Genomic DNA, 131468 nt, shown 5'->3' with positions numbered 1-131468 from the left:
CAGCAAGAGAGCAAAGCCAAGGCAAATGAGACTGAATCAGCACTGGATGCAGAATGCTTCACTCAGGTCTGCTCAGGTCTCTCTACCCAATGCAGTTCAGCATCAGGTGCCCACAATAAGCAACGGGGGAAAAGTGTCACTGTCACAGTTTTGGCATCAAAATAAATGCCCCAAGGGCAGCTCAACTACGCAGTTATGTTATCCCTGACAAATATGCATTGTGGCTATTCTTAATCTCCATGGAAATAAAAAAAATTAACATTTTGATAACCTAACCAGAGGGTCTAACACTTTTCTTCTCTGCCAACGTTTTATGTTTCTTTCAGTGTCTTCAGTCAAAGACTGAAGTTTTTAAGACCATGACTCCTCAGTTGACCTCCTCTTTCTATAACCACTTTTCATCTTTTTCAAAAATCATCATATCTCTGCAGTTCTCTGTTTTACACTGATCCAGCTTGATCCTTCTATTTGTTTTTTAAGCTCTCCATTCTCTGCAGTCTTGACATTATCCAGCTGAGATTAGCCCTGGGCTAGCATAATGCTTCAGCTGAACAACATTAACAACAGAAAAGAGCATATTTAAAATGTCAATGCTCCAAGGCAGCTTTTAATGGCACTTCAGCCACTATGCCCTTCCAGTTTGATGGTGATCCATTGAAGCAATGCAGCATTTGTTTTTTTAACAACAAGTTGTGCAGTTAACTAATAGAAATCTTGTGTAATCAGTGTTTCCAAAGTGTACTTATGAAAATACCCTGTGGGATCTTGTTGCAAATCCAAGTCAGCATGTGGTGATAGATGACACTTCTTTCTTCTCCTCTGATGGGCTCAGCTGGCTTCTTGGCATGTCTTAGCTGGCTGTTATTCATCTAGATGCTAAGAAGTTCATCTCTTTCAATGTTTTCCAGGAATTTGAATCAAACTAGTTGATGTCAACTGTAATTTCGCAGCTCCTTTTCATGCCTCTTGCCCCATTTTATACATAAATACTGTGCTTGCCCCTTTTTGATCTTATGAAATTTCCACCTTTCAAGTTCTTCAAGGTAAGCACTAACATTCCTGAGATTGCTTCAGTCTCTTCTCATCATTGTAGATAAGCCAGATGAAGTAATAATGAAGAGACAAAATACTTTGTTCAAGTCTGTGTAAGTGTAAGGAAACAGAAGTTCCCGTATGTAGAGGGCAGAAGAGAGAAAGAGACATCTGTGATCAATTTGCTGGCACTGATATGGAAGATAAGGGATGAGCCTGAAACAAAAAGAAATATTACGAGGCCATTCGGACAAATTCATTTTCTTTGTACCTGTAGAATTTCCTGTATGTACCAATGAAGATATTTTAACATTTATTGTTCTCTCTCTAGAGTCAGAAACTAGATGAGTAACCACCATTGAAACAAAATTTGAAGTCATAATTTATACTTGCTCCAAAATGAGTCTTTTATTTGATGGTGATGAAGTTTCTCTCCATGTAGGGAGAGTTACTGCTTGAGATCCTCTCATCAAAGCTATTCAATGCTCAGTGGTTTGTCAGGTTACTACTAGCTTACACTACATGTACAGCATTCATGCCATTAGTGTAATTCACAGAGACTCTAAGGAGGGGCTGACACAAAAGCATTACTGTGGTGATCCCCAAAAAAGGACCAATGAGGCAAATGAAAAGTTCTGGGGTTTTCTTCAGGACTCATGAGTACACTCATAGGGAGGGGACCATATGAATTTGATTATGAATGTATACTTTTATTGCATGAATACTCAACTTTGGATCATACTGGGAAGAGATATTAATTTATACTGACTCAAAAAACATCCCTTGCCGAGTGATGCATCATTGCATGTGAAATTCTGGATTCCAGGTATGCAATTAAATGCTCTGCTTTTCTAAGCATCTCATCAACCTTCTGGATAAATGACCTGAATTGCACAAGTCCAGTGTCTTAAAACCCATGAGCTAATATAGGGTTACTAGGAAGTTTACATGACCACTGGTATGACTTACCTGCCTCACTCACCTAATGTGAATTATAATTGGTTTGAACATAAGGAGAGGCCTAAAGTTTTCCCTATAAATGCTGCAGCACAGCCAGAGCTTGAAGTCTTATCATATAGGTCTACTGTTGCTCACAGCAATACAAAGTCCAAGGCACAGAGGAGCAAAGGAGCATGGCTGGTAAGTTAAAAAGAAAAAAGAAAAAAGTCTCTTTGTTCATATGGAATGGGAAAGTGAATAATGTACCATGTGTTAGCTTTCTCTGTGGGGTTGTTTTGTAAAGGGCTCTGAACTGTTGAAGTACAAAACATTTTGAGAATTATGCATATGTTGTTTCAGTGTTTTTCTTTCCTGATTTTTACAAAAGATACGAACAAGCAAAAGAAGATAATCCATCCATTGCTATACTGAAATCAACTATTAAATATATTATAAAATTTCAAATATAGCAGAAGAAGTTATGGCAAACTGCAGACTTTATTTTAGCATGAAATTTAATGAATCAAGGAGTAGGACATGTATGAATGGATCTTTTGTCAATGGAAATACTTATGCAAAGGATACACTACGGACTAAATTTCCTCCTGCAGATCCAGAGCCAGTAATGCCATTTTAACTACTTTTTTAAATTAGTGTGAAAGGCAAAGGCACTTTAAAATGCAAAATAAAGCAAGCAGAAGTCCAGCAGTGAAGCCTTAGGAGGAAGGAAATTAAATCAATACCTTTTAGTAAGATTTGCCTTGTACTCGCTTGGGCCTGACTTGCTGGCACCTGTATAAAAATGTATGGAATCACAGAATAGTGTGAGCTGGAAGAGGTATTTAAAGGCCATCTGCTCCAGCTCACCGGCCATGAGCAGCAATATCTGCAGCTAGATCAGGTTGCCCATCCACCCTGATCTTGCATTTTTCCAGGAATGGGGTATCTACCACCCCCCTGGGCAACCTGTGCCAGTGCCTCGCCACCCTCTGTGTTAAAAACTTCTTTCTTGTATCTAAGCTAAATTGAGTCCTTCAGTTTAAAACCATTACCCCATGTCCTATTGCAACAGGACCTGCTAAGATTTTGTTCCAAACTTTCTTCTAGGTCCCCTTCATAAATACATAAAAGGAGTCCTGAGTTTACCAATTCTAGGCAGAGCACATGCTGTGCTGGCTTTATGTGACTTAGGCTTGAAAAGCTCAGGAAATTAATAAAAAACAAGCATGCACAGATCAGGGGGCTCAAGTGCAGAAATTACATGTTTTCCCCTCATGCAGTTTAAGAGAGGCACAGTTACCCCATTCTCATAGTTCTAGAAGTGATTGCACAAACTCTTAGAACACAAATGTTTGTCCTTATATCTATTGTTTGAAATGATTCCTGTTATTGTTTTGACCTTTTACCAGCATCTCTCACAGCATCTGCAGTTTGTCTGGCCAGCTGATGGTTAGTTAATGACTATCTCAGTGCAGCTGCTGTGATATCATCTATATGTTTATTTGTTTATGAGCAGAACTGAGGCAAGGAGGGAACTGGGTCCATGCAAACAGCACAGGGCAGTAGATTCCTTCATAAATCTCCTCTGAGCAGAGCTTAAATAAATGGCAAAACACAATTTAACAGGTGAAGCTGAACTATTGGGTTGAGTAGAAAAATCTTTCTTTTCAACAAAAGAACTGTACAGTAAGGTGGACAGTTAAAACCTTCAGGTGCAGCAATGGGGGAAAAAAACCCCACAAACCAATTGTTTCTGCACTGTAACACTTCCTTTTAAGCAATGATTTGCCAATAACTTAGAACATTTTAGCAGGGCTCTCTCTCAAAACTTCCTCTTGAAATTTCACACAGCAGTCTATCCTTCTCAACGGCAATTTTCTTATTGCATGAAACTCAAGAAGCATTTAATGCAGTGTTCAACAAACAAACAGGTATTTGCTGATCATGATCAGCACTCGCTTGTGAAATACCCAAGGTCCAAGAAATACCCAAGCCCAGGCTCAGCTGGAGATGTCAGAACTGCATGAAGATGCCCTTCATGGTACCAAGCACAATTTTTTGTGTAAAAAACCTGTGAGGGTTTGTGTGCAGGTGTGTGTATGTGCACTGAGCTTTTTCACTCCTTCTCTTCCTCTCTCCCCACTCCTTCCATCCCCTGACACACATCCTGCAGACAGACACACCTTTTTTCCCAGAAAATCTTTATGCATTTGTGGGCCAGTCTCTACTGGACCTGCTTTAACAGAATCCAGAGGGTGTTGCATAAAGTAAAGGGAAAAACACTGAAAATGTTCCTGTAAGTTTGCCTGGTTTTTAAAGGGTTTTGATAGTCTGCAGCACCACTATTGCTACTAAGGATTTGACAACTTGTTTCATAGTCTCACATTGAAAATAATTATCTCAGCTTCTTCCTGTCACTTTTAAGCTTCAGTGTCATTACAATTAAGGTGTGAGTTACACCAGCAAGCATCTTGTTTGTACATTAGCATTGGGAGCGCCTGCCCGCAGAATGGGACAACACGCTGGATTCTCAAAGAAAGGAGCAGAGCAGGGAGTAATGGGAGCCTGCACAGGGGTATTCCTGGATGATGAGTGTGCAGCAGCAGCTGGAAGTTAAAACTTCCACATAATGTCTTTATTCCATTCCAATGGAAGAGATAGGTGCATGAGTGGCAGAGGTAGGGAAATACATTTAAATATCATAGGCTGTACATAATAGATGCTGTGTGACTACGTGGGAGCTGTCAGGAGAGTCCAGCAGAGGTTCACCCCAGTCTGTGCACTGCCAGTTTGTGTGTGCTGGTCTTGTGGGAGCTTTTGAAGGTCACACAACAGTGCATGTCACTGTTATGTCACTGTCAGCCTCCCTTCTGAACAAGCTGTCACATCTGGAATGAGCTGAGATTTCAAGAGGAATCTGAGCCCAGCTAGCAGGGTACCCTTCTTACACAGACTTTGGAAGGTGACTGTCCCAGGTTCTGCTGTCTTCAAAGGAAGGCTGTTGGCAAACTTCAGGAACAGCCAGGAACTTCAGAAAGGCTTCAGGCTGCAGCAGGCTGCAAGCTTCCATTCCAAATGCCCCTGCTATTAAAGCATGTGAGTAGATGAGGGAGACAGAAAATGAGAACCATGTCTTGGACAATATGTAAGGCTTGGAAGAGATCTTGGCCAAACAGTTTTCCATATGGACCTGACCATTGTCTGTCAGGTGTTTCTAGTCCTGAAAAGGCTAACTGATGTGAGTCAGTCCACAGCAGTGTCCCAGGGACCCAGGTGTCTCCCTAGTGTGGGTCACAAATAAAGCATAGCTGCAGAAAACCACTAGAATTCCTGAATCTAGGATAGCAGGAGTGGGGTTGCTGATGGAACTTCTTGCTTAATTATCCAAAAACGGGATGTGATAAAAGATAGACTAGCCCAGACTCCTCAGGATACTGAATCACAGAATCAGAATCATTTAGGTTGAGAAAGACCTGTAAGATCATCAGGTCCACTGAGGCAGTCCCAGTGAGTCATGGCCGTGTGGTTGCAGCACGATGCTTTAGGGATATGTTAAAGAAGAGCTGAGCTCAGACAGAATATAGGAGCAGATAGATTTTCATAGGTACTACTTTCCCATCCTGAACAAAAGCACAATTAATAATAGGCGACATTTCATAAAATTTAAATATCACTGAGGATTCATATAGAGTTGGTGTGAAAGAAAACATTGGAAAGAAGGAGAGAAAGTAGTTTACTGAGGGGAATTTGTCAACATATGTCCTTCATTGTTCAGTGCTGAAACTCTAAGTCTTATATATTCTTTTTTTAACAGTTACTGGGGTGAGAGAAAAAATCTGGGTATTATTGGGAAAGGATGTTATGAATTATATGACAGGACCAGCCTGCAAAAGATGATTCTGATATACCTTCTGGGTACATGAAACGATATACTAAGGTGGTTCATAGCTTCAATTTTCTGAGGTCCAAAAGAGTCTTCTCTTGCTGTCCACAGAGTTTCAAGCACCTGCCTGTGCAGTCCCTACATTTACAGCCATTCAAGCTCTGCAAGCATTGCTTGCTGAGGAAGCTGCCTGGGTCAGACTGTGCTTGACTGACTGCATGTTCTGACAAGTGTTAATATTTCTCATTAATTTAACCTTCATTCTCAACCTTTGCCCATAATCTTTAATCCAAAGGTCCAGTATGTATCATTTGTCTGTTTTACAAACAAAGCACACCAGAGGCCCGCAAGGCAACTTAGGCAGAGCTGGGAATAAACACCAGAAGCTGACACAACAGCCACAACTTGTTCTTCCTGACATACTGTCTGCCAGCATAAATGGACTGTTCTTCTTTTTCTTTCAACATTAACTAATCTTCCTATCAAAGAAAAACAGTTTGCTGTGCATCTAAGGATAGGCTGAAGTCTTAAATTTATTCTGAAAATCGGTTTTGTGCCATTTAAAAGTATGGATAGGAGAGTATGTCTTAACATCAAAAAACTAGAATCCAATTCTAAGACATTTTAAATTTAAGAATTAGTCTTATCATTTTAAAATGACAGTTGGGCTTCTATGGTCCCTGTTAAGATTAATGTAATTAATGAACAGAAAGTCAAAGTAGCAGTCTGAATTATAACCAGGTAAAAACTGTTTCTTCTAACAGCATCATTTATAAGAAACATGAATAAAACATGTCTGTATATGAAATGGGTTGAGCAAGTTGCAATTCTAGATTTTCCAAACATGATCCAAACCAGAAAAATAGAACAATTTGGCTGCTGAATACTGAGCCCAGACAACTAAAACAATGAATCTGGGAATGTGTACAGCTGTGCCCAGTCCAGCATGATGGGTGTCACTGAGAGGCATCTGTAGATGTCCATTGAGTTCATCAAATTTGACAGGCTGTTTGATAAAAGTATCAGAATTAGTCTTATCTCTTTCTTAACACAAAGTGGAGCCATCTGCAAAGCGTAAGCAAAATTCGGTCTCCTTGAACTTAAGTGGAAGTTTCTGGGCATAAATTTGCTTTGCCAGTAGCACAGTCAGAGATGTCTTAAGAAAAAATAGTAGAGCATCAGCTGAAAGCAGCAATAGATATTCTATCAAAAGTCATAAATATACTTACCTGTTGTCACTGTAGTGTGTAATGCAAATATGACATGGAATGCTTGTCTATTGAACAGGGTTAGACAGCAACTACGTGATAAATGAAAAATTGGATCTTTAAATTTGGCCCTGATTGGACCTGGGGCAGAGACAATAACTTGGTCATTGTTTTTCAATTACTACAATGCAGGGAGAGGAAAAAAAACAGCTCCAAAACAACAGATTTAGGGAATCAATTTGAAGAAAACATCTCCTTAAATATGAAGTATTAAAAATAATGTTTTGCAAGGAGGAGTTATTCCTAGAATTTTAGCACTACAACAGAAAGAAAAGAAACTAAATGCTGAAGTTCTTATAACTTTTAAATACATTAAGAAACTCTTAACAAGCGGCCAGACTGTTAGGAATAAATATTGTCCAAGCTTCAGATGTTAAGTTGCAAGGAAAGAAGATGAGGACATGAGGACTGAGAGAGGAAACAAAATGGATGAAAGTGAATCCTCAAGGCCCACTGGTCAGATCAAGGCTGGGGGCAAAGACAGCTCCTCAAGCTCCACCCCCAGAGGAAATATCTTGCAAACAGACTTTAAAGAAGTGAAGGGCACCAGTCATTCCTTGAGCCAGCAGAAGTACAGGAGGCCATTCACAGGGAGCTTCAGAAGCTGCATACAGAGGACACATTGATCAGATATGGGCCAAGGTGAGAAAGGGGAAAGCCCACCCTGTGATGCTCTTTGTTGCTTTCTTGCATCCATACTTCAAGTTCAGCGCTGTAATGGACACTGAGAGGTCACTACTTCTCTAAGGAGTTTTGACCCAAGAAAAAAAAGTAAGAGAAAACTCTTCCGTTGAAAGTCGGGAGAAGGATTTTCATAGGAACTGCATTTTTTCACTTGTGTGCACTGGAAAAGCAAGCTTATCAGAATGAGATTTGGCAGTACAGGCATATTAACTGCTATAAAAATGTATTTTGCAAGTAGGAAGCAAAAGTCTGCAGCAATTTGGAGTTGTCAGAAAAGCGCAAATGACAGACTGGCAGATATGACATAAGAGAAAGAAACAAAGCAGAACTCTGGGATTGTATCACTGCAAAGGCTGAGGAAGACTACAATGAGCAGAGAAGGCTGAAGCTGAAGTTAAGGCAGAGAGGATACAAAAATTGGGGGGCTGGGGAGTTTTTGATGGTTTCTTTGTTGCTGTGGTGTGGTGGGTTTTTTGCTCACATGCTAATATTTATAGATATGCAATCAGACCAGTTTAATAATGATTATAAAGGGTCTTAGGTTGCTTTTCCAACTCCTACTGTTCTAAAGGCAAACCTCCCCGAGCCCTCAGCTTGTTCTACAATAGATAGGCTTCACTGCTAAGTTTTTGAAGATTATTATTTAATAGTAGGTAATGTTCCTGAAAAAATGGTTCGTACTTCTCACCTCAATACTGTAAAAAAAACCACATTCCTCTGGAATTTGTTAGACTGTGACTGCATAGCTTAAACTACCAACATAGTTATTTCAAGGCTTGTCTGAACTTGATAAATTTAAGATCATGCTGAAAAAATCGTTACATTAAGAAATCTGGTTGAACATAAGATGATGGTATTTTTACTCAATAATGGCACAGGGTAACAATTTTCCACTCCTAAGCACCACACTCTTACTCTTTCCTATTCTCCCTCTTCGCAGGGGAAGGAAGAAATCTTTTTCCTCTGTTATTCTGCACTTCATTTAAACCATCAAACCATCTCCTACTAGAAATCCTTCCATAGGCTCCAGTGATGTCAGATCCAAGCCAATCTTGGATGTTTATTCTCTGGCCACTTACTGAAGCCCTAGTTCTCATGCAAGAGCATTCTACAGCATATTTTAGGAGTGTTTTCTCTCCAATTCTCCCATCTCTCCCACTGCCAAATGACAGTCCAGTGTCCATCAACATGTTCCTGTTAGATGCTTCCAACAGTGGCAGCTGTGTGACACATCATGGGGCTAGAGACCACATCGTGCCTAAAAATACACAAGTGTTTCTCAGCTCAGTCAGGTTTCTTTATTTCTCATTCAGAGGCAGCAAGGCTGTCCCTCTGTTAGGCTGACACCATCTCAGAATGGTACAATTAATCGAGTTCAGCCAGATTTTTATCCAAGTAACTCACAAATATTCAATTCTCTCAGGATTCTCTCTTCTTAGATGCCTTTCTGATTTTAATTTAGTACAGGATATACTACTGCTTCTATATTTAATTATGCAGATAACCTCTAACAGCCTGTGCAAGATGGAGTCTCTTGAAGAAAAAAATGTTCACACATAAATTATTTCTAATTTTCATGGAAGCCTCACGTGGGTACCAGTTACCTGTAGAAAGGAATAAGCAATTCTTCAGAGTGTGTTTGTGCTCCTTCCTCTTTGGATGCACCCTCAAGCATTTTTGCTCTTCTCATTTTTTCTAGCTGCAACGCAGCCAAGTACCAACTGGCATCTGAAAGAAAATGCAAGAGAACACCACACAAGTAAATTCTCTAGTGAAGAACTGATTGTGAGGAGAGGACAGGCCTTCACTATCACCTTCAATGGAACAGAACGGCCTGAGCAAAACTTAATATTCATTGCAGAAACAGGTATGGCCCCCAGCTTCTTTCACAGAGAATAATTCTGCCTCAGGACATTCTTCTGGCCTGAGATGCACTACAGAGCAGCAAGAGAACACCTCAGAGCCAACATGCTCATTCACATAGCAATGAAGCTGTGTGAGGTGTTTGTGGTATTACTCCCACCTCAGCCAGCAGCCACAGCTTCCCTCAGTTGCCAATACATGGCACAAATTCGCCTGAGGGGAGGGTTGGGAGGGTTACATCCCTGCTGAGTTTGTTGATGTTTCAGCTGTTCCAGCATCTCTGAATCTCTGTTTCAGCAAGCCTGGGAAAAAAAATGTTATTTGTTTTTCTTGAAAGGTCCAAAACCCTCAAAAGCAACCAAGACCCTGGCCACGTTTGATATCTCCAGCACAGTGAGCAAGGAGGGCTGGAGTGCAGTTCTACAGTCCAGCAGCTCCAACTCTGTGAGCATCTCCATTTCCAGCCCACCTAATGCTGTCATTGGACGCTACAGGCTGGGTGTTCAAAGTGGCAGCTCCTCTCCAGCAAGTCTTGGCACTTTTGTTTTGCTTTTTAACCCTTGGTCTTCAGGTATGAATATGTCAGATTTCCTCTAAAGACTTAAGTTGCTTTTAGCTTCATTAGTATTTGCATTCTCCATTTGAACTATACTTTAATATAGCAGCTGAAAATTGACAACATAATGTATCAGTGACCAGAAAAAGGTGTCTAACAGTTTCTTAGGATCTTCTGGTGCATAAAATCAGCTCTGTAGCATGCACATGCTGGAGAGCTCATTGCTCTAAAAGATAAGCTTCTGCTTTTGACAGAGCTTCCCTACTTCTGCACAAGTTTAGAAGTGTGTGTCTGGTCTCTGTAGAACCAAGAAAAGAGTCATATTTACCATTTTCTCACAGATTTGGCAGTGTCATACCTCCATCTTCATTCAGACACCTCCCACCTCTTTCTCTAATTGTAGAAGATCCTGAGTTTCACGATCTGTTTATAGCAGCAAGAACAGCTAAGGGTGGATATCTGCAAGCACCCTTATAGATGGAGAGCAAGGTTTTGTTTTATTTTGCCTGATGTATTTGTACATCTCTCTGTTTTGGTTTTTCAGGTGATGATGTGTTCATGCCTAACAAGGCTGAGTGTGAGGAATATGTGCTAGAAGAATTTGGCATCATTTTTGCAGGCAACAAAAATCATATCAGCAGCTTTGGATGGAACTTCGGCCAGGTAAATGTAGCACTGAAACACCAGACATTGCTTCTGCATGAACTGGGTCATTTGTTTTTTCCAGTTCATTGCATACATCTCTGAAGAGCAGAGCCCTGGTGTTGCAATCAGCACTTGGCCAAGCCCTGTTTCACTGATCAATACGAGGATTTATAATTTGCTAGTCCCTGTTCTGCCTTGGAAAGCAGCCAGCAGAAACATTAATATCTTTACTAAGACTATGTAGCCTTAACTTAGTAAAGTACTGTAGCAATGCTGAGAGGCCTCAAGTCCACAGATTCCAAGTTTTGAAAAGCTCTGTGAGTTCTCATTTTCAGAGTTTGTTGTGGCCGCATTTTTATATGGTTGATGCCTGGCTGAGCTCCGCAGCTCTTCAAACAGTGATTTAAAAACCTCATCCAATACTAATACGGCTCTCTGCATCCTGATTTTTAGTAATCTGTGTTTTCAAAACACTGATTTATTTCTGTACCACAGTTTCAAGGAGATATCCTCAATATTTGCCTGTCCATAATGGATCGAAGCTTATACTACCGTCAGGATCCTGTCACGGATGTGTCTCACAGACACGACCCCAGGTACCTGGGCCGTGTTCTCAGTGCAATGGTAAGCAGCATGTTCATAAAGTATCCTTTAAAAGTAGTCAGTGAAAGTAAATATGAAGACATTTCATAGAGAATTTTAGGCCTCTGTCTGTATGCACCAGACAATATGGGTGGTGAAGGATGGGCCTATATGGTCATCTGATCTGGGCCTGCCAGATTTATCTCCTCTGGGATAGTTCTGACACTTATCACTTTGATATCCAGTACTCAAACTAAAAATATAAGACAGGGGTGATTGAGGGACCAGTTCCTTGGAGGTGTTTAGTCCAGTCCCCCATTTGAAGTGGAATTACTGGGTACTAGATCAGCTCAGCCGTGGATTTGCCAGGCTGCTTTGAAACTCTCTGAGGAAGGAGGTTTTGTGGTCTCTGTGAGTGACCAGTCCAGAGCCGCCCTACCCTCCTAATGAGGAATTTGTGTCTTATGTCAAATACGATTTTCCCAAGCTACAGCTTTCTGCTGTTGCCTCTTGGTATATAAAAGAGAAAGGTTAGTTAGAACACACATTCAGATGGATGTGAACTGGTTTTACATTCCCCCCACCCCCCTTAGACAGACAGAACTAGGCCAGAACTAGGGCTCTCAGCTTCTCCCTGTAGATTGTGTGTGTAGGACCCCTGAGCATCTTGCAGCCGTCCCTGCTGGGTCCTCTTCATTGTCTCAACATCCCCTTGAGCTGAGAGACCCAAAACTAGAGACAGGACTCCTGGCACAGCCTTGCTAGGCATAATGAAAGGGGGTTAACAAGCTCTCTCAACCTCCTGGTCACACTTCCCCCAGTACTACTGTGTACTACACAGCCTACTGTGAACTTTCCTTTTTTGATGAGAGAGGACTGTTGGCATAAACAAACAAACAAACAAACATTAAATATATTATATGTGTAAAGATATATAAAAGTAAATATAAAGATATATAATTAATTAAATCAATAAATATGTATATGTATGTGTATATATGTATATATGTGTGTATATATATATATATATATATGTACATATATATATATATATAAATACAGCATTTGCTATTACTCCCAGGGCCCTTTCAGACAGGTTGTAAACTCTTAATTTGCCTCATCATAAATTTAGTGAATATCTTCTCAGGTCAACGCCAATGATGACCAAGGGGTGGTGCTAGGAAACTGGAGTGGAAAGTATGAGGGTGGTAAAAATCCCAGCAGCTGGACAGGAAGTGGTGAAATCCTGCAAAGCTGGAAGAAATCAGGATTCAAACCTGTTAAATATGGACAATGTTGGGTTTTTGCAGCAGTATTGACTACAGGTATGTTTTATGTCATGCACATGACTGACATTGCACAGATTCTGTTAAAAGAAGCACTAAGAATATTTCCTATATGGAAGCCTTTGAAGACATTACTATGCTATATGAAACCTGAATGTGAATATGAAATACTGCTTTCTGACTGTGGTTTTCTCTTCACCCTTTAGTGCTGAGATGTCTGGGGATTCCCACTCGTACAATTACAAACTTCAGTTCTGCCCATGATGCAGATGGAAATCTGCGTGTGGACGAGTTTTATGATGCAGACGGAAATCATTTGGAGAGGGGAGCTGACAGCGTGTGGTGAGGCTCAATATTTAGTACTAGAGCTTATCAATGCCTATAGTTTCTCCAAGTGCAGAGCATAGATTCTAATGATAAATGCTTTATCTTCTTAAAAATTGCTTTATAAACTACTACACACACAGAAAGCATCAATAAAAAATGCTACAAAATAATACTACAAGACTTGGTGTTTTCACTCTCAGTTAAACAAAGAACTGTGACACTAATTGCAACAGCTAATTGAAACCAGGGCAGGCAAAATTACAGTTATGATGCCACAGATGACTGAAAATTTGCAATACTGCACTGGATGTATCAAACAGTGGGGACTTCCCTAGTTTGAAACCATTCTTCAAAACCCGTTCATGTCATACTGTAATATTTCAACAGAACCAGCTTTCTTGCAGTGGCATCAGTTGCAGTTGCTGCCTCTATTAAGCATCACATGCAGTTCAAACGAGCTTGCATTCAGCAAAGAGCAGAAGCAGTCCCTCAGTTTTGGTCTTGTTTGCTCCCCTTCTTGTTCTGGACCCATTCTATCTACACATGACATGTATAACTGAAGGAAGCCTAAAGCTAAAACTAAGGATGAGCTCAAAGCTTTTGGAGAAGAATAGGCTCAAGGCATCTTGTATAACTTCACAAATTTGATTTCTGCCTTTGAACATTTGTATTTATTCCACAATGGAATTTTCAGCACCTTTCTAGTTAATGCAGTGAGGGTCAGGGTGGAAGTGGTGAGTCTCTGATAAGAACTGTGCGAATAAAGGCATTTAATCCATGTAACTATGATTGCTGATTAAAGGAGATGGACAGGAATCCACAAATACATACCAGTAGCTTACCTTGTTCTTTCTTGCACACAGGAATTTCCATGTCTGGAATGAAAGCTGGTTTACACGCAATGACTTGGGCCCCTCATACAGTGGATGGCAAATTCTGGATGCAACTCCCCAAGAAGAAAGTGGAGGTACACAAATTTTATTTCAGGAATAATGTTGGAAATTTATAAAGTCAGTTAGTTTTAGAGAGAATGAAAAAAGTAAAATCATTGTTAAAGCAATTTGTTAACCTGCTCAGAAAGAGTTGCAGAAGAAAGCATTTATTGGTTGCATTAGAAAAGTTTCAGATGATCTGTGGATGCTAAGAAAAAAAAAGGAATTCCAGGAACAGTTTTTACAGCAATGCCTATATTTCCAATGTAGGTATCAAATGCTATTGAAACTTAAGGGATAATATAAAATAAATCAAGTGTACTTTCAGAATAAACAAAAGATATATGGATGACAGGCCGTGTATGAGAGTTTATGTGGATGAAAGGGCTTGAATGGGGCAGCAGCACTGGGCAATTCAGGAGTCAGTGATAAACACCTGTCTAATAATCTGATTATTGACAAAGATTATGCCTAAATTCCTTTTCCTTGATGCCGTAGGAATTTATCAGTGTGGTCCTGCCTCACGGCATGCCATCAAAGAAGGAGAAGTAGAACTGGACTACGACGGCCCATTTGTGTTTGCAGAAGTGAATGCAGACTGCATGTACTGGAATTATGACTCTGCAACTGGAAAGAAAAATTTGATTTTCTCCAAGTCCACAGAAATTGGTGCCTCCATCAGTACAAAGGCAGTTGGTAGAGATGATCGTGTAGATGTCACCAGTGATTATAAATATGAGGAAGGTAAAACCATTGGTTCTTCTGATCCCATAGCTGCTTCATTCCTAAAAATATATAAATTTTCAGTTAGGAATCTCTTAGTGCATTTATAAAGTAGTAGCAGAATTTCTACTTCATTTATTCAATTCCTACAGAAAAGGGGAGAAAAGGTACTGAGGAAAAAAAAAAAACCTGCCTTGCCCTTTCTGATATGGAATTGCTTCGTGGGACCTAAATAAGTCCAAGTATCTCCAAATAAAGTGGTCACTGTTCCATCTGCATGCACTGTCTGCCTCTGCTTAGTGAGAATTAGGCTACAGCCCAGTTATTTGTCTGCAGGACAAAAAGCCTGTTGCACAAACCTGAGCTAAATCAGCACTTAAGCCCAGGAAAAGCAACTCCTTCAAAGGGTGCAAGAGCACAGCACCTCCTCAGTCCTTCGGGTCTGATTGTCCCCATGTTACGTTTGTCTTTTTCCTTTGCTCATGAGCAGCCTCTGCTTTTCCTGTTAAGCTGTCATTACCTCAATCCATTACCTCAATCCACGAGCTCTCTCCCCTCCTTTGGAAAAGGGCAGTGAGGTGGATGGCTGGCTCCCTGCCAGACTCAACCCACCACACAGTGCCATCAGCCTTGCCCAACATCTGGGGCTTTCTCTGTGCTAGCAAATAAGAATTCATCTTTCATAATGTTATAGACATAAAAAGGGATAGAAATGGAAAAGAGAAACTTTAAACTTAAGATTTTATGTCAGAAAAAAATGTTATTAGAAGGACAGTGATGTTACTGACTGCAGATGCAAAAAATGAGGTATGGCTGTGGAAAACAGAGGTCCTGTTTATCTCTAAGCACAGACACTGCATCCTGGCTAGCTTGTCTCTAGCAGCCATGAAAAATAAGAGATGCGTGTAAACTGATGAGGATAATTTTCATGGTTCTCCCTGACAGGCTCTGCAAAAGAAAGAGAAATTTTTAAAAAAGCCCGTAAGAAGCTAGGACTTGGGGATAAATTCGATCCTACAGCACTAGAACAAGAGCAAATTGAACAGAAGCCTGACATCTCAGGAAAATTCAAGGTGACTGGCTCTTTAGAAGTTGGCAAAGATCTCAACCTACTTCTGGTTCTTGAAAATTTACGATCTGATGCTAAGGCTGTAAATGTAAATATGACTGCATGGAGTACTCTGTATACCAGAAGACCAGTTAATGAGATCTGGAAGGACTCCATATCTGTTACTCTGGCCCCGAAGGAAGGTAATTTTTCAAATTCCTTTTAATCATAATGGTTTTATCAGTAAATGGGCATTGGAGGCTGGTCAGCTTGGGGAAAAAAGCTCTAACAAACTGCAATCCTAAATCCCTACATAGAAAAGGCTGAGAAAATGGCATGTTTCACACTGTCTTGTCCCCAAGTGCTTTTCACATTTTGGAAAACATTACTATTAGGAGCCTGAGATAAGAGATATGTCAGCATCTCCAATGTGAGGTGAAAGATCATTGAATCATAACTGATACTGTCCTGCATGAATCTTGGGCTTCAAGTAATTAGCAAAAAGTATAAATAAGAATTCATTTCTTAATATGTAATTTAACTTCAGGAGAGGCACCAGTAAACTCCTTAAGCTCCAGCTGCTGCATTTTTCAGAGCAATAGGGAGGAAAACAAGCCAGGCAATACAGTGGCAGTGAATGGAGGAGGGATAACATTGAAGAAATCACTATCTATCTAAAGCAAACTGATAGATTTGCCTGAATTAATTTTGGCCATGATGGCTGAAGGCCCTCCTAGTCCTAATCACAGCATAAAAAGAAAATACTAATGTTAGATATGAATCTCTGTGGGCTTATAAAAGTGTGTACCAAGTTCTTTTTTTTTTTTACCTTCCAGAAAAACAATTTCCCATTAAGATAAAGTATCCTGAATACCAGCAGCAGTTAACTACAGACAAAACAATCCAGGTCACAGCTTTATGTCATGTAAAAGATGGGATGCAAGTGCTTGTGAAAAGAAACATCACCCTGGACAATCCTGCCATCGACATACAGGTGAATTCCCTTTGCTGTAACTAACTGCAGTGGCAGAGAAAAGGGAAAGTGAGTTCTTTGTGAGCACTTTTTCTTCCCTGAAAAAATGTCCTGCTCACATTCTGCCATGGTTCATCACAGCCTCTCATAATATCTCCTCTTCTGATGCCTGAAGAGGCTCAGAGAGAAAAGAACACTGAGGACCTGCCCTCACAAGCATTTTCTTTGCACAGGTACTTGGTGAAGCAAAAGTGAATAAAGAGGTGGTTGTGGAAGTGGCATTTACCAACCCCATTGATTCGGAGGTGAAGGACTGCGTGCTGCAGGTGGAGGGCAGTGACCTGCTCCAAGGAATCCTGGAGTTACGGTGAGTGCAAGAGACGTCTCCCTTCTGCTGTCAAAGACACATGAGCAAGAATGTGGGCATGGATGAGTTGGAACTGAACTGTTTCAGGGATGACACATCATTGTCTTCTTGTTGTAACCTGGGAGGCCACTCAGTGTGACACCTCAGAACAAAGCACAAAGTGATGAACCAGCTCTTCATCTAGGCTGGGCTTTGGCTCCATGGTTTGGGAGGTCAAATAATTGCTGCCATAATTGGACAGAACTTGTTTTCCTGCCTATCTAGCAGGACCACACTCTTTCAGAAAAAAAATTCATGCTTACCCAAGCTGTAATTGTTGCTGAGGCTGTCTATCCTGCTATAGGCCAGATGGGCTGCACCTTCTTGTTCTGATCAAAGGCCAACAATAGGATACACAACTATTTCTGTCCAGTCCTACCCAAATTACAACATATATCAACCAGGATAATTTTTTCCCTTAATTAAATGGACTGCAGGGCCCAATCTGGGTGCACAGCATTGTAAATAAATTGTATTTATATGCAACAGGTAGAAATACATGTAAAAAGCAAATACAGCAGTGTCTCAGCTTTAGGAACAAAAATTAATACTGCTGAGACACAGGCTGTGATCTCTGAAAGGCACAAACCCAGGTCTGCTCCATGCTCAGCTTTTCCAGACACAGCAGATCACAGTTTGAGAAGGATAGGTTTTACAGAACAGCTACCATGACAAACAGCTTTTTCCAAAATGAGAGCTACAGGCACACAAATTTTCAAGCTCTGCTTTCAGAACTCTACAAAATAATTATCATAGGAGATTAATAAAGAGAGTCAAGAAACCATTTGAGAGAGTGATTGAGAAGACTGGAATAAAATACGTTTTTTTTTTTACTATAGATCCCAGTTTCCTGTTATCTGCTTTGGTGATTTTACATCTTTTTCTGCCCTTTTTCCTTCAGTATTTCATAATTGAAATAGAAAGATTAAATTTCCAGACTGTCCCTCATTTTGTACAAACAAGAAATTACACTAAAATTTCAATATATCCTCAGAAATACAATTATTTCTGGAAAATACCAGGGATATAGGAACATGCTCTTTAGCTGAACACACAAACACAAACAAACACAGCAATTTAACATTGCTATTTGCACTTGAGCAATTAGGAATGGTTCATCCCATCATTTATAATTTCTCCTGAGGGGATTTACCAATCTCGTGTTGTCTATCCTACACAATTTTATCCTCAGGCAAGACAAGACAATATGTCAGGATAAGGGAAAAACATTAACAACTTTCCAAGAGTCAGAAAACACACTGGTGTAAGGCATTTTAACTTCCATTCAGAATTTCCTGCTCTGTAAACACTGAGGTTTTCTTGGTGCTATAATCCATTCTATTTCAAGAGTTGGTATTAACATCCTCCATGGTCTCAGATTATTCTTTGGTAATGATTCAGTGATGTGTTTTACACCCTCTGTTCTGCATGAAATCTTATCTCACATATTATTATGTCCCTCTTTGTGGGCTTATCTGGGTTACTGCATAATGAATTTGTGAGAACCCTTAATGAATAGATTTGAGTCTTTAAATACTTATCAGATAACCATGTTTGGTGTTTTCATGTCCATCTTACTTGGAAGTGATAAGAGTTCTTATTCCAAGTGGAAGATGATTAGTGAAGAAACTGAAACATGATGCATAAGCCTGTTTTCAACTTATATTTTCCCTCTGTTTCTTTTTATTTTAGCATACCACCACTGAAAGCCAGTGAGAAATCCAGTACCAAGTTTAAACTTATCCCTTCTGAGGCGGGTCCCAAACATCTACTTGTTAATTTCTCCTGTGATAAATTTGTAGATATCAAGACCTTTAAGATGGTAAATGTGATTAACTAATATGAAGATATACAAGAAGTGGTCTGTGTGTGTATAAACTGAAAAAAATACGATAAGAGATCTTATATAGAAAACAATGAGATAATCAGCAAAACAAATCTTCACTTCCTCTGATAAAGGGTCACCAACATCATATCATTGCAATTTTACATTGTAATTTTTAATAAACTGAGGAATGGTTGATTGTTCATTTACTGTTGTGGGCATCCATGTTATTAAAAAGAACATTTTACCTTCTACTTAGAGACTCTGACCTACATCTGTTTTTCTTTGGAATTAATTCCTCCTGGCTCCAGATGCCATTAACTCATTTTTACATATTGAAAGCCTTATCCAGTGGACTCCCAAGGCAGTGTTTCTCCCTGCTGGAGCTGTGATACTACAACGTAGTGAGGATGACTCGCAGAATTTATATCACTTAGTTTTATCTTCTGTCGTGACATTTTCCTTTTATTTTTCTTTTCTTTCTTTTTGGTAAATCACAGTGACCAAATGAGGGATAAGAAATGTTCAGAAGGAATTTGGGTCATGTCCAATTTGAGAGCCATTCAACAAACACACTGGGGTAATTGCCCAGCTCAGTGTACATATTTTAGCTTGCTGATATTTTGCATTTGCTGAAAGTCTTCTTTGGAAATAAAAGGCAGGGTAATCTTAAGTCTGAGGGTATTTTGACTTGAGAAGAGCTAGGAATTCCTCACTATAGATGATGTGTCAGGAAGTTATCTCTTAGATTCGAGTTTAGTAAAGCAAACTTCAAGCCTTTATGGGAGGCCAGGTGCAGAGTAAATGATGGGTTCCAGTGAGGTGGGTGTAGCCCAGTGAGTGACTTGGTTTATGGGCAGTAAGTGTGTAACAGTAAGTCAAGCTCTGACTGAAAATGACTCTGTGTGTAGGTAAAGTGGATGGAAAGCCAAGCTGCTGCTCTGGCACTGTTGGGCTAAAAATAAATAATAAATAATAAAATCTTAACTCAGTGCCCCAGCTTCCACCACACTAAACAGGGTTCTGTGACTTGTCATGGGGACTTCTCACTGTTGAGGAGCCCAAGCTCAGATAGGTTATAAAGTTCTTTGTCCTTGTAGCCAGAAAAATTGCTTTAGAAGGGCACCTGCAGCCCCCCTGGTTTCCTGCTGCCACTCACAGGATGTCAGTACAAGACCACACTGGATATAAAATGGGATGAGTGGCAGAAAGGATGTGCAAGGAGCCCACAGTAGCACCTTCCCTTTTTTCCTGGTGCTCCTCAAGGCTTGCCAGAGCCAAGAGCTCTGATTGTGTAAATCACAGATCCATAGAATGGCTTGGGTTTGAAGGGACCTCAAAGAAAATCCGGTTCCAATCCCCCTATTGTGGGCAGGGACCCTTTTCACTACACCAGGTGGCTCAGAGCCATTCAAGCTGGCCTTGAGCATTTGCAGGGATGGGGCAGCCACAGCTTCTCTGGGCAGCCTGTGCCAGGACCTCAGCACCCTCACAGGGAAGAACTTTGCCCTAATATCCAATCTAAACCTACTCTGTGTCAGTCTGAAGCCATTCCCTCTTGTCCTGTCACTCCACACCCTTGTAACTAGTCTCTCCAAATTTCTGGTAAGCTCCCTCCAGGTACTGCCACAATTAGATCACCCAAAAGATTCTCTTTTCCAGGCTGAAGAAATCCAGTTCTCTTGGGTTTCCTCACAGGAGAGGAGCTCCATCCCTCTGATCACCTTGGTGGCCTCCTCTGGGTCACAGTAAACCACAGCAGAAGTTTGAGCCCAAGCACAGCCTCAAGTTTAGAATATAGATCTACATTTAATGAAAGAGATGTTCTTTCTACATCCCCTGTGTGTGTGAAACACCCAGACTGTGCTAAAGTCAAGTAAATTGCATGAGCAGAAATGAGAGAACCTTTAAATCAGACCTTTTACAGTAACATTCCCTGCACATGAAGTTAATGGGTCTAAGTAAAAACCAACTCCAATACAGGCTTACAGAAGAGATTCTGCAATGGGTTTTGGGTTTTTGGGGTTTTTTTTGTGGCATTTATACTGCTTTCCTTTTTCTAGTAAAAAGTAGTAACAGGACAATTGTAAGGTGGATTTGGTTACTCTGGGGATATGAACAGTAGATACAATTATTAAGAAGACAAATCAAATCTAAAAGTTTTTCTCTGAAAGTCAGCAAATTGAACTGCAATTCCAAGACTCTGATACAAGGGAAAAAGAGGAACAAAGTATTTTCAACCATTTTGGATGATGGGTGGGTGGAACTGAGCTAGGAAAAACACCTGGGACAACGTTTAGTCATTAGTCACTTAGGAACCATGACTGCAGCATTCCAAAGGGATTGCAACAGCAGCTGCTGGTGCTTTGCTGTGGTGAAGGTGAGACTGGCAGGTGCCAGTTTGGGATGTAGGCCAGGCTGAGAGAGGCTCTGGTGGCTCGGTGAGCACCACTGTGGGCGTGCCTTGCACAGGTAAAGGAGGTGGTTGCAGCCAAGACAGAAAAAGTGTTCCGAGAATTAATTACGTGTGTGAGCAGCAAGGAAGAAGAAAGGAAATAGTCAAATGCCAGTGGGAGCAATGTGTAACATCTGAGGCAATCACTGTAAGTACTGAGCGCCTGAACTTAAGAACTGGTCGATGCGGTTTGTCACTAGGGCTGTGTGTGAAGACCGGGAAACATCAGAGGCTTGTGGCTCTTATGGTTTCCAAGGAATATGAATTAAGGAAAAGAGAAAAAGACCAACTGAAGTAGCTCTGGACAGCAATCAAACCCATTTGAGGTGATTCCCGGAACAAGCCTTGACAGCCTGAACATCCTGGAAACTTCCAAGGGAAGGAAGAACCACTGAATTATAATGTAAGTGGAGATGTACTGTGCCAGATGTACTGCTGCCTAGTGGGAAAAGCTTTGTGTTTTTCTTTGGGATGGGGCTGGCATGACTCTCATATTAGGAAGTACACTTAGCCTTTGTAATAGGAAACCAAAGTTTCTCAAAAAGGTACAAAATCAACCTTAGAAACAGCTGCTGGAGCTTAACTTTTGCTATTTCAGTTGGTTTTTCTTTAACTTAAAATTCAGACTAATTTATTTTTAAGTCTATTGAGTGCTGAAACCTGACCAGTGGGGCTGCAGAATCTTAAGCAGATAATCCTCTTCAAAACTACATAATTTTATTACTTGTACTCTTTTACAAAGTGATGGTACAAAACCAAAAATAAATATATTTATAAACCCAAAAACAAATAAAGTCATGGTTGTTAAAATGGACAGGCTTAAGGTTTGTGCTGACAAAAAGTAATCAAGGTTATTAGTTTGTGAGTTCTTTTTGGAATAAAACTTTTAGAGAAATATTAATATATGGAGCTAACTTAACAGGTAAACAGATACTTGTTTCTAGTTGGAGCTTATAATTTTATTTGTCAGTGGGTATTGGAGATAATATTAGACCAAAAAAACCCTTCTGATAGCAACCCACAGCTGTTGGACAAACCCAGAAGTGATCTTAACCAACATGGAAGTTAAGTCATCAGGAAATGCTCCTTTTTCCCTTCAGACAGCTTTTACGTCCCACCACACTCCCCATTTCCTCATCCTTAAAGATAACTTATTCATGGCACACCTATTATCTTTGTAGGAAGTTCTTCTTGTCTTGGGATTCAAGAGCATGCATTTCCTCTGAGTAAATAATTTTGGTATCTCCTCCCATAATTACACCCACGTTGAGTAGGAACACTGGCATTAGACAGATACATATTATAGGAACCAGTTAATTCGTTTAACAACTTTACAGGTATTAATAACAACTGCTAAGTACCTCTCCCTTCTCTCAAATTTCAGCTGACAGCACGAAAAGATTGCTGGGTTTTTTTCTTTTTATGATTGATGTGACTTGGACATCCTTGAAGAACAAAGTAGAAGTTGTATGCGATTCTCATAAGCTGAGGGAATGGCAGGTGAGTTCTGCAAGTCATTTGCTTCCCTTCAGCAGGTATTTACTCAGGGCTGTTTCCTCAGGATTCATGCCCTGTAGGTATCTGCTCAGATTTCTTATCTGAAGGTAATTTTATATTGCAATTTGTTCTTGCATTTCATTTTCAAATTTTTGTTGTTATTATTATTAAGGATTGTTTGAGAATAATTTTTGAGCTAAACAGAGGATATTGGGACAGGGAGGATAAAGCAAATTTTCATTACTTCAACAGGCACCATTTTTTAAATGCTTTGTCAGAGATGTGTTCTGCTTGGTATTAACAAAATTTGTGTAATCCATTCTAATGGAGCTCTAAGCGTGGAACCTATAGATGGAAATTCAAAGATACATTAAAACCCTACCAAAGGAAAACAGTAATGAGAATTTATCTGCTTTTTCAAGTTTAAAATGAAGATGATTATTGAGACAGGCAATTGCAAAGAAGGGTTCTCTCTCATTTAATGCTGGAAAAAACATTTACGAATCTCCTTTGCAGGGAGAGCAGCAGCTAACTGCAGATTGCTGTTGCCCATATATTCATGCTAGAAATTCTCCTTTTCCTCCCATCAATACTTTCTCACATTACCTCTTTCTGATCTTAAACTACCAGAAAAAGAAATTCTTCCTTTAATTTAATTATATAAAAATTAATTCTACTTTTACCTCTTCTTCAAGGATTAGATGTAAATTGTGGTTTAATATGTTTCAGATCTGACTTAGTATTTTACTGATAATCTATATGGTATAGACCTAGAAGCTTGTTTGAAGATCACTTAAATAATATTATATAGGCATTAATCGATCTTTTCCATCCTATTCTTTTTGTTGTTATTATTGTTGTCTTTTGATTTCCCTTTAAAATGGTGGTGGTCATGTGCCCCCGTCCTGTCCCCACTCCCCCCACTCTCAACCTCATTGCATTTATGACACTGACCTTAATAAAAATAACTTAGAAGAGCCTTCACCAAGGTACTTGCCCTGAGCATTTGTCAAAACTTGAAACACAATGTTCCAGGTGTATTTTGGGGAGTCTCCCAAGGCAGATATAAACACAGAAGGTGCTTCTCAGCATTCCCAAAGGCAGCATAACTGCTCAAGTTTGAGCACTGCAACAAAACACGAAGGGAAAGCAATCTTGCAGGGAATACCATATACATATTTGCTTGCCAAAAAGGCAATTTTGCATTCGAGGTGTCAGGAACCACTTTATGGGGTTTAAGCCACAGAACATAATAACAGCATATGTGCAGGAAGACACAATATCAGAGAACTCCAAGCACACTGCAAGAACTCTTCCATGACCTGAAGTTACTGCCTACTAGAACAGGAACTCCAGTGGTCCAGTTGTCAGTTTGAATAGAGTTAGATTCAGACAGATGGATTGATTTGTCAAAAGCTTCAGCATGTCCTCAAATACCTCTTGTTCATTCCTATAAGACAGATGATCTCTCTATGCATTTTTCCTTGCATCTAGGCCAAATGGCATCAGGATCTAAGCAGGAAAAGCAAGATGTCCAAACTGCTGTTCTTGTGATCCTAAAAATATGTATGTTGAAAATGTAGAGGAGCTACAGGCCACTTTCTTTGGTGCTGATTATGAAATGACACCAATTTGCCCCTGTAAATTTATTTTTAAGTCCAGTGGTAAAAGAGCATCCAACCCTGTGTAAGAAGTACATAAGTACTCTGTATGAGGGCTCTTTAACAAAACCAAAGACTTCCATTATTGACCAATAGACTTAATTTAGTGGGTCATCTGCCTTTTAGTTGTACTTCCTCCCACAAAAGGTAATTGCTCTTAGTAACCTCCTCATGCCACTAAAAACAGCAAATGACCTCATGCCAGTTGCTTCTCCATGACCTTTCTTGTGTTTTACAGATCTGACCCCGACACACATCAGCTGGCAGCCGTCAGTGAACGCAGCCAACCACCACACTGACAGATATGCCAACACCGAGCTGACTGTCAGGAGAGGACAAGCCTTCATTATCACCCTGTACTTCAACAGACCGAGGCAGAATGGGGAGAGCCTAGGATTTGTCACTGAAATAGGTAACATTCCCATAGCTTAATCCATCTTCTCAGAGAACTGTAATCTTTACTCCTTGTAGTTCTCTCCTTATTCTACTTAGAGACACGATTTTTCTGCCTGTATCTTTAGTGCTTCCCACACCCCAAAATGCTCAATTTCAAGTGTGAGGTCAATGTTGAAACCACACCCTGGGACGGAAACCAGTGACTCCTTCTTTCTGGCAGGACCATCCCCCTCGGAATCCCATCGCACAAGGGCAGTATTTAACCTCTCTGAGGCGGGGGGCAGTGGCTGGAGTGCTGCCCAAGGAGCCAGCGACTCTGCAGCCATGAACTTCACAATAACCAGCCCAGCCAACGCCGTCATCGGGCGATACAACCTCACCCTCCGTGTCACCACGGGGAACAAGATCTTCTCCAGATACCTGGGCCAGTTTGTGTTACTCTTCAACCCTTGGTGCCCAGGTAGGTGCCAATGCCTTTCCTCTTGAGCACAGCTGAGCTTGTTGTTTTCCTACCTGCACACAGCTGCTCCCTCAAGCTGTCTCCCTTTGGGTTGCCAGAGGCTGCAATCTCAGCTCTGTGCTCACAGATCTGGTTTCACTACATTAAAAAGCTGCTGCCACCACCCCACCCCCTTTGTACCCTAACAAAATGTGCTATATGGGGTTATACCACAGACTCTTCAGAACCAAGCAGGTCACTGTTTCTGTAGACAAGGGCTTCTCTGGGCAAAACCTTCCAGTGCATCACTGCCCTCTGATAAAGAATTTCCTAACAGTTAATCTGAATCTGTCCCTTTTTAGGCTACAACAGCTCCCCCTTGCCCAGTCACTCTCAGCTCCTGTAAAGCATTGCTCTCCCTCCTTTTCATGAGCCTCTTTATGCACTGGAAGGCCACAATGAGATCTCCCTGGAGCCTTCCCTTCCCCAGGCTGAGCATCCCCACCTCTCCCAGACTGGCTCCAGAGCAGAGGGCTCCAGACCTCGGAGCAGCTCTGTGGTCTCCTCTGGAGGCTCCAACAGGTCCCTATCTTGTGCTGAGAAGTCCAGAAGTGGGTGCAGTGCTCCAGGTGGTGCCTCACAAAGGCAGAGTCAAGGGGGAGAATCCCCTCCCTCAACCTGCTGCCCACCCCTCTGTTGGTGCAGCCCAGGATGTGGCTACAAGCACACACTGCTGGCTCCTGCCCAGTTCCCATGTTCTTCATTTTGGGTTGAAAATGAGCAACTCTTGTTGCTCCAACTTTTAATTTCTGCATTTCTTCTGCTACATGCTGAGGCTGCAAATTTCTAACCTCATATTTTCCAACTATGCAATAGTCAAGAAACCTAGATTAGCTTGAAAACATGACACTCTAGTGTTAAGAGAACTCTTAGCCATCCCAGAGAGTAAACAGCTTATAAAAGAAAAGTAGCCACAATCATCCACTATTTTTTTCCGTGACCATATGTTAGTCAAGACCCACTAAGAAATGCGTCAATAACCAAGATGAAAAAAGCTGCTAATTAGCTCAGCAAGTCCTGGAAGACAGAAATAATTATACAAATATGTTCAGGAAACTCAGACCATCTCTATACAGTCCTGAGGGAAAAAACCTCCCCAGAAACCCCTGAAAAATAATTTGTGTGTAACTTGTAATTGATGGAAACCACACTGCAGGGACAGCAGTATTTGACAGCTCCTGAACTGGAACGCCAGCGTGGCAATGCTACTCAAGAGACCAAACTCTTCTCAGATGACAGCAGAAAAATTAAGTTGTGCCCATTACAATTTTAAACTAATGATTTTGCAGAAGAGTCCTCCAGATTTACCAGATGATGCAATGGCTACTGACAGATAAAAGGGAGTATCCTTAATCCTGAATGAAGGATGCTGCTGAAAAGGTTCTGCAGAGTGCAGTAGCTCCCTGATCCTGACAAACAGGAGCAGATTCGGTTTGAGGGTATGTTATCGCTATTGTAACTGTCATAGCAGAAGGGAAATGGGAAATTAATTTTCTTGCTAAAGAATAATGGAAAATCTGGTCTGTAGATGTGGTTCCAGGTGGGAGATTAGTCCTTAAAATGAGGAATACAGAAATTAATTTATGAACTGTTAGTATCAATAAAGAACTGCTTGTAAGAAAACAGTCAGGACTAGAGATGAAAGAAAAAATACTGGATTGGAGAAAAGCTACTGGAGAGTAGATCCTTAAATGTCATCTGAAAAAACACTCAGATCACTGACTTTGGGATGCTGACGTTAAACAGCATTGTCCGTGCCCAAATGGGCTGGGACAACACACAGAAATAGGTTGGCTGACCTTAGAGAGTGGAGAAGGTGAGAAGAAATAAGGTATAACAATAGGAAATAAAAGACCACACCTCTAGGGAGAAATAACAATGATTTCAGTGACAGACTTATCACCTGGAAATCATGAAGAATGTGAAAGCCCTTGTTAATCAAAGAACAAGAACTGAAGTGAAATGGCCCTGAAAAAGGAAAATGCAATCTTAAGCTGTATAAGAAAAAACAGTTAGTCAGATTTGAATGTTAATGCCATTGGATGAGATGATGAGAATTAAACCATGTTCTGTGAAGGGTTACTAGGATAAATGTAGATGTGAAAAGTCTTCTGGACAAAAAAAAAATAAATCTAGTTTAGAAAACTATGAACGTTTATTGAGACCACATAAACCCTACGGGAAAAAAAAAAAAAAAAGATGTTCTTCAAGTGATTGTACAAGGACATTTAGATTGCTCAGAATAATAAACTCACAGGGCTAGAAGGATCTTAGAAAGTCATCTACACCACACCAGGGCTCTAAGGCAGGTTCAGTACAGCACTTAGGTCATTCCTGAGAGGTCTTGAATTCCTTCTTAATGACCAGCCATTAGGGAAGCTCCAGAGCCTCCCCTGGAGATTCCTTCCAATAAAACACAAGCCTTTTTATAAGATCTTTATCCTATTAACTAACCAAATGTTTCTTGCTTTGACTTCAGTATATAATTTCTCATCCTACGTATGATAGACACCAAGAATAGATTTTATTTCCCTCCAGCCCCATCCTCTTCACAAGAATTTCTGGAATTGATTACAATGCTTGCCCCATTCCTTGCCCCCATTTTCTTCCTACCTTAAATAATTCTGAGTTAATTCATACTTCAGATTTTCAGGAATGCTGAGCATTCTTAGTGCTCCTCCCCCTTTTTCCAACTGTTTCACATCCTGAAGTGCAGCACCTGAAGCTGCACGCAGGTCTCCATGTCCATGAGACCCCAAAACCTCAGGAATCAACAGTGATGATATTATTTTTAAAAAGTGTGGACAACAACCACAAAAATAGATTTATATCACATGATACAATTTTTAAAATAAACTGCAATCTTTTCATTTGCAGGAAGGGAAGGATGGGAAGTTCCTATAGGAAGGTAAAGAAGTTGAATCAATAAAATAGAAAAGCTGATCTTTTTGTATGTATTTCCTGAAATCCTGAACCTTTCAGAAAATATCTTTAAACATTACGGAATTAAAAGCAGAGCTAAGCAGATATTGCTACCTAAAGAGTGACCAAAACAACCTAAACCTCTGTGGGAATCAATGCTTTCATAGCAGCTAAATATTGTGCCATAAACTTGGAAAAACAATGAGGAACAATGAACTCCAAGTCAATGGCTGAGCAGGTTATCCTAATAACATTCCTGATAGGACTTTGGATCAGGCAAGCAAAGGTCTCCATTTAGGAAACTTAAAACAAGACAAACACATCTGGAGAGAAAAATGTCATCTGTGTGGTTCTTTTCAAATATCTGTTCTGCTTCTAACTACTCTGAGAAGACAGAAAAATGTGGTGAGTTATCCTGGACTTTTGTTTGTCTTCCTCACAAAAACACCATGTGCAGACAGGGGACATTTACATAATACACAAGGCTACCCTAAAAATAGAGGAAAAAAATTAAGTAATATTATATGGATTGTCCTTTCACCCTCCCCCACTTTCCCTGGCCATGTATAAAAACAGACATTATCACTGAACTGCACCAGTTCATGGAGCTGAAACAAATCTATTTTGCAAATAGAAGTTTTCTGCTTGCTAAATCAGGACAAAAATGTTTCTGAAATGTTGCTGGTATTCTCAGCTTTAAGCCTGTCCAACTTGGTTTTCAGGTGATGATGTCTACATGTCCAATGAAAATGAGAGACAAGAATATGTTCTAAATGAAAATGGAATAATCTTTGTGGGCAATGCAAGGTACATTGAAGCAAGAGGGTGGTATTATGGACAGGTAAGTCACAAGGACTTTGTTTGGACTCTCATTCCGTCTCCAACAGCATTTATTTTATCATTATTTGCTGTTTCTATAATACCTGCACAGACCTGGGGAGCCTCACTTGTGGTTTGCTCACATGTGCCCCACTGTCCCTATCACCTTTGGGCTGGGATACCTCAGAAAGGAGGAACTGCAGTAAAATCTCCTTTAATTCTGTTTGTGAAACCATCCATTTTCTTAAAAATGTATCTTACCTGATCACAGTTTCAAGACCTTCTAAACATCTGTCTCACCATGCTTGATCTGAGCCTGTACTACCGTCAGGACCCAGCCATGGATGTGTCACGGAGGGGAGATCCTAAATATGTGGGCCGAGTAATCAGTTCTATGGTAAGAAATGGACACCCTGACCCCAATCCCACGTGAGTAAGCAGCAAATCCCACTGAGACTCAGCTTCCTGCACCCTAAGCAACAGCATGAGCTGCATACAGTGCATTACAGACAATTAATGACGTGCATTCTGTCCACTGGCCTCTTCTCAGATCAATGGAAATGATAATGACAACGGAGTTCTCCTGGGGAAGTGGCAGGGGAGTTTCCACTCGCACGAGAACCCATCCCGCTGGGATGGCAGCGTGGTGATCCTCAAGAAGTGGCGTCAGGACAACTACAGGCCTGTTCAGTATGGCCAGTGCTGGGTGTTTGCAGGTGTGATGTGCACAGGTAAGCTGTCAGGAGAGAGGACTGGGGTGAAATAGAAACCGATAGAACCTCTGGTTTTATCAAAACTACAAAGCGATAATTTCTATTGAAGCAACAGTGCTGTGATGACTGCTAATGCTGAAGAATCACAAAATATTTAGATGCTTTGTTTCTCAGATATTTGTAATCATTGTAAAGCTGTGTGGTCTGTTGCATTTCTTCAAAATGCTATTTTTTTATATTATTTTTTGTAAAATATATTTCAGTTTTGAGGTGCTTGGGGATTCCAACTCGTTTGGTTTCAAATTTTAACTCTGCCCATGACGTGGATAGAAACCTGAGTATCGATAAGTACTATGACAGCTCTGGGAGGAGTCTTAATATCAGCAAGGATTCCACATGGTAAATATAATTTCTTCCATCTCACCCACAACAACAGAGAGAATCTAGGAGACTTAAAAACATGAGCACTAGTAGTACAAAAGCAACTGAGTGGGCAAAATGTGATACAACCACCTAAATTAATACTGCAGGCATCTATTTGGAAAACAAACAAACAACATAGTTCATTATTTTCTCCCTCCCTGCCCTGAGGTCCATACCTCAAAAGCAGGCAGTAAATGTGTCCTTTGAAAGAGGTGCCGTAACTTGACAGTTTGCGTCTCAGTTTAGAATTTAGGAATTTTTGTTTTAAAATTCACTACTTCTCTCCAGCTGGAAGTTTGCTTAACTCTACCTTATCGTGCTCTTTAGACACTGTTCTTTGTCTCCAGGGATTATCATGTCTGGAATGAAAGCTGGTTCATTCGCCCAGACCTGGGAAGATCATACAATGGGTGGCAGGTTTTAGATGCAACTCCACAAGAGCAAAGCAGAGGTAAGAGCCTAAGTTCTCAGCCTGACTTAAGAGTCCTTCTCCAAACTGAGCACAGCTATAAAGTTTAACCATTTTGTTTGTTTTTCCACATATTAGGAATTTTTCAGTGTGGCCCTGCATCTGTCTTAGCCATCAAAGAAGGTGAAGTAGACCTGGATTACGACACCTTGTTTGTGTACTCAGAGGTGAACGCCGACTGCAACAGATGGATTGTATACAATGATGGAACTAAGAAAAGGATTTATTGTGACACTGAAATCATTGGCAGGTCCATCAGCACCAAAGCTGTGGGCAGCAATGGGCGTGTGGATGTCACTGCTAACTACAAATATCCAGAAGGTAGAGGATTTAGCCCGAGTGATCTCCTGTTATTGCCTGCTGAATCCTTGGTGCTGGGAAGCTACAATGGGGAACCTGCTTAGTCTAAACATCTCTACCCTGCCTTCAGAAAATATTTCTCCAGTGTGCTCAGATTACTTTCTTAATACAATTAAGAAGGTGTTATATTTCTGGGTTTGTGCATTCAGTAGCTTCCTTATTAAGGGACAATACAAAATATATTTTAGTCCCTTCTACAGAAGTGTAAAATTTAATGCATACACAAAACAGGGCTGTAAGACACATTTTGCTACCCAAGGCAGACAAACCCTCAGGGTTTCACTCCTCAGTGCTTTAGTGTCATTGTATTTAATACAGAGGCTGGCTGTCATCAGACCAACAGAGTATCACTTAGCACACTACTGCATGCTCTGACCAGAGAAAAACAAATCTCATTTCTAAACAAATACAAATGCATCATATTTCATTTTAGTGATTTATTCACCTTGTAACAGTATATCCCCTGTGAAAAACCTGAATGGAGGCTTAATGAAGATACAGGGAGCTTTTAGGTATGGCATATTTCTGAGTGATGCTGATACCCTGTATTGGTCTGAAAACCTGTATACAGAGGAAGGGCATTTGCAACAAAAGTAGAATTTTACTTGGTTCTCTGCTTCCACCAGGCTCTTCTGAGGAAAGACGAGTCTATAGAAAGGCCTTGGCCAAGATATTGGGAACGAGCGTCACAGAAGGACGCACAGACTCTGCTGGGGGAAGATCTTCAGAGACAATGAGGAACCCTGGGATCGCTGGGAAATTCAAGCTGGCTGAACCTCCAGTTTTTGGCAAAGACATTAACCTAATCCTGGTCCTCAGCAACCTCTCCTCTGACCGCAAGAGCGTGAGGGTGGACATGAGTGCCTCCACCATCCTGTACACAAGGAGAACAGTGGCAGAGATCCTGAAGGCAGCCACTTCTGTGGAGCTTGGTCCTAAACAAGGTAACTTTTAATGTCCCTAAGGAGCCAATATAGCTCTGTTCCTAGCCACAGGAAGGCAACTGCAAGGAGGAAGCATCAGTTCTATACCATGCCTATACCAGCTTTGTGGTGCATCTACTCATCCCACCTCTTCTCAGCATTGTTTATGAGTACATTTTACATTTTTTTTCCCTTTGAAAACTTTCAGTTGTTCAAGTACTAAATGCATGTCTCATGAAATGTTACATAGAGGTTATACACTTAGGTCATAGCTCCAGAGCAGCAGTATGTGTGTGTTTCATGGTTTCTATATGTATATATATATGTGCATGTGTGTGCGTGTGGTGATTATTACATAGGAACACACCTTACCCTTAACAAGAAATAAAAGTCTGATGTGTGCCTTCTGCCACTCAACGGGCAACACATGAGAAGAAATCAACTAGGAAAAAGTTTAAATGTTACAGTGAAATTCTGTCTCTCTTTTGAAGAGTCAAGACCATTGAAATTATTATAGAGATCTTTTTCATCCCCAGGGGCTACAAAGATAAACATTTTTCCCATACACAGCAGAAAAGTTGTAGGACTACAATGAGCAGCTGACCAGGTCACTTGAAAAGGATCTCTGTGAAACTTGACCCAAACTTTCTTCTCGACTGAGGTAAAATAAAGAGGATATAAGGAGGGAATAGATTAAAATGGTTGTATCTCTAATCATAAGAAATACAAAGGGTCAGGAATCCAGTGAAATGTAGATGAGCAGACTCACTCATTTTCAGGCCAAAATCCCCTATTCAAAACTGTAAGGGTCAAATGAGTTAAAGTAGGCAGGGGAAATACACAGTCAGTCTCACAAGAAGGAAATATAAACAAACTTCACTGCCATCTTTATTCTCTTCAGTAATTAATAAAACCCCTCACTATAACTCTTTTTTCTTTAGCTTGCTTTGAAAATGTAATGGTTCCTAAATATTTGTCTGAATTCTAGGGAAGCATATCCGGGTAAAGATCCCTTATACTCATTATGGAAAATATCTGACTACTGACAAAAGGATCCAAGTTACTGCTTTGTGTGAAGTCATGCGCACACACGGGCTGAAGCTGCTGGTGGAGAAGACAATCATTTTAGAGGACACAAACATCATCATTAAGGTGAACAATTTTCTCCCTGATGTTCTGAACAGATGCTAAAAGGTCTTTCTGGAGCTCAGATCTTAAGATAAGAACCTGGGGATAAATGTATTGCTTTTAGGCTGCCATTCCAGATGTTGTTCCATAATTCTGCCTGCTTGAATTGAGAATGCAAGGATGTGAGAGGCTGTGTCTGAACCTTGGCCTGAATCTGGCCTGGTTTTCAGAACAGCTCTGTTACCTTCTTTTTTTCCCAGTCACAAGCCACTGCCTTATGTTCCACAGGATTTGTTTTCATTCCATGTATTGGCAAGTGCTTGTGTTGTCCTTAAAGAACTTTGCCAAAATACAGATTTAAACCCCTAATTCTAACCAGTGCTAGAGCCGGTTCATATTGTTTTGCACATTAATCCTAATCAGTGATGTGCCAAAAAAGGAGAAAAAGCCACTCAGCAACCAAAATATCAGACAGATTTCATGGGATGTGTGTGTGTGTAGCCAGGGCTCTATTTCACTGAAATGATGCACAAAATACAGCAGACAGCTGGACAGCCCTATTGTGCCATGCCAGCTTCAAACATCAGGAGTGCTAATGCTTGCCAGCTAAATGCCACTTGCAGCTCCACTGAATTCTGACTCCAGAGAGTGATCAGAACGTGTTTTGTCCTGCAGCTGCCCCGGAGGGTCGTGGTGAACAGAGCTGTGTCTCTGGAGATCTCCTATGCCAATCCTCTCCCGGAGCCCGTGAGCCGCTGCGTGCTGCTGGTGACCCTGATGAACCAACAGGTCAAGATAAAGTAAGTGCAAGCTGCAGCCATCACTCACTGCTTCCTGTGACCAACAGCATGTCTAATTCCTCAAATAGAAAGAAGGAAAAAAAAAAAAACAAACCACACTTGACCTGGATTTTTTATGTTTTCTATTTCTGAAAACAAAAACGCCACCAAATGTGATTGGGAGAATACAGATATATAGAATATAGATATATGAGAACAGAGATGTGATTCCTTAAGCATGTGGTGCTTTTTCCACATAGAACTTCTTTAACAACTCAAACCTGATAACATTCTTCTTTCCTGGGAAAGCAAATGTTCATGTCAAATTCTTTTGTCTCTCTGCAGCTTATTCTATGGTTTGGCTTTCTGTTTTTATTTTCATATACAATACACTGATACTACAAAAATAATTAGGCTAAAGCAAATAAGTCAGACACTCCCCTTGGTTCAGCCCAAACAAAAAGTTTCTCTGTTCTCCTTTAAAGCAGGAAAAAACTTGCCTTTTCAAAACATAAAAGCAAATTGTTCTTTTTATTTTTTTCCTTTTCTTCTGGGCTCTGCTGCTTTATGGATCAGCTCAGTGCTGAGTAATAGCTTGTATTTCCTAAAGCTTCTTCTACTGTAAAATAGCCTGACTTGCTTTGGCTGTGGAACTGTTTGGACTTAATAACCCATAAAAAAAACCCCAACATTATTCCAGTTAAAGACTAAGCCAATTTAGGCCAAAAGGAGATACAAACCAAAGCAAAATGGCCATTAGAAAAGTTATTATTGTCAAAATGGATATGAACCAAGCAGGCATTGGAGAGAGTACTGACCTTTGCCATCAGAGTTTTTCTGTTCTGAGTTTGTGTTGACTATCCAAATTTGCAGCCAGCCCTAAGATGGAGCTGTGACATTGCACCTCTCTTTTCCATAATTCCATTTGAGAGTAAAGGAAGATGGTGCTGTCCTTTCTCATCTTAGTCTACACAAAGCCTCAAAACTCGAGGCTGGGTCTTAAGTAACTACAGTTCTGTTTCTTGGGAATCTCATAAAAGACAATGCAAGCCTGAACTAAATTCTTTTTTTTCTTTTCCTATTTTTTTTTTTTTTTTCCAGTTTGGCACCACTGGCACCGAGGGAGAGATCAAGAATTTATTTTGAGTTCACACCTCGGAGGGCTGGGCCCTTACAGCTGCAAGTAGACTTCTCTTGTGACAAATTTTCACACGTTAAGGGATTTGTAACAATTGCAGTAGCACCTGCATAATGTGATGGAATCAACCTTCCATTTCAGCATAAACACAGCACTACACTCTCCTCTGTATAGGGACAGTGATGACAGAAAAGAACTTTGCACAAAAATTGGTGACCTCTTACATTGAAATAGAATCAAGTCTGCTTCATGGTGCTTAATTATTCAGTGTCTAATTGTACTTCTCTTCCCTCCCACCCCCCAACAAAACAAAAAATGGAGTTCCTTCTTCGTAGAAATAGTTTCAGGATTTTCAAATCCCATTCTGTTAAGATCCCAGTTTTGACTTTTCCCTCAGATAATTAATACAATCTCCTTTTGACCACATTCTAATTGTCAGCAATAAATAAAAATCATCCTCAACTGTATTGTTTTAAAATGATTTATACATTCCATGGGGGTGTTACAAGAAATCACAAGACTGAGGAAAAGGTTATTTTTTTTCATTTCACAAGCCACTAACCTAGAAGAGCAGAACATTTCCTTCACTGTTCACCTAATTTCTGTATTTGTGACGCCTGTAGTTCCACAAATGGAGAGGGAAAAAGCCTGGGAAGGCTGGGAAAAGTGATGCTTGGGGTCCATGGCAGTATTGGTGTAGCCTGTGGGCACAGGCCTGTCACAGGGTGGAGAACACATACACATATTCAAAACATTAACTTAATTCTTATGCAGCCTGACAGAATAAATAAAGCACAGAGAGGGTTTTGCAATAACGTGGCAGCTCAGCAATACACAGCAAATAACTCTTCTTGCCCACCAGTGTAAGGTCACTGAGGATAAGGAACACGTTTATTTTTTGAAGGTCCTCAAACCTTCCCCATGTGGCTCACTCTGAGGCAGCCCCACACCTGTCAGTGTCTGCAGACACAAACCTCTTTTGTGGGTTCCCAATCCCAGCATTTCCAGGTACCAGGTCCCCCCTGAAACCCATCTTTGAGTGGCTGTGAGGATTCCCTGTCCCTGCAGCCTCTCCAGGGCTCACCAGGCACAGGAGCTGCCAGCTCACCCTCAGAGCAGGATGTGGGGCAATCATGGTGTGCAAACAACTCTGCTGAGCCTCAAGAGTTCTGTTTGCTGTATGACTTACAAAAAAGTTTAAAGCAGAATTAATAAGCTGAAAGAGACCTGTCAGGAGTTATGGACCTGGGCATTTTTGTCTGACAGTTGATCAGAGTCTGAGGGATCCAGATATAATCACAGATTTTTACAGAAAAAAAAACCAGAACAACAACACACAAGAAACCATAAAAAACTGCTTTAGATTCCCTTTTTAAAATATGTATTTAAACTGCAGGCAATTAATTCACCTTTTTGGTTCCCAGAAATCTTGATATGGAAGTGTAAACAAAACAGGAAACGGAACTGAAAAAAAAAGGACACAAGGCAGAATGTAGAGGTGAGGAAAATAAGAGATCATCCCTTCTCCTGACACCCCTTACTCCTCATTCCAGTCCACTGGAAGTCCAGAGCAGCCTGAAGCCTACTCTTGGGACAAATTGTCAGGACATGTTTTTAGATAAGCTGCTACACAGGATGAGGGAGGAGAGGGCAGGAGGGAGCTGCAGGAGCAGAGAGTGCCTGTAATTACCATGGGCAGGGCTCACACCAGAAGAGCAGCTCTGCAGCTTCCTCCAGGGCCCAACCAACCTTGCCGTGCCAAACTGCTACAGAGAAACTATGTGCATGTATGATGAGCACCAAACTACAAAGAAAAATTATTAGAAGCAGAGGCAGCCATTAAACACTTCTCTTTACTTAACACAGGTCCCCGATCACAGTTGTGCTGACTGCACAATGCCCCCTCCCTGGCTCCTTACAGAAAAAAATGCATATTATAGGCAATCATGTCAGAAAGAGGTAGGGATGAGAAGGAAGCATTATTACAGTAATGTTGTGGCAAAGACAGAACAAATTATATGAAGTTATGAGGAAGATCTTCAGACAGATGTCTTTAAAAAAAGAAGAAAAAGTGGGGAGAAAAGCTACTGGCAGTAACATTAATTATTATAAATCTACTTAGATCACTCCATGTCCCACATAGATGTGCTGTACCATAGGTATATTAGTCTACACTTGCCCTCTGGACATACAGCCCCAAAAATCTAAATTGGCACAAACCAAACCATCTAAAATTAAGTTGCTCCTGTCTACTTAAGATAGTATTTCCTTCTATTTCCTCCTATTAGACCCAATTTTGGACATTTGAAAAGGCTTTCCTCTCTAAAACCCCAGAATACTGATTATCATCTTTCCTCAGTCATTCACCAGTTTTACATAAGGATAATTGGATTGAATATTGTGCAATTAAAGCAGTCATCAGTGGATGCTCACGTAGGATATCACTACAAAAACAGTGGCTACCAACCACAAGTCACACCCAGCTTGTATAAACTCCAGCCTATGTAGCCAAGTCCAGTCCTGAGCCTTTCATTACTGGTGCTGGTGGAAGAGGATTTAGAATGTTCTTGCACACTTTTGTGACTGTAACCTGAGCTACGCACAAGTGTGGAAAAGAAGAAAGAATCCTAATGGCAGGTAAGTTCATCCAGCCTGATGGCTCCAGACATCGCTCTTCCCATCCAGATGAGCAATATTTGCTGAGGAAACAAGATAAATTACATCTAGCTGCATTTCAGGAACTTTGCTTTTTTAGATTAAGTGTATTTATTGTTTTTTCTACTAGAACTGATTTTCTTTTTTCTTTTAATATCAGGCGTCTTGAACTTTTTTATTTTTCCCGTAACACAGAAAAGTAGAGTAAGAAAATATTTTTCTGTCGTATCAATTAACTGCTCTATTCAGTGCTTTGGCAGCCATCTAACTAACTATTGGCTAGTGTTTGGGGCATCAAACTGCTACACACAAACCCCAGGCTCCGAGATCCCAGCCTGGCCTCAGCCAGGTCTCTGATGGCCTCTGGACTCCCAAGAGGGGCTCTGCCAGCCGAGTGCTGCTTTTCTGTCTGGGGTTGCACTTGCTGTGCTCACTCTCATGCTGACTGTAAAGATCTTGAGTTAGACACGTGTACCATGGAATACTCACACACAGACTCTACAGTTTAGCCTAAACTGGTTTTCCTGTTAGAGCTTCAGCTTCCAGTCAAAGGCAAAGAGAACCCTGTGAGCACCATGGTCAACATCTTCACCAGGCTTTTCCTTCTGAGCATGCTCCATTACAGAAGGGACACCCAAACAAATTTTTTGGCCAACTGTACATTGACAGAATTATAGAAAATAAGTTTTCCTCACAGGCACTGAAAGAAGAAAAAGAAATTATAAGATTGAAATTGAAACTTTGAAGATCAAAACAAGGATAAATTTGAGATTCACGTGGACAGAAGACTGGCATCAAGCTTTACTGTGCTCTTGCCCCATATACAGAACTTTTCTTTCTGATCTCCTACACATATTGTCTAGAAATGCATGTGCAGCCATGAACTTTGCAAGGCAAATCAAACTATTGATGCAGTAAATTGTTAGAGCAAACCAAAGCTAGCCACTGCCTTCTTTTTCCTTCCTACTTCTGCTCACTTCCCCTCTTCTTCTTGGATATCTTGTCTTTGCCTGTGACATTTCACTCTGACAGTCTTCAGCAGCACTATTTAGGTCCCTTAACATCAGAGCCTCACTAATATCAAGGCCATGGCTCAGCTGCCATGAAATCCTCTATGCATGACATTTTTATTTACAAATGTGCAAAATGCTCTCAGTTTCCTGCATCCCTGCACAACACGTGGTGCTCCCTGCCCCGCAGAGCCTGGGCATTCAGGATACACATGGATAAACTGCAGCAAGGCAAACTGACTCCTTCTCAAACCCTGACTCCAAGTGCCCTTCAGAAACACCTCCTAAGTCACTCTTAAATTAGAGGACTTGATATTAGGAATGATGTTTTCCATAGGTCCCTTTCAATTAAACATGTTTGAGGCAGGAAAATGAAGTGATGATGCAAGCAAAACGCTTTCCAGGCATTTCACATCATGTGACTCAAACATCAAACTCCTGCCAATGGAATTTTGGTCTCCAGGTGACACATCTGAAGCAAGACCCTTAACTAAAAGCACTCACACATGCTTATGCACACAGACTACAGGAAAGTCACTTGCTCCAGGCCTTTACTGCCTGGAGTATGCCTCAGAAATGCACATTTCTTCCAAAAAGCTGAAAAATGGGTACAATTACACCTTTATCAAGCCTTCATAGAATATAACTCCATGCTGCAAATGCAGCAGAAAACTGAAATCTCACCCTCTCTATTATTATAGTAGAACCTTATCAATTGTCTCAGACATCTTGGTTCAGTGAAATGATGGAAATGTTGCTTACAGCACCATTATTCTGCACAGGCTTAACAAGCTCTAGTCAGAGCAGGAGGTTTTCTTCACCTGAAACTCCTCTGGAATATCATACCAGGAAAGGGCACTTCCCAAACACCTGTTTTCATAGGGGAATCTGCATTTTTTTGCTTTGTTTTTGGGTTTTTTTTGTCATTGTGGGGATTTTTTGATCTATCAAGGAAAGAGAAAGCTTGAAGCTTTTGTAATCTGAGCTTCAGTGCCCCATTTTCAACATTGGGCAACATATCATGATATAATAGAGCAATCTATAGCACTGCCTCGAGATATGCCACTCCTCTGCTTGTAATCTTTTTCCAGCAGAGTGTGAAATAACACCCAGCTTCAAGCTACAAGCCTGTAAATTAATTTAGATACAAGATACGTGAGAAGATAACAAGCAAGTTCCACACTGAAGATACCAACCTTCTAAGCATCATCTGTCAGGCAGTGTTTCCAGAATCAGCCTTGCATTTCCTGATAAGAGTTTTAATATTTCTTTCTGTAAATCTGTAAAGCATTATGGAAACTAGATATCACCACAGAAAAAGAGCAGGAACACAAGGAATACAACAGTCTCTTCAGACTTTAACAAAATCTTACCTAAACACAAATATTTTGATTTTTTTTTTGTTTAAATCAAAGATGAATCTCTGAATTTTGAATTTTTGAATGGTTTTTTTTCTCTTTCTGAAAGAACCCTACAGAAAAGGGTTCATCTTTCAGCTGTTTTTCTAACTCCCTGGCCTTTTTTTAATTTTTAATAATAATGGATTTTTTCTTTTTTCCTATAGCACATAATACCAGCTATATATAAATATAATAAAATTAGTACATTAGACAAAATGAAAAGGTGTGCAAGTCTGAAGGAAAATATTTTTAATTAACATGTCTTGTGTCTTTCTAGCCCTAAAAATAGGAAAAGTCAACTGGCAACCCAAACTAAATAAAGCTGCACACCACACCTCTGATTACAGCAGCACAGAAGTAATCTTGAGGAGAGGGCAGCCCTTCAACATCTCTCTGAACCTCAAAACAACAGCACAATCTTGGGACAACTTCACCTTTATTGCAAGCACAGGTAATCTCCCCATGGCAGCAATCTCATATCCAGGTTAATTCAGCTCCAAAATACTTGTGCCTTACAGGTCTACGTGGCCCATGAAACGTTAAACTTTGTCCTGTTTCACTCAGGATTCCTCGTCATTTTAGTCTTAGGAGTTCCCATTTTGAAGTTTGATCTATACCTTAAGACAAGAGACAGTTAAGGTAATAATTAAAAGAAAGGCAGGAGCCATCCTCATTCCAAAACCAAGGCTGGATCTCTGCTCTAAGGACATCCCTGTAACACTGCACATTATCTTCATTCTGGCCCCCAAATGTAATTCACCTCTACCTCTCACAAACCACCATCCAATCCCTCCGGCAGGACCATCTCCAGCAGAATCCCAGCAGACCAAGGCCACATTTTCCCTTTCTGAGGAGGGTTCCAGTGGCTGGAGTGCAACCCAAGAGCCCAGTGAGCCTCGCTGCCTGAACTTCACCATCCTCAGCCCAGCCGATGCTGTCATCGGACGATACAAACTCCAGCTCCAGGTCCTTGCTGGGAACAAGGTCTCTTCCAAAGTCCTGGGCCAGTTTGTGCTGCTCTTCAACCCCTGGTGTCCAGGTATGCTCAGATGTATCACATCCTTCAAATAACTCCTTGTTTCAGCCTGGAAATCTGGGTGTCACAGTAAAGTCTGACAGTCACAGCTACAGAAAGATGTTTTTTGCTCAGCATCAAGGATCAAGTTTTTGTCCCTTCTTCAGTGTTGCAAGGCATCAAAGACCCAGACTCCTGCTTGTAGGATAAGAAATCAAAGGCAGTAAATATTCCAAATATCCATTCTATATTTTTTTTCCTCTGCTTTTTCCTCTGATTCTTGCATTCAGTTGTAAAACAAGTAACATGTGCCAGTGAGACAAATTCTGCAAAGGGACAGGAACACAGCTCCTCATTTCATTCTTATTTTACTCATTCTCTAAATGGTTACAGAGGTGTAGCAGGGAGTCCTAAGCCTGAATGCATGGGAAGTCTCACCTGATCCCTCAACTGCCCTCTATTTGAGATTTTCAGTTACAGCAAAACAATTTCCCTCCAGCCATCACGTCTCATTCTGCTTGTAGATGATGATGTCTACATGGCTGATGAAAAGGAGCGGCAGGAGTATGTTCTGAATGACAGTGGAATCATATTTCAGGGAGTGGAGAAAGATATTCAAGAAGAAGCTTGGAACTATGGACAGGTAAACAGCACCACCTCTTCCAGAACTTTCAGAATAAGAATAATGGATAAATAGGCTCTTGAAGAGAAAAAAAAATCATTCTCTCCTAGTATAATAGTTCAATATTCCTCACTCACTTCAGATTTTCTTGCAGATACATATCTGATTTATCATTACATTATAGACAGCATCATCAGGCTCATTTCCCCCATGTGGCATGTGATCATACAGAAATAAAAGAAACAAAGCCTATTTTTAGTTTTCTTTTGCCTGTTACACAAACTGGTAAAACTGGACTTGTTTTCTTGGCCCTTGCAGAGAGCAAAGAAAGCCACTGGGTATTGCAAAGCCAGTGCATGTAAATATTTATGCAATCTGTTCAGTAATGGGGCAGAAGACACAAAAAGGATACCCCAAATGTACTCAACTGAAACAACTCGTGTTGGAATTTTTGAAAGTCAGCCTGGCCCTCCAAGTGAGAACTCCAGCCCATCTCCAGTCATGCAGCCATCCTGCAACTGCCCAGGCCAGCCAGAACCATTCCTGGCCACTTCAGGCCCTCCAACTGCACCAGCATTTGCAGACAGCATTTCTATTGATCCTCCTGAATCCATGGCTGCTTTTACACTGAAAAATGAAACCAGGCCAGAGTTCCTTTCCATCTCAGAGGTCAAGGGCCATCCCTGCCTGGCCACATCCATCCAGCCAAGCACTGGGGCATTCTCTGGGCCAAAGCAGTGTCTTGGTGACCCTAATCCACAATAATTGTTTTTGTGGGCTTCTTTCAGTTCAGCTCACCTGATATGAGCTGGAGGCAGCCCATGAGAGTAAAGCTTTTGTGATAGACAGGTGCCTGAAGGGGCACAGCAGGATGTGGGAGGGTGTGACCCTGCTGAGCCCAACCACAGTGGTCTTATCTGTGCCACCAGGCCACGCAATGTCCTCGTGAATGCCAGTGGCCACAGCCCCACACTGTGCTCACAGACATCTTTAAAATACTATGAGAGTTGGCAGCTTAATGGTTATGTTTTCTTCTTGGCTCAATTCTCTTTAACAGTACAGAAAACACCTGTATTCCCAACATCTTCCTCCCATGCTAGGAGAAGGAAACTAGGTGGGGAGTCTATCTTTGCCTTTTTTTTATGAAATTAACCTTTAACACATCGCTTGTTTTGATTCCAGTTTGAAGAGGACATCCTTGATATCTCCCTGGCTATTCTGGATCGGAGCCTGAACCACCGCGAGGAGCCGGCTGTGGATGTCTCCAAGAGGAGCAGCCCTGTCTATGTGAGCAGGGTTATCAGTGCCATGGTAAAGTGATCCAGCACCTCCCAGCAACACCACAACCCACACTCACACTTGAGCATGAATTCCTCAATGTTTTATAGGTGTAGCCAAGCAAAAAATAGCTACAAAATAGGTAAAATGGAGATTCAGTCTTCTTCCCAAAGGTTTGCTCATGACTGAGGGAACGTTTCCGAGTGCTTTTGAGAAACATCAAAACTCAGATGTATTTTCCAAACAGATTTTCAGTCCACTAGATATTTTCACTAATTTGGTATATTTTGAAATCACCTGCTAGGTTTTTCAAACACCAAGAGAAGCACAATAATATTTTGGAAAACCAGTGCTGGTTCAGCTGCATTTAATGTCTGAACTGAGCATTTTTTACTTAAGGGATATTTGTTCAGTGAGGTTTTTATTATTTCCTGCAACAAATAGTTACAATTTCTCTGCACACACTCATCTTCACAAACACATAGATGCACAACTTAGGCAGCTGAAAAGTTTCCCATTTTATAAATAATGCATGCCTTATCACATTCCTTAGCTGATATTCCTCCTTAATAGCTGTGGTCTTTTTCAGCCTTTTGGACAGCACTCACTTGAGGCATTCTCAACAGAAAGTAAATAACTCTAATCAGATGTACAAAATTACTATAACTACAAATAATTAAGAAAAAAAATCTTAATAACTTACTGCATCCTGTACCACCACACTTGATACTTAAACAGGGCTCTACAATGGATGAGCACAAATATATGCAACCACACCTAACAAGTTTGGGCAAGCTGTAAGTACTTTGCAACAAATGCACATTCAGAGAAAAGATGGATTTCCCAAGGCTTCCATAAATCACCTGAGAATGTGAAGCAGCATGGATGCACAGTCTAGCAGAGTAATGACATGCAAGGAGGTGAGATCAATAGAGATGAAACAGAGAAAATGTAAACAGGTGTCAGCCAGTACATTTGGGGCCATGAGAACACATTTGGGTACTGAAAACAAGGCAGTTTAGAATCACCAGATTTGCAGTCTGGTCTGGGTTTGATCTTGGGTTTGGTCTTTGAGCAGACAAAATTCTAAGATTCAAATATTCTGTCCCACCACCCAATCAATGAGAACAGTGCTACCCACACAGGATCACTTCTAACTATTTCCCTCTCTCTTTTCCTGTGAATGCTTTAATTCTCTCATGAGAAGGACTCTTTCAGGTTAACAGCAACGATGAGAAAGGAGTAGTGGAAGGGAAGTGGAGTGGGAAGTTCCGCTCGGGAACAAACCCCCTGCGCTGGAGCGGGAGCGTGACCATCCTTCGGAAGTGGTACCGGGCCAGGTACCGACCCGTGCGCTACGGCCAGTGCTGGGTCTTTGCAGGAGTCACCTGCACAGGTACACAGGGAGAGATGGAAATGACACCACAGGGGCAGCTCACTACCAGTTCTGCAGCCTGACTTTGTCACAATACCACTGAAGGTGTTTCAGCTTTGACAGGGAGAGTGAAGAACCTCTTCTCTCCATGTATGAAGGGTTAATCCTTCAGTTTACAGATTGTAATAACTCATGACAGCTTTGTGAGCAATCAAACAAAAACCAGAGGGGTTTTCCAGGCTGGGCTGGTGAGAAGAGCAAGGTTTCCTGTTTCAAATCTAGGATTCAAAGAAAAGCAGTACCCTTTTAAGCCCATCTCCTCACAGTGCCAGTTTTCTACTGCTGTATCTTACCTGCTGGTGACACAAGAACAAGTTACAATCGTGAGGACCTGTAAAGGGAGCTGCAAGTCAAGAAAATCATTGCATCCTAGCAGTGTCCAGTAAGAGCTGCTCTGAGACACAAGAACCCCTTTGGGGAAAATACAAAGGAAAATTGAGAGGTGTATCTCCATAAGTGGAAAAAAACCCAAGCAAAAAACAGAGGAAAATAGGGTGAAGAATCAAAGATTAAAATGGGTGAACCAAACTCTTATTAAAAAGGACATGACAGCTAAGAATGTCATGTCAATGGAAGTGTCTTTTAAGCAATTTTGCACAATGACTGTGACCTTTATCATAGCTGGAGGGACATTTCTGAAGGTCTGTTTCACCACTGTAAACATACACTAAACTGTTTGACCAAAAAAACCACTTTTTAAATGTCTGCAAAATCGGTTTACAGGGCTTTTATGGTATTCTGTATTGCAGTACTGAGATGCTTGGGAATACCTACTCGTGTTATTACAAACTTCAATTCTGCCCATGACAAGAACCTAAATCTGAGCATTGATAAGTACATTGACGTGTCTGGAAACAACTTGCACTTGAGTGAAGACAGTGTGTGGTAAATATACATATTTCTTTAATATTTCTTCCATTATATTTCCCACTAATTGAAATATCTAGAGTCATGCTCCTGAAAAACCACCCTGACCTCATGCTCTCAGTGATATAAAACTCCACACCAGACCTTTGGCTTTTTGTTCAGGAATGTCCAATATTGAATTATTGACTCTGAAATGAAGTATATTCCTTTTAACATTTATTTTTCATAACATCCCAACATTTCTCAGCAGTATAACACAAAAAGCTGGCAAAAAAGGGGAAGGAGGTACTCATGCAGGAGTACAGCAGCTGCTCTCTCTACAGAGGAGTTTTCATTCACTCAGTTAGGATTATTTCTTGCACTGTATGAATCAGATATTCTGCATTCTACCTCCCTTCCAGGAATTTCCATGTCTGGAATGAAAGCTGGTTCATTAGAAGAGACCTCGGCTCTTTTTATGATGGATGGCAAGTTCTGGATGCAACGCCCCAGGAAAAAAGCAAAGGTAGCACATGCAAATATAAAAAACCTGTAGATAGTGTTACTCCTAAAGATTGCCAGGGAAATTTCAGGACAATTCTCTTCTATATATTCCTTGTAGATGTAGCTTAATTTGGGCTTAATTTGTAGATTAATTTGGGTGCACAAGAAGAGCAATACCCACATCAATCTCCAGCAGGAAGCTTTTCTGTCAGCCTCTGGATTGCTGACCAATATAACAATTCTTCCTTTTCTAATTTCAGTTCTCTCCCTCCACAAAAACCAGCACATCTTAAGTTCATTTATCTTACCCTTGTTTATCTTAGCTCCTCACATCACACAGTCCCATTCCTCACTACCAGGTTTAACAAATTCAGTTTCCTGGTTCTTCTCAATGCACACCCAGCACTGTTGATTCCCATCTCTTCAGTCTGGCTGTACTCCTGACTGGGCTCCCATCCCTCACATCCTCTCTTCTCCTTTCAGCTGACAGCTTTGCCTTGCAGCCTTTGGTGGGTGAGAGCATTTCTCATGGCACACATCATCAGGAGCTTTAGCTCTCCCTACCAGCCTCCTCTGCAGCCCCACCTTTTGACAGAAAGTACATGTGGAACCTCTGGACATGCTGTTACCACCTTACACAGACATGAAAACAGAGTACTTGACCCAAATGTGTCTTTGTAGAGAGTGAGCCTCTCCCTCTTGCTGTCAGCATGAGGATTTATGTTGTTCAACTTCTCCCTCTGTAATACAGGCATCTATCAGTGTGGTCCTGCCTCCACCAGAGCCATCAAAGAAGGGGATGTGAACCTGGATTACGACAGCCCATTTGTGTTTGCAGCAGTGAATGCTGACTGCGTTACTTGGATTCGCTATAGCAAGAAAAGAAAAGAGAGAATTTATTCTGATACCAGGAAGATTGGAAAATTTATCAGCACCAAAGCAGTGGGCACCAACTCCCGTGTGGATGTCACTGCCAATTACAAATATCCAGAAGGTAAATTCTTTATTATAATAGTTTTGCCACTGATGATCAGATGTGAAAAGAATTTAGGCCTTTGTTGGACTGAGCACTGACTTAATTTCTTTACTTCTAGAGCCAAGTAATCATGAATTTTCAAAGTCTTAGGGCTCCTTATCTGCTGATACTGATTCAATTGAAACAACAGCCATTCTGGAGTGCTGTTTGGGGAGATTTTCTGCAAAAGGGTTTTCTTACCCTTCTCAGTTTCAGAGGAGATGGTAACTGCCCTACCTTATGCAGAATTACCTTTTTATTACCCACAGCTTCCCAGAGGAGGCCATGAACAGCCACCTGGAGCTGATGGGCAGGTTTTACTGTCCAGCCTTCGTGGCCATGTACATTCATTTGTTTTTGTGACAAAATTCATGTTAAGGTTAGACCTCATTTTCTCCTCTGAGTATCTTTGCCCTTCTCAGCTTCCCTAAATTTCTGAGATCAGCCATGGCTCCACTGCACTATACCCAGTACATGCACAAGATCTCTGATCATGTATCTTTCAATGCAGGATCCTCAAAAGAAAGGCAGGTGTACAAGAAGGCACTGAAGCTGCTTGGTGTGAGAAGACCTGGAAAAAGAACCAAAATTCCAAGACCCAGAAGACGATTTTCAAGGGCACAGCCTGCAGAAAACCCCGGCATCTCAGGGAAGCTGCTCCTTGATGCATCTCCTGTGATTGGCCAGGACATCCTCCTTACCTTGACACTCAGAAACTCGACCTCAGATTTTAAGACCATAAAGGTTAAACTGAAGGCTTCAGCCATTCTCTACACCAGAAAACCCAAGGCAGAGATTTTGCAGTTGCATAGGTCTGTTAAACTTGGATCTGAGGAAGGTAATTTTAATTTTATTACAGCTTTTATTACTGGACAAGACAGTTGTGGGTTGTGGTCAGATCTCATGAAAATAAAGAATGGCTCAAGAAATGTATGACCTGCAAACAGTTGGAGGTCAAAGCTATTCAGGGGAAAAGAAAGACATATATTTCCCCTATCTTAAGCATTTGCTTTCAGGCACTGACAAAAAGGAGACTGATCAGGGTGACTTTTTGTCTGACCCAGCACAGCCACTGTTGGTGCTACCTTGTGACCTTTTTTGCTAAGAGAGAACAACTAAGAGACACACACTGGAGATTAGTGAGCTGCTAGCTCACTACCAAAGCATAAAGACAGACTAAAGGGGGAAAGCCAAGCCTAAGACTGACAACAGCAACTGCAGGAAGGGCTGTGCCACCTGCAGAGAGTGGTCTCTGCCCTGCTTTTATAGGGACAGTGCTGAAAAATGAGAGGTAGCACAGATGAGCAGAACTACCATCTCAAGCTAAAACATAACACATCAGAACTCTTCCCACAGTTCCAGCAGTGGAACTCTTTTTTCTCAGTACACTGAGTTCCACTGCCTTCCTCACTGGCACAGAGACTCTGATTGTGCAAGGCAGAGGCTGGACAGCTGCATTTACACCAACCCACCTTCTGACCTCTGCCCTCTTTGCAAGGAGGGAGAAATAAATTCCAGCTTCAGACAAATGAAAAATCACCAGCAGGTGTTGCCACATCCATCCATCCTTGGATCTGTCCAGATACCAATCTGTACCTGACCATTTAGTGGTTTATGTAAATGTAAGTCACCCATGAGCATCATTCCAGTCTGTTGGTGTCAACACCCACAAATGTGCAGCCCCAGGGTGATAAGAGTATTGCTCCTTAAAACACAGGTATCTTACAGGTATTCAAGTACAGGTATCTTATCTGGTACTCAGAAAAAGGAAGAGATGGAAATTTTGTTTCTGTTTCCATTCCAGTGAAAGAGATTTCTTTCAAGATCTCCTATTCCCAGTACAAAAACTCTCTGATGGATGACAGGAAGATCCTAGTGACTGCTGTGTGTCAACTCAAACAGGGAGCCTCGCTTCTAGTTGAGAAGGATATTGTACTCCAGGATCCTTTTCTCACCATCAAGGTAAAAGCTAGTACCTTCTGTGACCCTTGAGAGATGTGCTGAGAAGCAGAAAGTAGAATTCCCACTCCATCTATTCCTCATGGGAAGGAGTATGGGAAGTGAAATCATGTCTGAGGGTGACTGGATCTTGTTGCTGTGGTCATACGATACAAATGAAATTTGTAATATGAAATACACTAAAAAGAGGAAAATCTTTCCATGGCACAGCTGTGCTGGGATATTTTTGCCAGTGCTTATTAACGTGGCACTGATTAAGTTCTCAGTGTTACAACAGTTACAAGGTAAGTGTACCTTAGGAGGGACAGGCAGAATACAGATAGACAAATCTCATCCATATTTAGACCACTCCTTTTGTTAGAAAAGTCTGATCAATATCTTCCAGTTTATTTAGGAAGATTGATGTTTATCAAAGACTCCTCCACTGACCAGCTGATTATGCCTGTGAGGGCTGTGAGTCTATTACCAATATTGGAAGAGAGGTCTTTAACTGTATCAAATGAGTGTCACTTTTCACCTTCTGCAACACTGCCCAAGTGATTAATTAGGACCGGAGGCTTTCTCTTTTTGCACTTTTAACTGACTTTTGACAAATATCATACAATGAATAAAAAGAAGTTCTTAGTCCACAGGAAAGATCCTGCACTGTGTTTGCCCAGGGACAGTCCTGGCTTTGCATGGCCCATCACATCCACATAAAGGAGCTGAACTGGTTTTGGACACCAGATTTAAATACTGTATAACACTTGGGATCAAATGCTATCTGCTCATCTTACTGTAAATAACACAGAGGGAATATGGTAATGTGGGAATGTGCAGAGTCCTTCAGGGCCTCCAGACTAGATTAGCTGTCCCAAACCACTCTGCCAGTGGCATACAAGAAAAGCAAGGGCACACACAGGAGTAAAAAAAGTGTGTTTTTTTGCAGGTCTGGCAATTTCTGAATACCAAGTTCTAGTGAGACTTCATAAAAAGTCTTTGTGCTGTGCCATGCAAATAACAGAGTCAGTTTATGTAGAGAAGGCACCTGGATTAAATAACTTTAGTGATTAAGTTTTAAGAAACATTTATGTTTCTGTTGGTTGAAACTTCCCTATAAACACAGAGACAGTAACAGAGAAATGCAATTGGGCTGATGGACTTCTCGATTGTGTTAACTAATATTACATTATTTACAAAGATATACCACATGTACCAATTCCACATTATCTCAGCCAAAATAAGGTAATGAATATGTTTATTTGCTAATTTACATTCTTTTCTCTGAGACACCACAATTCACCTCTGTCTCACACCTCCCATGTCCTCCAGCTCCAAACCTTTCATTTAGCCTAGTTAAAGGTAATTTAAGGTACCTCCAGTAGTTAACCATATATGCCAATACTTGCATTCTCATTCTGTTCTCACTCTGATGAGTATCGTACCCTGTGTTATACATGAAACCATGCACTGACCTAGTTAAAAAGGAGATTAAATGGTAGATTCTCCAGCAGTTTGCTGACTCTTAGCCACACTGGATGGCTCACTCAAGGCTGAACTCTCTTGCCCAGAACTATGTACGTGAACTAATTCCTGGCTCCTCCCTACCCAGGTGATCCAAAGAGGGTAAGTGGTTTGCAGTGGGAATGGAAGGAGAAAAGCTTTAGGAAGACATGAGAATGATGCTGTGGCTGAGCAGAATGTTTTCTGTCTGTAGGTCCTGGGTGCAGCTGTGGTGCACAAGCCTGTCAACGTGGAGGTGACATTTACCAACCCTCTGTCTGAGGAGGTGACAGACTGTGTCCTGAGAGCTGAAGGCAGTGGCCTGCTCAAAGAGCAGCTCCGAATCCAGTATGTAAATGCTTCTGGCTGGTAACTCGTTCACTTTGGTGGGAAATCTGGAGTACCAGTGGGTTTTTAAAAAGATTCTGTCAACCTCATGACTTTCATTTGCATCAGCCTCGGACAAAATGCCACCATGTCCCAACTCTCCATACAGCAGATGGAGTTTCTGCACCTCTTTTACCAAGGTTTGAATTACAGAATGCTCAGGGAGTGGAGAGATGGCATACAGTCTTAAATGTGGGTACTCAGAAGAATACATAGCAAGAATCTTTCAGCTGCTTTAACTCACAAATGCATTCTCTCTTTTAGTGTGGAAAGAATGGCCCCCATGGAGACTTCAACAGTGGAATTTGAAATCATTCCCTACAGGAGTGGCACCAGGCAGCTTCAGGTGGACTTGGTTTGCACCCACTTTTCAGACATTAAGGGATTTGTGATGCTCCACGTGGCTCCTGCTCAGTGATATAACCTGTACAACAGTTCAGTTTTGCCTGGTTATGAGGTGGTGCAGTGCTCATGCGTTCTCATGACTGGAAGCACAGAAATGCAGATTACTCAGCCAAAATAAAGTGATGCAATATGAACGGGAACTAATAAAAAGGTACCACAGACTATACTGTAAAGACAGTGTCACCTTTCTCATTCTCCAGCCTGTTTTATGGGCCTTCACACATACAATTACTAGTGGGAATCATTATATAATTTAACTTGAAGGACAGGATCAAGTGGTTTTCAGCATTAGAACCTGTAGCAATAGTAGCAGCTGGATTTCCAAGGAACATAATTTAAAATCACTGGTTTTATAAGCTTCATGGAATGCAATTTAATTATCACAGAATGATAAAATGGTTTGAGTTGGAAGGAGTTTTAGAGCTCATCTTGTTTCAGCAGCCTGCCATGGGCAGGGACACCTTCCACTACCCCAGGCTGCTCAGAGCCCTGTCCAACCTGGCCTTGAACACTTCCAGGGTTGGGGCAGCCACAGCTGCTCTGGGCACCCTGTGCCAAGGCCTCAGCACCCTCACAGGAAAGAATTTCTTCCTCTTACCCAATCTAAACCCATCCTCCTCCATCTTAAGGCCAGTCCCTCATGCCCAATCTCCCTTGTGAAAAGTCCCTCTCCATCCTCCTTGTAAGCCCCTTTTAGGCACTGGAAGGGGCTCTAAAGTGTCCCTGAAACCTTCTCTTCTCCAGGCTTATATCCACTAAATATGTTTTATTCTGTAGGAGCCAAAATACTATCCAAGTAGCGGACATAATTAAATACTAGAATTAAATTTATCATTTCATCTTATTGCCAGAGAGAAAATACACCAATAAGATATGGCAGTGTTACAACAGAACTCTCTTCTTATGACTGGAAAAATGAGAAGCTACAAAAATGTAGAAAAGCAGAAAAGTAAGGGCATCAGAAAGACATATGAAAATTCACAATTAACAGTCACTCAGCCCACAAAGCTGCTTAAAGCAGATCCTCATTCATGAGGGAGGCATTGTGCCACCCATATCTAAATCCCTAATGTGCCCATTCACTCCTTGCAGAGTTAACAAGCCAATATAACAAAGCTCTGAATGCTTCTAAGAGACAATTTGACTTTTTCCTCCTGTCAGTCAGTAATGTCCAGCAAAGCAGGACCAGCTTCCCCAGAAAGAATGTCCCATGCACACAAAGTGAGCCTGTGACACAGATTAAACTTAAGACTCATTTAAATATTTCTTTGATTTACAGCCAACAAAAATCTTCAAAACATGTGAAGTCCCATTTTATTACATCAATTACAATATTTTGCCACCCACACATATACTTACAGTGGATATGGAAGCTTGGTAAAACTAGTCAGCCCGGAGAGACTGGAATGAAGGTTGAAAAGGACACACACACACAGGAATTCAGATTTCTCCAGGCAAAGGAGAGGGGAATAGGTAGCTTTGCACCTATCAATTAAGTCTTGCAGGATCTTGGAGAGTCAGGGTATACAATCCTCCACTAGCCTCAGAAAAGGCCTTGAGGTAGTGATGGTATTTCAGAAAATCTTATTAAATCTTGCAAGAATGAAGACTGACATTACATTTAACACACAGTACAGCCAAAACATTCAAATTCCTTCAGTATTCCCTCTTAAATAAAATCCAGGCAATTATTTCAAACAGTGTTTGTCACACGAGCTTGGAATGACCTCATCCTAATTAACAACCTGTAAAGGAAGGCTGCAGTTCAAAGGGAAAGCAGCACTGCAGAGCCTGGGACAGGCTCCCATTTTTGCAACACTCGCTGGCTTTTCACAGTGTCAGCATTTTCATCTGCCCTCAGCAACCACACCCAGCTCAATCCGAGTGTGAAAATGCAGATCTGGCCAGTGCCATGCAGGAGAAACATTCTTCCTGCATGAGAAGTGAGACAACTGTTCAATTACGCTAATGTTTATTACAGAGAAAAACATGTAAGTGCCCGAGGAAGGATTTAAATCGCTTTTGTCAAACCTACAATCTTTACACAGCCCTTGGTCAAAAGTCAGTGGGAGTCGGTGGAGTAAAATATGTCTAATTGTCAGTATTTCTCTTTATAAATATGCAGCTTAAATAGGAGCATGCCCAAGAGGCTGACCCAGCCAGCCCCCATTCCAGTCTGACCACTCCAAAAAAATCCAATGGGCACTCGCTGATATGACACATTCACACCATAAATTGTCTTGAAACACACTGAAATCAGCCTCCAGGGTGGTCAGTGTTTCTCCCCATCGTTCTGTTCTTCTAAGCTCCTCGATTCAGATTTTTAAAAAATCAAAATCAACCAGAAATAGCCAAAGTTGCTGGTTTCAAATCACACTGTTCTGCCACCAAAGCCTCACTGCTTTACTTGGTCTGTCCCTCTCCTGTACTGAATGTGGAGGGCACTGCTCACTGTAAAGGACAAACCCAAAGGCACAGTGTAAGCATTTCTTGTTGCTCTAAAGCAACAAAAAATTCCCCTCAAAATGAAAATTCCCATCTAATTCATGGGTATGCCACATCAAAGCTGGAAATGTAGACACACAAAAAGAGTGTATATAATTCTTGATCACTACATTCAGAGAGAGACAGTTATTAAAGATGCTCACAAAACAGTTCAATCTTCTATTTTTAAAGGTAATAAAGTTTTTATGGATTTATGTCTGGACCTGTAAAACAAGTATCCCTACACAGTATAAGATAATAAAATAAGATCCAGGCAGGATGGACACTTGCAAGGATCTTATGGATTACTTTTCCTCAGGATTTCTAGGAGCATGTCAGGGATGCAGTGGATAGAGAAGTGACAAAACCAATTAAGTTTAACAAAGGCAAGTGCTGGATTCTGCACCTGGGACAGGGCAGCCCTGGATGTAGGGACAGCCTGGGGACAGGGGCCCCATTCTCATCCGAAGAAATGCCAGTACAAACATTTGATTGCTACATGCAGGAGTCTCTTTTGTGTGTTAACCGTCTCCATGGGGTTTTTAAGCCCATTTCAGTGTCAAGAAAGATACAAAGGGACAATAAGTACACCTCTTTTCAGAGTTGAAGCACATCCTACTCAGGAAATCCTACTTGCAGTTGCCAATTTGACCAAGAGATGGTACTGTGTGTACACACAGCCATTAGAAGGCAGTGATGATGGGACAGATACTTCCCTGTTTCTAAACCACTCTGTTTAGAGGTTCAAAACTCATACATACACTGCAAAGGTGCATTTAAGAACATGGATCATGCAAGGAAAATCGAAAATTTGAGCACAATCAGTTGGTTTACAATTTACTTAGACTGAAACTGGACTATATTATGTAATCAACTTCACAAATTATTCTTGAGTTTGTTGGAGATCATGGGTGTCTGCAAAACTATTGATGACTCACGCCACAGTGAAAGCTGTTCACTTCTGATAACTTATTTCCTGTCTTTTGAGCAATTATTATCAATCCAGTGCCATTCCTCTTATATTACAGAAACTTTAAGAATGTATTTAATCCAAGCCTCCAGCACAACATTTTTAAATAATCTGCATTAAGTTACATGAATTTTGTTGTTTCTTTTAACACATTTTCTCATTTTTAAGTGGTTTTACTTTTCTGAATTAGGCACAAGAGCAATGGATTTACTGACTGTATTTTTTAACCCCTTGAAGGGTGCACTCTGTGCACTGTTTAGAGCCATGTAAAGATTTACACTTCCTACTCTGGGGTCCTCAGTGCACGGCTCCTTGAAGGAATTGTCACTGGCTGTCTCTAAATGCTTTGCATCCCACTGTGGAACTTCACCTCTTCTGTAGCCTGTCCTCAGTGTGGTCTGAGAGATAAAAGAGTCCTCAACATCTGCACACCAGATAAGCAGGAAAGGTGGCAGCACCACGTCCCACCCTGTACAAAGAAATCAAGCAAACAACTCTGCAAGAGGACAGTTTTTAAGACAGCTGGAGGAAGGAGCCGCTGCCCACCAGAGCAAGCAGAAGCTGAATATTTTCATGGTACCTGGAACCAGCCATGGGCCAAGGTAAACAAAAATAATTTTTATTAGTTCCAAGCATTTGCCAGCTGTGTGTAAGGAAGAGGCAACTGTTCTTGCTCCAAGACATAGCTCATGAGGCCTGTGGAAGAGCTGAGCTTGCAGGGCAGGAGCCAAGTGCTCCAAAGGCTTAGGGAGCTCAGTTTGCATGGCAGACTGCACAAAAAGGCACAGCAATCAAAAGCTGGTATTGATGTCTGAGAGGAGTCTGAGAAGCAGCAAGAAGCAGCTAAGGCAGACAGGCAAGAGTCTGGAAGCAAAGGTAAGTGAATCCTCAGCACAGGGAATGGGAGGGGTGGGAGGAATTAAACAACAACTGAAACAGAGACCAAGTGCTTGAGCCCCTGGAGCAGGGAAACAGTCCAGGTTCCAGGCAAGCTTGAAGAAAGTGACAGTAAGGTCCATGAAAAGTCATTTGATGGAGAGGGAGCCAGACTCCACCTCACTCACTATTCTTTAAGATAGACAGAACAGACATCTTCACCACAGAGAAGAAAACAGATGAGGTCAGAGCTGGCTCCATAAGGCCTGAACTGGTGCAGGGCTTTGAACTGGACATGATAGGATTTGAAAGCTGGACCAGAATCATTCACTGAAAACAAAATTTATATGGGGAAAAGAGAAACAAAGCACACAATCCAGTAAGAGTCACCAAGAAACACAGAAGAGAAACCACAATGGGAGAAGGTATCAATGCAGAGGACAAGACAGGACAAGACATCAGGAGACAGTGAAATCTGCAAAGACAGCAGTTATGGCTTTAGCACAGGAGCAATCAATTTAGATAGCAGAGAAATGTTCCATGGATTTTAATTACTTTTAGCTGCAACAGAGGGAGAAGTACAGGTCAGAAAGGGGAGGTGGGTGACAGCACGTGTCACATAAGGGGCAGCAGTTACAAACCACAGGGCCAGGGATCTTAGTGATGAGCTACAAACCAAAGAGATAAATAAAGTCAGGATGATCCCAAGGCTGAGATAAAGCAAGGAGTAACTGACAATTTTTTTGTCTCCTGGTGCTGGACAGAAGCATGCATGATGTGTACAAAGCCTGTGTAGGAGACAGGAGGAGCATCTTTTCTGTCTCCTGCATCTCTGGGTATAGCATTGTCAACAAATGTGGTACAAAGTAGGAAAACTGGTGTTTGATCCAGCTGTGCATTTGAACCAGCAGCAAAGTTTGCACCAGCTCAACAGTCAACATCAGAACAACCAAGCTCAGAGTGCAGGTCCCTACCATTGCTGGACAGAAAGTCTCAAAGTCAGGGGGAGAATGTCTGGGTGGAGAAACACCTGATCAGCTGTTTGTGTGTCCCAGAATGCAGCTCAGAGCCCAACTGCAGGAGCTCACATTCTGTGAGCCCAAACTCATTCTGTATCTTCTCACACTACAGGTCTGAGCATCCAAAAATGTGATTTCATGATCCCAGAGAATAACAAAAACCACCACACAGAAGAAATCAGCACTGAAAGGCTCATAGTGAGGCGGGGACAGCCATTCACCATCACTGTGAGCTTCTCAGCTCCAATTCACAACTACCTGCAGCAGATGAAGAGGACCTTCCTCATCGCCCAGACAGGTAATGCCATTACAAACCTGCCAGAGCTCTGCTCCTCCACCCACCTGAAGAACAGAGCTGGGGGCAAAAGCCATCCCCAGAGCTGGGCAGGAGTGACCAAATTTAGATGTGAGGGCAGTGACTTCTTCAAGTAATGCAAAGTAATCTCCTGCTGCTGCAGGGTCACAACCAGATCCCTTCCAGAAGTGACACTGCAGCACAATAACCAACACAGGTTCACTATTCCATGATTTCAAAGTACTAATGGGATCTCTTCTGGCTTTTGGGGTTAGGAAAGTTCAAACCTAGCTGGCCTGTCACAGATTTTTTCTGTTAGTGTTTTCTAGTGAGACCCCTGAGAAGGGCAGCAGCTTTCAGCCCCAACTTGTTTTACCATATTGTGATCACTGGGCTGTGATTTTTGTTACAAGAAACTAAATTCCAGCAACAGCAGGGCTGCACCATTCTGGCTGTTCCTGCTTTCTATAAATCTATGGAAATCACATCTCACTTTCAAACATGGAGGCCGTGCTGACCTTGGAGGACACCGACATACTGACCTTAGCAATGTTCAGCAGGCATTAAGCTGCTGAAGGATCATGAGCCTCTCACAAGGAGAGCTATGGCTCCAGAGATAGACAAGGTCCCTGCAGTCTGCACAGGTGAGGAATAAATACAATGTAAAATCTGGTAAACACAACCAGATTTCTCTGCAGGACCACATTCTTCTGAAGCAGATGAAATCCAGGCTGAATTTCCCATCTCCAGCCTGGGAGACCAGAAGCAGTGGAGCGCAGCAGTGGAGGAACAGCACCCAAACTTCTGGACCCTGTGTGTGAACACACCTGCCAATGCCCCCATTGGCCAGTACACTCTGCTTTTACGTGCCTCAAAATCCCTTCAACTCCTGGGCAACTTCACCCTCCTTTTTAATCCCTGGTGCCGAGGTAGGTGGTCAGAAACAAGAAGGCAGGCTGGGATCAGTCCCTTCACAAAAACAACTTTGGAGCTGTGGCACTGCCTCCATGGAAGGAGGCTGGGGCTGACTCACCCAGTGCTCCTTCCACACCTGCCCTGCTCCTCTCAGCACCTCAGGAGAGAGATAGGGGCTCATAAAGCCCAAAGTTTCCTGCCTCAGCACTTCTCTCTCTTCCTTTGAGTACTCCATTGCAGGTACCCTGTCCTTCTGCTAAGGGAAAAATGTTTGATTGTTTTCTATAACAGAGATTTTAGAATGAGTCAAGATTGTAATTGATCTGCTTAAGACCACTTTATCTTTCTTAGTATTAGAACTTTTCAGCCATGAGAGTAGCAGAGCCAGCAAGTGCAACAGCCTGGGTTCAGAGGAACTTTTTGGACAAGGAACTGGAGATTAACAACAAAATTCTTCTTTCCTGTCTGATTCACAGTCTGTGGTATTTTTCAGGGCAGAATGCCAAAGCACAGTGGAATCTGCTGATGGATGAGAGATGCAAGTGCCTCTGAGACCAGGAATGCTTTTTTCCTGATGCTTTTTTTCCTCTAATCTAGACGATGAGGTGTTCTTGGCTAATGAGGCACAGCGGCAGGAGTACATTTTAAACCAAGATGGCATCATCTACCAAGGGACTGAAAATGCAATCCTAGCCCAACCCTGGGACTTCAGTCAGGTAAGTAAGAGGTCCAATATGTCTGTGCACTCTTCCAATCACCATCAGAGGAAAGCTGCATGTATCTGGTGTGAACAGGATGCTCTGATGAGAGTTCTATCCATCTCCATGTTCTCTGCACCCACTACGTCCTGTGCAGGAGAACAGGGGCCTGTGTATGAAGTCCTATAACCAAGAACATGTAATTTCAGTTTCCTTCTCAGGCCATCCTCTATAAAGGAAGGCATTGATCTGTATCTAAGCTTTGTGTTCCTTCCTTTCATCAACAGGTATAAAAGCATTTAACAGAGCTTAGTAATACTGTCTCTATATAACAGATAAAGTGAGGACAAGAAGATCTTTCTGTTTGTCCAAGGCCATCTGACACAGCCAGTGATTAGAATGGGATTCTATTTCACTTTAGTGCCAGCAGATCACAAAAGTACCTCCGTGCCAAGCTAGAGAGTGCTCCAGAAAAGCATCAATTTCCTTCAATCAGGGGTCACAGTATCATGCTGATGCATTTCCCACCTTCAATAAAGTTGGAGGTCTGTCCTCAGCTCCCTCTGCAAATCTCTGCCTGGAGCCCTCCTTCACAGCCCACTTACCTAAAACTACCAGCAGAAAGGGAGAAACAATCTGCACAGCCACAAACCCTTGTAGGGACTCAAGAGAGCAGAAGTTCATGGAGAATTTCCTGAAATGATGTGTACTTGTTTCAGTTCGAGGAACATATGGTTGACATCTGCTTCGTCCTGCTGGCTCTAGGGGAGCACTTCCAAAGAGAAAAGGATCCTGCCCAGCGCAAAAGCCCCGTCCACGTCTGCCGAGCAGTTGCTGCCATGGTAAGGAGGGCAGAGAGCCAGGGAGCACCTTCTCAACCCCAGGTCAGGCCAAACCACTGACCAAAGGGGAAGCCCGTTCCAAGCAACACCTCCTGCCCATCTCCAGCCTGTCCTGGTACTCCCTCAGCAGAATATAGTGCTGCAGGAGGTTCTTAGCAGTGAGAGTGCACTTACTGAATAAATCTCAGAGGAGATGCTGCACCTATTCTGCTCAGCCATGAAAAAGTCCTCTTGGTCTCATTTGCTTTGGGAGTAACTTCCACAAACAGGATCAGGCGGACCTATCAAAGAGAGGCAATTCCTTAATACATCTTTCTCTTCTTCTCTGCAGCTGAACTGCAGTGAGTTTAGAACCCTGACAGAATGTGAGCCTGGGCAACCCTATAATGGGACACCCCCTTCCAAGTGGCTGGGAAGCAGCCCCATCCTCCAGCAGTGGATTGCATCAAAATTCCAGCCTGTCCGCTACGGGAGGTGCTGGGTGTTTGCTGCAGTCCTGTGTTCAGGTACAGTGCTCCTATAGCCTTTAATCTTTAGGTGAGATGCAGATCTTCAGCTTCCTCATCAACACTCAGCATCACTACCTTCGAGATAAGAGTATCAGTACATCCATCCACTGAATGCACTTATGAAATCTTATTTCCTGAGGGAGCAATGCTTCTTGCAAAGTCCAAACAGCTGACCTGGTGCCATTCCTAACAGGCCTAGCACCAGAAGAAGCTCTGTATCTGTCAGCAGAGGCACCCTTAGGGATGTGTAACTGGTTCACAGCTCTCTCTTCTGCACAGTTCTGAGATGCCTGGGAATTCCTACCAGAGTGGTCACTGGCTTTACGTGGGCTCACAACACCAAGAGCAGCCTGAGTGTGGATGAGTATTATGATGAAGATGGGGCACTGCTTACACAGGACAAGAGTGCTCGTGTCTGGTAAGAACACATGGCAGGGCCCAAGAAAGAATTTGAGACAATACTTGGATGTAGGAAATGAAACATGGGGGAAAGGAAAGAGGTAAAACAGCTGCAAGGAGGTGACAGGAGACAGCTCAGCTGAGATCCTGTCTACAAAACCTGTTCTTGATAAACTGCTGCAACCCAGACTCAAAAGTGCCCTTTCTCTAGGGCCCACAAAAGAAGAATGATAGCCCAGTCCAGCTGGAGAAACTCCACTTGTTCCCCACACAGAGCTCTTGCTCTTCTCAATATGAACTGAACTCTTTCAAGGGAGCATTAACTGGCTGTGGTTTGGCAAAAGCTTTACTGTATCTCAGGGCTCAGTCCCTCGATACAAGCTCATGCTGCTGCCTCTTGCAGGACCTTCCATGTTTGGAATGAATGCTGGATGGCTCGGACAGATTTGCTACCACAGTACAGCGGGTGGCAGGCACTGGATGCCACCTGCCAGGAAAAAAGCAAAGGTAAGATACCAGAGATGGGCTTGAGCACGGCCAGGGGGGAAGTGAAGCATGGCGCAAATAAAGCCGTTCAATATTCCTCCTTTGCCATCTTTCAGCAGAAGGATGCAAAAGGACAGGAACTCACTCTGGTGACTTTAGGCACAGAACTATCATTTGTTTGGTTTGTGTAGCTCACATAGCTCTAAGAACTATGAACTGCTTCCTAATGGCCTCCTAAACTAGATACTTCACCAGTATAGGTCTAAACTAGGGATGGGTTTAATTGGGAAAGCATCTGAATCTTAACTGGACCACATTTTCTCTTCAGGTCTATCCTTCTGTGGGCCAGCCCCTGTTCATGCCATCAAGGAAGGGGACACACAAGTTGATTATGATGTCTCCTACTTCTTTGCTGCCATCAATGCCAAGTGTCATGTCTGGATACACAAAGCAGATGACACCCTCAAGCCAGCTTTTGGTGGCACAAAATACACCGGTAACAACATCAGCACCAAGAGTGTTGGCACTGAACGCTGTGAGGACATCACACAAAACTACAAGTATCCGGAAGGTATGGGGCTGAGCACATTCCTTGTCACTATTACAAGCAAGGAGACTAGAGCAGAGCCAAACCAGAGCACCAGGGTCATCCATTTCTCACTACTTCCCCTTCTTCAGTGGCACTAGAACACCTAATTCTCCCTGTCTCCAAAGCCTAAGTAGAGGTCATTACCCAAGCTTCATCCTGCTTTATGGCATTAAGGTCTCTAGAAGACCAGGTGTTTGTTCACCAAGCACTTTCATGTCTGGAGTACCTTTTCTCATTTCTGTTATCTCTAGACATCCACCTCCCATTACCTCTGTAATGTAAATATAGATAGATTATTTCAGACTCTAGCTTTCTGAAAAGGACTGGTGTGCTCTCAGATACTGCCTAAATCTCTCCCTCAACAGGTATCTCCCCTTTCAGAATCTGAGTGCTGTTTCCCTGGCCCAACCCTACCACCTCACTTAACCTGTGGCTTGTTGTCTTCATGGCTGCAGGAGACAACTGCAACTTCTCCACACATGAGAACATGGAATTGTGCCTTAGCTACAGTAAAAAAAAACAGCTGCCTCCTCTACTCTGAGAGATGTTAGCACCAAGGTGTTTTAAAAACTATGACAGCTACTCCCAAGTAGAATCTGTCAGGCACATCCAATGAATATCCTGACAGCTGAAGCTGTCAAACTGTTCCAATGCACAAAAGGGTATCTCTCTATGCTCTTAGAAACAGTTATCTACAGTACTACCAGAAATCAATGCCATTCTCCTGCTGTTTCTCACTAGTAAACAGGAAAGAGTACCAAAGTATACGCTGCTTCTTATTTGTGACAGGTTCTCTCCAGGAAAAAAAAGTACTTGACAAAGCCTACAGAAATATGAAGGAACTTGAGACAACCAGCAGCAGCACAGAGTTTATCTCCATTCCTACTGCTCTGGAAGACCCAGTCAACCTTTTCATCTGCCTCCAGTCGAGCAGTTCTTTGAAACTGGGACAAGATATTACACTTTCCATTGAAGTGCTGAACCACAGTGGTAGAGAAAAGGCTACTCATCTAGTAGTTGGGATCCAGGCTCTGCATTATAATGGTGTTCCCATTGCCCAACTTTGGAAGGAAGATTTTCATTTTAACCTCCAAAGCAATTCAGGTAAGCACTCTCCTAGGTGCATGGCTAGAAAAGTCCTCTAGTGCTTTCATTACAGAAAAATCCTCCTAGCCCTAGGTTTACAAAAGGTTGGCTGAATAGTTGATTCTAGGTGATTTCCCAGAGAGATTGTGGAGTCTCCTTAATTGGAGATATTCCAGAATCGACTGGACACAATCCTGTGCCATGTGCCCTGGGATGACTCTGCTTGGGCAGGGAGGTTGGACCAGATGATTCCCTATTGTTCATTCCAACCTCACCCCTTCTGTGAAATAACACTTTGGCAACATCACCTTAGAGATTTTCAATCCGCAAATCAAATTTGGGTCACTTAAGCATTTCAATGCTGCAGCTTTTAGTACAATGTTGTGCACTGAACTCCTAGGAATCACGCAGGAAAAGACCAGACTGCACTCATCACCTGTTATTTCATCGCTCTGTTGCAGTCAATAACCTGCAGGTCTCTGTGCCTTACACATGGTTTGGAAAAGAGCTGGGAGAGAACCACCTGCTCAGGCTGACTGCCGTGCTGAGAGACGAGGACTCCTTCTACATGTACCTGGCACAGGAAGAAATCAGCATTTGTGAGTGCCCTCTCACCATTGAGGTAAGATTGGGCTGTCATTCTGCCACTGCAGTAGGGAGAAAACAGCTTTCATAGCCATAAGCAGCAAAACAATTCTGCTGTGCTCAGGGGCTCTCTGAGAAACTAGAGCAGAAGAAATTAAGCTGGACTTTGTCTCTTCTGGCAAATGGGAGCTCAGGCACTGAAAAATTACATATCTCTCTTTAATCATAGAAGAATATAATTTTTTTTCTCAGTTTCAGCTCATTTGCTTCTTTCAACAGTTCCCAGAAAACATGGTCCAGTATGAGCCAAGCACAGCAAAGATCAGTCTCCAGAACCCCCTCATGGAACCCCTGGAGCAGTGTGTGATCACAGTTGCAGGGCAAGGGCTCATTTACAGACAAAGGAATTACAGGTAAGCACAAACTGACTGATCCAAGAACAGCAAATAGAGACACAATACAGGCAAGAGAAATCCTTGCACAGGAAAAGCTGTCCCCAAAAATAACCAGGCAACAACATGGCAGGAAGATATCACTACAGCATGAAAGCCCTAAGCATCCCATCCTTTATTTACAGATAATGCAGACAACTTTCACACTGAGAAGGAGAAAAGCCAGCTAAGAGAACTTTCAACAGATGTGTAATACATAAGTTGAAGCCAATATGGCATCTGTGAAAGCTTCAACATCAAAGGCATAGACAGCAAGAGGAAAACCTCCTGCCAACAAAAATGATAACCAGAGAAAGGCCACAAGACTCAGTCAGAAACACACATTAAATAAGACAACAGTTAGAGGTCACTGAAATGTGCTATGAAATTTAGAAATTATTTGCTCTTGAGAAATAAATTACTTTTTAGTAAGCAACCTGAACATCCTCAAGTGGAGTAGAACTGTACTGTTCATGACATCTTTACATCCATTACCCACTGTAAGCAATAAAGACAGTGGTGTCTTCCCCATCTCTACTGAAGAACCACACAAATGTGACTTAGCCAAGAGTCACCAAAGGGGCATGCTCCCCTTCACATGGCAAATACCCCACATTTGTCTCAAGAAGCTGCATTAGGACAAAGTCCCCTTCGATGTCTCCATGGAGAGTTTCAACTCTCCTGTCCTATCTCATTCCCAAACTACTTCTAGATGACAATTTAACTGTGGTAGCTCAAGTAACTGCCAGCTTTCTTCTATTTATTTTTTTTCTTTCCTTCTCTTTGGCACCACATTCCTGTCTAGCAAATGCATATCCTAGACGCAGGAAACAAAAAACACAAGGGGTGACTCCTGTATAATCCCTTCTCTCCTTTCAGGTTGGGCTCTGTGCAAGCTGAAAGCACCCAAGAGCTGCAAATCCCATTCACCCCCACCCGAGCAGGGCCCAGAAGACTCACTGCACGTCTTGCCTGCCTTCAGCTCCAGAACCTGAAGAGCTACAGAACTACCAACATTGCAGCTGCCTGAGGCCAACTCAGAACAGGTCCTGCTGTCCCACTCAAAAGAGTGGCCATGATCTGTGCCCTGATCACAGGCAAGCATAGATGTTAACAGTTTAATAAAATTTATATTTAAAACCATGTCTGATTTTGATTATTTGCACAAACTCAACTCTTTCTGCCACTATGTGCAGTCTCCAATTTTAGAAGTTGAACCTCACTGTGACAAAGATGGACCCAATGCTCAAGCAGACATTGCAGTTCCCACCACACCTGTGCTTGCCCTACACCTGTGACAAAGTAAAGGGTATCCTGGAACTTTAAAGTGATGATAGATGTAGCATGCCTCTAGGGATATACATATACATATATATATATATATATATATAGGGGGATATATCCCTCCATAAATCTTTGATATTGGTAAGGTAGTAAACAATATTTTCTGCTGCTTTCTGAGAAAATAAAAAAGAGGAAGCTCGTCCACTGCTCCCTAAGGTTAGACAGAAAATAGCAGAAGTGCAGCACATTTTATAATTATTCACTGGGCTGCCTGTAAAAGAAGCAAGACCCTTTCATCCTGTATATATCCTTTGCCCTCTGAAGACAGATAAAGCAACTAATGTAAATCTAGCAATATTTTATTTTTCTCTGAACCCCACAGTAGTTGTAATGTCTGAAGAATGGGGCACGTTAAGATGCAGCATTGCATCATCCCAAGAATCCAAGCAAAATGACACCTTCTGCAAAGGCAAAGGGCAACTTCCTGGAGAAGTTCTTCCAAGTGGCAGTGAAGTTCTCTCCTATATTGTTCTCATCATTTTCCATGCAGCTGAAGAACAGCAAAGTTCACTGGAAATGCAGATGCCAGAGCCAGTGGCAGCAACACACATAGGCACACAAGAGTTAAAGTTGATCCTGTGTGAAGTTCTTAACTTTGTTCATGTTGTGATCTACTGCACCAGTTAGAAACTGCACCCAGCCTTCCTCTGATGCTGGACATACATGGCTTGTCCTGCAAAAGCAGAGGAAATTCATTAGGGAAGCCTACTGGGTGTGTTATGCATCAAGGCAACATGGGGATATTGTGAAGCTCTGAATAAACACAGCAGTAAAATAAGGCTGCTCTAGCCCCACAAGGCTTTGAGCAAAAAAGAACTCACGCTCATGTCTGTAGTCCCAAACCCAAAACAAGGGAACCACTATCATTCCTAGCATCCTTTTCTTACTCCCAACCCTTTGTGACTAGATAACATCATCACAGTTCTGAAATGGCAGCATCTACTGTCTAGAAATGAGTCATCTTTGACATGAGGCAGAAACATATCAATCTTCATAGTAGGGAACATACTCTTATAAAACTGTAGCTCATACTCACTTTGCAATCTCTAAGACTTTCTTTAATACTGAGGCCAACTTAGCAGCCTAGAAAGAAACAAAAGGGAAATAAGGTGAGCCAAATGTAAGGAAAAGTAGGGTCTGAACAGTACTGGAAAATATGGAGGACTATAGGGATGTACAAGAGCAAAGAATGAATAAAACTGCCACAGATCCTGACACAGAATGAAGCTATCCATCACTGCCATGCTGGAAGTGTCTACCAACCCAATCCTGGTTGTGACAGGTAAAAAAAACCTGGCTGTATTAAAAAAAATATTACTGAGGCAGTCACTAACACCCATCTCTCCCTGAAGACACATAACCTCTCCAATCTGATTTCTTCCCTACAGCCAGGCCACTGCCCACGTGCAGATACTCAGATACTGAGATATCAGTACTGCAGATACTCACATTAAGTCGCACAGCCAATGGGTTCACAGGTGGGTACATGCTCAGTGCCAGCTCATCAACACTAGAACAAAAAAGAGGGCAGCAAGGAAGAAATGTTCTGCTAGCACAACTCACAGAACCTGGTCAAAGCCTGCACCCATCCTGAATGCAGGTCAGGAACAACAGTGAGATGTCAGCTGTACCAATGTGAAGCTTCTCACTGCCTTCTCTGTGTGTCGTTTTCACCACGGAGTGAGATGTGGTCACAGCTCCATCCCCTATGTTCCTCTCCTGACCTACACAACTCTCAACAGCTTAACAGCCTTCCCCCCACACCTGTGTCCACCACCTACTCACAGCTCCAGCATCATAAAAGTTATGATACTCAAGACCTCAAAAAAAGACCAGGACTGCTCTAGAGGGAAAAGCAGCATGGGGAGAACCCTGCTTACCTTGGGCTGATCTCATTAGCAATGTCTGCCAGGTCATCCAGCTGTGCAATCTGCTCTGGAGAATCAGCTTTGCCATGGGCCTTCACTGCAGCCAAGACTTTCTTCAGGCAAGCTTTAGAAGCCTTCATTAATCCCATGCAGGAGCTGAGCAGCTGCCGGTCAGCCTCTGACCAGTATGTGTCTCTGTTGCCCCGAAAGCCCAGCTCTTCATCTTCCATGATGTCCCCATAGGGATCCTGCCCTTCCACCAGTGCCTGAGAACACAGAGGCACTGAAAACCCAGAGCCTAACTCATTTCCAGCAATACCCAGGAGGAAAGGGAATGCATATTCTAGACAACATATAAATAATTAATGGAGAAATCTCAGTTGGCTAATCCAAAATGACTGGATTAAGAAAAACTAATCCACCACTCTAACAGTGCAAACAGCAAGAACCTGGTAAATTCTTACATGATCCTAAATTGCCTCCCCCATCCCCAATTCAGGACATGCCTTTATGGAAATCTTAAACAAAGTAAACCAGGCTTGAGAATAAAAACTCATTAAAAAACACACATAAAACAATAATCTGTGTCATGTCAGAACGAATTTATATTAAAGCCTGTATAATTCCCGTGTTTCATCACTGAACCACCACAGAGGGTGGTTGGGACTGGAACAGGCTCCCCAGAGAAGTGGTCACAGCCCTAAACCTGCCAGAGTTCAAGGAGCATTTGGGTAACTCTCAGGCACATGGTGGAATTGTTGGGGTTGTCCTGTGCAGGGCCAGGAGCTGGACTCGATGATCCTTGTGTATCCCTTCCAATTCAGAATATTCTGAGTCTATGAATCCACCACTGCAGGTTCCTCTAAGGCTTAGAGGCTTCCTTACATGTTCCATCTCCTCCACAGCATCCTTGACCACACCTAGACATGCTGCCAGAGCCGACACAACTGCTGCCTGGTTATCTGCAAAAGCAAAAGGATGAAAACTGTGGCACCCCACTGTTTCAAAACAGTTTGCAACAACCTTCACCTAGGCTTGCAATCACTGTAGGATCAAACTTTCTGCAGAGCTCAGAGCTGCACTGTTGTCAGGCAAAGAATCTGACCTGGTTTCCAAGCTTATATATTTCAAAACCAGTCAAGTTTTTGAGTCATTCTCCATTCAGCCTTCATTGTACCAGCTGGAATGCCCTTGCAAAAGCTATTGATCTTCCAAGTCAACACATCCCAGTTCTGTTACTCTGCATTTACAACACTCACCTCGTGGCAGGTTAGACACTTGCTCACAGGCCTCCCACACACCTCCAGTTGATATCAGCTGTTCCTGAGACAAGCTGAAACAAAACCCTCAGAGTCAGTAACAGCGCTCTGCTAGACGGTGGTCCAATTTTCTGCACCAAAGATTATGAACATCAGCCAAAGTCTGTTGCATAGATGTCACCAACCAGCTTGTCACTAGTATGCAATGTCTGTGTAGAGCCCTTGCTGCCTCCTAACAAATATACTTGTAACTTTTTCTTGCCTTTTTCACAAAAAATTATCACAAAATCATAGAATCATGCAATTGAAAATTACAACCTCTCCACTGGAGCATTGAGAATTGTGTCTGTGAGCTGGATCATCCCTTCCACTACTTCAGTGGTAGCATCTCGAACCATCTTCCGAAGAGTTGTACCTGGTTGACATTGAGAAAGAACAGGAAAGTTGGCACAAAGTCAGCACTGACAAAGAGCAAGTGCTGAAGATGAACACAGACTGCTCTGTTTGTGTGAATACACTGTATAAATGAAGTAACAAGTACTTTGAAAAAGAAAAATTCTTCCCAGTTTCAAAAGAACACTGGACAAGGATTTCAACACTTCATAAATTTCAATGCTCAATCAACTACACAACTTCCTATATTATCACTCTCCCACAGATGGAAAACAGGAGCAGCAGACAGACAACTATTTCACTCATAAACACGTTCAAAGTCTACAGAATAGCTGATAATGGGACACCATGCTAATGAAAACTTGCTGATACCAGACCTCATTAAGCTCTGAAACACTAAATTTCTCTGTATAGTGGTGGTGAAAGAACCACCATCCTATACAGTGGTGACTGCCTTGCTGTCATTATCTCACCTTGGCCCTTGGGTAGCCAGTAGTACACGGTGGCAACTGCAAGAATGGCATTTTGGACATCCTCACTCAGCTTCTGACAATCCTGAAAATGGAGAGGCAAAAGGTCACCCATGAGTAACACACAGCTGCACCATATTTAGACATCCTCACAAGCAGTCACTGGCCTTCAGACTGCTCTGAGAAAAGGGAAGAATAGCAATGACCAGTCTGCTTGAAAAACAAATACAGCAGGAGAAGAAGGCACCATAACGAAGCTGTATGCACCTTAACGAGCCTCATGATTTAGTAACAAAACACTCCCTGGTGGGGTGGTCATACACCAGAGAGGAAAGAGTAACTTAGATCATTATTCTGAACTGAAGGTCTTTTTTTTTCCTGTCCTCTAAACACCTGTACAATAAACTTCTCTTAACTGATAGCAAAAATATTGCATATTCTTTGTTAAACCTAATATCTGTATTCTCCAACACTCTATCAGCAACTATCTGTAGCTGATAAAGAATATAAGAATATTATTATTTAGTGTGTCTCCCTACCTTACAGAAATTAGTTCTCTGGGCAGTTCTTGGACTATATTAATACACTCTACAGTACACTGCCCATTTAGTCAAATGAACCAAGAAATACCTGAAGCTTGCACACACACTGCAATTTCATAGTCTGTTGAGGCTTTCTCTCACCTCTGCAGAAGGTAGTGGAGGCCTTGAGAATGCCAGACTCAGCTTTGTAGCTTCCTGTGATGTTACTTGGAATGTCTGACCTAAAAAACCAATCCAATAGGAGCAAAAGAGAAAGTAACTCAGCTAAAAGATAAAAGAACAGAACAGCTTGATGAGCAGCAGCTCTGATCCTACTACTTGCTTCCCACTACACCCAAGCCACACCAACACATAAACTAAACCCCCACTACAAAGAAAAATTCCCTGGTGCATTTGTGCCATGCATGTTGCTTGTGTCCTGTGTCTCCTTTTTCCCTATTTTTTTTTTCACTTGGCTAGTAGTGACAGCCAGAAGCCCAGTCTTCATCCTGGTTCATGACCTGTTCACCAGGATGTGCCAGGAGGCTTTAACAGAGACCTTTATGAATCTTGTATGAACAGTTCAATATCGGCCTCTGCTTTGCCACACCTTGGACTGTTTGGTGACCAGTTAGGGTGGTCAGGCACTGGAACAGGTTGGCCTGGGAGGTGATGGAGTCACTAACCCTGGTGATGCTTAGGAGGCTGGATCTGCCACTGATGTTGTTTAGGCTTTATAGAGATATAGCGCTGGGTTAACGGCTGGACTTGGTGATCTTAAAGATCTCTCTTTTCCAACCTTGCCGATTCCGTGACTCCATGAGTGGAGGGCACGCCCCAGAGCTGGAGACCCGCCGGGGACAGCAGCCCTGCCCCGGCCCGGCCCCGCGGGTACCCGGCCCCGGCGCCCCCCGAATCCCGGCCCGGCCGCTCCCGGCCCGTACCTAGCGCGTCCCAGAAGCGCGGCAGCTCGAACGGCTCTCGGCCCTCGCCCGGCTCTCCCTCTGCAACGGCACAGACAGAGCTCAGCCCGCGGGGAGCCGGCCCGGCTCGGCCCGACCCCCGCCCGGTCCCGGCCCGCACCTCGCAGCCGCGCCAGCACCGCCCGCAGCGCCCCGCGCACGTCCCGCAGCGGCTCCCGCGCCTCCATCGCTGCGGGGCGGCCTCGGAGCGGCCCGCGCGTCACGTCCGCTCCGGGAGCGGCTGGAACGGCCCGGCCCGGCCCGCCCCACAGGGACAGCCCCGCCCCACAGGGACAGCCCCACAGAGACAGCCCAGCCCCACAGGGACAGACCCGCCCCACAGGGACAGCCCAGCCCACAGAGACAGACCCGCCCCACAGGGACAGCCCAGCCCCACAGGGACAGACCCGCCCCACCACAGCCCCACAGAGACAGCCCAGCCCCACAGGGACAGCCCCACAGAGACAGCCCAGCCCCACAGGGACAGCCCAGCCCACAGGGACAGACCCACAGAGACAGCCCAGCCCACAGAGACAGACCCGCCCCACAGGGACAGACCCGCCCCACAGGGACAGACCCGCCCCACAGGGACAGCCCAGCCCCACAGGGACAGCCCCGCCCCACAGGGACAGCCCCGCCCCACAGGGACAGACCCCTCCCACCACAGCCCCACAGAGACAGCCCAGCCCCACAGGGACAGCCCAGCCCCACAGAGACAACCCCACAGGGACAGCCCCACAGAGACAGCCCCACAGAGACAGCCCAGCCCCACAGGGACAGCCCCGCCCCACCACAGCCCCACAGAGACAGCACAGCCCAGTTCGCAGCGATACACACAAATTTATTGATGATCAAGCAAACGGAGAAAGCAGTGGGGCTGTGCCCCTGGTTGCGCATCTGTGATAAGAAGCAAGGCTGCACCCCACTACATTAGCCGGAGGAGGTCCTCGAAGTTGAGCATGTTGTTGGCTACATCGGACCAGGCCGCATGGGTTGCCCCGTCCATCTCCGGGGCCAGGCTGTTGCTGCTCTCCAGAGTGTGGTTCGTGCCGCCAATGACTTCATGGCATTCAGGGCACGTACTCTTCTGCATTGCCCCTCCACACTCCCCAATTACATAGATATGTCCATTTTTGCACTTGAACCAGTGGCCACGGGGACAGCCAATAGCGCTGACAATCTGCACCCGCTCAGCTTCAGAAATCCCTAGCCCTGACATGGGCAAGCCAGCACTGATCTTCTTCAGGTGTGCCTTCACTGCATCCTCATCCTCCTCTGTGAATTTCGTTGTCCCTTCCAGGATCTCACGTGCACTCTTAATCTCTGCTGCAATGTCTGTGGGTATCATCCTGCTTGCTTTGCACCTTGCCAAGAGGCTCAGCAAGTAAGTCAGTCTCTGGATCTCAGACTGCAGGTCAGTGAGCTCCTGTCCTGTAAAACTGGTGCGCGTCTTAGACAACCATAGCTGTACTTCATCCAGCCTCTTTCTCAGCCCCTTCCTTTCATTCTCATCAATTTTGTTCAGAGAACTAGTCAAGTCTGCTACACGTTCGTAGAAATTAAGCAGGTTCTCAATTAGTCCAATACTCTTTGTGGAGTGAGCAGAAGCTTCTAGCTTACATACCAGCCAGCCACAATTTATATCATATAGATAAACCCTCAGAACAATATTCTGCTCCAGTACAGCCTGCAGCCTCCGTCTTTTAGACTCAATTTCCTGTGCTGGGCCTTGGATTTTCTGTTTCACCCGTTCTATCTGCTCCACCTGCCTTTTCACACTGGTGCCATATCTCAGGTTCTTTCTGATCGGTGTCTGACACAAAGGGCATACCTTCAGCTTGACAACATCGTCATCTTCATCCATATAGTGGTCAAGGCCTTGCGACTCAAAGACATGGCCACAGTCTTCAAGCTGTACAAATCGAGCATCTGGGTCATCCTCAAAGCCAAAAAAGATCTGAGTGAGTTCCTCATGGTCACAAACAAGGCACTTCTTTGGGCAGGGCTCTCCACAAAATCCTACACAGGGATGACCACAGGGCAGCATCTTAGCACAGGGAACATTGCAGCGAGGCCTGTTGCACGGCTCAGAGCAAAGGCTGGTACACTGGTAGTGCTGGCACTGCCACTCACACGGCTCAGCACAAGGAACACAGCTTTCCCAACATTTCTTTCTGCACTTACTGTGAATACAGTAGTTCTGACATTCCTTTTGGCAAGGAGGACATTCTGTAGTACAAGGCTCTTGACACTTGTGGGAGCAGATCAAGACACGCCTGCATGGCCTGTCACATGCCTTATGAAATCTTCCTCCATAGCAAGTATGACAGGATCCTGAACATACATGACCACAAGCCAGTGTGACAGAACACTTAGTCTCACATTTCACAGCCTCCTCATTTCCCATGCTAGTGATCCAGCAAAAAACTTTCTGCTTGTGGCCACATTTCAATGTAGCTGTAACCTCTTCAGGACATCGCACCGTGCATCGCTCCCCACAGGAATTCCTGCATGAGTGTCCACAGTTTAACTTCTTCTGGCAAGGTTCTAGGCACTTAAACTGCCACACTGGTATATGGCATGGCACCACCTGTGTGTGGCCACACTTAGAAATAGTTTTCTCTACCTTCACCATACATTTTCCACAGGGCTCATAACATGACTTTGGGCAGCGGTGCCCATCTGCACAAAGCACCTTTTGACAAGGCTTCAGGCACTGGTAGTCTTTGTGCTCCAGGTCATATGGGTGACATACCCTTGTGCAAACATGTCCACAACTCAACCTAAACTCACAGGGACGAGTACAGCCTCCCTCCGGGACGCTGTTGAAGTCTTCACCTGTAGATACCTGTGTCTTCATTTCAGGGTGGTTTTGACAGCAAAGCTCCAATGACTTGCCAATGTGACCGTTCTTCCTAAGTGTTTGAATGATCTTGTTCCAGAGAGGAACCTTGCCAAGCATTCTCATGTTTCCAATACAATAGAGCCCTTTCTTAGCTCTGGATAATGCCACACATATCCGATTAGGGATCTGCAAGAACCCAGGTCTCTCCTCTTCGTTGCTCCGCACCAGTGACAGCAGAATAATATCATTCTCCTCTCCCTGGTACTTGTCTACTACATGAACCTTCACACCTTCAAAGACCTTTGCTGGCATGAGTTTATGCAGACAGAAGAGCTGTCCAGTGTAAGTAGTGAGAATGGTGATCTGAGAAGGTTCATAGCCCTGACACAAGAAGTATTTGCACAGTTCCACTACAAAGTGGGCCTCATGTCGGTTCTGGTGACTTTTCCCTTCCTGAATCTCTTGTTCAGGAACTTCATGTTCCACAAAGAAGACATTAGTTGAGACACCCTGAAACAAGAGGAAGGATGTCAGAGAGAGAATTCTAGTTTCTGTCATCCCAGCCTGTTTCCATGTTCCTTATTATACACTGACTGGAAGACCTTTAAGGAGTTGACTACAGTATGCAGTTACTGTGTACTTAGGTCATTTCCTCTTAGATTTATAAAGGTTATTAATGAAATTCTCATTTCAGCTTATTGGTAATATTTCAGTATTCTAAAATGAAATCAGTTTCTGTGGGTGATTTTATTCCCTGTCTTTCCAGAGATGTCTCTGGAAAGACAGGGAATAAAATGTCTCTACTGTACATTCCCAGGCTCTACCAAAGAAAACATTAAGTGCTAGTAACATCTCAAAGCATATTCATGGTGTGAACCATGTCTTGTTCTGGCCCTGGTGGAAAAATATACGAAGTTACCAATGCACTTGCCTAAACATGCCTTCCCTGTTTCTGCAATAAAAACAAAGCAACAAGGAAGATTTCTTCTTCATCAGAAAATACTGGGAATTCTAAGACTCCAGTAGTCACTTACCAGCTCATGGTGTGTAGAGTTGACTTCTCACCCGTTCAAAAACTCTATTTGCCTTGAGTTAGCAGGGGATTTTATTTTTTTTACCTATTAACTGGAATTATTCTACCCATAAGAAATCATTGTTCTGACTGCCAAAACCCAGAGACTGATTTTAACAGGAAAGAACAGTTTTTGTAGATCAAACAGATCTCTGGTTTTCCAAGGTATCCATAGTGGTAAAGTGCCCAGTGGAGTAGAATTTAATTCAGTCATCACCTACATTGGTTATTGTACTAGCTGGGAAGATTCAATTTTGATGCCTTTTGGTACCTCAAGTTTGTTTTAAGGCCAGATGGAACACAAGATTCTCTATAATAGATTCTTGTAGGAGAAATGGGGTAAAAAAATTGTGGTCTCCTACATTGTGTGTTTTAGGTGGTATTTTTCTTGTTTGTTGGGATTTTGGTTGGCTGGATTTTGGAGGGGGTTTATTTGGGTTTCTAATTTATTTAACTAAATCATCTTCTACAAAGACTTGATCTGGACTTCAATATACCAAAAGAGGATCTGCCACTTTCCCAGATAGCTTATTCTAATAATTAAATCTTCACTGTTAATTTTCTCTGGTCTGACTTCAGCATTCTGCTATAGTTTTCAGTATGCTTCCTTCATCAAGTTAAAGAACCTTTAACTAATTAGTACTGTTTTTCTTTATGAATACAGATTTACATAGTCTAAGGTATTGTAATGCTACTTCTGCAACTGTCTCAAATCTTCCTCCCAGGATATTCAGTGGCTCATGTTTCAGAGATCCAAGGGCATCAGTGTAAAAGTGTAAGCTTGGCTCAGACTTCTGGGAAAATAGTTAATTTGTGACAGAGAGCTGTGACGGAGTCTGCAGAAAAGTGCTATGCAAGATATGCAAGGGAAGATTACAGAGAGATGATTATTAATAGTTCAAAGATGCAAAAAAAGCATCAACATAGAGATACATGAAGTCCTGGTTAGGGTGAGGAAATACAAATTAGAAAATAGAGAGTGAGTGTTAAGATGGAAATTCAGTACTATTAAGGAAGAAGCAAGACTGACACTTCTGACTGATACCCAAGGTGAGCATTCTAATAACTTACTAAATTCTGGCTATTTATTGTGTATGTTAGATAATAAGTGATTATTTTATACTTGTAAGCTGCATAGATTTTCTTTCCAGATGTTGTTTACTGGTAAAATACTCAAATGGAGAAAACAAGGAAAAAGAGTTACAGTAATCCTGTCGCCTATTTTATGTCGGAGTTTCACATATTATGCTTTAAGTCTTTAAAATTTCTTCCTAGCTTTCAAACTCCTACAAATCATTTGTTCCCACTTCCATTTTTTACTGTTCTTTTAATGTCACTGGTATTGGATCTATTTCCACTGTCCACCACCACTAATGCCAGAAGAAGTTACTTATTAACTAAGAATTACAAATTACTTACCTAATTCTATATTGCACAATCCCTTGAATCAGGTATAAATTTCAATAACTGAATTTTACCTAAGATCTTGAAATCCTTGAACACTGTATTTTACAGAAACTCATTTAACCACTAACAGGGGACAAAAGCAACCACTTGGATTGTTGAAAACTCACTTTTATATTCTCATATTCCAGGACAGTGGGATGGTTCTCCAGCTTCTCGTATATATGAGGGCTGATAAGCTGGGCAATTTCAGGGCGCATGCGGTGCTGAAACACAAACCAGTTTTATCTTTAGTCTTGAAGAAGAAGCAGCATATTTCCCTATCATTATTCTTTTGCTCCACTGTCCAGATGGCGGCTGAATGCAAGACAAGGATGACTTTTCAATAAGAGACAAGAAGGGAGCACTTCCCAATCGCTGCTCTCCCTCACCCCATTGCCAATGCCACCAACAACTACAGGAGTTGGTAGTAGCAGAGTATCTTCAAGAAAACCTCTTGGTAAGGCTGTTGTACAATAAAGTTGGTTTTAGTGCTAATGTAAGCACATTTATAGATAACAAAAGCCAGCACTTCACCCTAACTACTAAATGAGCAGGTGCCTTTAATACAGGATTGTTGGTGGTAAAATTAACTCCCCTGGGCACCAAGATAGATGATTATAGCAATTTAGCAGGAAGCAGCCTGAGAAGAATTGTGCTGTCTTACTCTGCAAAGTTCTGGAAGTTTCAGCTGCCACAATAAATTGTGTTCTTCACAAAAAAACATGAGAACCACAGTGCTGTGGACGATACCACTAAATAACTGAAAATATGCTGGAATTCTGTGTCAGTTTGACAGATCCTACCACTTTTTTCAGAAGTCAGATAGTAAATTCTTTTCTTTTGGGCTGCTCTTACAGTAGAAATATAAACCTAAGTGTATTACAAACTTAAAACAACCTAAATACAAATGCCATGAAGTTTTTTTATAGCTCTTTCTTACTTGGTACTTTAGACAGACAAAGGGGAAATCCACTTTGATCAGACGTTCAAAGAGAGAGACTTCGAGGTTGAAGTTCTTGGCCAGGTCATATACATTTGCACTAGGCTGCAACTGAAAGAGAAGGGATAGGAGGTCCATGTTTTGGCACTTTTCCTTTGTGTAAGTATTTTCACTCTCATTTTCTGTGACTGCTCATCCACTCAAAGGCCAGAGACTGGATTCTTGCGAAAGTGCTAAATATCGAAGCTAGATACAGTCACAATCAAAGCATATGTAAAATGGTATCAGTTAAACTAAAACACCAATCCCACCGGAGCTCTAGTCTGAAACTACAAGGAACAGGGCCTCTGGTATCTGTGGAAGCTGGGGAGCAACAAGCCCTGGCAATTTTCTCACACAGTATTTGGTTAGACAGTTCTTGTTCATTAACACAGCAGATAGAGATGTCAGTCATGAACATTACCTGCTGGTGATCTCCAATGAGGATGAGGTGCTGGCAGTCTTTACTCAGAGTAGTAATGGTGTGAGCCTCAAGCACCTCTGCTGCCTCCTCTACAATGACAATTCGCGGCTCTATGAACCGCAAGATCCGTTGGTATTTTGCAGCACCTGAGCAAGGACAGAAGATAAACCTTAGGATATAACTACATTCAAGCAGTAAGGCAAGACTTTTCACAGAGTGGAGTAGGCGCTCTGTCTCAGAAAAGACTGGGGTTCTTCTCAAGATTCCCCATTTCAACACTTAGCTCTTTGAATTTTAAAACAGCACCATGCCAGGGACAGCTTCTATATGAAGAGTTATTAAGAAAGGCAGGTGGAGATTAGCTGTGCCTTACTAAGGCACAAATGGTGCAATTCCATTAGAAGAATGCTACTCGAGACAGGGGGAGTGCAAAAGGGCACAGAAGCTGCTCATGCCACTAATTAACAACTCTCACAACAGCCGTGTTTGCAAAGAGAGTCAGAGATTAAAAAGGTTGCAGACTAATGCAGAGCCTGACCCAGGCTGTGAAGCAGCACATAATACTCATCCTTCTGCAAAAGGCTTCTTTTAAACATGACTGGAAGCAATACAATACTGGTTTGCTTCCTAACTGCTTCGTACCTGTAGTTGTCATCCCCACAATTCTGGCATTATTGAGAATGCAGAGATCTTGCTCCAGCCTCAGTTCTTCCAGTCTTTCTGCTGCTGCCTGATACTGCTGTTCATACCTCAGAATATTCTCTCGAATAAAATCCTGGTAAGTCTTCAGCCAAAGCCTGGGAAGAAAGTGCCATTATCACACACTGCAAGGAAAACAGGATGGTGATCCAACAGTTCTGAGTGGATTCAGTTCAAAACTTTCCCCGTGTCTTTTGGGAAACAGATTTTTACCATCTGTACCTAGTCCTGAACACATACAAATGCAGGGCATGACACTGCCTCCCATGCAGTACAAGGAAGGTAAGAACAAGCATGTTCAAACAAGGAGCTGAACAGGCACAGGCAGAAACATCATGGCTTGACACAGTTTGCAGACTGGAATGATCCTAGGAAACACCTGCCTGACAAGCCCTGCAAAATAGCTTTGTCACCTGTAAAGTCTCCAGCGAGAGCTCAGGTCAAGCTGCCACACATCCTGAATAGCATTGGCCTCTAACTCTGTCATTGTGTTCTGTTTAAGGAGCTCAACCTTCACCTTTTGCTTAATTTTTCTCCTCTGGCCAGGAGTTATCTAAAAAAAAACAAAAACAAAAAAATAAGCCCCAATAAGCAGTTACAGCACAAAGAGTCTTTTGTATTCTTTTGTATTAACACCCCCACGTTATTCTTTACCTAGTCATGCTAATGCATGCAGTTACCTTCCACTGCGTGGTCTCCCATCGTTGTTGAGCTGTTTCTTCTTCCTGGTCCAGCTCCATAGCCAACATGGCACAGGGTAGCACCCGAAGAGGTATGTTATATTCCTCCTTTCTCCTCCTAGGGTTTCCTATCTTTTCATCCTCAATCACTCTCTCAGCTTCAATCAGGTCAGCCATCTCTGGGATCTCCAAAAACTCTTCTGCTTCATCTACCCCCTCCTCCTCCTCCTCCTCTCTTTCCTGCTGACCACCTGTGAGAGTCACCAGTCACATGAAGTAAGACATAGCCACTTTATCAGTGCAGCAGTCAGATCACTACATGGAAATTAGGGTTAATCTTCTTTCCACTCCCTCACAGTATCACACATCATTCTCTGCCTGTTAAGTAGCAGTGTCTCTTTTCTGGCACACATACACTGCTTAGGTAAACACACTTGTAGAGGATGTGTGCGAGGTGGGTGTCTTTTGGTGTTTTGTTTTTTTGTTTTGTTTTACCTGGATTTTCAGCCCATATATTCTCTGCAGCATTCTGAGTGAAGGCAGATACACCAAGTCCCAGCCACTCCAGAATCAATGAGTGTCGTGAACCAATGTTGTAAAGCTCAGTGTCCTCCTAATACAAGGAAAGTCAAGTCAGCCAGGCCTATTGCACTTCAGAGTCTTAGGAAAATGCCAAAGCAGCCCCTTACAGCAGTGGCAACTAGGACAAGTCCCTGCAAGACATCCTCCAGAGCTAGAAAGTCCAAGCAGCCCAAGATCTTCAGAAAAGACACCCTTCCTCCCCTTCAGTTTAAGAGGCTTTCCTTCGGGTATTTGCATTTTTATCCTGCTAAAGATCGCTTAGAATCTCTGCAGTTTAAAGGAGCAAAATTCAAAGTCCCTGCTTGCCCCGCCTGTCTAGACTACTATCATTTGGCACAGCTTGCTGTTCATACCCTTACTTTCCCAGCAACCAAATGATGCTAAAGAGATGCATACTGGGGGAACCTCAGGCCCATTAGCAGAAAGGATGCTAAGCATGCACTGGGACTGCTTGACTCAGAAGAAAGGGACCTCTCTTACCATAGCCATTGTCAGGCTGGCCCAGTGCTGAGGTGCCATGTGCTGTTTCAAGTAGCGCGCATGCAGAACTCCGCGGGTCGTGCACTCCAACTCCTTTGTTCTTTCAAGGAGATTCTGCTCAGCCCTTCTCATCTCACTCATTACCTACTCATAACAAAGAGAAGGGAGGCAGTGTCACGCTCACAGAAACCAAGTTCACTAACAGCAGGACAAAAAACTGACAGAAGAATTAAAAAACCAAATTCAGCGTAAAACAAGGTGAAAGGCCAGGTGTGGGGGAGGTTTATTATCTCCTCCAATGCACAGGCAACCCAGTCCCAGCATCTCCCAGCAGGTCTGCACATACCTTTTCATAGTCTCTGGAGAGGTAGTCTGGGAAGTCAAATGTGTAGGGAAGCTTCCTCAGCTCCTTCAAGGTGAATCTGTGCAAGGCTGTACTGCTACTCCTGCCCCCAACACGCACTATCTCATCTTCTTGAAATGAGAGTATTCCTGTGAATGAAAAAGGAACATTAGAACTAAAGGGCCAAGCTCAGTTTTCAGCAATAGGACAAGAAGTAGGAAAAACACCCTTTGACTGCACATTCTACAGTGCCTTGCTCTGAGTGAAGTTTTTTTATCTATATAAATGGGGCTAGGGTCACAAAAAATAATCAAACCAAAATGGAGGTTATCATGCCATACAATAAGCAGAGTAAGAGTTATAGTACGGTTTCTAATTACAGGTTTTAAAAGAAGGTTGACTATTGCTTGAAGTGTTCAAGGCCAGGCTGGATAGAGCTTCGAGCAACCTGGTCTAGTGGAAGGTGCCCATGTCCATGGCAGGTGGGTTGGAACTAGATGATCTTTAAGGTCCTTCCAACTCAAACCATTCTATGATTCTACCTCCATCCTGCTTGCAGGTAGTCTTACCTTCTAAGAATTGATCCAGTGCATGGTTAGTGTAGCAGACTATAAGGATGGGACGTTTCTGGTGTCTGTCTTGCCACACAACATCATTAGTCAAGAGAGCCTGAACAATCTTCAAACCCACATAAGTCTTCCCTGCAAGACAAGCTCAGAATCAGAAAAGGATAACTCACCCTCTTTGAGTGCATTGAAACATAGAAATCATCAAAAACAGATACAATTCTTTCTAGGGTGCAAATCTGCTCTGTACCAAGAAAACTGACCCCAGGGATAAATAGCATACTAAATGTAGACAAAGTAGAATGACACTTACTTTCTGGCCTTTAATTGAGCAAGGTCACGGTCTGCAACAGTGTTGTTTTTGGATAATACCCCAGACCTGGACATAGGGTTTTCTCTCCCTCTGCATCCCCCAGCCCACTGGCATCATACATGACATTTGGCTGCACATGCAATATCCACACACTATTGCAACACAAGCACTGGTGCTTGTTAAATTCAGGTACCATTTAAAACAATTACAGTTCATCTTAGAATACTTTATTCACACAATGGTTCATGGCTGAATGCTCCCAAAGCTCTAACATGCCATGAAGACAAGTAGAAGAGTGCTGCACAGCAAGAGGGACCAACTTCTCAAAGGTGATTGAAAACTTCTTCACCCCAATATATAAGCACAGCCAACAGTGCAGTTGGTGTGTACTTGCAAGTACATAGGCAAAGACCAGACGTGGGTATTTCAGGATATTAACTATCTCCACAGCTCACACTAACTGGGCGACTCAAGCATCAATTAGCCACAGGACTAAAGCTTTGGAGACAGTACAGCTGGCTTTTTCTGAAGTTAATCTCCCTAGATGGGGGAATAAATGAGAATTTCTTAAATTACACAGTCTTTAAGCAAATACTTCTCACCAGTGCCAGGAGGTCCTTGGATAATAGCCAGCTCCTTGGTGAGTGCAAGATTCAATGCCTGCACCTGAGACTCATCTAATTTCAAAGCTTCCATTGAAAGCCATTGATCGGGATCTAGAATGTGGACTCTTTTCAAGCTATCAGGGCACTCCTTTCCAAATGAAGTCTTCACCAAGGGTGCAAAGTTGTAGGCAGTATCCCCTGTCAGGTATGCTGGCTCCTTCACCTGTACATTACATTCCACAATGTACTTCTGGAATGGGATATCTTCTTCCCGCATTTTCTGCAACCCTTCTAACACATGCCGATAGGCCTCAAAGTAGGCAGCTGTCTCTACCATGAGGAAAGAGTCTGAGGGTTGAATGTCTGCCAGCAGGGGCCGGCTGGCTGCATCAAAACACAGCTCCACAAACCCATTGACAAGTTCTTCAGCATCACGATTAGAAACAGTGGCAAAAAGGAACGTTTCAAAGTGATCTTGGGACATGCAGACTAGGGATCCATATAGCAGTCGTTTAGAATTCTTCCACTGGACAAACCTCAGTGGTTTTGTGTCAAACTGGACCTTGTGAGCAATACCAGTTGAGGTACAACATGGAGCAATAATCCGTGCATCAAAGTAGATCCTGATATCATCAAATTTTTTCTTTCTTAAATTTCTGCCCTGGAGGTTCTGCAAAACCTCCACGATACCTTCCCTTAAAGGCCTTACAAAGTCTTCTCTCAAAAGTCGGAAGTGGGTGTCAAGATAAATACTGGCGCTTTCATATCTTCCAAAAACAAAATTGGGACGTAGAAAAGGTTTCTCATTACCATGTATCTCATCATATGTTGGATAAATGCTCATGATACGATAGCTGTCTTCTTGCCCATCTTGAGGCTTCATAAATGTACACTTATCAACCCTCAGTGTGCCTTCACGTCTCTTCTCCTGCAGATGCTTCATGAGCATCTGGACCTTACTGAGATTCTTCTCTGTCTCTTCTGTGATGTCCACACCAAAAGCTCTCAGGGCATCTATGGATGATGTCAAGACTGTCAAGAGAATGGAAACTTTCTGCACAGAGCTGGCAGGGAAAGTACTTATCAGGTGCTCAAGAAGTAAAATGATGTTGCTGATATGCTTAGGGTACTCATGGCGTTCAGCAGGAACTACTTCTGTTACCATGTCAGACACGTACTGTGGCAGACAGATCTTGAGAAAGTTGGACTCCTTCACAACTCCAAGAATGTGTTGGACATTCCGTCTATCCATTTGGCAACTGCATACTTTTTGAAGCACCTGGCAAATGAGCTGAACGAAATTGCGGTTCATAGTTGTTTGGGAAAGAAGCTCCTTCAACCCTGAACTGGAAGCAAGTGTGATGACAACTTCTGAGGGGTCTTTCCCAAGGAGACTTTCAAGGAATTTATAGCCAATCCTTCTGGCTTGCCAAGGCTGCTCACTGTGGTGGCCACCACCTGGGATGGCATTCTGGTAGAAATGAGGATTCTCCCTAGGTTGCCTCCTCCATGTGCTACCTTCATTTTCCCACCCACTCCTCAGCCCTCTCCCTCTAGTTCCACCCTGAGTTTGTCCACCTTGATACCTCCTTCCCCTGCCTCCATTTTCTTGCTCATTCCAGGGTCCTCTGGTCCTCTCACGGGCTTGTCCAAGCTGACACGTTCCTCCTCTAAATGCATATTGCTCATGCCAGGGTCCTCTGCCCCTCTCATGTGTTTGCCCACCTTGATACCTCATCCTCCTTCCCTCATTCTCCTGTTTAGTCCAGAATCCTGTGGCTTCACTGTTGGCCTGTTCACCTTGAATCCTTGGTTTATTCTTATTTGATTCAGGAACCTTCGAAATCCAACCACCAAACCTGTCTTCTCTTTGCTCAAGTAGAAGAGTATAATTACTGCCTTGGAGGTCTTCCCCTAACTGAGGTGCCTGGCATGGTACATTATTTGTTCTGTTTCTGCCTCTTCCTATAAAGTCAGCGTCCAAATGAAGTGCATGACCTCAAAAAAAAAGCAAAAGAAAGAGACACTCTTTAATTATAAATCAACCAAATCAACATGTCTCCCAACAAAGATGAATGAGTATATTGACCTGACAGTCAGCATATATTGAGCATTTCACATCAAGTTAAAAAATTATTTTATTTGCACACAGACTTTTGAATCGGTTTCTCATTTGTACCCTTTTTTCTAACTGCTAAAGAGAGTGCCATGCTTAGAGTTCACTTGAGCTACGAAGATACTAGGAAACAAAACCTCTTTCCATAGAACTGAAAGCAGAAGTAAGAAGGTGAAAGATTAAGTTTTCTGCACAGGACATTTCCTCGGGAGTTAGTCATCAGTGAAATAATACAGAGGACGTCACAGCTGCCTTGAACTGGCTGTACATAGCACACGAAAAACATGAAGCCTCTTGCCGAAGCCCAGGCTCTCGGAGTAGCAGGAAGCTCAGCCCTTAGAGCCCTTCTCAGACTCCCCACAGGACGCTGAGGAAAGAACTGACTGCTGGCAGGAACAAAAAGCAAGAGGCTGCTGAAACATATCACCGCATCATGGCCCCAAACAGACTCCGAGGGCAAATAAAGAAGTGTTGAAACTCAGCCTTGAGAGAAAATTTCGCTGTACACAAGCAGGGGAGTAGCGGATCCCCTGTACGAGCGCCCCACCCAGCCCTCCTGCCCTGCATTCCCCGGGGCACCCTTACCTCTCGCTCCATCTCGGGGGTGTCGGGCGTGAGGCTCCTGCCGAGGACCCTCCATCGCCCGGCCCGGGACTGCCCCGGCTCTGTTCCAGCTCTCCGGGGCGAGGGCAGCGCTGGCGCTGGGGACCGCGGCGCTCCTGCGGCCGAACACGGGCGATGCTGCGCTGCGCTGTCCGCACAGCTCGGGAGCCGCCGCTTCTGTCCCGTACACCCACCAGCGCTTCCCCTCCCCATTCCCCGCAAAGTTTCACTTTCCAGTTCCCCGCAAGTCCCGCCCGGTGGGCAGAACGCCCGCCTCACGTCACCGGCGGGCAGCGCCCCCGAAACGGAGCTTCTCGTCCTGTCTCTGGCTCCCGCAGCAAGGGGAAGCGAAGAGAACGAGAGGGCGCACCAGCACCCAGCCCTGGCCCGCCCGCTTTCGGTTTCCTTTCCCGGAATTGCGGGGCGGAGCTGCCGCGGCTCTGCCCACCCGCCCGGGCCCGGCCCCCGGCCCGGCCCAGCGCACGCGTGTCCCGCGGGGTTCCGGCTCAGAGCCATGGCCACGCTGGAGAGCCTGGGCCTGGTGGGCACCATCGCCGAGGGGGACGTGGTGCCCGTGGACTCCGAATCTGGCGACTCGGAGGATGAGGAGGTGGGGCCGGGCGGGCGGGGAGCGGCGGGGCCGGGGCGGTGCGGCGGGGCCGGGCGCGCTGCTCGCTCACCGGTGTTACCGCAGGAGCTGCGCAGGGCGCCGGGCCCCAGGCGGCGGGGACCCTCCCGCGGGGACTTCAGCGTCGATTTCGTGTTCGGGGAGGCGGAGGCCGGCGGGGAGGATGCCTGGACGGCAGCGCTGCGGCAGCTCCGCGCCAAGGTGAGGCCTGAGGCCGGGATAGAGCTGCGGTGCCAGAGGCCACAGCGCCCACTGCTCTCCTGGGCTCCTCCTACAGCTCTCCTGTTGTGGTTTTCTGCCTAGAAAGCAGCTACGACGCTGGATGAGAAGATTGAGAAAGTGAGACAGAAAAGGAAGCTCCAGGTCAGGGTCTTTCTCGTTGCTGAAAAGACTGGTATGTGTTTGGCCATTCCCACAGCCACGGCACTCTGGCTGCAGCTCATCGCTTCGGCTCGGTTTGCTGCCACATGTGAAGCATTGCTGAATGGATGAGGTTGCAGAATTATTAGTAATTAAAGTTATGCAAAGCCATGGATTTGTGAATGGGCTTATAATAACAAACACAGACTCACAAAGGATTGAAGTTTGTTTTTCATCCTTTCTTTTAAAACATTTTCAATTTTTTATTTTTTTTTTTGTTTTTGTTTTTTCTTTTAGGAAAGGGAAGCTAAACAAGCAAAAGTGAAAGATGAGGATGCAGAGGCTGAAGATGATCAAACCAAAAAGAAGGAATGTGAGGATTGCAGTAGGGATGATGAAGATGTGGAGTCTGAGTATTCACTGGATGATGAAAGTATCTTCACAACAGCAGGTATCAGCAGTACACAGTGAGATGGACAAGAATCTGACACAAAGTTGGCTCACTGGAGAAAAGTCTGAAGTGAAGCCTTGCTGGGAGAGGGCAAGAACCTTTTATATTTTATTTCCTTTCTGCAGCATTCCTTCTGATTTTAATCAAGCTTATTTTGAATGGTAGCCATAATTGAACTCATCCCTGAACAAGGATATTTACTTGGCAACTTTACTCCATTACATGCCTCTACTTATTTCTGAGGCTTCTCTCTCAATATCTGAATTGAGAGCAAAAAGTATGAGATTACAAGGTTAAGACAGTTCACAACATCTTTTTATGAGTTTCCCTGTGTTTACAAATTCCTGTCACGTTTCTCTTTCTCTGCAGATAAGGTCAAAGTGAAGGAAAAGAAGAGATCAAAAAAGGGAGAAGTTGTAAGTGTGAAAAACCAATCAAATTTCTCCAGAATTTCTTATTGAGGAATTTTCTTTGGTTAATGAATCAAAGACCAGCCCAGAGCCCTTTGATAACATGTGTTCCAGTTTTGTTGTTTTTCCTGTTTCTAGGAAGCAGAGAGCTTTTTTGAAGATGCTTCTCAATATGATGATAAGTTGTCATTCCAGGACATGAATCTTTCACGACCTTTGCTAAAGGTATTTACCTAGTTGATTTATTACATGTTACTCTGAAGGATGTTGTACAGCCTCCCTGCCACCAATTAGAATCATCAAATTTCTAATTGTTTTGCAACCTCTCTGACAAGGAAATCATTTAGCAGCTAGTGTGATAGTCCTTTAGGAGCTGTTATTATAGATTAATGGAAACTATTCTTTGATTGTGTCAATCAAAGATCGAATATGTTAACACCATCTTGAGCAAGACTTATCACAGTGTGGTTGGAAGGAACTTTGGAGGTCATCTTGTCCAACCCCTTCTCAAGCAGGGCCACCTAGAGTTGCTGCCCAGGAATGTGTCCAGATGGCTTTGAATATCTCCAGGGCTGGAGACTGCAACCTCTCTGGGCCCCTTGTGCTGGAGCTTGGTCACCCTTGAGGTGAAAAAGTGGTTCCTGGTGTTTAGAGGGAGCTAAACATATATATTGCCATATTTCAGTTTGTGCCCATTGTGTCTGTCTTTGGGCACCACTGAACAGAGCCTGGCTCCATCCTCTTTCCACCCTCCCATCAGGTTTTTATTTACATTTGCAAGTTTCCCCCTGAACTTTCTCCAGGCAGAGCAGTCCCAGCTCTGTCAGCCTTTCCCCACATGTGAGGTGTTCACAAGTCCTTTATAATCTTCATAGCCCGTTGCTTCTCTCCAGTATGCCTATGTGTCTCTGGTCTCTCTCCAGTATGTGTCTTGTAGTGACGAGCCCAGCTCTGGACACAGCACTCCTGGTGTGGCCTCAGCAGAGACAGGGTTTAATTGCTCTCTCTCCTTTGTAGGCAATCACAGCTCTTGGCTTCAAGCAACCAACCCCGATTCAGAAGGCTTGTATCCCAGTGGGTCTTCTGGGAAAGGATATTTGTGCTTGTGCTGCCACTGGGACAGGTAGGGGGTTGAGCAGGGCACTAGAAACAGAGAATTAGCTATTCACAATAATTGGTAACCCTTCTTAATTTTTTTTTTTTTTTTCAGGTAAAACAGCTGCCTTCATCTTGCCTGTCCTCGAGCGCCTGATTTACAAACCTCGTCAGGCTCCAATAACACGTGTACTGGTTCTGGTGCCAACACGAGAACTGGGTATTCAGGTGCACTCTGTCACAAAACAGCTGGCACAGTTCAGCAGTGTCACAACTTGCCTGGCAGTAGGTGAGTGTTAAGTCATTTATGTGAACTGTACTGCTTATTATAGACCACTGCACAGAACTGGGAATGCTGTGTTGTGAAACTAGAGGCTGTATGGTCATTATGCTTCCAGTAGATACATTATAGGTTAAAATCCTGTTTTCCAATATTGTGCTGTACTTGTTTACCCATTTGTGAGAAAGAAAATATGGGGTCATTTCTGGTTTTGAATGTGGTTTTATCTGAGGTGCTTCCCATTCCTCAGGCAATTTGCATCCCTGTACTCTGCTGCAGTCAGCAGTGTGCATTCTCTCTCTTTCAGGTGGCCTGGATGTGAAGACTCAGGAAGCTGCTCTGCGCTCAGGGCCAGACATTCTTATTGCCACTCCTGGGCGACTGATTGATCATCTCCACAACTGCCCTTCCTTCCACCTGAGCAGTGTTGAGGTGCTGATTCTGGATGAAGCAGACAGGTAGGGTAAGCAGGACAGCAATGAAAAACATGGTAGTTTTCTGCTTTCCTTTCTCCAGGATATCAGGCTGTCCTATTGTTGTTTTGCATTATGTAATATTTCTTGGCCAGGCCCAGGTGAAGCTGCCTTACCTTGCTGTTTTTCTCCTGTATAGGATGCTGGATGAATACTTTGAGGAACAGATGAAGGAGATAATCAGGTTGTGTTCCCACCACCGTCAGACAATGCTTTTCTCTGCCACTATGACTGAGGAGGTAAGACAAGCTGTTGAGAAACATACTGAGGCAGGAATTTGAATGGTAGTTTGTCAGGTCTTTTACCAGAAATCATGTGAACTTTTTTTTTCTTAACCTCTTTTTGTAGGTGAAAGATTTGGCTTCCGTTTCCCTGAAGAATCCCGTCCGAATTTTTGTGAACAGCAACACAGATGTTGCTCCTTTCCTGCGTCAGGAATTTATCCGGATCAGACCCAACCGGGAGGGGGACCGGGAGGCCATTGTAACAGGTTAGTGATGAGCCAAGGCAAGCTGCAGTCTGAGTGACTATGGAGCAGGCTGCTGAGAGGACTTTGTTTCAGCTCTGCTGACACGAACGTTCCAAGATCACGTGATGCTTTTCACCCAGACCAAGAAGCAAGCTCACCGCATGCACATCCTGCTGGGACTGATGGGCCTGCGGGTTGGGGAGCTGCATGGCAACCTCTCCCAGACACAGCGGCTGGAATCACTCAGGTATTAGCAGGCTTAGTTAGCAAGCCTAGGCTAAAAAGAAGGTCCAAGTTGGAAGTTTTAGGGTGGAAGTAAATGGCTACATTCATTGTTAACACATTTTCTTTCTCTGCTCAGGCGCTTTAAGGATGAGCAGATTGATATTCTGGTAGCTACAGATGTGGCTGCACGTGGACTCGATATTGAAGGTGTTAAAACAGTGAGTATTTGAAATGCTGAGCTTCTTAATGAGGCCTTTTATGTTGTTTCCCTACTTGTAAATGTTTCTGTTACAGGTGATCAATTTTACCATGCCCAACACCATCAAACACTATGTCCACCGTGTGGGTCGGACAGCCAGGGCAGGCAAGGCTGGGCGTTCAGTTTCACTTGTGGGTGAGGAAGAGCGCAAGATGCTGAAGGAGATTGTCAAGACAGCTAAAACAGCAGTGAAAGCCAGAATCCTCCCCCAGGGTATGTGGTACCTTTAATGAGGTGAAGAGCTGGAGAGAGTACACATGAAATACTGTGGTACAGAGGGACACTAAAGGAGGTGCTGAAAAAATGGACTTCACATGAGCTGCCTCTGGTGTTCATATGGTATTGTTTTCAGATGTCATATTGAAATTTCGGGAGAAGATTGAGAGTCTAGAGAAAGATATCTATGCAGTTCTCTGCCTGGAGCGTGAGGAACGTGAGATGCAGCAGTCAGAGGCCCAGGTAAGCAACTTTTTTAGTATCTGGTGTGATGCAGTCCATTATGAGGTTACGCCAAGTGTACTTAATTAACCTGCCTACTTTAGAAAGGGAAGAGAGGAGTATTTTTTAGCTACCATGAGTTCACATCTTGCCTGAATTATCACAGATCAACAAGGCAAAGAAACAGCTGGAGACAGGAAAAAAAGAGACTGGGAGTGAGAGTTTGGAGCGGAGCTGGTTCCAGACCCGTGAGGAGAGGAAGAAAGAGAAATGTGAGTCATGACGCTGTTGCCATGTTAAATTCTATAGCCACAGCTGGCCTCTGCTCTGGGCTTTAAGAGGTTCTTTATTCTGTTTTTCTTTCTCTTTCCAGTGGCTAAAGCCCTGCAGGAATTTGACCTAGCATTACGAGGGAAAAAGAAAAGGAAGAAATTTGTACGGGACACACAGAATAAAGCCCAAATGACAGTGAGTTCATTTGTAGACAAGTGGGACCCTGGGCAGACTATCATAGTTTTCCCTTAGGAAAGCTTGACATTACCAAAACTTGTATTTTAACACCTTTCAGCCAGAGGAAAGGTCACAGTTTGAGATCTTAAAATCTCAAATGTATGCTGAGCGGTTGGCAAAGAGGAATCGTCGAGCAAAGAGAGCCAGAGCCTTGCCAGAAGAGGAACCAGCAGCAGCACCAGCAGGTAGAAACTTTTGTTTTACAGGTAACTTACTTTATGTCACTTACTTTGCTAGAAATGACAAAATTAATCCAGTTTGTATAGAGGGAGACACTGATCTTTGAAGGAATGGCCACAAGTGCTGGCCCAGGGTCCATGTTTGCAGTCATTTGCCTCGTGTTTAGGTTAATTGTTGTATTCAAGAGTACTGTGATGATGCTGTGGCCTTCTGTTTACAACCAGTGTTCTGATTATTATGTTAGGTCCCAAGAAGAAGAAGAAATTGTCTGTGTTTGATGAAGAGCTGACCAACACAAGCAGGAAGGCTCTGAAGCAGTACCGTGCTGGGTAAGGTCTTAGCAGGTCTACACTAGTGCAGACTGCAGTAGATGAGAATTTGTTTGCATCTCTGCTTCCTCGGGAATACTTTGAGGTTCTGAAATTGGGGCAGGGTTCTTCTGAGAAGTACCTGTCCTACTGATAGAATTCTGTAACATGTCTGACCTCTCCTCCCTCCCCTCTCTCTCAAAAGCCCATCATTTGAAGATCGAAAACGCTTGGGTATTGCCCAGCGCAGGAAAGGAGGAAACTTCAAGTCCAAGTCCAGGTATAGATCCCTTTATTTTTTTGTTCAAGTTTTGGGGCTTTTTCCCTGCTTTCTTCTTCTTCCTCTTGTGATTGGTTAAAGGCCCTTGCTAAAAGGTTTATTGGTTTTGCAGTACCCTCTTACTGCAGGTCTGATGCTGGGGGTAATCAAGGATAGTGCCTTTAATAACACATTCCTAGGCTTCTACTTGGGAGACCATTGTGCCTAGAAAATGCTCAGTGCTGCTCTGTCATTGAGAGATGGGTTGATGGAATAATATTATTTCAATTATCTTCTCTTTCAGGTATAAGAGAAAGTAAAGTAAGAACTGTTACCAAATGGGTAATTTCAGACACACTGTACAGGCCCTTGATTTTATAGTACTGCAAGACAACCTCAGTAAAATTGAAGTTTTTCTTCAAGTTGTGGAATAGCTCTGGGATGTTTATTAATTAAGTGGTTGAAGACTGTGAAAATATCCGTAGCAACCCATGAAATAAAGGATTATTTTTCTTTTAAGATGTTGACTGTTTTATGGATAGCTAGAACAGCTGAGAGCTGGAATATGTTACATCTTTCTTGTTCATGTAAGTAATCTCTAGGGCAAAAACTGAACAAAATTTTGATCATGTACTTCTCTGATTTAAAACAGCAGAGGTCAAAAAAAGATTCATGGGGCTTAGGACCCATTCCTATAATAGGAAAAGAAGTTTTTCAAAATACCTGTCACAAAGATGGTTTCTTTAATTTTTACTATCTCCACTCTCACAGTCTCTTTTTTTTTCCATCAGCCTTGCTAAATTTCATTGCTATGGTTTAATTCTTATAAGGAACACAGACCAACTGTTAATTTCTGTCTATACAAATGAAGCTTTTTTCTTCAAGCCTGCTCTTCTGGGATGACCAAAGCAGAGCAGTAAAAAGTAATGGCTGCATTCTTGACACAAACAGACCAGCACAACAGTGACTCCTAGGACTAGGTTTTCCAGCTTTATTATAAAGGTCAAACATTACCAGCAGTAGATATAAAATATACATATCAAAGGTCTGACAGGTGGTACTGCTCAGTGTATCCCCTTCATTGGTCTTCTCCCAGTTCAGAGGTACATCACAGAATTCTCACGGCCGTGGGGGGCGCATGCCAGGTGGAGGAGGTCCTGGGAATAAAGGAAAGAGTTGAAGAGAAAAGAAGCAGCAACACTAAACAAAAATCATTTTGCAGCTCAAAGCAGTCATAGAACCCCTTTTTGGCACCAAAGCATTTATGACAACTAGCAGAGCTAGGGAGACACTGGAATACATCACCCTTCAAACATTACGTTACAGCTTCTTAGAGCTCCTAGGCAGCTGGGATAACCTCTGCTCACCTCTCATTCCTGGGGGTGGTGGTCTCATGCCAGGGGGGGGCATTCCCATCGGAGCCCCTCGGCCAGGTGGCATTCCCATGGGTGGGCCCATTGGTGGTCTCATGCCAGGTGGAGGTCCCATCATTCCTTAACCCAGAGAGAAAACAAGCTTGTAAATCCAGCTGACTATTGAAGGCACTAGCTGAGTATCAGAATATCTCCCATAGTACTAGATTTTCATCAGAAAAATTTTATTACCAATTTTGCAACAAAACTCTAGTCCTACAGAGTAATTCCTACCTGGAGGAGGGGCTCCTCTGCTCATGGGTGGGGGAGGACCCCCACGCCCTGGTGTGTATTGAGTTGGGGCTCCTGCTATGCTGGCAGTGGCTGCTGCAGCAGCAGCTGCAACTGTTCCACGACCCTGGGGTGTCATCACCTGTAGACAAAACAAGCAGACTCAGAAAAATAGCACCCGCTTTATCATAATTACTAAAAAAAGAAGACTGAAGTTCTCCTTCAGAAAATAACACCAGTCTCCTCTTAACTTACTAAATAACACTACAGCCTGTAATAAGATTCAATGGATACCACTTGAATTATGTGTGAAAAGCTGCACTGTTCAACCCTCTTCTTCTGTCATATAGGACAATACCTAGGGAGATCTAGTACGAAAAAAAGCCTTGCTAGGCTCAAACTTTGTGGTAACAGAAACTAGGATTACAGTTCTTCCACTACACCAATTTCTTGCATCACACTGCCACCAAAATATAAAAGCCACACGGGTGATAGTTTCTCACCTGTTGGGATGGTCCTCCCACTCCTCTGACAGGGCCAGCTAATCCTGCTGGAGCTTGTGGCATGGGGGCACCAGCTGGTACTCCTCTCCCTGCTGCTCTCCCAACACCAGGTCCTCCAGCAGCTCCAGCAAGGGGTACCCGGGCAATTCCAGTCTGAAAACACAGCCCCCCAAAAGAAAGATTTATCACAAGTCCTCAAATCCTACAAATGCCCACAGCCTTCCTTTGTCCAATTAAATGTCCAAGCCCAGAAAGGAATTAGAGCTTCCTGCAGTGAAGTTTGTAGGACCTAGTCACAACAGCATCTGTAAGTCTACAGCAATACAATAGTAGCATTCCACTACAAAGGAGCAAATACATCAGATTTCCTTTCCCTTTTTCTTTAGCTCTCTGCTCATTCTTACATCTTTCGGAGGTGGTCCTTCAACTGTCATAGACACCAGGTTTTCCCCTCGCAGCAACACAAGACCAAGGACTCGTTTCTCTTCCCTTTCTGGTTGTTTTGAATTTTTAGGTCTGATGAGAAAAAAAATTGCAAAACATAAGGAAAAACAGAATGAATGAATGAATGAATGAATGAACGAATGCTGCTCTTTGAGCTTACAATAGAATATATAACTAAGCTGCTTTCTCCAGCACATTTTTCTATGGCTTAAACTGAGCACACAGAGAAGCCTGAACTGTTACAAATGGCATCACATACGTTGGTTATTAGGAAAGAACTGAGACAAAGTGCCCCGTAAGTCTTGGAAGTGTGGGGATTTGACAAACGAGACTAAACCCATGACTGTTCTTGCAGCAGCCGGCAGCACACGGTGCCCCATTGCTGTCCTGGCTCTCGGCCCGAGCCCCCCTCGCTGGGGAGCCGGGCTGGGGGCACCCCCCCCGCTCACTTGATCTTGCGGAACTCGTCGCAGTCGCAGAGGATGAGGTTCATGTGCTTATCGAAGGCCTTGAACGTGCCGATGAAGACGCGCCCATCCTGCAGGATGCACCGCATGCGGTAGTCGATGTGCTGCAGCATCTTGCTGCTCTTTCCCACCGTCTGCAAGAGAGCGCCGCGTTACCCGCGGGCCGGCCCGGAGCGGAGCTCGCTGCACCGCCGCCCCCCGGCCCGCGGGCCCGCCCGGCTCACCATGGCTGCGGCTTTCCGTGCTCCCCCCGCCGCCGCCGCTGCTGCCGCTGCTCCCGCCGCGCTCCCTCGCCGCCCGCACCCGGCCCGGCCCGGCGGAAGCTGCTACGCGCGGCCGCCGCGACTTCCGCCCGCGCTGCGCGGGCCCCGCCCGTTCCGGCGCGCCGCGGCCGCGCTTCCCGGGGCGGGGCGGGCCCGGGGGCGGGGGCTGCGTAGAGCTCCGCGGCCCCGCGCTCGCTGCCGGGGCGGAGGGAGCCGAGCGCGGCCGCGGCGCCGCCGCAGAGCCCCGCGCCAGCCGGAGCGGCTGCCCTGCATGAGCTCCTGCACCCCCGGCCCCTGGCGCTCGCAGCCGCTCCCGGAGGCGGGGCACGGTGGGCACGGGGAGCTGACGTGAGCCCCGCCGCGGCGGCCCCGGAGGCGAGGAGGGGCGCAGGGACGAGGGACGCTCGGTTAGCGGCGCTGACTCGGCTGCCGAGGGGGGGCGGCGGGGCGGGCGGGCCGGGTCTCCATGGTCCCCGCGGTCTCCATGGCAGCGCGGCGGGCGCATGACGCGCCCAGGGGCGGTGCCAGCGGCGGGGCCGCGGGAGCGCGGAGCGGCGGGGCCGGGGCAGCGCGGGCGAGGGCGTGGGTAGGGATAAAGGGAGGGGAGGGAGCGTTTCGGGTCCGCTGCCGCGCCCGCCGCCCTCCCCGGCGGCGCAGACCCCGGCCCGGCCCGGCCCAGCTCCCGCAGCTCCCGCTGTGCCGCGCTCCGCCCCCGCTGCCCCCGGAGGGGCCGCGCCACCGAGAGCGGCGAGGCCGGTGCTCCCTCGGGAGCCGGGGCACAGCGCGGACGGTGCTCGGCAGAAAAATTATTGTTTAGTGCCTTTAACTAGGTTTTGGGCCAAGCTTCGGGGGTTGCCGCCTGGCTGGCGTCTTTGAGGTTACTTGACTGATTAAAAATAATAAAGCAGTTCTCTTTTTGCTTGTTGCTATCAGTTTCTGTCTTTGCCAAGAGATGGTCTCTGCCGTACTGTGTTGAAATGTGCATGGCCAGGGCCCATGGGTGTAGTGCTTTACAGCCAAAGTGCAGCCATGGAAGGCCTTAGGAGGAGTGTAGGATTCCAGAGGCAGGGAATCTGAGCTATTTGGCTCTCTGGTTTATCTAGAGAGGGATGTTTCTCATTGCTGTGTGAGGTAACATAGAAAACTGCATAGCCTTTGGGTTGGACTCTGCTCTCTCCTGCCCTTTCATGCTGCTTGGCCAAGGAATATGTCTTCTCTGCCCACCTGTCCCATTAGTCCCTCTGCCAGCATCACTTCCAACTTTAGCTTGGCCAGTTGGTACCATCTGGGGACTTGCTGAGGACTGCTGAGGGTGTTTTGTTGCATCTACAGGTTTCAGAATCTGCAGCTATTTGCTTGTTGACTGGGGGATTCTACCAGGCAGCTTTTCTTTTTCAGGGAATGTTCTTTCATCCTCCTCATTTTCATTCTGTGTGCAGCACACTTTGTTCTCTATCTGTAATGAAAAGAAGATTGAGTTTGTGAATAGGGAAATTCTGCTTAAAATACTCTAGTTGTTTTAGCTTGCAGCTTCTCAGAAGTCTTTTCAATAGTGTGTTTTTAGTGGCTCTGCTGATTTTTCCTTGCCCTGCAGCTACCCCTGCACCACTGCTTTATATGACAGATCTTGCTCTGCAGAAGCAGACTGAATTAATTTTTGATGGATTTTAGCTTGGCTTCTGTCTCTCTGTACAAAGTGTGAGAAATGAGCATGTTTACATGCTGTTGAGAAGAATGTGCTGTGAGAGCATGCACATAAGTGACTGACTGATAAACACCATTACACAACATCATGGTCTCTACTTCCTCACAAGAGCTTCTCAAAAATTTTATCAGCTCTATCACTGTTGCACTGCAAAATATCCATTGTAAAACCAAACATCTTGACACCCCTCTTGTCTGCAGATGCACAGTGAAATCTTTTCAAAGCATGCTTTTGGCAGACAACCCCATGTTAAGAGGCTGACCTGAAGTACCCTTTGTTTTCATAGTCCAGTCTTCTTTGTTCTCTTCTGGAAAGCTGCTTCTGCTGAACCATCGATCTGTGTTGGTCTTTCAAAGCATCGTTTGACCAAGACTGTTCTAAAAAGTTTCCTACCCTTTTAAATTTTTAATTCCTGCTTCTCTGAGTTCTCCTTAGCCAAGTCACTTTAGTGTTCAAATCTCTGCCTTGGTAGGGATGCCTGTGGTGTCTGTTCTGTGGTGCTGCTGTGCAAAAAAAGAAAAACCTTGAAGATATTTTTCAGAGTCCTGAAGCCCTGTTTCTTTCACTGTATTTGCTGTGCCTTGAATACTGATTGGAATAGGGAGCACGGTTGCCAGTCATGAGTGGGTGCTCATTTATGGAAGAAATTTGGGGCAGAAATAAGTGTTAAATATCATGGTGAGTTATTTTGAATTTGTTTGCAGCTGAGAGCTTTTTTTTTTTTTTAGGATACCAAGGTAGTGCAATTCAACTTGGTTGGTCCCTGGTTTTGGTGGTGAGGATATCAGGGCAGCTGCAGGTAGAGTGCATGACCTCTAGGTGCTGTGTGCCACTGCAGTACTTTTTGGGGATGAAACAGGACATTTATATGGTTATTAAGGATGTGATTTAGTGGTGGACTTGACAGTGTTATGTTTATGGTTTGATTTCATAACCTAAAGGGTGTTTTCCAACCTAAATGTTCTATGATTTCTGCAGGATTTCCCCTCATGTCAGTGTTTCTGTTTCAATGGGCACTTCCCCTCTCTGAATGAGGGGTGTTCTTTGAGTGGAAAAGACAAGCTAGAGATTTGTAAAGGCTTCTACCTCTGGTAATCTGGACATCATTGTTTTGGCATATAAAGTGCTGTATTTCCTTGTACTTTTCAGTAGCGACTTGCCACTTGAAATACAAATAGATGACTATGACTGTACTGCAAGAGGCTGAAGGGAGAAGTGGTAATTAGATGCTAATTGCTCATGCATAATTACTCATGGGTAAATTAGCTTAAAAAGTTGCAAATTCAATTCTTTATTCTCAGGGACTAATCTTTGAGCCTTGTCTCTTCACTGTGTATTTGTTGTGACTTGAACAGATACAGATTTAGATGTTTTCTGGTTGTGACTTGGCTCGCTCGTGGGAGAGGTAATTACCTGTTCATTATTACAAGCTGGTTACTGGGGATGTTGTTTGTGTGCTTCTGCACAGCACTGATGTTTCTCAGACTCAGTTTAGGCCATCATAGCCTTTAATTGCTGGAGAACAGTGAGTGGAAATCACTCACCATTTGGGAACTGCCTTTCTGTTTCTAGATTTAATACATGGAAACCTGTAAACCCTGCAGGTCTGCGGGTGTCATAGAAATTGGGCTCTTTGGGGACTACTGGTTGTATACTGGTAATTGCCCTGATTTGGTGCCCTGAGCCTGCTGCTTTTCCAAGGCCAGCTAATGTGTTCTGCTTATCTGAAAGGTTGGAGATGTTATTTTGAACCTAACTCGACACTTTTCTGCATGAGATGTGTTTAGTCTTAGAGTCATTTGATGAGTTTTAAGAAAATACAAGCCATTCTCAGGAGTACTGACTTGTAGCCATCTCTGTGAATTGGGGTAGGCTTTCCTGAATATATGAAATTCTGAATCTGGCTTGCTAGATACGTCCCAGGGGGTGGTAGAGTAGACCAAGTCTGGCTGTCATAGAGTGCAGGAGGTCATGTAGTCCAATGTTTTGGGCACAAATGACTGTGTCTGACAACTGACTGGGAGCAAACCCTGAATACAAGCTAAAGGTGAAGTGAACTTCCAGAGCAAGTGCCAAGTTACCTTATTTTCTGTGATGGATGCTCATGATTTGGATTTATGATGTTACAGGAAGGGAATAGGATAAAGCTAGCTGCTGCCTCTTTGCTAAGAGCCTGTTTGGGTATCCTGAGTGGATCAAGTTATCTAAGAAATTCGGATGGGGTATGAGTAAACACCAGCCCAGGGGAGGGAGGCTACCTGGGCAGTCTGTTGCTGTTCTCACCTCCAGACAGCAGCTGGGCTTAGGGAGCTGCTGCTTTAGTAGTCCTGCAGACTGAGCTGCCAGTACAGACAGTGGGTGGCAGATGGGGCTCTGATCAGTGACCCTTCTTGTGAGTGCCCCAACAAGCTCTTAGAAGTATTTCTCAGGTGATGAAGCTGGGCATGCAATTTCACAACATGTTGTTTGTATGAGGCCTTGGTCTCTACAAATACTGGGTATTTTGTCCCTGTCAGGCCCAGGAAACCATAAGGCTGAGCTTAGATGTTTTGAAGCTTGATGTTAGGTCCAGTGCAGCAAGTGAAATAATTTTCAGAGAAGATGCTCACTGTCCTTTCTCTTAACAGGTGTGGAGGTGTATGCTGTTGTAGGAGGAGTCTGGAGCAATGCCACCACCTTCAGATATTGTGAAAGTGGCTGTTGAGTGGCCAGGTGCCAATGCCCAGCTGCTGGAAATAGATCAGGTGAGACCTGGTAACCAGATGGGGGAGGAAAGGCATCCCAGCCTTGCTACTGGAATGTGGGAAGCATAGAAATGGGCAGTATTCCTTTCTGGTTGAGAGGAACACGGCTACTGAGGACTCTCTTTCTGTTCTAGAAAAGGCCTCTTGCATCCATCATCAAGGAGGTCTGTGATGGGTGAGTAGTTCTCTGGGAATCCTTGTGGAGAAAGTCTGTCCTGCTGACAAATCTTGCTGGGTTACTGTGGAAGTCTGCTGCTTGTTAATGTGCTGCTAGCACAGTCCCTGCTGCCTGCTGCTGGTTTTGGCCGTGGAATGAGCTGGGATTTAAATTGTGAAGAAAAGGATTTCCTGGAAAATGGGAGCCTTCCATTTTTATTCCAATTCTAAGTGTGTCCATTTGTATGCCCTAGGTCAATTTCTCTGAGGATTAGCCAGCCCATCCTGCTGTTCTTGAAGTGTAGGCCTCCTCAGGTGTTCCACAGAGTTAATTTAGAGTAGGCTGAAGTCCCACATTGTCCTCAAGAGGAGTTTTATCCCCTCTTTGAGAGACCTAATTTCCCCTGCTAAAGCTTTGCTTGAAAGTTCTTTTGCAACTTCCTGGGATCAAGCTCCATTTCCTAAATGGAAACCAGAAGAAAGAGGACAAAGAGGCTTAATACATCCTTCTTCTTCCTCTGCCAGGTGGTCATTGCCAAACCCTGAGTACTACACGCTGCGTTATGCTGATGGTCCCCAGCTGTACATCACAGAGCAGGTCAGTGTGAGAGGCAGCAGTTTGCTGATGTCTTGGGTGAGAGTCCAGAATGTCTTGGACTACAGTCATGGGACAATACTGGTACTAATCCTTAATGAGCATCATCTCTGCTCTCAGATTCAGACTCAAATGGTGCCATTCAACAGAGGAGCCTCACACTGCTCCCTTTGCATGCCTGTAGGTGTGGGGACTCAGGCACTCAAGTTCAGTACCCTCAGCAGGGTTGTGTGGTACAGGAGCCCTTTTACTTGTGCTTACAGATGTGTAGATCCAGCTGGGATTTTTTTTCCCCCCCACCACTTTCCCACAGTTTAAGTTTGGGTTTTCTTTCAGACTCGCTGTGACATCAAGAATGGAACTATCCTACAGCTGGCAGTCTCCCCGGTAAATGCTTCCTCGCCTCCCTCTTTCTCAGTAACTCTCCATGGGTGACAGGCTGTTTCTTAGCTCTTGGCTTTTCTTTCTCCTTCTCCCCAAATTGCAGGGGGTTACCTTTGTGGTGGGCATGTGAGGCATGCACTCTTTGTTTTCCATCCTGGCTGTAGTGTGTGCCTTTCCTTTGGGTGCTCTGCCCTTTTATAGGACTTCCTGTCAATAAATCCAGTTTACAGTTTTAATGTGTCTCCTAGATTAAGATGCTGTGAAACACCCAACAAATGCATTCTCAGTATGAGTGCACTTAGCATGGTCAGTTAAAAAGCAACAGTTCCAGCGACTGAATGCAAAAAATTAGAGACAAATTTGATTAAGAGGAGGTTGTTCCTGCTGAATTGTTGCTAATGTGCCCTCAAAAGTCATCTTTTGCAGCTTTCTTTTTATTTTAATTCTTAAACCTTTTTATATGCAAGTGTCTTGGCATAGAGCTGAGGGTGAGTAGAACTGGGAGAAGGTACTTGGGGAAAAGGGAATTAAGAGGATATCAGTGATCTGTGTCTGAGAAATCTTACAGAATGCCTTGTGGACACACAAAATGAGATCATGTTTCTCTTTGCATCTACAAGACTTTTTATCAATATTGTATTTCTTTAATGGTGTTGCTCCATATCTCTATACCCACCTCCGCTCACCTCAGTGAGGAGGAAAACAGGCATTTGCTCTAATATGCAAAACAGCATTTTATCTCCTGCTTGGCTGTAACTTGCTGAGAGCAGCCTTTTTTTAGTCTGTCTCAGACTTGCTGACTGCAGCTACTGAATGTGACTTTGCTGGTATCTGTAGCCTGGCTCTGCTCTCCCTGCCCACCCATGGGCTTCTGACAGAATGCTGATGCTGGCAGGACTCAGGCTGCAGGTGACTGGTCTGTAACTGGCAGTATCCCTCTTTCCTGCCAGTCCAGGGCAGCTCGCCAGCTGATGGAGAAGATCCAGTTGCACAGCATGGAAGCCCGGCTGGAAGCCATGAAGGAACTGGCGAAACTTTCAGCAGACGTCACCTTCGCCACCGAGTTCATCAACATGGAGGGGATTACAGTGCTGACACGGCTTGTGGAGAGTGGGACCAAGCTTCTATCCCAGTAAGTTTCCTTCATTCCAGGACTCTGGGAGAAGGCCTTGAATAAGGGGCTAATTTTGCTTGCTAAAGTGGCATTAAGCAGCTAACCTTATAGCAAATGCTCATCTGTGGAGACAAAGTCCTTCTTGTCATTTGCTAAACCTCACGAGACAGAAGAGGAGACAGTCATGATTTGCTCTGGAAGTTTCCTCAAGCCCATTCACAGTGAGCTCTGATGCAAATAATTCACCTGGATTTTCTGTTGCAGTTATTATATTTTGTTGAAAGCACTTGTAAAGTCTTCATAACTTACTGTAATAACATTTATAGCTCTGCTTATATATTAGCAACTAATACATTTTTGGCAATTTTTGCAATGTTTCTTTCAGTCTCTTTTATCTTTCTGTCTTGTGGTTATGTATTAAATTTTCCACAATTCATGCTGTGCCTTCATTTTATTTCAAGTCAGGTCCCAATATTTAGAGGACAATTAACTTCCCTTAGCTTTTTTTCTGATGTGAAAACGTGTTTGTTCCTTTGATTAGCCACTGATGCAGGTGGTTGTGAATCTCTGGTGGCAGAACTAGGGACTCACTGCTGCTGATTTTAATTTGTGCTTGTAACCAGGAAATATAAAATATCTTTCTACAAAACAGTAAAATTACCTGCATAAATGCATACACTTTATTGCTCCCCCAGGTACCAAACTGTGTTATTAGGAGAATGTGGTGACATTTTTCTCTTATCCAACTTGAGCAGGGTTTTTTTCCTGCCAGCAGATCTGTTGTAACTGAATTCTTCAATTTCTCAGTTATAGTGAGATGTTGGCTTTCACCCTGACTGCCTTCTTGGAGCTCATGGACCACGGTATTGTCTCCTGGGACATGGTCTCAATAACCTTCATCAAACAGGTGAGTTTGGGTGGAGGGGGTGACTGGATATTATTTATTTCCATGCTTTAATGCGAAACACTTTGAGAAGCTGAGTACTGTCTGAGAGCTCAGTGCACCCCCTTTCTGAGCCCTGGCTCACTCAGCACAAGGTGTCCTGGATGGGCAGCAGCTGACCTGCTGGTTGATGTCATTTCAGATTGCAGGGTACGTGAGCCAGCCCATGGTGGACGTGTCCATCCTGCAGCGCTCGCTGGCCATCCTGGAGAGCATGGTGCTCAACAGCCAGACTCTGTACCAGAAGATTGCAGAGGAGATCACAGTGGGGCAGCTCATTTCCCACCTGCAAGTGTGAGTGTCCACCCAGCACTGGTGTGATTTATACCGATTTTATGACTGCTTGTTTATTTAAAAATACATCCGCTTACCTTTGGAATACTTAAAGATTACAGTTTTTGTAAGTATTACCAATATGACAACTTACTTGAACTTGAAGATTTCTAATGGATTTGTTTTAAAAGTGAGATCCTAGAAAAATGTGTTGTGTGTTCAGTGCTAGGACCAAACCTGCATTTCACTAGAACTACTTCCCAAAGGTTTTGCATCCAGCTGTCTGTCACTTTTACCTCTCCTTAAATTGTCTCCACTAGAATCTAAGAGCTCATCATCTGGGTTTTGTCCTGCATACTAAGGAAGAAAACAATTGCTTTTCTTGCTGGAAGGGATTAAAAATTCCCTTCATTTCCTTCCTCTCTTTCCAAACAAACTGGCAAATTAATATCTGTCTCTAAGGGCTGTTTGTCTAGGTTAGTTCTACTCTTCATTATAAAAAAGCAGCATGTAGTTGTTAGAGCTTTGAGTAGGCTGAGTTTTTTTCTCAACCCTTTTAATTCTGAACATGTGGAAAAGCACTGTTTGTGAATGTGATGGATACTCTTTAGTCAGTGAACAGTAGTTTAACCAAATTCTAGTGCAAACAAAGTATTGCATCAATGTCACTGTGTGCTTGGAATGTTTATACATTTGAATTTGGTTAACAGAAAAGCTGAACAAGTTCTCCTGAACACTCCAGCAGCTTTGTTCTACAAAGAGTGTATGTTCTTTCAGCTTTATGATTTCTGGCTTAGTCAAACACAGATTTGGTTCTAACATTAAACACACACAGTTTTTTTAAAGCAAATCATCTTTGTTCAAGACATAAACTTGTGGGCTTAAGTGCTTCCAGAACACAAATGGTCACTTAAAAAAGCATCCATGCAGGGAATATTTTGGAAAGGGAGGTGGAGGGTGAGTCAGGATTTGCTGGTGGTTTTCTTGGCAAGACCATCAGGAGGAAACAGTTCATAGCAGAGGATATGTTCTGGAAGAACACGGCCATGGAAACGTGTCCAAAGGAGATGAGTTAGAAGAGGAGAAACTAACCTAAAAAATTGTTCTGCTTTGCCAAAAAGCAAGTAGTGTGGTGAAAAGAGCAACAAACCCTGACAAGGAGAGCAAAAGTGAATTACCAAATTCAGAGACCTGTGCAGCTTGGAGGCCCAAGGAGAACCTAGGGTGGTGCATGGAGTTTTGCATGTCTGAAGTTCAGCAGATTGATCAAAACAAAAAAGATTTGGAAGGGAGTAATAGAAGAAAGAATATTGTCGTTATCCAGAGATATGTCAAAATGAGGAAAATACTTAAACTATTTAAACTATCAGGTTCTTACAAGTATTTTGAAGAGTTGGACATCATAAGCATAGGTTACATGAGTCCTGCTTGTCTGTTGAAAATGCAAGACAGCTGTAATCAGTGTTTTCATGGTGCAGGTAAAGCAACAAGCTGCAATATTCTGTACTGCCTGTTGCCTTACAGGTCTCCTTTTTTGTCCCTGCAGCTCAAACCAAGAGATTCAGACATATGCCATTGCCTTGATCAATGCCCTCTTCCTGAAGGCACCTGAGGACAAGAGACAGGTTTGTTCTTGCCTTTTGACTTTAAACCTGAGTGATGGTTTCTGCCTGGCTGTTTATGCCTCAGAAATCATATTGTCTGGGCAAGGTAGACCTCAGACCCTGCCAAGAACTTCAGTGGCTGTTTCAATATGGCAACAGAGGAGAAAAAGTACCATCCCATTAATAATGTGTCCTGGAACACACACCTATAGTTAGGACATGCTCAGAAAGGATTCTGAAAGACCTTCAGAGACAGAAAGTAATCCTCCAGACTGCATGGGAAGCTTTTTTAAGTTGTGTATGGGAGAGGAAGGCTGGGTAGACTCCTTGGGGCTGTATGTACTTAATAAAAAAATCACCCCACCTCCCTCTCCCCCAAAAAGGGACCTTTCTTAAGTCATAGAGGGATATTCCTGCTGGCAAACATGAGAAATGAAACACTGCCCTGCTCTGAAGAAACTCCCAAGATCTCAGCTACCTGCAAGATGTGCATATGTGTGTATTGTGTAGCTTTGCTGTGTTAAGCCTTTCTTCTCTAGTGCCCTGTTTGTGCCTTATTCCTGGACTCCAAGCTAAATCCTGTCTGCTTCTCTTTGTGCCTTTTTTTGCTTTCTGCCAGCAGGACAAGCTGCTTAACCCACTAGACCTGCCCATCACTGTAAGTAACTCAAGCCTGGGGGCTGGTCATGTAGGGGACCTGTAGGCATGTTAGCTTTTCTCTAGCTGTGCCTCCTTGTATCCCAGGGATGATGCCCACAGCCTCAGAGAGTGGATGAACCTAGGGAGAAGGGCGGGAGGACTCCTGGGGATGCACTCAGACTGTGGAGGGGAGAAGAATCAGTAGCAGGAGAAACCCTGAATGGCTTACTGTGCACACAAGGTCATACAGCTGGTCATAAAAGGAAACTGATACTGCAAGACTGACCAGGTGAACCAATTGTAAAACTGAAACAAGTTCTTTAGCAATCTGAATCTACTTAAACTTACTGCAGCATGAGTTTATACCCCAGATCTTACTTGTGTTAATGACAGTTTCATATCCTGCTTCATCCTTCTAAAGATAGAGCTGTTTGTCAAGAGCAGTCACAAAACTTGATGCTGACTTGGGGCTAGAGCATAAATTCTGCCTAATTTGTGACTTCTCTCTTATGGTAATTGTAGTGTAAGAATGTTTTTTGCCCTGTGCTAACTCCAGGGAAATCACCATTCTTATTAATAGGTTGATTTGGAACCTTCTGTGTTGAGATTCTGGTATGTTTTTTTGCTTTCTGCATGGCACAGAGAATGTTCCACTTTTTTCAAGGAGGCAGTGCCTTCAGAGTGGAAACTGCCATCTCAATAAATGTTACATAATTTGTAAAATTAATGGATATGCTTAATACATGAACATAAGAAAAATCATACTCCTCTGTTGGTAATTCAGCAAAGACAGTAGTCTTCATAGCAAACAAAATTTCAAGGAATTTTTCACTTTTTCCCCTCCCTTGAATACAATCCAAATTGCCACAAAGGGCCATGAAGTTGGCTAAGGTACTTAGAGTATCTTCCATATGAATAGAGCCTGAGAAGTTTGGGATTGATCAGCCTTAAGAAGAGAAGACTCAGGGAGGTCTTACGTGTTTAAATATCTGATGGAAGGGAATAAAAAAGAGGGAGCCTGGCTCCTTTCAGTTGAGCCTACTGACAGGACAAGAGGCAGTGGGTGCAGCTTAAGACACAGGAAATTCCACATGAACACATGCACACATACACAACACAAATGTGAGAGTGGTCAAACACTGGAACAAGTTACCCAGAGAGATTATGGAGTCTCCATCAGTGGAGGTGTTAAAAACCTGACTGGACACAGTCCTGGGCAAACAGATCTGTCTGATGTTGCTTGAACCAGCAGAGCTGGACTAAGTGATCTCAAGACATCCCTTTCAGCATAAATCATTCTGTGTTTCTGTGACCATCAGGCAACAAAGTGGGCCTTACTGGACTCTCAGCAGAGCATAGATCCCTTAGCAGTGGTTAGACTGTGTGTGTGCTCATGCTTCTTTCCATGCTGTTCAGAATTGTTTAATTGTCTTTGTCCTTCCCACTCTTAATCTGCTTCAGTCACCTGTTAACTCCATCCCATGTACAAACTAATTCCTTCAGAGAAAGGATTCTTTGTGTCGCGTTCATGAGCAAATCCTAACAACAGAGCCTTGTCCTATTCTCAGTACTACATCTCACAGATAGTAGTAGAAAATAGTGACTCAGAGGGCAGTGTGTTCTCTCTGAAAGCACCTCCTACTTCATCTAGATGCTCCTTAGATACCTTCCACTCAAGCACTGACTCACTTTGGTTGTAACATGAGCGCTGCTGAACTTGAAGCCATTAGAGTTTGCCTGTCAGTCACTGTCTTGGTTCAGGAGGTTTCTGTCTGGATCAAAAGTGATAATAGGGACTCTGAACAAGGCTAATGCACGCATTTTACTAGACTTCTTAATCTGTCAAGATTGATGTTGATATGAGCACTTGGAAAGTCTTTGATTGCTCAGAATGTACAGCTGATTGAGTGCAATTGTCTGAGACTCCACATCTGCTCCCAATTCTCAATCTGCACTGCACAGGAATGTGAAGAGATCTCAGACTGTCAGTTCTTTTGGACTTCTTCCAGATGATAGAATGCCCAACAGATTTTTCTTACCCAAAAGATTTTGTTTGTAGCAGCAAACTTACGATATTCACCTTAATATTAGCACTTGTGCCATTCTCCTAGCAGGGGTAATGAGATCACTGGTATGTTAGAAAGTGCATCTTCACAATTTACAAGGAAAGCACAGGTTAGGTTTTTGCAGGTGCATGTGTAACTTGCTGGAACTGAAGGCATCTTGCATCTACTGTGACTGTTTGTCATCATGGCTTAATGTTTGGGGAAACCCTCCTCATCCAGAGAAGGAAGCCATGCAGTCAAGAGCGAAACTGGAAGCTTTCCTCTAAGCATGAAAATTATTAGCCTGTATTTTTGTAAATTGAAATGCTTCTGCAGATTGTCCTCAAACTGACTTCTGAACATCTCTTTAGGAACTGGACAAAGGAAATAAATTTCAGAGGGAGAGTTTTTGAGGGGCAGGAGACCTGAAACCTGGATCCCATAGCTCTTGTTACTGGGTGTTTACCTTGGTATAAAAGGCTGTGAAATGCTGATTGGAGGAGGCTCTTGTAGATGGCAGATTTTTCCTGGGCAATGCACAATATGCTGCCTTATCTCCTAATAGTGAAGTACCATTTGATGTCCAACGTTAAGCTAAATTTACTTAAGTGCTTTGACTATGCTAATGGCTTTCTCCACATCAGTGATGTTCTGTAGGGGAGCCATCTATGACTTGTGGTGAGATGTCATGCTAAATTGAATCTGTAGAAAAGCACTTTGTTATGTGCCAGTGCTATCTCCAATTTATAGGCTTCTTCCATTTTCTCTTTTCTGAACAGTGTGGGCTTTCTGTTTATATTTCACTGATGTTATTTCATCTTTAAATTCCACAACAGGAAATGGCTAATGCGTTTGCCCAGAAGCACCTGAGGTCTATAATCCTAAATGTAAGTATGCCTGGAATGACAGAGTGCTTCCTAATGTCCTTTCAATGGAGGTTTCACTTATGCATAGTGTAAATTTTGCTGCCTTCAGGCCACTTTCAGAAAAGTGACTCTTTCAAAGGTAAAACTTGTTCAAAAGGGAGTTACCAGGAGGCTGCTTTTTGTTCTTACAGAGCACTATGATTATACTTCTGGTGGAATATGGAGGTTAAACAACTGAATCTTCATACAGAGAAGTGCACATGCAGTCTGGCATATGCCTAGGGCTAATACCTCAGCTTTTATTTGCATTCTCTTAATTTCTACCTTCTCCTTTATTTTGCAGCATGTGATCAGAGGAAACCGCCCCATTAAAACAGAAATGGCACATCAGCTCTATGTCCTGCAAGTCCTGACCTTTAATCTCCTGGAAGAGAGAATGATGACCAAGATGGATCCAAATGATCAGGTCACTATTAGGGCTGAGTAAGACCTGATAGAATGGGATGTACAAGGGGCCTTATTCCTCAGCTCCCTAGCTCTGTAGAATTTGCAGTGGGTGGTACATAAAGTTTCAAACTCGCCCTTCACATTGTAAACCTTGAGATTAGGGTATGCTCATGACCATCCTACTGCATTCTGTGGGACTCTGAGATGTAAGTGGGAACTTAGTCATATACTCCTTTCTTGACCAGTGTGATGCCATCTGTCAAACTGGTTATTTTACCTCTATGGAGGGCACATAACTTTATCCATTTGCTTGCAGTATAGGAGGAAGACTGGCATTTTTAAGGTGTCAGTTACTCAGCTGTATTGCAGCTTTTAAGGAGAAATGCCATTGCCTGAATGCCTAGAAATTGCCTGTAACTAAACTTGCAGTTAAAGAAAAATTCAAACAAATATTTTGCATTACCCACTGTAGTGAAACTTGCCATTTTGAAATGAATTGCCTCTTTGTGCACAGTGTTAATGACCTTTGGCATCCCTCTCTGTTCATTGTGTGAGCTCTGAAGAGAGCTCCAGGACTGTGCATTATGTGAAAATACTGCTGTAGTGATTGATCACATCACCATTTCCCTGCCTTCTGTCCTTCAGGCACAGAGAGACATCATATTTGAGTTGAGAAGAATTGCATTTGATGCAGAGTCTGACAGCAACACCGTCCCTGGCAGTGGAACAGAGAAACGCAAAGCCATGTACACCAAGGACTACAAGATGCTGGGATTCACTGTATGCATCTAGACTGTGAACTTTGTGAAGGCAATCTAAGCCATCTCCATAGGAGTTGTGGGGAAATAAGGAACAGAAATAGCTGTTTCCTTTACCTTACTTCAGTATCTGAGCTTAGAGATTCAGTTACACTCACACTCCTGGGAAGATTGTTATGAACTTGCTGATGGGAGAAATGCAAGGGTTCATTAGGCATTCTCTGGAGGTATTTCCTTACCATATGCACCTGTGCTGTGAAGAACTTGGAATCAGCCTCTCCTCTAGAAAGTTCAGATAGCATTGTCAGCAGGTGCTCAGGATTAGCTCTTGGATATTTGTGAGGGAGTGCTTGATGGACAGGTGGTTTAAAATCCATTCAGAAAAAGTTCTCACACAATTCCTTTGAGCTAATTTGTTTGGATTCTTTCTACACACTCTTTTCACAGAATCACATCAATCCAGCCATGGATTTTACACAGACTCCTCCTGGGATGCTGGCGTTGGACAACATGCTTTACTTGGCCAAATTTCATCAGGACACCTATATCAGGGTATGTGAAGCTGCTGATTTTTACAGATGCTAACTCCTCAGCAGCTCTTCTTAGTGTGTGGCATCCTGTTCTTGTAGATTGTTCTGGAGAACAGCAGTCGAGAAGATAAACATGAGTGTCCCTTTGGGCGCAGTGCCATTGAGCTCACCAGGATGCTTTGTGAGATCCTGCAAGTTGGGGAGCTCCGTAAGTACCATTTATTACCCAGCTTTACAGGCTGCTGGGATGATGCTTTTAGAAGGTAATATTCATAATTCACAATTCACAATAATAATTTGTACCTTGTTCTCACTTCCGCCATGTAAGGACATGGTGAGCTTGGAGTTAGCACTGTTGATGTCTGAGTGATAATACCACTATCAAAATAAAATATGAAATTTTGGTGTTTGCACTCTGGTTCTCCTGAAAAACACAAGCAGAAAGCTTCAACTTCCCAGAGCTTCAGGAGGGTGCTGTATAAAAAAAAACAGTCCTGAAGCCATCATTAGCTTGGGAGAAGTTTATTAGCTCTAACAGTTTCAAAAGCATTCTGAGAAAATCAACCAGAGGAAGGTAGGAAACACTGCAAGCAGTTATTTTGGATGAAAAGGGCATGAATCACAGAGTATGGCAAAGTGTGGGGAAAATTGCTGTTGTCAATAAACTGTCTGTGGGGTGACAAAGTATTGAACTGTCTTAATCTCTTAGAGTAAGAACTGTTGCACACCATCAGTTGTCTCTCACTGTAGTGGACTTTAGTTACTCCCAGTCCCTTTTGTCCAATATGCTCACATGCTTGTGGTTTGTTTCTTTCTGAAGCCAATGAAGGCCGGAATGACTATCACCCCATGTTTTTCACCCATGACCGTGCATTTGAGGAACTGTTTGCCATCTGTATCCAGCTGTTGAACAAGACCTGGAAAGAAATGAGGGCGACAGCAGAAGATTTTAATAAGGTCAGGGTAGAGAAGAGATGTTTTTGTAAAATCTTTTGCAGATCAGTCAGTCTGTACATTTGGTTAAAGACTAGGGTGCAGATGTGACAGGGCATTGTAAGGGAGGATGATTCAGATTTTGTTTGGAAGGCCCTGAGGTTCTTGGTTCTTCTGGATCTTCAAAGTGACTAGAATGCTAATACTCCTAGCCCTGGTTATCCCACGTCAATTCTTTGCTGCCACTGAGCTGTGCCCTGATACTCTGCTGCCAACAATAATGTGACTTGTTTTTCTTCCTGTCCCACCTCTTTAGGTTATGCAGGTTGTTAGGGAACAGATCACAAGGGCTCTCCCCTCTAAACCAAACTCCTTGGACCAGTTCAAGAGCAAACTGCGCAGCCTGAGCTATTCTGAGATTCTGCGGCTACGCCAGTCTGAGAGAATGAGCCAAGATGACTTCCAGTCTCCACCTATTGTGTACGTGCCTAACAAAAACAGCTGCCTTCTATCCTTGCCATTATCTCCATTTTCTGCTTACTTTTCCATATTTGATTGCCAGGGAGCTGAGAGAGAAAATCCAACCTGAGATCTTGGAGCTGATAAAGCAACAGCGCCTGAACAGGCTTTGTGAGGGAAGTAGCTTTAGAAAAATTGGAAATCGCAGAAGACAAGGTAAGATGACAGTGTCTACTGTATTTTTTCACATGAAGAACTATAGCAAATAAGATCTAATAAATCAATCTGTCAGCAGGCATGTTGCCAGAAAGAAAAGCTGTTTACTTGGGCTGTCCATATCAGCCAGGAGTTTGGGATGGCACAGATGTGCATTTCTAAGAGTACAGCCATCCCCTCGTGAATAATAAGCTGTGTTGAGGAACTGAGTGAGCAGATGGATTGGGTGGAGAAGCTGTAACATAGTTGCTGTGAGACCTTATGTGAATGATCTTGCTCAGCTTACTCTACTTGGTGTGTTTTCCAGAAAGATTCTGGTATTGTCGCCTGGCTCTGAATCACAAGGTGCTACACTATGGAGATCTGGAAGATAACGCCCAGGGGGAAGTGACCTTTGAATCTTTACAAGAAAAAAGTAAGTCCTGATTACTGGCTGTGCACTCTTCTGTGCTCTAGAGGCTGAATATAATTCTAGATAAAGATGAAAGACCCAAGGCTGAAGCCCTGATTAAGGGGTTACCAACTTTTGGTCCTTGCTCAAATTCTTCAAATCTTGGAATAACTTGATAGTTCTTTAAAAGCCATCTGCAGGGATGTCTTACTGGTAATGTGTTTTGGAAAACTAGCAAGCTAAAAAACCAAACTGTTCAGTTGCAAATACAAAGTTCTGTCTTTTCCTGGTTAGGATTGCTTGTTTGGGAGTTTTACTTTTTCACTGTTAGTTCCAGTTGCAGACATCAAAGCCATTGTCACAGGGAAGGATTGTCCACACATGAAGGAGAAAAGTGCACTGAAACAGAATAAGGCAAGTGCTCCGTTTTCACTGTCACTGATATTTAATACTGTAGTGTTTAAGAGTGAAAGCAAGCAACAGGAGTGAATGCTCTCCCCCCCTGAAGGTGTGTTGTGTACAAACCTCATCTACTGTCTGGGCCCTTTACTGGTGTTCCTTTGTGACTGCAAGGAGCCGTAAGCATGATCAGGCTGTAGTCTCTTCAGAACTCCTCACAATACCAGTATGGGAAACTGTACTGAGCTGCAGTAAGGCAGCTCTCTTGGGGTGGCAAGCAGAAGGTGCTGTAATGTTTTGCTCAGCTGGTGAGTGAAAGATTCTTTTCCATTTAGGAAGTGTTAGAATTGGCCTTCTCCATATTATATGATCCCGATGAGACCTTGAACTTCATTGCACCTAATAAATATGAGGTAAGAAATGTAGTGGTTAAGCAGTAGAATATTTAGCAATTAACTTCAGAGATTAAGGAGGATCAGTTGTTTCTCATTAGAGACTCGAGCAGTCTGTCTCTCACCAGTTTCATTTCTAGAATATGTTGGTGATGCTCATTATGGACCATCATTTTTCCCCTTAGTTATCTTTTTCATTTAAAAAAAGGAAATCCCACACTAATTTCCCCTAGTCTGGACTGCTACTTTTTTTCCTCCTTTGATGCCTAGAATAGGTTTACTTTTTTCATTTGTTGTTCCACAGTAAAAGCTCTTGTCCTTCTACTACAACCATGGGCTCACACTTCCCTCTAGGCTTGTAACTTCCATTGGAAATATCTGTGGGCACTGTTTTAGGGTTGGGGGTGGGATTTTTTTCCCTGCATATTAACTCCCTTCAGTGTTTCCTGGCTTGAAGCTCTCTAGTTTTTGCATGGACGGAAAGATTTGACATAAGGTATCATTTACGCCTGGAGTCGCGAATTACCCTTCTCTTTCACAGTACTGTATCTGGATTGACGGGCTTAATGCTCTCTTGGGGAAGGACATGTCCAGTGAGCTGACCAAGAGTGACCTGGACACGCTGCTGAGCATGGAAATGAAGCTGAGGCTCCTGGACTTGGAGAACATCCAGATCCCCGAAGCGCCGCCGCCGATCCCCAAGGAGCCGAGCAGCTACGATTTCGTGTACCACTACGGCTGAGGGCCCCGGGCTGCGGCCGGAGCCCGCACCGAGCCCGCTGGGCCGTGCGCCCGGGGCCGCCGCTCGCTGCCGTGCCGCGGGCCCGTGCCGGGGGCCCCGGCGCCGCCCGCCTTTTGTATCGGTTCCAATAATAACCAGTAGCGCTCCTCGCCGCCGCCGCCTCCGCCTCTTTCCGCCCTGCGCGGAGCGTCACCGCTGCGCGCCCGCCCCGCTCCGCCACCGTCGCTCGTTCCCCCGCCCCGCCGGGCAACGTCACCGCGGGCCCGCTTCCCCCGCCGCCACGGCCCGCTCGGGCCCGCCCTGCCCTGCCCTGCCCTGCCGCGGCCCCGGTATCCCCCCGACCCCATCCCCGCTCCCTCCCGCTCCGCGTTGCCCCGGCGCGGTGCCGGGCGCATGGCGGCGGGGGCGGGCGGCGCGGCCCTGGGGCGGGCGGCGCTGGCGGCGCCGCTGGTGCTGCTCTACTACGGCTTCTCCATCGGCATCACCTTCTACAACAAGTGGCTGATGAAGGTGCGGGGTGGCGGGGCGGGGCGGGCTGCCGGCGGCGGGAGGGCGGCGGCGGTGACAGCGGCTGTCGGTCCCGCAGAGTTTCCCGTTCCCGCTGTTGGTCACGCTGCTGCACCTGCTGCTCATCTTCGCTCTGGCGGCGCTCGGCCGTGCCCTGGCGCGGTGCCGCTCCGGGCGGCCGCGGGCAGCGCTGTCCTGGGCCGACTGCCTCCGCCGGGCCGCCCCCGCAGGTACGGGCACGGGAGGGCACGGGCACGGGGCACAGCCGCGTAACAAAGACATTGAGCTGTTCGAGAGCATCCAGAGGAGAGCCGCGAGGATGCTGATGGGAGTGGAGGGGAAGTCTTAGGAGGAGCGGCTGAGGTCACTTGGTGTGTTCAGTATGGAGAAGTGGACACTGAAGGGAGACCTCATTGTGGTCTTCAGCATCCTCACGAGAGGAAGCAAAGGGGCAGGTACTGAGATCTTCACCCTCGTAACCAGTGATAGGATCCAAGAAAACATACAAAGGTGAATCAGGGGAGGTTTAGGTTAGATACTAGGAAAAATATCATGCTTCACCCAGAGGGTGTTTGACCAATAGAACAGGCTCCCCGGGACAGTTGTCTAGAACTGAGTTCTAGAAATATTTGGACAATGCTGTCAGGCACAGGGTAGGATTCTTGGGGTGCCTGTGCAGGGCTAGGAGTTGGACTCAATGATCCTGGTGAGTCCCTTCCAACTCAGTATATTCTGTGGCTCTGTGAGGCTGCTCAGGGGTGCCCACGGTGCTGTGGCTGCTTCCAGGGCCATTTGTCTGCCTGGCATGGTGGGGGCCAATCCCCTGGGACAGGGTGAGCTGTAGGGTGCAGCCCTTGCTCTGGCCCCTGGGTTTCCCTACCAGGTGTAGGGCAGGTGTAGATGCTATTGAAAGCTTCAGCCTTCATGCTGCCTTCATTGCTCATTGCAAAGATTTGTGAGAATAGGGAGAGGCCACACCAAAGAAGTCTTTCTGAAGGAGCCACTGGCACATGAGAACAAACAATGAGAACCTTCAGCAGTGCCTTGATAAGTTGTCTCTGCAAGTTATATTGTCTCTTTAACACTGGTATCCAGCCATGTGTTGCATCTTTCTCAGGGTGGAGCTTGGTAGAGAATTCATCATTCATGGCACACAGAGCTGTACCTGAGACCAAGGAGTGAAGCTCCTACTCGGAGCACAGAATTGTAACTACTGCAGTTTTTTGGCTGTGTGTTGTATTGGCTCCCACAGAACAGCATCTGGTCTATGATTTCTGGCAAGGTTTGCACTATCTTGCATAACATGCCCCATGGTTTCTTGAAAAAAGCTTTCTCCACATCTGCAGAAATTTTACCTTTCAGCATGGCTGCCCTTGGATCAGTAACACTGTTTCCTGTGATAGGAAACTTACATAGAAAGGAGAATAAACTGTAGCAGAAGCTGCACCAGGGTTAAGGCTGTGTGTGGATAATTGTTGCTTCTTCAGGCTTCTTGCAGTGGCCCTCAGACTCACAAGTTATCATGCTCTGATACATTCAAGAAAGACTTTATGCAAATCTGTAATCACTTTCAGTCACAGGGAGGGCACGAGTTATTTCTGGCTTTTTTGTTATGCATGTTGAGTGAGTGCAATGCTGAGCCCAACTTGAGTCACAGGGAACAGGACAAAAAACATGAAGAGCTGAGAATATCTGATTTATGTTGGTTCTGGAGAACTAACTTGAGGAAAGCTTTTTTTTTCCTCCCTGGGTCTGCTCTGCTATCTATGTTTGTGGCCATGAAGCAAGGTTTTGTGGTGGGTTTGTTTAATGTCATGGAAGACAGTTAACTTCAGGACTTCTTCATTGATTCTTTAGCTTTGTCAACTTCCTTGGATATTGGGCTGAGTAACTGGAGCTTCCTGTACGTCACTGTCTCCCTGTGAGTACAAGCACCACGTTCCCTGCGAGCCTCTGGTGGGATTTGGAGAGTGTTTTGGCAGGGTCTGTTTCTTGAGCAGGTGTTTGGTTAGTGGGTCAGCATGCAGGGTCTGTGATAGCTTGCTGGTAGCAATGTAGAAATGGGTGATGATTCCTCTTAGGACTTTGATGGGAAGAGCTACATTGAAGGAATCTGACAGTGTATTTTGGTCCTTACAGCTACACGATGACCAAATCCTCTGCCATTCTCTTCATCCTGCTTTTTTCACTGCTCTTCAAGCTGGAGGAAATGGTAAGGATTCCACACAATGCTTTAGGGAGGGAGGTCAGGCCCAGGGAAATAGGCAGTGTGCGAACAAGAAACATGTAAGCAGAGGAATGATACAGTTGTGTGGGTGAATCTGAAAGGAAGGAGATGCCTGTCTCTTGTGTTTGCTCTCCTGCAGAGGGTGACGTTGCTGCTGGTGGTTCTGCTCATCGCTGGGGGACTCTTCATGTTCACCTACAAGTCCACACAGTTCAATGCCCAGGGGTTTGTGCTGGTGCTCTGTGCCTCTTTCCTGGGGGGCATTCGCTGGACTCTCACACAGATACTGATGCAGAAGGCTGAGCTGGGTATGTGGGGTGTTAGGAGGGGGTGGTGGTGCTGGTAAACAGGGAGGGGAATCAGGAGAGGTGATAGCCCTTGCTGCAGCAACAAAACATCTCTTGGAAAGTGTTTGAAACCTTGGGCACAGGCTATCTGTTGGTGGGTAATGAAGGTTTGGTGTCTGCAGCAGCACAGGTATGGGCATCACAAATAAGGTGTATGTCTAGAAATGGTGCTAATAAAGGCTCGGGGACCTGTGTTATTCCCTGGCTTGTTGCTGCCTGGTCTGTTACTGATTCTCCTCTTTCAGGGCTCCAGAATCCCATTGATATCATGTTTCACCTGCAGCCGCTCATGTTCCTGGGGCTCTTCCCACTCTTTGCGGTGTTTGAGGGTGCGTGAGTTAATTAGAGAAAGCAGGGATAGCTTTATAGAGTGGTTGGGAGATTGGTTAGCAGTTTGTTGTTCGAGATAATTCACTTAGATAAGTGAACAGCTATGAACTCTGCAAAGTAGTTAGAGACCTGGATTTATCTTATGCTGGCAGGACAATAAAGAATGCATAGAAGTAGTAGCCTGCCACATTTGTGGAAGTAAGGGCTGTGAAGAACTGGCTCCACATCCTCCTGATACTGGAATGTGAGCAGCCCACCCCATCAGTCTTACTAAGAAGAATCCTGGGAGCTGGGAATGGTGTTCTGCTACTCATTGTCTTGTTCCTAGGCCTGCCTTTGTCCATATCCGAGAAGCTCTTCCGTTTCCATGAAGCAGGAATGCTGTTCTCTCTGGTAGGGAAGCTGTTCTTGGGTGGAATTCTTGCCTTTGGTCTAGGCTTTTCTGAGTTCCTCTTGGTTTCCAGAACATCTAGCCTCACCCTTTCCATTGCTGGCATTTTTAAGGTAAGGCATGGTTCCTGTGCTAATCCTAGAAGGCAAGTACTGAGTCATCCCTATTGGGCTTTACGTAGTGGGAGCTTGCTTAGATCCTTAGAAATTATTGCTTGTTGTTTTTGTTCTCCTTGCACAGGAGCTTGATGCTTTGCCTTGCAGTCTCTGCAGTGAAGTCTCTTGGTCCCTGACAGAAAAGGGCCAGAGACTAGTTCTATAAAAAATACCATTAATGATCAAAGTTTGTTGGAATATGGGATAGACTAAAACACATTGCCCTCATGAGCAGCAGATGGTGTGGAAGAGAGGAGGGGTAAGAAGGGCAAGCTTTTGTGTCAGACCTGCATATGACCAAACCACTGGTTTGAGCTGTCTCTGTAACCTAGTTTGGCACATCCTCCCTTCCTCAGAGGAGTCCAGCACACATACTTTTGAGCTGAACTGTGATATATGAAATCTCTCTGATCCAGAAGTTGCAAGATTCCTCTGTAACTGAGCTATGCAGTCAGATGACTTAAAATCCTACATTCTGGTTTGACAGGTTGTTTGTTTCTAGAAACTGTTTTTAGAACTCTGTGCGCATGAAAGAATGTGCTGATGGAAATTTAGCAGCCCGACATCTTGATCTAGGCTTCAGCTGTAAAATGTATCATGCATATCTCCTCAGGTCCTGCCCTGCCACTTGTCATGGTTTTTTTGTTTCTACAGGAAATCTGTATTTTATTCCTCGCCACACATTTACTGGGAGACCGCCTCAGTCTCTTGAACTGGCTGGGCTTTGCTGTCTGCTTGTCGGGAATCTCTCTTCACGTTGTTCTCAAAGCCAGGAATTCCAAAGGTGATTGTTTTAAATCACTGTCTCTTTCTTTGAAGGCTTTCTCATTGCTTCACTGGGAGCTGTGTCTGGTTCCAGCTCCTTGACAGTGCCAGGTTTGGTGGGAACTCCAGCAAGTTTGTCACTAAACGAGCTGTCTGCATGCAGGTGACAAAGCACTGGAGCCACAGAAAGAGGCCAGCTCTGACCCTGACCTGGAGCTGCTGCTGCGCCACCCTGAACATGGTGAGGAAGAGGAAGAGGTGGCTGAAACCCCACAACAGAACTGACTGAACATGAAGCACAAAGCCACCTGCTCTGTTCTAACCAAACCTGCCTGACAGCTATCCAGGATGAAGGTCCAAAAGTCTCTGTGACCACCCAGAGTAGAGCCAGGGCCTGGTGAGAGAATTCTGCTGTTCTGCTGCAGTGTGGATCTGTAGATGCTGCACAAGAAACAGGCAGTATCCCTTTCACAGGAACTTGGGGGACAGGCCCTGGTTCAGTGGATGTAGAATGGTGAAGTGAGACAGGGAAAAGCTGTGAAAAGTCCATTAGGGGATCCTGGAGGCTGTTTACTGAGAGTGTAGACCGTGAGCTGTAGAGTGAACATGGACATGTCTGGACTGCAGCCTGATTTTACTGCTCTAGGTTTTGACTTCAAAGGACAAGGTAGATACACCTTTCCTTTTTTTTTTTTTTTTAATGTTTCTGCAAATTAGGAACTTCCATCCTGGTGGATCATATGACTGAATAAATCCCTAGAGTTGTCCCAGTGAGAAGGACCATTTGTGCCTGGGGACCTCCATGTTCTGTGTGCATAGTAAGGACAGAATTAAATGCTGGTATTTGGGACCAATTGAAAATTATGAACATTTCCAGATGATGTTGGTTGGAGGGACGACAGGGATACATGAGTACTTCTGGTGCTACAGGCCAAGAGGAGAATGAGCAGTGTCACAGGAGATCTAACTTGAGCAATAAACTTGCCAGAAAGTATGTGGGATTTTGAGGGGGGGGGGGTTTGTTTTTTAAATAAACTCTTTTTCTGATTCACTTTTGTCTGTACATTCTGTACCTATGCTTCATCAAGCAGAGTACATTTGTCTTCTCAACTCCTTTCCTTTTAGTCCTCCACTGACCTTGCTACTGCATGCCTATAAGGCCTGGCACACAAAATACTTGCCCAGCAGTCATTGATCCCTAGAATTAGGGAGATTTTCTGAAGCCTCCCATATTTATGCCACCCAAGAGAATGTACTGACTGCTCTGCCTTAATATACCATATCCTAAGAAGACTTTGAGTACCATGGCTTTTTATAAGAATCTTCTCTCTTTGCCCCATTTGGTTGGATCAGGTAATGCTGCAGTCCAGGAAGGGAGAATAGCAGGGTTTAAGATGTCATTTTTGTTGCTGCTAAGCCTCAAGTGGTGTTGGGCAGGTGGCTGGTTTTTTGCATGGCAGAATTTCCACATCTTTCAAAGTTTTATTCAGTGCTAGCTTTTGTAGTTTTTGGAGTAGAAATAACTTGACAGAGTTTCCCAAAGGGATAACAGTACAATGTTTCTTCTGGCAGGAGCTGAGTATTAAAGTGAACTTCTCAAATTCTGTTTGAGAGCCTGAGCCATTTTGACTAAACTGTCCCTCTGTTGATCTTGCTTCTTAGTTTTCAGATATGAAGTCTTTCTTGATGACTTTAATCAAGAGCATGTCCTGTAAAAAAACTGGTTCTGAAGAAAACTTTTGTTGTTAGTGATCATCTTTGATCATGTTGTGGTAACTGGCTTCACAGCAGACAGCAGGTGGTGCAGCTTCCTCATGTAAAGCTACTGAACCAGCACGTCCACACCAGGCTGGCAGAACAAGGGATTTTGTGCATCAAGTCTGGAGCTGAGGCTGACTTGGTCTGGCCCTAGCTGTATTTTCCAATAACTGGGACTTGTGATGCTTCCAGCAGGATTCACCCTGTTTACCTGCCAATAGCTGTGGGCTCCTGGCCCCAAATACTCTGTGCTTGATGTGGGGCAGTGTCAATCTTTGCACATGAAATGTCTTCGACAGTATCACAGCTGCTCCTTCAATTCACTTCCCACTCTCCTACAACTGAACCTTGGGAATCCTTCTGCTATGTAACTCCCAGACTGAGATTTCAGGTCCCTGTAAACCCAAGGTAAGGGCAATTTCATTCTCAGGACACAATTTGCACCAGATGTGGTGCTTGAAGATGAAATCCAATTGTGCTTGTGACCTGTAGAACCACGTAGTCTGTTGCTTCCAGCCTTGTTTCATTATTAAGACAGAGGTGATATCCTAGAACTCCAGCTCTGTCTTGGAGCTCCTGGAACATGGCAGAGTTGTGGGCAATCTTGGCAGGGGTGGGGAGGGACTGTTCTGGTGTAGGGCAGTGCAGCAGTGTTAAAGCAGCAGCACAGCTCATCTGTTGAATGCTGTCCATCTTGCTTGAATGGGCACTAATATTTAATGAAAGGAGGAAGAACCTTTGCCCACCCTCTCATATAACGAAAAAATCCTTCTGTGCATTGAAAATGCTGGAAATGAAAAAAGACACAAAGATGAAGGACTTGGAGGAGAGAGACAGGGGTGCTACAACAATGGCACAAAATAAATGAGAATGCAGAATCCCGTAGTGAGTGTTGAAGTACAGGCTGTAGGCATGAAGAAGTAAGATTGAAGATTGGAGTCTACTGAGGAGGGAGGCTGGAAGTATGGACAGGATTGTAGTGGAAGCTGGGAGTACCAGTAGGTCCTGTTTGCCTCTGGAATAGCCCTGGGTGCCTCTTGGTGTTGCTGAAGTTGTTTGAGGCTTGGCTTGATGCAGTGGGATGGGAAGCCCTGGGAGCCCCCAGCCGTGTGTGCAGGCACAGGGCCTTGACTCTGCCTTGAAGAGGTCTCTTGGTGCCACAGTGTGCTCCGTGTGGCTGGCTGAGAGGAGTGGTGCAGCTCACTGCTTGTGCAGACCATTTTCTGACCATCCCCAAGCCAGGGGCCACTTTAGGGGAAGTAGTTTTCAGCAGAGACAAGCATTGCATGGCACAGTTTGGTTCTGCCCCTTCCTGAAAGGAAGCGTGTGAAGGCTGAATGTCCTGGAAGCGCTCGGGAGCAGCGCAGTGCCAGGGACTCGTGTGCTGGGGAGGGCTCAGGGCTGTCTGTGCCAGCCCCACACCGACACAGCCACCCTGGCAAGGGAGGGCTGCCATTGAATATTGATGCTGTTTGAGCTAATTAAGCAGAGGAAGCAAAGCTGAATGAGTCTCAGAAGTGCTGCACTCCTTCCGCAAACTCTGTTCCTGACTGTAAGACCAGGTGTTTACATGTGTGATGATTCTGCCTCCCTACACATCCCCCTGGGAGACCTCTTTATTTGAAGAACAGATGCTTGGCTTCCTGCTAAAATTTCAATACTGTAAACATCCTGAGGGCAAGGAGAAAGTATCCCTGCAGACCCCCCTGCACTCCTCTGGTCCTCTGCCCAGCAAACAAGGTATGTAGCACCAGTGGGCTTACTGTGGGGAAGCAAACCTTCCTCCAAAACACACAGGAGTAGCAAGGCAGAGCAGCAATGTGGGGCCTGGTGCCAGCACTAGGGCTGCCTCAAGATGTGCTTCATTTCTCGTTTCTGAGTGGTGAAGATCTCTGTAGCATTAATTACATGGTTTGTGGCTGGTGCCTTGTGAGGGGGAGCTCAGGGTGTAGATGGGAGGAGTGCTGGTTACTGCCAGCCTGGACCTTTAAAGGGCTCACATTCATCTGCAATCTCTGCAGTGGTAAATAATTGCCTCTGATACCCCTGCTGCTGCACTGGGGCTCTCTTGGTTTTGCTCATTGCTGGGGTAGGCAGATTTTGATGTTCACACTCTTGGATCTCTGCAGGATTTTTCTGGGAATTGCACTTTTCATTGTCTTCTTGCCATCATTGCCACAGTATGCCTGCCTCAGCCCCCTTTCTTCGCTGCCACATCACCCCCAGGAAGGCAAAGAATGGGGGAGGCTTTGAGCAGAGAGGAGGAGGAAAGGCAGCTGGGCAAGAGAAGTGTACAAATGGCAGACAACGAAGAATATGAACAGCTGGAGATCACCATCACAGCATAGTTCAGGTTGGAAGGGCCATTGGTCATCTTGCCCAAGTCCTTGCTCAAGCAGAGCCACTTAGAGCTGCTGCTCAGCAGTGTCCCAATGGCTTTGAGTATCTGCAAGGATGGAGACTCCACAACCTTTCTGAGCACCCTGTGCCACTGTTCAGTCACCCTCGGGGGAAAAAGTGGTTCCTGGTGTTCAGGGGGAACCTCCTGTTCAAGTTTGTGCTCATTGTGTCTGTCTCTGGGCACCACTGAACAGAGCCTGGATTCTCTATCCCCCCTCCCACCAGGTATTTATTGACATTGACAAGTTTCCCCCTGAGCCTTGTCTTCTCCAGGCAGAGCAGTCCCAGCTCTGTCAGATGTGAGGGGCTCCCAGGCCCTTCATCATTTTCATGGCCCTTTGGTGGACTCCAGCATGTCCATGTGTCTTGTAGTGATGAGCTCAGCTCTGGGCACAGCACTGTAGCTGTGGCCTCACCAGTGCTGAGTAAAGGCAGGAATCACCTCCCTTGACCTGCTGGCAATTCTTTACTGAAGGCAGCCCAGGATATCCTTCCCCTCTTTGTGGCAAGGGCACGCTGTTACTCAGGTGAAGATGCAGGTGTGCAGCCAGAGGGCAAGAACCTGCCCAGTCTAACACTGCAAGAGGTTTGCTGGGGCAGAGAGTTGTCCTACAACACCTCCAGTGGCATAAGTAGCCCTTCCATCTCGTCTTGTGCTCTGCAGCCTTGCAGAGCTGTGTAATTGCTGTATCTATCAGTGCTCCTTGCATTAACAGGCAGTAATTGGCACCTGTGTTAAAGAGCCTGGTTTCAATTACTGCTGAATGCAGCTCAAACTCCAGAGCTGGGAGATTACATGGGGGAGGAGCTGTAGTGCTCACGTTTACATTCTGTTTTTCCACCAGGTGCTCCTCTTTCCCCAGGGATGAAGCTTTTTCCCGTTTCTTGCTTGTGCCTTGAATCTGCAAAGCTGCCAGCAAAGGCTGCCTGGGAGGGGTGAGGCTGTGCCTCTCAGGAACCCAACTCTGCTCTTCCTCATGTGGATGTTTCTTACAGAAGCCTCTACTACAAATCCTGCACTGAATGGTAGGGATGCAAGGCGTGGGAGGAAATTAGTCTTTGTAGATGGTGGTGTTCCCCCATCCCCATGCAGCAGCAATCCTGGGGGCTTTCCCTGCCCTCAGCTACACATCTCTCTGGTTTCCACTGCATCAGCACTCCCCTGTGTGCTGGGTCCTGCCCCCTCCTGCTGCCATTCATCATTTCTGATCCAATAAATTACAGCGCCGTAAAAATGCACAGGGAATTGTTTTCTGTGTTATAGAGCCATGAGCCCTTAAATTTCCATTTGTTTAGTGGTTGATGAATGGACAGTTGTGGCTGGTGCTGGAGCCGTGTGGAGTGGTGGGAGAGCTCTGACTACAGTCAGGGCTCCCTCCTGCAGGCTCAGCACCACGAGCCTGTGAGACAACTCCTGTCTGGGGCTCCCCTTCCCAGCAAAACTGTTCAGTTCACAACTGGGGTCAAGGGAGGGGTTTGGAGAGGCTGAGTCAGAACATCCAGGCTTTGTTCCTACCCTGGGGTGGGAGTTTTATCATGTCTGGGAGGGAGCTGCTGGGTGGGATGCCAGGATAAAAAGTTGTGCTGTAGAAGCAGGACTGGGAGTCTCAGGCCCATCAGCTCCCCGAGGGACTGGTTCAAAAAGTGGGCAGGAGCCCTGATATCAGGAAACAGGAATAAATGGAGAAACTTGGCACAGTGTGAGGGCAATGGAACAAGGAAGAGGACTGGGATAGCTGGTACAAATCAGAGTTCTGGCTACAAGCATATGGGGAAAGGCTGTGCTGGCATCCAAGAAATGCTGTGGCTTAGTGGCTTCCCAGTGACAGAAGAAGTTCTGCTTGATGCTGGAACTCAGCATCTGTGCTGCTGTTGTCTTTGTCCTCTCCAGTAACCTGGAGGCTGCACCTGGACCACAGTGCTTAAACTGTGAAGATGGGGGGCATGTGAGGGGCATGGCCACCTCTGCATAGTTTGCTTCCCTTTTTCTCTATGTGGCTATTTTCCTCCAAATGTGATTTTAAGTCAGTTTTGCAGCACTTTGGACCTGTCTAATGGTTTTGACACTGGATGTAAACTTAGCTGCATGACTTGTGCTGCAGTTGAGTCTGAGTCCTGCCTTAAGCAATAATAAATTCCTGATCTAAGCTGCTCTGCCTGCACTGCTGATGCCTGTCATGTTCTTCTCCTCTTCCCTGTCTCTTCAGACTGCAGGCCACTGGGAAGAGCCTGGGAGAGGCCTCAAGCTCTGTGCTCCTGCTCCAAGGGTACAGCACAGCAGCCATTCCCTGTGATCCAGCACTTGCATAAGTGGCAGGAGAAGGCACAGAGGGAGTTAAACAGTGCTGGAAAAATTGGTATTTAATCCATTGCTGTCCCTTCTAGCAAACCTAGATGGGAAAATGCCTCCCTGTTGGAAACAGCGCCTCTCAAAAATGGAAATGCAGGATGGCTGGGGATTAGGGTGCCTATCACTGGAAATGGGTTTCTTATCATCTCTCTGAGCTGAATTGGTGGGACAGCCTCTGGAAATTGAATTGCCTTCCCTGTTTTGGTCTCTGCCATTGCATCCCTCCTGTGCTCCAGCTTTGCACCCACCTTCCCAGCCTCTGGCCTGCCTTGTCCATGCTCAGCAGAGCGGGGCTGCCTCAGTCTGTGCAGAGGAACTGTCCCAGCTGCAAGGTGGGCAGGACTGGCTACCTCTGGGAAGATTCATCCTTTTGATTCTCAAGGCCAGGAGGATGTAGTCTCTCTTTCCAGGCTTCCCTCTGTCCTTGCAAGGGCAGTGGTGGCCTGGCAGAGCCTGGATTAGGTCAGCATGAGGAAAGGCGTGAAATGATCAGAAGGCATCAGGCACTGCTGGAAGTAAGAGCTGGTGATGAGGAGCTGGGTCCAGGATGGATGAGAGGCAGAGAAGATGAGGGGGCTATAAGAGATCAAGGAGGGACCACGTTGAGCACATCAGAGCAGGAATGAGTGTGATTTTAAGACTGTGGCAGCCTGAGTCCTGTGCTATGCCAGGAGGAGGCATCTCTCCCACCAGCACTCAGGCTCTGCTCTGGGATGGCCAAGGAAGCTCTTTCAGTTCCTCCCCACAGTGCCTGCACAGTACAGGCACCAGCCCGTCCCCAGCTCTGTCCCCACAAAACCTTGGGGGCTCAGGTGTACCAGCAGTGATGTCCAGGCACAGTGCAGGGACTCCTTAAAAGGTCTTTTTTCAGTGTTTGGTTTGGGAATAATTATCTTTTACCGAGCTGTATTTTACCATAAGTTGCCAGTGCCTAATTTCATCCTTGTCTCTGTCACAGTATGGGGTTTTTTTTTGAGGAATTTCCCATCCTCTGCTAGAATTAAATGTGAGCCCTAGGCACAAGAGCTGCTGAGTGTCCACTTGTCTGTGGCTTTTCAATTCACCAGACTGCAATCATGCTGCTCCAACACACAGTTGGTGCCCTTGATTCTTTGTCTGCCAGAACATGTTGAATTTGAAAGTAAAAATTATTTAGAACTAATTGGGGGATTTTTTTTATATACTCTAATGTAGCTACCGTTCATAGTTAATGGAATCTGAAGCAGATCTCTCTCAGAATAGCCCCTCTGCACTGAGCTGGAACACATAAAGTAATGCTGGCTGTCAGGGCAAAGCACTAACCAAGGGCCTGGCTCCTTTTGGAAGAAAAGGCTGTATTTAGATTGCAGAGTCTTGCTGTCTGCCCTGAGAAAGAAGAGATGTCCTCTCTTCTTGCTAGGGTGCTGTTCTCGCCCTCTGCTGAAGGACTGACTCAAGTTGCTGACAAATAATGGAGAAAAGGTTACCTTTAATCATACAAGTGCCTCCTTATTTGCTGAGGGACAACTCTGGTCAGGTCTAGCAGCATGAGAGGGGTGGGGAGCCTTTATCTCTGCAGCAGAGGAAATTGTGACCAAAGGCTTTCAGCTGTTTGAGGGCCCTGTTCAGAGCCCTTTTCTGGTTTGCTTGTTGATCCCTGGCAGCACCCACACCTGTGTGGGAGAACACACTGCTTTGTTGTGTGTGACACAGGCTCAGCCTGCAGGGGTGGCCTGGAAAGGAGGGACAGGGATGGGACAGACCGGTGGCAGCCACAGAACAATCCTTAATGCAATTTTGTAAAGTTTCCTTGTTACCAGCCCCACAGGCAGTGGAATGCCCAGGGAAGAGATGGAGTCACCATCCCTGGAAGCATTCCAGAAGTGACTCAATGTGGCACTCAGGGTATGGTTTAGTTCACGTGGTGGTTTTTGGTCAAAGGCTGGACTTGATGGTGCTGGAGGTTTTTTTCCAACCTTAGGGATTCTATGATTCTATACTTCTCCAGCCTCTGCCCTGCCCCTGTGGCCCTGGGCCTGGGGAATGGACCCACAGAGTTATCCCAGGTGTATTCTGCAAGGGGGTTGTTTCCCCAGCTCTTGGTCCAGGTCCACCTCCACTCAGTGGGGGCCAGCACAGAGTTACCCCTGTGTCATCTGTGGATGTGAAGGGTCACCAGCTGGGCACAGGTGCCCTATGGGGCCATCACAGACTCCTGGTCATGTGTGGTCATGTTTTTAACAGTTTGTCCAAAGCAACTTACTATTTCATTTTGGGTTAAAACTGATAAATCAAGGTGACTTTGGGGAGAGAAATAATTCCTTTTGCAGGATTTGCATAATCCTGGCTGGTGATATGATAATGGTGTTTGTTAAAGACAGAACACAATGAATTAATACTGTTAAGTTGCTGTTGCAAAATGCAAAGCAGGTAATTTACAGTGGGTGCAAGCAGGAGTGTGGCTACAGCAGGCTTGGCAGTGGAAGCATCAAGCCCAGAAGGCTCCTTGCCACAGGTCCAACCAGGGTCTGGCACAGACTTAGCAACAGGTACCTCCTGCACACTGCTGGGCCCTGGCTAAAGGCTGTGCCTGGCTTCCCCAGGGGAGGATTTCCTCTTTCAGTCCCTTTTCCCACTTTCTCTGTGGGACTGGGACCTGTTTTGTCCCCCAAATCATTCTGGAGAGCCAGCCATGCAGGGCCACTCCCTGCTGGAGGAGGGAGCTGAGGGTGACATGTGCCATGCTGGTTCAGAAGGGCTCTCTGGGCACAGAGGTGCCCTGGCAAGGAGATGGGCCCTGGCACTGGCCTCGATGCCATCTTATTCCTGTGAAGTCCCAGGGGTTGGTACAGCAGCCTGGGCACCTGCCAGCTCTGGCCTCAGCCCTCAGCTCCCACCAGGCTCAGCTGAAGGAATGGTGCTGCAGGCTGAGTGAGGATGAAGAGCTGGTGTGAGGCAGAGGTGGAGGGAGGTGTTTGGGAAAGGTGCACAGGTGTCTCCCTCCTTCCCTGGGCTGGCACTGCACTTCCAAAGCCATCCTTCCTGCCAGACCCCACTGGAATCCTAATGCACTGTTTATCTCTGCAGCTCCACAGCTCTGTGAGAGGGAGATGCTGTGCAGGAGCCAGAGCAGGATTTCAAGCTAATTGGATTCTGTGTCTCCGTGGCTTCCCGTGTAGGCAGGCGACTGGGATTAGTGCAGTGTTTCTGAGGAATGGAGGAGAGCAAGGATGACCTGCATAGGGATTTCCTCCTGCACAGCTTCTGCTGCTCCCTTCAGGAAAGGACTGAGCAGGAAAGGTTTTGAACGGGCCAACTAGGTGGAAGGGCCCAAAGCAGCATGTTCCCACCATCCAAATCACTTCTGTTCTTCCTAAATATTTGAGCAAGGTGCAATTCCCTTCTCAGGGAAGGAAACAGCTCGAATACCTCCTGAGCCTGAGCCAGCCTGACATGGGATTGGTCTCTCTTGCTGACTCCTTGTCAGGGAATCAGAAAGGGAAATCAAAGAACTGGTGGCTCCTGTGCTCCACCAGCCACCCGCCTGGCTCTGCTTCCCTTTTCCTCCCCACTGCCATCCCCAGGCCCGGCTGCTGGCTGGGAGCAGCGCACAGCTGAACCTTCTCCCCTGCTCCTTGCTGTGTTTCAGAGCCTGTCAGGGCAGGCGCAGGATCCAGCTCATTAACACAGATTTATTCCTGTATAAACATTTCATTCCTTTAATTGCACGGCAGTCACGCCGCCGGCAGCAGCGCCAGTGGCTCCGGCTGCGCCAGGTGTGCGCCCGCAGCCGGGACACGTGGCTGAGCACTCACACCCTTGTGACACACCGAGGTGCCCACGGGTGCAACTCTGAGCTGTGCAACGCAGGATGGGCTGCTCTGCCTGAGTGTGGGGCCCCAAGCACTGCCATGGGATGATAGGAGATCTGTGGGGTCACAGAATCACACAGTCCTAAAATGGCTTGGGTTGGAAGGGATCTTAAAGATGAGCTCGTTCCAACACCCTGTCATGGGCAGGGACACCTTCCACTACCCCAGGTTGCTCCAAGCCCTGTCCACCCTGGCTTTGGACACTCCCAGGGATGGGGCAGCCACAGCTTCTCTGGGCAACCTGTGCCAGGGCCTCCCCACCCTCACAGGGATAAATTTCTTGCTAATATCCTGTCTAACCCTGCTCTCTGTCACTGGGAAGCCATTCCCCTTTATTCCATCACTTCATACCCTTGTACAAAGTTATTTTCATCTCCCTTAGAGTTCCTTTAGGCACTAGAAGAGGCTCTAAGGCTTCCTCAGAAACTTCTCTTGTTCAGTTGAGGCTGAACAACCTCAACTCTTAGTCCCTTTCTAGAGCAGAGGTGCTCCAACATCTCCCTGGCCACAGTTCTGCGGCAGGACTGGAGTATTTTCCTTGCTGTGCAGAGGAAGGGCAGAGGACCAGAGGCTCCCAGCCCCTGGCTTTACAGGCAGTGTAGCAGAGCATTGGATGAACTCCAGTGCCAGCAGCTGTGCACCCCAAAAGCTGCTGGGCCCATCTGTGCACTTGTGTCCCCTTGTCCCCACAGCACACACTGAGCCTCGCAGGAAGCTGAGGGTGGAGAGTGGGGTTCCCCCAAGGAGATCTGTCTGGTTCCTGCCCTTTGCCACTTACTCCCCATGGCACTACCAAAATGCTGCCATCTCCCAAAAGCTTCCTGGCAATCCCTTTCTGGCAATGGAGCACCCCTGGGGCCCCACTGGGTCAGGCAGGAGGGTGCACCCAGCCAACAGTGCCTGCTGGGCTCTGAATGCAGGGGTGGCAGGTACTTGCAGACCTGCTGCAGCTCATGGTCTCTTCTCCAATATCCTCATTCAAATGTTAATTTTATGGATGCCTTTATAAATCTTTTGGCTTTCCCCTGTCCACAGGCTACATAGATTTCATCTTGTTGAGAGGTGACACTTCTGGCCTTCGGTACCAGGCAATCAATTTAATATTCTGAGAGTAGTAAAAAACATGGGACCATATTAACTCACAATTACTCTGCTGCTCCTTCCTGTAACTCTTTCTGTGCCATCCAAAATGCCAGGATGATGAATAGATGCCTCAGCTGCTGGCAGAGCCACAGGCAGGGGACAGCACCAGCCAGAGCCAGCCTCCAAGCTGGGACAGATGCATGGTGTTCAAATTGTGAGCTGCTATTCTTCTGCTTGCCAAGAAGACAGAGGTTTGTGCCCACCTCTTTGTTAGACCTGGCAATCTGAAGAAATGCTTGTACCTTACCTTTGAGGCCCTTCCATGTGTTCTGAGCAGGGGACACCTGCAAGTCTGCCAGCCACCCAGCACATTGATTTGCCAGGCTGAAAGGAAAAGGCATCCCTCTGCTCACTGTGAGGCAGCCTGACTGCTGGCCAGCCTGGAAAAACATGTTTGGGTCATTCCATCAATGTAAAGGTTAAATGTTTAACTGCAGCTATTGAAAACAAAGCAACAGCAGCAACAACAACAGCAGAGGAACTGGATGCCTTATCAATGTCTGGAATTAAGATCTGCATCTAAGCACCTACCAGGTACAGTGAACTGAGGTCCTGTCTGGGCCCTGCCCTGTTGCCCCTCAAGCACTTCGCAGAGCTACCCGTAGATGACAACAGCTCAGCCCCACTTCACACCAGCTGACAGCTTTGCAAAATGGATTTTTGGACTCTTATTTTTTTTTGGAAATTTTGAAGAAGCACCTGATGTGCTCTCTGTGCTGATAAAGAGAGCTTCTTTATGTTGTATCCTTATTTCCAGCCATTCAACCTCCATGAGTATGCCAGCAAGAGTTATCTGAATACAGTCCTTTGTTAAGTAAATATGAACCTGGAGGTGTCATTGTTTTCCTACCCTGCACATCTCCTATTTCAGTGAATCAGTAGATTTATCATATATTTAACTCTTGTTGTTTTGCAAAAAAAACACTTTATATTTTAGCATCATAGAACAGGCTGTCATTTGGAAAACGTGGCTCACAGCTTTCATGGCTCCATTACAAATTGCAAAATGCATATTAGTTAAAGGAAAACTAAAACTTCGTCATGATGAAATATATCCAAGAGTCCCATCATGTCCAAATTCCCTCTTCCTGTCACATCTGTGGGCATGTCACAACAACTGTCCTGCTGCCAGGCCATTGTCTCTGGAGTCTGGGCTCACCCTCTGTACTCATGTGCCTGGCAAACCTGCAGAGTCCAAGGCAGACACCAGGAGACATGGGCAGGGGTCCTGCTCCCTGTGTACTCCTCTATCTCTCTGTGCCTGTTCTTGTCACCCTGCCTCCCCAGGATTGATGTTCTTCCAAGCTCTTGCTGGAACAGTCACCCTGTGATGGGGCCCTTTGGGCTTGAGCTACAATCCACTGCAATCCACAACCAGCCAGCCCTGCTGCCCAGCAGACTGAGCCTCTGGGGGACTTTATCTGGCTGGGAGCAGCTCTGTGACTCTGCTGGCCCCATGTGAACATCAGCCCAGCCACAGGCTGCAGCCAAATGAGGCTGCTCTGGGGTGCAGGGGCCCAGTGAGCACCCAGATCTTTGCTGGGCTGTCACCTGAGGAACAGCAGCAGATGGATGTGGAAAGCCTTTAAATTCAGCACATGATCAATACTAAACTGATCTTCTGGAGTCTCTTATAAGATTACCCCAGCCTCATGCATCCAATTGCAAAAAAATCACTCAGCACACTTGGGAGATGTGAGAAACGCTGCAGCCCCCATTTAGGATGCACAGAGCCAGAGTGACTTCACAATTGTTTATTGCAGTAAATAATTCATCCACTTTACATTTGGTTTTGTTTCTACCCCCATGCCCCTGCCTCAGCTCCTTTCTCTCAATCCTAAAATTCCCATGCTGGGTCATTTCTGTGGTCAGGATTCCCAAACACACACAAACACAAATCTGTCTCAGTCCAACTTTTCCTGCCTGCCATCCCAGGGAGAGCAGTGCTGAGGGAGGGACAGTGCTGGTTCACTGCTTGGCTCAGCCCATGCCCAGACCTGGCTTTGCTGCCTTGGTCTCTGCCCTAGTTTTGCTTTCACATGGTGCCAATGCACAGGACTGCTTGGAATACATTAACATTGCTAATAGTGTTTCTGTACTAATTAATAATGACATTTGAACAAACTAACACAAATTATCAGCTGGCCGGGTTGCAGCTGAGACAGGGCAGTGGTGAAGGGGTAGGTGCTGCTCTGGAGTGAGAGCTGGCTGGGGCAGATGCACCTCACCTGGCACCTGGCTGGCAGCCCCAGGCTCCCCCTCGCAGCCAGAGGCAGGAGGGACCTGGTGTGGGGCTCATGCAGCCTCTGGTGGGGTGCCTGCAGGGCTCTGCCCATCCTCATCACACACACTTGCCAGGGTGGACTCTGGTGGGTTTTCTGAGCCTGACAGCTCCTGTGTCAGTGCAGGTTGTTTCAGCTGCTAAAAACAGATTGATGAGAGTCCCTGCCACGGGATGAAGCTTTTCGAGTCCTGTCAACTGAGACAAGACTGTTCTATACATCTCTGAAGCCCTTGGCAGCATGCTAGCTCCTGCTTCTGGATAGTTTTGTCAAAAAGACCAAGTACAAATTGGCACGTGTCTCTTTGAATTGAAAATCGTTGGAGTCTGGAAGAGTGTTAGGAAGAGCATCACACCAGAGTGCTCAAGGCAGTTGTTCCTGGCTGCTCTGGAGACACAACACAGGCTAGGAGAGCTCTTGGGGCAGATTTTGCTCCTCCCTGTGGAAACCATCTTGACTATCTGTGCCTTGGAGTCCTGCAGACCCTGTCCTGGGGGTGCTCTCACTTGCACAGGTGAGTGCTGAGGCTCTGATCCCACCTCTGCTTCTGTCCACCCCTGATCAGTGTGAAGGGCTGGAGAGTTGAGATCATGGTGGCAAGGTCTGACCTGAACTGCATCTTGAGGGATGGATCCTCCTTTACAGGCATTGCCCAGCCATCTCCACCGGATCTTTGGACACTTCATCCAGCAAGGCAGCAGGTGACCTTTTGGAGCAAAATGATCCCAGCATCCATATGGTATTTTGCATGCTGTCCCCTTGGGATCTGCAATAAAGGCCAAATCAGTGTTATTCTCATCATCCACTGTTTTCAGAGGTGCCAGTGAGATTTTGCCATCTGGGATACAGTCACTGCTCTGGGGGATTTTTTTTCTCCAGGAGAGATTCCCTGAAACACCTCAAGGTCATTTCTTGATGTGGCCCCTTGGAGCCCTTCCTGGGGCCTGGTTTTTGAGGGGCTGGAACACCTCAGGCATGAGCAGCTTTTCCAGTTTGTGATTCCTGCTGCTCCTGGTGCCAGAATCTGGCTGCAAAGGGGTT

The 131468-nt window shown here is 44.5% G+C and overlaps 10 protein-coding genes and 1 long non-coding RNA gene across 24 annotated transcripts; 8 read left to right on the top strand and 3 right to left on the bottom strand.

Moving 5' to 3' along the window:
* The first annotated feature begins 7700 nt into the window (after nucleotides 1–7700).
* LOC131584943 (protein-glutamine gamma-glutamyltransferase E-like) lies at nucleotides 7701–19178 on the top strand. Its single transcript, XM_058850560.1, has 13 exons — nucleotides 7701–7764; nucleotides 9506–9673; nucleotides 10007–10240; nucleotides 10770–10888; nucleotides 11366–11494; nucleotides 12600–12777; nucleotides 12945–13080; nucleotides 13929–14032; nucleotides 14496–14741; nucleotides 15666–15971; nucleotides 16605–16762; nucleotides 16975–17108; nucleotides 18840–19178. Exons 1-13 carry the CDS (start codon nucleotides 7755–7757, stop codon nucleotides 18985–18987), a joined length of 2070 nt encoding a protein of 689 aa, XP_058706543.1. The 5' UTR covers nucleotides 7701–7754; the 3' UTR covers nucleotides 18988–19178.
* A 5638-nt stretch (nucleotides 19179–24816) lies between these two features.
* On the top strand, nucleotides 24817–35289 carry LOC131585175 (protein-glutamine gamma-glutamyltransferase 6-like; the record flags this gene model as incomplete). The annotated part of the gene is made up of 12 exons (XM_058850991.1): nucleotides 24817–24997; nucleotides 25202–25441; nucleotides 29125–29243; nucleotides 29493–29618; nucleotides 29772–29952; nucleotides 30198–30333; nucleotides 30705–30808; nucleotides 30905–31147; nucleotides 31813–32130; nucleotides 33098–33261; nucleotides 33913–34037; nucleotides 35118–35289. Coding segments are annotated over 12 exons (2088 nt in total), but the record flags the coding sequence as incomplete, so codon positions are not given.
* Nucleotides 35290–40477: 5188 nt separating this feature from the next.
* Nucleotides 40478–51260, top strand: LOC131585174 (protein-glutamine gamma-glutamyltransferase 6-like). The gene is made up of 12 exons (XM_058850990.1): nucleotides 40478–40670; nucleotides 41019–41258; nucleotides 41759–41877; nucleotides 43039–43167; nucleotides 44353–44530; nucleotides 45319–45454; nucleotides 45838–45941; nucleotides 46671–46913; nucleotides 47446–47772; nucleotides 48739–48896; nucleotides 50590–50723; nucleotides 51027–51260. Exons 1-12 carry the CDS (start codon nucleotides 40478–40480, stop codon nucleotides 51178–51180), a joined length of 2115 nt encoding a protein of 704 aa, XP_058706973.1. The 3' UTR covers nucleotides 51181–51260.
* A 3809-nt stretch (nucleotides 51261–55069) lies between these two features.
* EPB42 (erythrocyte membrane protein band 4.2) lies at nucleotides 55070–64494 on the top strand. 2 transcript variants are annotated; one of them, XM_058850476.1, is made up of 13 exons: nucleotides 55070–55223; nucleotides 56629–56814; nucleotides 57510–57740; nucleotides 58324–58442; nucleotides 59144–59266; nucleotides 59598–59772; nucleotides 60055–60193; nucleotides 60578–60681; nucleotides 60989–61231; nucleotides 62039–62353; nucleotides 62797–62957; nucleotides 63200–63333; nucleotides 64231–64494. In XM_058850476.1, exons 1-13 carry the CDS (start codon nucleotides 55214–55216, stop codon nucleotides 64379–64381), a joined length of 2091 nt encoding a protein of 696 aa, XP_058706459.1. In that variant the 5' UTR covers nucleotides 55070–55213; the 3' UTR covers nucleotides 64382–64494. The 2 variants fall into 2 exon arrangements, with proteins under 2 accessions (XP_058706459.1, XP_058706458.1); XM_058850475.1 differs by having other exon boundaries at nucleotides 63173–63333.
* A 133-nt stretch (nucleotides 64495–64627) lies between these two features.
* On the bottom strand, nucleotides 64628–70446 carry CCNDBP1 (cyclin D1 binding protein 1). 2 transcript variants are annotated; one of them, XM_058850478.1, is made up of 11 exons: nucleotides 70290–70446; nucleotides 70151–70210; nucleotides 69369–69448; nucleotides 68689–68770; nucleotides 68141–68237; nucleotides 67823–67896; nucleotides 67449–67525; nucleotides 66576–66829; nucleotides 66145–66205; nucleotides 65728–65778; nucleotides 64628–65368 (listed from the first exon to the last, which is right to left on the bottom strand). In XM_058850478.1, the coding sequence occupies exons 1-10, from the start codon at nucleotides 70354–70356 to the stop codon at nucleotides 65728–65730; spliced, it is 903 nt and encodes a 300-aa protein (XP_058706461.1). In that variant the 5' UTR covers nucleotides 70357–70446; the 3' UTR covers nucleotides 64628–65368. The 2 variants fall into 2 exon arrangements, with proteins under 2 accessions (XP_058706461.1, XP_058706460.1); XM_058850477.1 differs by having other exon boundaries at nucleotides 65732–65778.
* A 549-nt stretch (nucleotides 70447–70995) lies between these two features.
* Nucleotides 70996–84034, bottom strand: ZNFX1 (zinc finger NFX1-type containing 1). Its single transcript, XM_058850479.1, has 13 exons — nucleotides 83904–84034; nucleotides 81200–83200; nucleotides 80288–80419; nucleotides 79722–79867; nucleotides 79376–79519; nucleotides 78809–78926; nucleotides 78314–78564; nucleotides 78047–78186; nucleotides 77577–77731; nucleotides 76935–77080; nucleotides 76472–76582; nucleotides 75660–75755; nucleotides 70996–73523 (listed from the first exon to the last, which is right to left on the bottom strand). Exons 1-13 carry the CDS (start codon nucleotides 83956–83958, stop codon nucleotides 71094–71096), a joined length of 5925 nt encoding a protein of 1974 aa, XP_058706462.1. The 5' UTR covers nucleotides 83959–84034; the 3' UTR covers nucleotides 70996–71093.
* Nucleotides 74286–83819, top strand: LOC131584907 (uncharacterized). Of its 2 annotated transcripts, none has more exons than XR_009278826.1 (3): nucleotides 74286–75135; nucleotides 75840–75988; nucleotides 83515–83819. It is a non-coding gene; the product is annotated as an uncharacterized LOC131584907 (long non-coding RNA). The 2 variants fall into 2 exon arrangements; XR_009278825.1 differs by having other exon boundaries at nucleotides 83468–83819.
* A 267-nt stretch (nucleotides 84035–84301) lies between the features above and the next one.
* DDX27 (DEAD-box helicase 27) lies at nucleotides 84302–90785 on the top strand. The gene is made up of 21 exons (XM_058850480.1): nucleotides 84302–84531; nucleotides 84616–84750; nucleotides 84853–84912; nucleotides 85207–85360; nucleotides 85730–85776; nucleotides 85909–85995; nucleotides 86788–86893; nucleotides 86981–87154; nucleotides 87453–87603; nucleotides 87758–87857; nucleotides 87967–88108; nucleotides 88181–88334; nucleotides 88449–88530; nucleotides 88607–88784; nucleotides 88924–89030; nucleotides 89176–89281; nucleotides 89383–89477; nucleotides 89578–89704; nucleotides 89944–90028; nucleotides 90213–90287; nucleotides 90571–90785. Exons 1-21 carry the CDS (start codon nucleotides 84436–84438, stop codon nucleotides 90584–90586), a joined length of 2277 nt encoding a protein of 758 aa, XP_058706463.1. The 5' UTR covers nucleotides 84302–84435; the 3' UTR covers nucleotides 90587–90785.
* A 210-nt stretch (nucleotides 90786–90995) lies between these two features.
* On the bottom strand, nucleotides 90996–93691 carry SNRPB (small nuclear ribonucleoprotein polypeptides B and B1). Its single transcript, XM_058850815.1, has 7 exons — nucleotides 93548–93691; nucleotides 93306–93457; nucleotides 92817–92928; nucleotides 92413–92565; nucleotides 91913–92051; nucleotides 91634–91759; nucleotides 90996–91423 (listed from the first exon to the last, which is right to left on the bottom strand). The coding sequence occupies exons 1-7, from the start codon at nucleotides 93548–93550 to the stop codon at nucleotides 91386–91388; spliced, it is 723 nt and encodes a 240-aa protein (XP_058706798.1). The 5' UTR covers nucleotides 93551–93691; the 3' UTR covers nucleotides 90996–91385.
* Nucleotides 93692–93718: 27 nt separating this feature from the next.
* On the top strand, nucleotides 93719–112073 carry ELMO2 (engulfment and cell motility 2). Of its 5 annotated transcripts, none has more exons than XM_058850400.1 (21): nucleotides 93719–93993; nucleotides 97919–98035; nucleotides 98170–98210; nucleotides 98717–98789; nucleotides 99123–99173; nucleotides 100121–100302; nucleotides 101092–101191; nucleotides 101370–101521; nucleotides 103047–103125; nucleotides 106625–106675; nucleotides 106998–107120; nucleotides 107747–107881; nucleotides 108307–108411; nucleotides 108489–108597; nucleotides 109210–109346; nucleotides 109639–109802; nucleotides 109885–109997; nucleotides 110305–110412; nucleotides 110720–110802; nucleotides 111123–111200; nucleotides 111721–112073. In XM_058850400.1, the coding sequence occupies exons 2-21, from the start codon at nucleotides 97958–97960 to the stop codon at nucleotides 111919–111921; spliced, it is 2163 nt and encodes a 720-aa protein (XP_058706383.1). In that variant the 5' UTR covers nucleotides 93719–93993; nucleotides 97919–97957; the 3' UTR covers nucleotides 111922–112073. The 5 variants fall into 5 exon arrangements, with proteins under 5 accessions (XP_058706383.1, XP_058706385.1, XP_058706384.1 ...); XM_058850402.1 differs by having other exon boundaries at nucleotides 93729–93961; XM_058850401.1 differs by having other exon boundaries at nucleotides 93729–93985; nucleotides 97920–98035.
* Nucleotides 112074–112189: 116 nt separating this feature from the next.
* On the top strand, nucleotides 112190–117684 carry SLC35C2 (solute carrier family 35 member C2). 7 transcript variants are annotated; one of them, XR_009278818.1, is made up of 10 exons: nucleotides 112190–112431; nucleotides 112508–112658; nucleotides 114286–114349; nucleotides 114568–114640; nucleotides 114795–114963; nucleotides 115248–115331; nucleotides 115661–115836; nucleotides 116533–116662; nucleotides 116807–117040; nucleotides 117361–117684. XR_009278818.1 is itself a non-coding variant. In XM_058850405.1 (10 exons), exons 1-10 carry the CDS (start codon nucleotides 112315–112317, stop codon nucleotides 117393–117395), a joined length of 1077 nt encoding a protein of 358 aa, XP_058706388.1. In that variant the 5' UTR covers nucleotides 112190–112314; the 3' UTR covers nucleotides 117396–117684. The 7 variants fall into 7 exon arrangements, 6 of the variants coding, with proteins under 6 accessions (XP_058706388.1, XP_058706391.1, XP_058706387.1 ...); XM_058850405.1 differs by having other exon boundaries at nucleotides 116807–116884; XM_058850408.1 differs by lacking the exon at nucleotides 117361–117684 and having other exon boundaries at nucleotides 115661–115725; nucleotides 116807–117354.
* Nucleotides 117685–131468: the final 13784 nt, after the last annotated feature.

The sequence above is a fragment of the Poecile atricapillus genome, chromosome 15 (assembly GCF_030490865.1).
Source record: "Poecile atricapillus isolate bPoeAtr1 chromosome 15, bPoeAtr1.hap1, whole genome shotgun sequence".
Classification (NCBI taxonomy): Eukaryota; Metazoa; Chordata; class Aves; order Passeriformes; family Paridae; genus Poecile; species Poecile atricapillus.
The sequence above is the reverse complement of the archived record's forward strand: the minus strand, read 5'-3'. Positions and strand labels throughout refer to the sequence as shown.

Excerpts from the sequence above, each read along its gene's own strand:
- LOC131584943 (XM_058850560.1), top strand. Across the intron at positions 14,033-14,495 it reads TCCCCAAGAAGAAAGTGGAG|GAATTTATCAGTGTGGTCCT; the intron begins GTACACAAATTT and ends TTGATGCCGTAG. Across the intron at positions 15,972-16,604 it reads TACTCTGGCCCCGAAGGAAG|AAAAACAATTTCCCATTAAG; the intron begins GTAATTTTTCAA and ends TTTACCTTCCAG.
- LOC131585174 (XM_058850990.1), top strand. The coding sequence starts at position 40,478 with ATGTCTTGTGTCTTTCTAGCCCTAAAAATAGGAAAAGTCAACTGGCAA. Across the intron at positions 41,878-43,038 it reads AAGCTTGGAACTATGGACAG|TTTGAAGAGGACATCCTTGA; the intron begins GTAAACAGCACC and ends TTTTGATTCCAG. Across the intron at positions 48,897-50,589 it reads ATCCTTTTCTCACCATCAAG|GTCCTGGGTGCAGCTGTGGT; the intron begins GTAAAAGCTAGT and ends TTCTGTCTGTAG.
- EPB42 (XM_058850475.1), top strand. Across the intron at positions 59,773-60,054 it reads TGCTGCAGTCCTGTGTTCAG|TTCTGAGATGCCTGGGAATT; the intron begins GTACAGTGCTCC and ends TCTTCTGCACAG. Across the intron at positions 62,354-62,796 it reads TAACCTCCAAAGCAATTCAG|TCAATAACCTGCAGGTCTCT; the intron begins GTAAGCACTCTC and ends GCTCTGTTGCAG.
- CCNDBP1 (XM_058850477.1), bottom strand. The coding sequence starts at position 70,356 with ATGGAGGCGCGGGAGCCGCTGCGGGACGTGCGCGGGGCGCTGCGGGCG. Across the intron at positions 66,206-66,575 it reads GCTAATGAGATCAGCCCAAG|TGTTGATGAGCTGGCACTGA; the intron begins GTAAGCAGGGTT and ends TTTTTGTTCTAG. Across the intron at positions 65,779-66,144 it reads CATTGGCTGTGCGACTTAAT|GCTGCTAAGTTGGCCTCAGT; the intron begins GTGAGTATCTGC and ends GTTTCTTTCTAG.
- ZNFX1 (XM_058850479.1), bottom strand. The coding sequence starts at position 83,958 with ATGGAGGGTCCTCGGCAGGAGCCTCACGCCCGACACCCCCGAGATGGA. Across the intron at positions 79,868-80,287 it reads ACTGGATCAATTCTTAGAAG|GAATACTCTCATTTCAAGAA; the intron begins GTAAGACTACCT and ends TTTCATTCACAG. Across the intron at positions 77,081-77,576 it reads TGTGGGGATGACAACTACAG|GTGCTGCAAAATACCAACGG; the intron begins GTACGAAGCAGT and ends GTCCTTGCTCAG.
- DDX27 (XM_058850480.1), top strand. The coding sequence starts at position 84,436 with ATGGCCACGCTGGAGAGCCTGGGCCTGGTGGGCACCATCGCCGAGGGG. Across the intron at positions 84,532-84,615 it reads GCGACTCGGAGGATGAGGAG|GAGCTGCGCAGGGCGCCGGG; the intron begins GTGGGGCCGGGC and ends GTGTTACCGCAG. Across the intron at positions 90,029-90,212 it reads CTGAAGCAGTACCGTGCTGG|CCCATCATTTGAAGATCGAA; the intron begins GTAAGGTCTTAG and ends CTCTCTCAAAAG.
- SNRPB (XM_058850815.1), bottom strand. Across the intron at positions 92,052-92,412 it reads TGGGAGGACCATCCCAACAG|GTGATGACACCCCAGGGTCG; the intron begins GTGAGAAACTAT and ends TTTTGTCTACAG. Across the intron at positions 91,760-91,912 it reads CAGAGGAGCCCCTCCTCCAG|GAATGATGGGACCTCCACCT; the intron begins GTAGGAATTACT and ends CTCTGGGTTAAG.
- ELMO2 (XM_058850400.1), top strand. The coding sequence starts at position 97,958 with ATGCCACCACCTTCAGATATTGTGAAAGTGGCTGTTGAGTGGCCAGGT. Across the intron at positions 98,790-99,122 it reads AGCTGTACATCACAGAGCAG|ACTCGCTGTGACATCAAGAA; the intron begins GTCAGTGTGAGA and ends GTTTTCTTTCAG. Across the intron at positions 107,121-107,746 it reads AGATGGATCCAAATGATCAG|GCACAGAGAGACATCATATT; the intron begins GTCACTATTAGG and ends TCTGTCCTTCAG.
- SLC35C2 (XM_058850404.1), top strand. The coding sequence starts at position 112,315 with ATGGCGGCGGGGGCGGGCGGCGCGGCCCTGGGGCGGGCGGCGCTGGCG. Across the intron at positions 115,332-115,660 it reads ACTCTTTGCGGTGTTTGAGG|GCCTGCCTTTGTCCATATCC; the intron begins GTGCGTGAGTTA and ends TCTTGTTCCTAG. Across the intron at positions 116,663-116,806 it reads CAAAGCCAGGAATTCCAAAG|GTGACAAAGCACTGGAGCCA; the intron begins GTGATTGTTTTA and ends GTCTGCATGCAG.